This window comes from Aethina tumida, chromosome 1 (genome assembly GCF_024364675.1).
Source record: "Aethina tumida isolate Nest 87 chromosome 1, icAetTumi1.1, whole genome shotgun sequence".
NCBI classification, from domain to species: Eukaryota; Metazoa; Arthropoda; class Insecta; order Coleoptera; family Nitidulidae; genus Aethina; species Aethina tumida.
Window position 1 is genome coordinate 59582044 of NC_065435.1, and position 144179 is coordinate 59726222.

General features: G+C 28.7%; 9 protein-coding genes and 1 long non-coding RNA gene across 14 annotated transcripts in view; 5 read left to right on the forward strand and 5 right to left on the reverse strand.

Annotated features, from left to right (window-relative positions):
• The first annotated feature begins 46952 nt into the window (after nt 1–46952).
• LOC109608508 (high affinity cAMP-specific and IBMX-insensitive 3',5'-cyclic phosphodiesterase 8) lies at nt 46953–74109 on the forward strand. The gene is made up of 15 exons (XM_049962051.1): nt 46953–47335; nt 47418–47480; nt 49492–49682; nt 67118–67177; nt 69662–69719; nt 70100–70267; nt 71352–71572; nt 71768–71957; nt 72128–72310; nt 72380–72466; nt 72521–72769; nt 72829–73203; nt 73255–73540; nt 73595–73756; nt 73812–74109. Exons 1-14 carry the CDS (start codon nt 47057–47059, stop codon nt 73741–73743), a joined length of 2559 nt encoding a protein of 852 aa, XP_049818008.1. The 5' UTR covers nt 46953–47056; the 3' UTR covers nt 73744–73756; nt 73812–74109.
• A 411-nt stretch (nt 74110–74520) lies between these two features.
• Nucleotides 74521–82634, reverse strand: LOC109608461 (heat shock 70 kDa protein-like). 2 transcript variants are annotated; one of them, XM_049962053.1, is made up of 3 exons: nt 82571–82634; nt 76255–76431; nt 74521–76205 (listed from the first exon to the last, which is right to left on the reverse strand). In XM_049962053.1, the coding sequence occupies exons 1-3, from the start codon at nt 82590–82592 to the stop codon at nt 74533–74535; spliced, it is 1872 nt and encodes a 623-aa protein (XP_049818010.1). In that variant the 5' UTR covers nt 82593–82634; the 3' UTR covers nt 74521–74532. The 2 variants fall into 2 exon arrangements, with proteins under 2 accessions (XP_049818010.1, XP_019880459.1); XM_020024900.2 differs by lacking the exon at nt 82571–82634 and adding an exon at nt 76482–76781.
• Nucleotides 78674–79716, forward strand: LOC109608509 (protein lethal(2)essential for life). Of its 3 annotated transcripts, none has more exons than XM_020024946.2 (3): nt 78674–78828; nt 78964–79206; nt 79285–79716. In XM_020024946.2, the coding sequence occupies exons 2-3, from the start codon at nt 78964–78966 to the stop codon at nt 79645–79647; spliced, it is 606 nt and encodes a 201-aa protein (XP_019880505.1). In that variant the 5' UTR covers nt 78674–78828; the 3' UTR covers nt 79648–79716. The 3 variants fall into 3 exon arrangements, with proteins under 3 accessions (XP_019880505.1, XP_019880506.1, XP_049818011.1); XM_020024947.2 differs by having other exon boundaries at nt 78675–78828; nt 79321–79716; XM_049962054.1 differs by lacking the exon at nt 78674–78828 and adding an exon at nt 78896–78914.
• LOC109608505 (uncharacterized) lies at nt 79862–84210 on the forward strand. Its single transcript, XM_020024944.2, has 10 exons — nt 79862–80243; nt 80296–80481; nt 80536–80713; nt 80929–81122; nt 81175–81444; nt 81503–81680; nt 81906–82117; nt 82177–82339; nt 82399–82546; nt 82641–84210. Exons 1-9 carry the CDS (start codon nt 80059–80061, stop codon nt 82519–82521), a joined length of 1689 nt encoding a protein of 562 aa, XP_019880503.2. The 5' UTR covers nt 79862–80058; the 3' UTR covers nt 82522–82546; nt 82641–84210.
• A 1070-nt stretch (nt 84211–85280) lies between these two features.
• Nucleotides 85281–89249, forward strand: LOC109608485 (uncharacterized). Its single transcript, XM_020024926.2, has 9 exons — nt 85281–85588; nt 85641–85826; nt 85879–86062; nt 86113–86306; nt 86360–86644; nt 86698–86875; nt 88516–88727; nt 88864–89026; nt 89118–89249. The coding sequence occupies exons 1-9, from the start codon at nt 85404–85406 to the stop codon at nt 89232–89234; spliced, it is 1704 nt and encodes a 567-aa protein (XP_019880485.1). The 5' UTR covers nt 85281–85403; the 3' UTR covers nt 89235–89249.
• Nucleotides 89250–89574: 325 nt separating this feature from the next.
• Nucleotides 89575–91754, reverse strand: LOC109608496 (uncharacterized). Its single transcript, XM_020024937.2, has 3 exons — nt 91653–91754; nt 90384–90868; nt 89575–90294 (listed from the first exon to the last, which is right to left on the reverse strand). Exons 2-3 carry the CDS (start codon nt 90861–90863, stop codon nt 89575–89577), a joined length of 1200 nt encoding a protein of 399 aa, XP_019880496.1. The 5' UTR covers nt 90864–90868; nt 91653–91754.
• A 558-nt stretch (nt 91755–92312) lies between these two features.
• Nucleotides 92313–116310, reverse strand: LOC109608492 (A disintegrin and metalloproteinase with thrombospondin motifs adt-1). The gene is made up of 16 exons (XM_020024934.2): nt 116175–116310; nt 114254–114423; nt 101470–101539; nt 95547–95836; nt 94876–95491; nt 94714–94819; nt 94522–94656; nt 94363–94469; nt 94168–94310; nt 93890–94110; nt 93659–93837; nt 93212–93600; nt 93042–93153; nt 92821–92978; nt 92603–92765; nt 92313–92547 (listed from the first exon to the last, which is right to left on the reverse strand). Exons 2-16 carry the CDS (start codon nt 114317–114319, stop codon nt 92408–92410), a joined length of 2895 nt encoding a protein of 964 aa, XP_019880493.2. The 5' UTR covers nt 114320–114423; nt 116175–116310; the 3' UTR covers nt 92313–92407.
• Nucleotides 116311–131342: 15032 nt separating this feature from the next.
• LOC109608482 (uncharacterized) lies at nt 131343–136705 on the reverse strand. 2 transcript variants are annotated; one of them, XM_049962049.1, is made up of 14 exons: nt 136033–136705; nt 135330–135438; nt 135108–135253; nt 134973–135050; nt 134779–134921; nt 134581–134726; nt 134329–134528; nt 133310–133461; nt 133157–133259; nt 132968–133112; nt 132717–132909; nt 132341–132665; nt 132099–132287; nt 131343–132045 (listed from the first exon to the last, which is right to left on the reverse strand). In XM_049962049.1, exons 1-14 carry the CDS (start codon nt 136069–136071, stop codon nt 131386–131388), a joined length of 2628 nt encoding a protein of 875 aa, XP_049818006.1. In that variant the 5' UTR covers nt 136072–136705; the 3' UTR covers nt 131343–131385. The 2 variants fall into 2 exon arrangements, with proteins under 2 accessions (XP_049818006.1, XP_049818007.1); XM_049962050.1 differs by lacking the exons at nt 134973–135050; nt 135108–135253; nt 135330–135438; nt 136033–136705 and having other exon boundaries at nt 134789–134900.
• Nucleotides 136706–136843: 138 nt separating this feature from the next.
• Nucleotides 136844–137980, reverse strand: LOC109608494 (uncharacterized). Its single transcript, XM_020024936.2, has 2 exons — nt 137707–137980; nt 136844–137635 (listed from the first exon to the last, which is right to left on the reverse strand). The coding sequence occupies exons 1-2, from the start codon at nt 137840–137842 to the stop codon at nt 137001–137003; spliced, it is 771 nt and encodes a 256-aa protein (XP_019880495.2). The 5' UTR covers nt 137843–137980; the 3' UTR covers nt 136844–137000.
• A 4683-nt stretch (nt 137981–142663) lies between these two features.
• The window catches only part of LOC126264371 (uncharacterized), a 2761-nt gene continuing 1245 nt past the window's right edge, over nt 142664–144179 (forward strand). The window contains exons 1-2 of the long non-coding RNA XR_007547096.1: nt 142664–143257; nt 143582–144179. The exon at nt 143582–144179 is cut by the window's right edge and continues 1245 nt beyond it. This is a non-coding gene — a long non-coding RNA (uncharacterized LOC126264371). The remainder of the gene's footprint in view (nt 143258–143581) is intronic.

Below are 144179 nucleotides of genomic sequence, written 5' to 3' on the forward strand. Positions count from 1 at the left end.
TTGTTACGTTGATTTAACCGTGGATTCTGCGTTTCCTTCTGGTTTGTCAAAATGATTAATCTTTTGTTTATGTTACAGAAATAAATCATTTCTATTAAACTCTATTTATACAAGGCGTTTCATTTAATTTTAAGACAATGACGAACCCTTTATAAAAAAGAGCAACAAACATGTTACTTACATTAATTAATGTGATGTTAAGCTTGTTTTTTGTCGCAAAGGGAGTCGAGGAATTTGCCCAATTTTAATCCTTATTCAGATTCAGTGTTCAGTCGTTTCCTGTATTTCATCTCTATTATGGCCAGATGTGAAAACCCACTCTCACATAAGTAAGTTGTCACGAAAGGCAAACATAATTTCACCACTTTACTTGAAAGCTTTGAATATTCATGTCTGACCTCCCAAAAATCAATCAAAGACATCTTTATAAAGTCAGCTTGAGGAGTTTAATATGCGGACATTTCCAGCATTGTTGTTTAATGCTTTTGTGACCATAAAGAAGTTTCGAATTCAAATTTCATTATCAATATCAGGAAAGTTCATCAGAGAGCTGCACAAGTTGAAGAACAACTTCTGCATCCAATGGTAAGGTTACATTAGTTCCAAAGTTTTCCAAAAGCCAATTTTTTTTTAAGATGATATATTTTGAACTCCGCATTCATTTCATTGAAACAAGAGATCAGCTAAATATGTCACATTTTAAAGCCAGATTTCGTCTTCAAATTTGAACTTGAAGTTAAAGTCAATTTTCTTCAATAGATATGATGTTGAAACGATTAGCGTACCCCAAGTGGTAAATGAGAAACTTGACCTAACTGATTCATTAGAGGTTTATATCAATTTGAGATTTCGATTGCAGCTATAGTATCATGTCAGTATTATTTTAAAATATAAATTAAAAATAAAGATCTCCCACTTCTGGTTCCACTAGAAGTGACATTTCTTTTTAATTGGATCTTATGAATTTTAATGCATATTTAAATGTTACGTAACATGTTGCATCTAACTGAATTTTGAATTGTTTTCGTATTTTTATTTGTACTTATCATCATAGATACATAATTTTTTCAAAAAATATTTGCTTATGGAGTGATTAACTGAAATAACTGCATAATCAATAAGGTAGAACTTCCCATTTAAAGTTTTGAAGCTCACCTTTGAGTAAGTTTTTAATGATGGTGAATTTGTCAACAACAGGCAATTGCATTGATTATTTGGCCTGTGGGTAAGTGGTTAATATTTAAAATTCCAAGTTCAGCCCACCTTACAGTTATCATAAATCTTTTTATCTTTTTTGGGTTAAGACTTTATTTCAGTATTATTCTGCCAGGTTTACTAGCTTCAACTTATTTTCCAGACTAATTCTCATTTGCATTGTGTTGTAATCCTAACTTATTTTATTCATCGCAGTTTAATGTCCTTGCTTCAGAAACGAGGTTTTTGCACGAGATATTGCCTAATGTTTAAGGACGTCCTTAATGTTGCTGATGTATTGATTGCCACTTGTAAATTGACGAAATTAAAACCGTGTGACTTATAGTGATCTAAACTGATTTTTGATTTGATGATTGAACCCAAATTTGCACAAATTAACCTAAAAAAGGTTTATGAAAAAAATTATACCGTAGTTAGAAACATTATAAAAAAAACTGTTTAAATTAATTTATGCAATTTAGTAAAAATTTAATATTATAGATAAATAGATTACATTGTGCTACAATAGCAACCAAAATTTCAGATTGATGTCCCTTTTAGTTCTTTATAAACTTCAGTTAGGTGATTCAACCTGTAAAAATGCAGTTAAGAAAAACTGGTCCAGGCGCAACAAGTGCCACTAAAAGCGATTCAGTAAATCTGGTGAAGTGTATCATACCACATTATGAGTTTATTTGATATAAAATGGTAATAACATTTATACATATACAGAAACATATGTCTAATGTTGTTTAAATTGGGTACGTCAAGAAGAACATGTAAAAGAGAAAACGTCGGTTTCAATTTACCCAGTTCAAGATTGAACCCATGCAAACAATTTCCTTTTGCGTATTACGGAAAAGTAAAATCCCACTAGGTATAAATAAAATGAAATGTAACCCGTAATACGTGAAGGCTGCATTCGACTATAGGCGCAGTTTTTATACCTGTAGTATATGTAATCATATGGAAATATGGAAAGATGGATTTGGGAATGTATTGTTAGTATGTAGAGGAAGAGACTAATTCACTTGCCTTTCATCTTGTTAATATTATATTAAAATATTCTTTACAAAAAGTCACTTCAAAGGTAAAGCGTAAATAAAAAATTCGGGGCGAACTTTCATGTTTTATTTACTATAAGAATTGTAAATATACGGTTTGTTATAATAAAAATTTGAGTTTATTATTTATATTTACATTATAAAAATTTAATGTCCGAAATATGGAACTTGTATTATTTGTACTACAGAAGTTTGTCTAAATAAATAAATGAAACAATTTTATTAAATTTTATAAACAAGTTTAAAAAATTGTTTTATTGTTTAATTATAAGGTGACATAGTTCTTTACTAATAGTGAATTTAGTTTTTATATACAGTGTGACCTGTTTGAGACCCCTTATAATTTGTATTTTTCATCCGATTTTGACAAACTTTTTTCAATTGTAAAGCACGAAAATATGTACTTATAGAAAAATGTAACGTTTTTTGGCCCAAAACAAAAATCTACAGGGTATTTTTTTTCATAAAAAGAAATCGTACTAGCAAATTTTTTATAGAAAATCTAACTACACCACTGGATTAGGCTCTCATAAATGGCTATGTATCAAATTCCATAGAAAAAATAAGTATATTTTAATTCTTTGGAAAAATTTTAAAAAATTATATTTTTAATCAAATAAATTATAGAATAAACTGTTAGAAATTGCAAAAATTATCTCATTTTTCAAAAATATTCAAATATTTTTTGCGAAATTCCGAATATACTCATATCAGGAGGTGCTTAATCCAATGATATAGTCAGAGTTCCTATAAAAAATTAACTAGTTTGATTTCTTCAATTTTCATGCCAAAAAATTACCCAGTAGGTTTTGGTTATGGGTTAAACATCGTGACAAAAAAAAAAACAGTCAAAAAAATATGATTTTTATGACGGTGTCCTAGTTTCAAATGGACTTCAGTGTGTTTAAAAAGTGTGTCAGATTAGATACATTTTAATAGTGAAAAATTACTATCTGATATTTTAAAATGTTTTTTACAATTTATTTCTTGATTTTCTTTATCAGAATGAATAAATTCATTATAAAAAGTAATCTGTTTGCGACAGGCTAAATATACAATATTTAAAACATTAATTAATAATTAATACATTAATAAAATTTTGAGGGATTGTTCAAAAGAATATTCAATAAACATTTATTCTAAATCAAAACAAAATCAATGAATTTAATATATTTTATACATGATTAAACATAATTGAAATCCAATAAACACGAACACGTTATCGTTTTATTTATTTATTTTTGTAATGGGCCTTTGAGAGTGATTTCCGTCCGAAAATCCGTCTTGCCGGTATCTGAGATTCCCTCCATCACTGTCATTTATGAGTAAGAGGTCCTTTGATCTGATTCGCGAGTCGTTAGCAGATCTCCGGGCATAAAGAAGTGGAATCAAATGTGTCAATCCGATGCCAATTACGGGCTTATCGCGCTCCCTCTATATTTATGACAGACGCGTGACGTCAGAGATGAAAGAGTGCAAAGCAGATAATGAACTATATAGAGACGATAATTGGTCCTCCGATTTATTTGATGCCTGAATAAAATCGGAATTTCACACGGGCGTTTTTGATTGATGAATAGTACAAATCTATTACATTGATTGGGCCGTAATCTCGGCCACGGATCTGACACACAATTAGACACTTTCCCCTGTTGAATTGCTGTAATTATAATTGCCGGAGTGTTATTGTTGCTGATTAAATCTGTCTCATTCGACAATAACATTTCTTTATTGCCTGTCGTGTCGGCCCTGAATTTGAGTCAAGACCAAGCCAAACATACAAACTGGTATTAGGCTTAAATTATGCTGATATTTTGGGTGTGAACTATGGTACTATGTTGTACCTAGTTATTTTTTTATGTAGATCATCTAAATTTAGATAATTGAGTGTCATTGATCTACATATCTAAATATTAATTAAGTCGAGAGTGTCATTAATTATTATTATTATTTGATGTGAATTTAAATGTCACGAAATTATGTTAATAATATGCTTAAAATAATTTATTTACCATAGGCCATTTTTTAATTACACACAACTAAGACTTAATTTGGTTTTAGAACGTTGTTGGAATAAAAATTAAATTTTAAAGCATTATGAAAATGAATCTATGTATATAAAATTATTTTTTATTTTAGTTTAATTATAAGTTTAGTATATTAATTTATTAAAGTTCATGTATGAAATAATTAAATCTTATTTTATGTGTCACTAAAGTTTAAAAATATTTACTTTAACGGTGATATTCCTTGCATCAAAACATAACATGTGTTAAAAAGTTTTTATTAACTGTAAAATTTTAAAAAATAATTTTACACCAAGAATATTTTTCGTAAAAACGTAAAAATTGGATAATCTGGAGGCTCTGGAGTAAAATATAATATTGTGTAATATATAATACATCATTTATAGAATTTTCTCTTGAGAGATTGTTATGATCAAATATTAAGTACATATAATTTTTAGTAAGTATTTTTCAATCGATCCCACTGGATTTCTCTGAAATTTTTGCTGTATTTCAAATTATTATAATTTTCAACTAATTATACCTCTGCCAAAAATTGACCAAATAAAATTATTCTTTTTCAAATTGTAAATAAAAAATGGTTGAATATATGTTCAGTAGAATTTTCAAATTTTTCGAAAAAAAAAAAATAAAATAAAAATACTTCAGTACTTCATCATCTTTCAATTATCGCAACATACCATACAGACCTACAGTTCCTTCTAATTTATTTTTCGTAATTAGTAATTATTTATAGATTTTTTCTCAATTTAACTTTGTTTTATAACACTAACTTAGAGGCAAAAAAAGTTAGTGATACTGAAAAAAGTATCCAAAAATCGCTTTGTTATTGACTTTTTTACAATTTTTTGATTAGTAAAGTAAATTCTCATGAAAAAAAAAAAAAATAAAAATATAACATAAATATAATTTATTCAGTTAAAATACACATGACTTATTAAATTTCACATAAATCAGTAATTTTTATATTAGCTCAAATTTGTCATTTGTTATTATATGACTATTTTAACTCGACGCTCTAGAAGAGTATCAGGGCGGGGTTGATGGTTCGAAAGCCGCCGTTTTAGCTTATGCCATGCGTGCTCGATAGGATGCAGATCAGGTAACCTCTGGGGATGTTGTAAGGTCTCAATACCCAATTCCAGAACAATGCGAAGCAACGGAACGAGCGTCAATAAAAACTAAATTATCGCCGAAAGCCGTATCTTTGTACGGCCATTATAACGATTCCTTCTTCTCATACTCTAATAGAACCCTCTTGAAATGAGTAAAATTCTCAGTACTCTTCAATAATTTCGTAGAAAACCTCATCTGGACCATATTCGAGCTTGATCAGTTTTATTGTCTTCTCCATCCTTCCGTCCAGTGATCATAATACCTTGCCCATTCCAATTATTGTTGCTTATGATCGTGGATCAAATACAAGCGTCGCAATGGTCTTCGTAAATGAAAATTTGCATTTGCCGAATCTATTTACTGTAACTAGAACGATACGAACTCCTGTTATGTTTTCTAGCTGAACAACCAGTTGCGGGGAGGACGTTGTAGGCTCCCTACTGACTCTGAGTCGCAAATGTCGGTCTTCATTTGAGATAGTTTTCCTTGGTGTACCATTCCTTGTCTTTCTAAAGTAGAGCCAGTTTGATAAAATCGAATACACAAGCGGGAATTAACACTTGTGCAACATTGAGTCTAACTGCGGTTTCTATCTGATTGACCCCAGATTCTAACATTCCAATTGCTCTAGTCCTCTCATCTGGAGTTAATTTACATCTAGGCATAATTATCCAATAACACTCGTGCAAACACTACTGTAATCAATTATGTATAAACTATGTTCATTTAGTACTGACTTCTTTAAAAAGGTGTACATTTTTTTCTTTCTTTTTGTGTAGAATTTCATGAAAATTAATAAAACAATCACAGCTTAGATAAACAGTTAAGTATAATTAAACAGGAGCCATTTTAATTGATAAAAGTTGAGTTTAACTAACCTTTTACACATTTTAAGGTCATTTGAGTAAGAAGAACATATTTTTCATTTAAATCATTCCCATATATAAAAGTAAAGAAACAGGTATATCAGTTATAATTAAAATTTGAATAAAAAAACAAATGAATCATAAGGTTATAATTATCACATATACTTTGAATTGTTATAAGAAGATCTATATTTTAAAATAATTCTAAAATTATAAAAGCTAATTATAAAGTTGATTGACCTGCAAGGATATTACAATGAAACAAAAAAATAAAGAATACAAATCTCTAAAACACACTATCGGACAGTACAAAAGTTACGGGGCTGTTTTCATGTTAAATAGGCCGCACTACGTAAGAAATCTTTATTATTATCAATTGTAAAAAACTTGTAACGCTAGAAACTATCAGGATTTATTATGTTTGTTTGCAACACACACTTTATAATCAGAACCGCATTTTCTAACATAGTTTATCTAAAACAGCATCAATCAGATCAAGTCCAGTCGTATTATGCTGAAATTTATGGGACGATTATGAAATTGAAAATCAGCTCGGACGTAAAGGTAAAACTGAATTTCAACAATAATTACCGTCCCTTATTTATCGTTGTATGCGACATGGTGTTTAATGGTCCATAAATTGAATGTAACTGCCTCTTTAACACTTAAATCGTCGTCCACTACGGGATTCCGTTTTGCGCCGCCGAACGAACGGTTCGAAATAAGTTTCACGTGCATTTTTTGAAAAACACTTAATTTCCAAAATTAAAATTAAAAATAAATCAGCGTCCCATAATGCTGATAACACCGTGTCTATTGTTTATTTAATTTGAGACCGGTACGTACTAATTTTATTTATTGCACTAATCCATTATCACATAATAATTTAATAAATAATTGAGTTACCTTTTATGAGCTTTCGTAAGTGTCAGGCTAGAGAGATATTTAGCATGTGGCTCGCATCATATGAGTATGTGACTGTGTGTTTGCGTATGCTGATGTTAATGTGGATATCTACGGTGAATTTAGTGGAATGTACTCAATTCGTTTTAGTTGATTCGCAGTGTTTATAATGAATTTTTTTAAAGGTATGCTCTGTTTTATTTATTAATTTGCTGGTGGTTTATGTTTCTCTCTGAATTAAAAGAATATACAAACAAAAGAAACGAAACAACAGATTAATTTCCTTCATATTACTCATTTCACTAAAATATTATCGTAAAATAATATCAAGAAATCGTAATATAACAGTTTAAATTTTGTTTTAATTAAACCGCATTTCGTATTTGGATGTAACTGAACTTAATTTGTAAGTATAATTTTGTTACATATTAAATATTATTTTCATATATGTTTCATTTACAAAATGTTTTTAAAATTAATAAGTGGAAATTTAAATTACAATTATAAGTGTATTTAAAAAAAGTGACTTGCAATGTTAAACACAGGCATAACAATAAAATAAATAAATAATTTATTGTAATCAACGTCATATTTATGACAAATATAAGGCTTTTTATCTCGAAAATTACAAATAACTAAATTAAATATAGGAAAATATTATAATAATGCATCTTTATTTTAATAATTTTATTTTTTCTATACTTTATATTAATATATCATCTTAAATTAACCTTCATTAACTTTAGATTCAATATACAAAGTTTCCTAAATGTGTTCATTTTGGCTGTTTCGGTTTCTTTTATATTAGGAGTTAGATGTCGAAACCTCAATTTAATGCTAAAAATTTTCTTCCATAATTTTTTTACATGCTATCGTTTTGACCTGCTATGTATCTAGAAAAAGGCAAATATATAATAAAGTAGTGCCAAAAAGGTTTAAGTAATTGTTACCCAATTGATTAAATAAAATTATAATAAGTAATACCATTGAATTAAAATACATCAATAATTGAAAATATAGAATATTGTTCGCACGTATAAAATTTCAAACTCGTCCTTTTTTTTCTAACGGGAATAATGGTTTCTCAAACAATTCGCTGATATATCAAGTATCAAGTATTTGTTTCGTTTTCCCCCGCGAATATCGAACGGAATCATGCCATTTCACCGTGCCGAACCAATACAAAATCTAAATGAATAAACCATTCGATTTTCCTTGGACGCCTTCCAACAAACAGTGCTTTTATAAGTAGTACACAGCGAAATTATACATTTAACAATGACGTCAGTCTATCGCTGCACGTGTGTGTGTGTTCCTTCTGTCATGTTTATCGAAAGTCGTCTTGAATTTCTTCCTGCGAGTCGCAGGTTGCGACAAAAAGAGACTAAAAAACAAGAAGTACGACATTGTAAAAGCCGTGCCAATAAGAATATTTATAATATACCTTAGGATATCGAAATATGAGTTATTACCTGTAACCAGACATATATCATGGTGCGGGTCGAAGAACTCGACAATTAACAGAACATTAATCATTTTTTTCAATTAGTACTGGTAGAAAAAAAGAGGCCGACCAGAACTTTTAATCTGGCACATAAATAACAGTCGAGCGAACACAATTCTGCGGGACAGATAAATAATTGTGAAGTAATTTGCGGTGAAACGGACCGCTTTTATATAAGAGAGGAAAGGTTAAATGGCATATGGAAGTGGCGCGAACAGGAAGATTCATTTCCTGTTCTGTGTCATAGGGCTGATCTGCTCAGAACTGGATCGGCTTGTACGGATTTAATTGGTGCAGAATCGTTGTCGCTGCAAGAAAATCTCGTTACATGTGTTAAGTCGCGATAATGAAGGAAAAGTTATTTGAACGATAATAGAATAACACGGCATTTGCGGACAGGTTTCAATTTAATATGTAAATCTCGACGTTAGTCCACTTAAAGTCGATTAACTTGTCTTATCCCATTTACAGATAAACGGGCCGTCCCGCCTATAAATTGACTTAAAATTTAAATCTAATGGAAATCGTCACTGTTATGACTTTTAACAATATTTAATTAACGGTTCAGAGTAACCCGAATGTCACAACGTGGATATACAGTGTGGTTCATTTGAAACTATCACGCAATCATTATTTATTTATTCATCACTAGATTTTTATAAATAATAGTTTATAAATATTGTTAGTTATGCAGTATGTTTGATAACAACAATACGGCAATATAATTGTTTATTAGTAGGTTTAGTTAGGTTTTTATTAATATTTAATAACTATGTTACTATATACTTTAGTATATAGTAACATATCCATTATTTTTAAAAACACCTTTTTTCATTGATTTCAGCAGCTTTTTAATATAATCGTTCGATATTTCTTTCAACTGATTTTGAACTTCTTCGTAGAGTTCATTCAAATTTGACATGTATTGTCCGTTTAATTTCATCCCAAAAGTTTTCAATTTGATTGGCCAAAACATTACACGTACTCCTTGAGAAGCATATGATTTTCCAGAATGTTACGATGAACTAAACGATCTATTATTCCGTCAATCTTAACCAGCGGGTCCATGCCAAACCCAGAAAAACATCCCCATACCATAATGCCTTCTCCACCAAGTTTTGCACTAGGTCTTGTGTACTTGGTATTATATATTTCATTAATTGATCCTCTCACCCATGAAATGCCATCAGATTTGAATAATATTAGATTTGAATAATTGGAACCGACTTTCATCGGAAAACAAAATTATTTTCCATTGTCCATTTTTTGCAGAAAAGAAGAGCTTCTTTGCTGATTTTTTATTGATAAAAGGGTTTTACGTTTTCTACCACTTTTGGGAACTTCTTCCAGTGTATTCCTTCTGTTAAAATTGGAAATCGTCCTCGAAATGGTCGATTTGTTTTTATTTAAATCGTCTGCAATTTCACTGATAATTAGACACCTCCAGGCATATTTTTTAAAGATGTCGGATGCCAACTGTATTGAATATATAGTTTGGTTTCTTTACATATGAACCCTGCTTAAAATAAAAAGAATCGTTCCTTTAACAAAATGATTGAAATTTGTTGTTCTATATATGAACAACAGTGTAAATCAATAAATGAGAAAAATAGAACACAATTTTTTCTAATAAATTATGTTTTTCAATCACCTAAACTAAATAAATCATAGAATGAAGAGTGAAAGTATCTCAGAAGTCAGATATTGACTTAACAGGATTAGCCCCCACCATTAATTTAGTGCTCGTTAAAATATCTACAAAGAGTATAATGTATAATGAGTCTGTGGCAAAACTAAAAATCGCATTTTTCTAATGAAATTATATCTTCTAATCAACTAAATTAACTAGATCATAACAGAATGAGTTGTGAAAAATATCCCAGAATATCAGATACTGGCTTAACGAGATTGGTTTCATCAGTTTATTACTTGTTAAAATATCTTAAAAGTGTGACTGGTGTCACAATGTCATTATGGTGTAACAAACAGTACAACTTGAGCGTCTTAATGACACTAAAAATGAAAATAACTGTGAGAAATAATAAATTAAGTCACTATCTGACATTCTTAGATATTACTGATATTTTCTTCCATCGTTTTTTAGATCAAAAGGAATAATAAATTCATTAGAAAAATATTATTTTTAATTATTTCAATGACTTTACTGATAAGCAATATTTCTATAAAATTTGGTAAACACCTATTTTGTAGAAATCGAAATTGATAAAAATTTTTATTTTCATATAAGTTTTACAAGTTTTTTGACTATAAAAATGTTATAACTGACCTTTGCCGGTTGATATACAAAACATTTTTTATGATATTTACAGATGAGTCTATCTTTCGAGCTACCGTTCATTAAATTCAAAGTATAAACTAAAAAGTTACAGGGCCAGACTATATTTAGATATTTTTGGGCGTGAATATTATATTAAAATTAATAAAAATCGGTCAAGTACCAATCCTTTCTAATATTCACAATTAGCAAATGTTTACAACCATTTTAGGATATAACTGCTAACTTTCATCAAATATCGCGAACATGATCAATACCAGCAAACTAAAAATAAATTGTTAATTTTTTTTTCACCCTAACATTAAAATGAGATCATTGTTTCATGAACATTTTTATGTGACGTTGTAATTCCGATTGATTTAAACCCTATCTGTTAATACGTTTTGTTAGTGCAAGTAGATTTCATAGTTCATTAATTTAATTATATCACATTAATTATCGATTGATCGTTTCTATAACAGAGTAGGTAATTATGTAGATACTAAATAGATTTGTATTGTAGAATGTTACAATATCTTCGTTAAATATATTTTGCTTTTTAAAAATACGGACATATATATTACATCCTTTTTAGAATTAAACGTTAACATCAACCTGCTTAATTTATGTATAATATTTTAGTAATTAAATATGTAATGCTTTGCCCCTTTTCCTTTTGGTGAAAATATATATATTTTTTAAATATGTTGTAAGTAATTTTTTGCCAGTCTGCAAACATAATTATATACTTTTTTGAAAAAATAATTAAAAAGTCGAATATCAATCAATACATGACTTAGAACATGTTAACGATGAATTTGATGTTACAATAAATAAAATTATAGAGAATAGACAATATATATTTTTGTAGTCGAAACACACTTGCGCCCTCACTAATTAGAAGTTTATATTTTAATTTAATAGATGTAGATGAAAATTGAGCCAGCAAATCATATTTAATTGTCACATAAGAATTGCATAAAATAAATAATGTGGTTCTCTCTAACTTTGTTAACGATACTTTGACAAAGTTTTATCCGCCAAAAGCTGTTCGAAGTGACAAAGTATTACTTATGTTGTCAGGTGCGGTTTCATACATGGTAAAATTTTCACAAAGTCTTCTTAACAATAATGTAATGTATTTTACATGTTTGTCACATAGATTCAACAGGATGGTGGAACAGATACGTAACGAATTTTAAAAAACTGTTTTATCTAGATCCTTCAAAAAAATATATTTAACAAACCATTAGAATATTATGGAGATAAACTACTGTGAGTACCTTGACCACAAATTGCGAAGTAAGATTTGGCTTTGTTTAAATATATTAAATTGTATTATTATAATGATAATCAACAGCATTAAAGTACAACTTCAGATAACAAGCCTTCTTACGAAAATATCCAACAAAATTATAATGAAGACAATATTTAGATCCTTCAGTTATCAGTAAATTTAAATTTGTATTGATTAAATCAGTTAATAGAGAAAGAACCTTTTCATCTTACAAATATATATCTCATATAGAGAATTTAAAGAAAACATTTAAATACAACAAATTAAATAAAAATATCAATTTTAATTTTATTTAACATATAAAAATATATTTTTATATTAAATTTACTTATTTTTTACTAACACTAATTATTTTATTGTTGATTGATTTATTATTTATGTTTCTATGTTACAATAAATAACGAACATAATATTATATTACTGAAAACAAAGTTTTAAACATATTAATTATATTAACTATTTTATAAAATTAATACATGGGTTTTAATTTCAGTTCAACCTTTTGCTTATAATAAAAATAAAATGTATTTAATTTTAACACCGATATATACCGATATAATATTATAATGTTAACGAATTTATTTATTTATTTAACTGGACACGGAATTCTAGTGCTTTTATCAATAATAAACTCCCATAATGGAATTCAATTAATTCCAATTAAGTAAATTTGCAAAATGGCAGTCAAAAATGTGTATGTAATTTAAATGTTTAAATTTGTTAAATAAACTTTAAAACACGAATATTTCATTTTCAATCATTTAGCAAAAATCTATTAAATGATTACTGGTGCAATTTAAAATAAATGTTATTATTCGATATAACGCAATATAATATCTTGAATCAGTATATTATAGATATATATTAATATATATTAAAAGATTAATGAAAATATTTAAGTTAATTGAAATATGTTTTTATCCATTTCCTGAACAATTTAATATTTATTTAATATAATGATTGTAATAATATACAAAATTCAAATTAAAGCAAAGAAATTCTAGATAATAAATAGAATATAATTAATTAACAGTGTAAAGTAACATATAGAAATTTCCTAATGCAAAGTAAATTTTACGTAAATTAAAAGAGCAAACACAAAATGAAAATAGGTTTTTAGTCATTTGCGAATTTAAAAAAATAATAAAAAGTTTAATTTAGATGAAGTCAAATAAAAAATAGAAAATAATGGATCAGGATTCAATAAAATAATTATATATTAATATTTTTTCAGTATTGTATGTATCATTGGAAAACAAAATTAGATAATAAATATAAATAAAATATAATTGGAAACATAAATATCAATAAGTTTGAAATTTTATTTAATAAAGTAATTAGTAACTTCAATTACGACGCAATAAATTCAATGTTATATTAATCGTGAAATTTAAGTTATAACGTTTTTATGATCTTCGTCTCCCTGACATTATATAGTATATTAAAATATTTTAAAAATAAATTTACTGCTATTTATATAATCGATATTTCATCCTGATTTAACCTAACATTGAGAAGGTTGAGGGTATGTTGAGTTTATAATTTTTGTATGTATAACTGATATCAACCAGTCATCAATTCTTAGCATAACATTTTCATCTTTTTTCTTCAGACGGCGACTCAAACACAACACAAACGTTCTACACATTCATTAAAAAACATTCAAAATGTCTATGTAGTTTATCAGTTCGATCATCTGAGCTCTCTGATGATGACTTCTGAAGAAAGAAGTGGGTTAATACGACGTTCTTCTCCGGTCTTCGTTACGAGCTGATGTCCATGTCGATATGGATGTCGAAATTCGCCTCCTGGTACTATACTGTCGTAAAAGAACTCGCGTAGTACGCGCCGCGATTTCATTGAAGCAGCAGCAAAAAGCGGACACCGCTGTCAACGGCAGCCATACACGTTCACGGTAGCTGATAGTGTAATGCCAGTTCTGGCTCAAGGGTAAGTTGTGAAGAATATTATTTTTTAATCTCAATAATCTAATTTTATTAAAAATATATCGAAAAATTAATTATTTTTTATGGATAGAAGAAAACAAATTCAAATTATGGTCAATTTTGAAGAAATAAAATGGTCGATTTTGTAAATATCTGGTATAAATGCAACAAATCGTTTCCAAAACATTTTATATTATTTTTAATAGGTACTTTATGAATTAAAATTCAATTTTCTGTAAATTTGATTACAAATTGAAACTCCTGTATTGATAAAAAATGTCGATGATTGGCAACATTCAGAGATAAATAAATTTGAATAAAACAGTTGTTACAATAAAAAATAATTTACTACTAAAATAATTTGGTACATTGAATTAAACATTATCAGCCTAAACCTATTTCGATTTTATCTGAATTGCCAAACTAATGGAGTCGCTCTTTTTCGACCGCGAATTGCAATTATAAATGCCAAAATTTTTCCAATTGAAATTAAAAATTCATTGCTTCTGCATAGTCCACCGTCAGTCCGTCACTGTCTTTCACAGCATATTTAATGCAATTGAAATATCTGGGCCATCATAAAAGGTTAACACAACAAACACGTTGGTCGGGATGATTATGGCACAGAAAATTACAGGATAACAAAGGGTGTTTATTAATTACGTATCTTATTAAGAAAAACAGGAAAACGAAATTAACGAGAGGTAAATTCTAATTTATCTGAACTCAATTAAACCGAATTTAATAATTAAATTTTAATTTTGAGACGTTTATTGGTGTTAATAATTAAATTATTGCGTATTTCTACCATTATATTTGACTTTAAACAGCTGGATGAATTTTTTTATTAAATTAAATATAAATATTGTACATCTTTAAATACATATTTAAATTTAATTAAAATTTTATTTTTTCAAGAGACTTGAATTGATGTTTAAATAAGAGAAAAATGATTTATTTTTCTGCCCTTTTTTAATAATCAAAATTATTGAGATTAAAAAATATATGAAGCACAATTTACCACTGAACTCTTCGAACTAAAAATAAACAGTTTTAAAAATTGGGAAAAATAGATGCCACTAAATATTGAACAAATGTGGTATGCTTATTTGTAATTCGACATACCCATCTTAATTAATCTAATTTGTTTATAAATTTGTGCTAAAAATTTAGTTGAAAAATGTGAACTACAAAAGTAATCATTATCATTATAGATATATTATAGAATCGTTTATTTAATAGTAACACTCTTCGTTCGAATGCTCCGAAATAGAAGAAAAATAAGATCATAAACCAAATATAATGGTATGACTGGCTATACTGTGCTCTGGCACACACAACTCGGCTTATTCGACTCCCGTCCGCTCCCTACTATACTACTGATTAAACATACTATCATCTATCTAGTCGCAGTCAACGGTATCTTACCTAGTCCCTCGACGAGGATTTTTGTGCGGTCTCAGTTCTCGCCGTTTGGATCACCGAAACAGGTGTGTGTGTATGTGTGCTGTGCCTTGTGATTGTGGTACGGTGATTTCTGTGCGGTGTACCTCATCTGTTTCGGCATCTGCAAGTACCAACCAAGATTTTCCTTTGGTTTTTGTGGTGTACTTCACGAGTAGCAGTTCATATTTTATTCTCACACTCTCAGCTTCTGCAAGTACCAAGATTTTTTCTTTTGTTTTGGTGATGTACTTGTACAGCAGTTTTTAAATTTGACAGATTTAGATTCAAAGTTAGTCTTTTTAAAAAGGTTAAATTATCGACTGCATGAATAATATTTAAAATCCATTTTTCATATAAATGACTATGTAGCACAATTTAATTTAGCATCTTCATAATGAATATGTTAAATAATAAAAATATTAGAGAACAATATTTTTGGTAAAGTTGCAGAATCGGTCACTCTAAGGAATATTTGTAGCGCATGCGTCAACTGGATTTGAAATCGTCTGTTTCGGAGATTTTAGACAGCATAGTTGCCAGATTTCATTTTTAACGAAATATGTAGAGAAATGATTTTTAGAAAAATATATATGTAATTTATTATGTTTTTCATGTATGACTATGTATATTATTTATGTGGTTGAATTCGAAAAGAGATAAAATTCAAATCACTTTATTAATTAGTATATTCATTTTTTATTTACTCTATATTTCTTTGGTAGTTTAACGATCTAATTAAAAGTTCTTTATTAAATAATTAGGTAAATTTACAAAGGTAAATTAGGTAAATTTACAACATTAATATAAAATTAACGAAAAAGATATATTTATATATTTTGTAATAAAAAACATAATCAATTAAAACAAAAAAATCTATTCCACTGGATATTGCTCCCTAATACAATTTAAAATGCTCATAAACATATTATGATTTTTAAATTTATTTCTCCATATGAATTCGTGGAGGTACGATGGAAACAGATCTTCCGAGGAACAGTCATGGTCTATGTAACTTGAAAAAAATTGTTCAATGCAAATATAGTATAAATTTATTAATAAATTGGAATAAATTAAAAAATAATAAAAATTAAAAACATTTTTAATTAAATACAATACAATTATCTATATAGTAAAATATATTAATTAATTAACGACCCGTATCAATAAATTAAGATTGTACAAAAAAATAATAAATGCAGCACACAAATAATCTATAAAGTAAGATAACTTAAAATATGACTGCTAACAAATTAAAAATAATCTTACTAAAGGAATAAAAGTATAATATTTTAAAAATGAGAAAGATCTATAAAGTAAAATATATTAAATGAGCATACAAATAAATTAAGAAAGTAATTAGCAGAAGAATAGGAATAATATATTGTTTTTAAAAACGCCATGAGAATATAATCTGTAAAGTATAATATTTTAATAATGAGCAATAATCATCAAATTAGAAGAAATAATATACTTACCAAAAAAATAAAAAGTATAATACATACACAACAACACAACAATAATTCAACCATAAAAAATGATTCGAATATTTTGACCGTTGCAAACCGACAACACTGCACTTCAAAATGTTCAAGAAGCGCGAAATCAGCGCCTTACGACGCATGCGCTATATAATGTTCCTTAGAGTGACCGATTCTGCAACTTTACCATATTTTTTTATAATATTTTATCATTAAATAGCAGTGTTATTGCTGGAAAATAATTATAAATAATTAATAGTTAATTATTGTGTAGGTGTTAAATAAATATTAATTCTTATTAAATTTTATTATTTAAATTACGTAGCAAAAATTTTAGTATATTTTCAGTATTTCTCAATATATTTAATAATATTTTTAATTTTTTTTTTCCAACAATTTTGACAACATGTTCCACATCTATAAAAATTAACTAACAACCAGTTTCAAACAGAAAAAAACTGTTATTATTTTAAATTATCAGATTACAAGTAACCAAATTCTGTTAATTATAACATAACAGTTGTTAAACAAACAAATTGACTATAAAATGACATATAATAAATAATTTGAATATACACATGTACATATTCAATTACATTGTCAAAAGTGCAAAATAATATATAATAAATCTTAATTTACTTAACAATTAATAATGTATATTCAAATTATTATAAATTATAATTGTTAATAAAATTTTGATTTATAAATTTATATTATATAAATTAATTTGACAATGATTAATACTTCTCAACATTTATATTCATCATTATTATTATTATTTAAAATCATCATAAACTTTATGTTTACACAAACTATTTTTTAGCCAAAATAATAGATTATTTTAATTAACTTTGTTGTTTAAGTTTAATTTACAAATACCTTTAGTAAAAAAGAATACAAAAATACATATTTTATGAACGTTTTTATTTCAGAGGTAATTTTTAGTAAAACAAGAGTATATTTTTTAATTTCAGTTTTAATTAAAATTCATTTTATATTTTTTCCTTATTTACATATGTACAAAAAATATGATATAACTTCAGCAAATTAATACGTATGTAATTATATATTCGTTTTTAAAAAATTAGCCAGTCTGATTATTATTTTATGGAATATTATTCAGAAACTTCTGAATTTAGTTTCCCGAAAATCATACATTGCAGTTGTACTATTTGTGTTTGATGTTGTAACATATACCATACTATCAACATTTAATCATTGATATGCTATTCTAATATTCATCGGCGTAATCATCGTTTGTGATTTTGCACATTCTATTTTTCATAAATGTATATTAGAGTGGTAATTATTTGTGGGAAAATCTACAGTTGCGTTATTCTACTGGTAATAAATCATTACAGTGTATAAATATATAGTTTCGTACAATTATTTTTTTTGCACAAACTATATTTAAATCAAAAACTTTGTGCTTAAAGATACCATTACAAATTTAAAGTATTTGCGATTATAATAAAGATTTTTTCTTTTATATGCGTAAAGGATATTTTAAAATGAGAATGAACTTAAGTTAAAGAAAAAATAGTTGTGTATAAATGTCAGTCATTAATTATTTTGTCTTGCTTTATTGCCTACATAATTTTCCGATTAATAGATAGTTACTAATGAGTCATATGACAAGAAACCAATAAAATACTGTTAGTAAATTGGAAAAAGGTTCTTATAATTTAAAATCGTATTTTGTATTGCAAAATAATGCAATTTAATCGTTTGTTTTATCTGTTTAACGGTTAATATTAAGACAGGTTAAGCAAAATAAAATATAATTACTCCGTTCGAAATATTTTTTATGAACACAAAAAAATATATTATATTTCGCACAGATTTTTTTTTTTAATTTTTGAATTTTAATGTTTAACACAGGTCATTTTGTGATCACCGTTTTAGCATAAAATCTATGGAATCAAATATTTTATGACAGAAATTTAGTTTTCTTGATATTCAAAAGTAGCATTTTTTTAAATATCGTATTATTTTTGAATGGGAGGAGGGGGAGGTCACTGTGTTTGAAGTGTGGGATTTTCATAAAGTATCTCGTTCTCATCATCTGTCTTAGCTGTGATTTCACTTTAAAATCTCATTGAAATATTTCGCGTGAACCGTTTACTACTAGTGCTGCGTCGTACCAGACACGGCAACAAATATTTATTTAATCAACGACAATATTTAGAAATTCATTCATTTCGACGTTTTTTCCAGTAAGTCACTTCACATACCGGATTCGTGTACCGGTGTTCATAATTAATTGTCGTCCGCTCGCTAAAACCATATTTCAATAGTTGACTGAAATTGTTTCGTTTTAAAATATATACATGAAATATCCGCTGGTATCGAAGAAAATCTAATACAAACCGGACACTAACGGCTTCTATCGATTGTGTATAAATCAAATTAGATTTACTACATATTGAGAGTACACCTACTGCTTTAAAACCAGCTAAATCATTCCAAGAGCTGGTAATTATGTTAATGTACAATTACAAGGTGATCCAACAAAACCGTTCTTATTTAAGTATATAATATTTTAGTAAACCTTGGAAAATAACGCGAATTCTAGTAACCGCAAAACGATTGAATCATGTTAATTCGGATATTTGCGAATACCATTTACCGTAGTAGTTCCCTTCGCATTCGACTTCATCAAATAAACAAATAAGTTATGTCATGTTTTTCGACATGAACATGCAAATGCTGATAATTAGCACTTACGGTTTTTCAATTGGTCAAGTATACGTTGAAATTTTTTCGAACTGTCAACGAATTAATAAACCGCCGGCTTTCGACATACACACACACACACCCAATTTTCGATTGTGTCCAACCGTTTCGTTCCAGATTAATCTCTAATATTTTTCAAACGCACATAATTTCTGTGTTTATGTGGAACAATGCGGCGCGTAATGCCAACACCAAATAAACAAATAATATTTATAACGCATAAAATTTTAGTATCAGCACAAAGTAAACACCGTAAATTACGTTATGGAGTGAAATTGTGCATATGTAATACAAATATTTAACTGCGCTGCTCCGAAATAGTACACCACGTTAGCCAGGTTTTAAGTACCAAAATGTCTTCGGCATTGTTGAAAAAATGTTCGACTTAATTTACAGGAAGTGCGACAAACCGTTTCATTTTAATGTAGTTTAAACTGGGAGAAATTGATCGATTTAAGTGTTGTGTTGATGTGGCGACGAAAATAATTGCACAGATGTTGTGATACGAGATGATTATACAAAGTAAAAATCCCGAGGATATGGAGAGTTTGATCGACGAAGAAATCATTGAGGACGACGAGCCTGTTGGTAAGCCATGCATTTTTTCTTATTAAAAATGTCACAATACAGTTGATTCGTTTGCGTTGGTTAACAGAAGAATTACAAAAGATACAATTTCTATGGAATTAACGGAAACGTTACTTAACAAATACTTTGTAAGCTGATATAAAAGGTTCGAACAATACGACTGGAATTTTAATGAGTAAGAACTATGCACGTTGACGCTGTGCTTAAACTAAACAGGTAATCCATTGACGAACCGCAGCAAAATATGCGGCTTATCTATTTGTAACCAACGAAGAATTATACGAATTCCTGTATTATTTGTCGATGATAAAGTGCTTTGAAAATGTCTCTTAAATGACTTGTCTTCGACGACTCCCATTGTTTTATTGCAAATGTTACTTGTTTAGCATAACATAACTATTTTAAGTCAAATAAAATATACAAAACAAATATGGTTTAACTTAATTATCATATTTAAAAGACTATAATTTAAAATTTACATAAATTATGCAACATTCTTGATATATTTTACTAAATATCTTCTATTTGTACAAAGTGTATTGATCTGATGGATAAGTTTAGTTGTTTTATCTCCATATCTCTAAAAATAGTGCTGAAAACGCTCAGTAGTGGCCATAATTATATCAACTTATTAAAATATATTAAAAACGTGAGGTGCACGACCTGAATTGAACGAAATTACTTATAATTTTATTCTTTATAAAACTGCGTACTGTATGGTCTATCATTGTTCCCTGTGAATTTAAATAGATTATTTATTAGTCGTTTTTTGCTTATTATAATTATTCATAATCATTGGTCGAAGTGAAACTATAAGAAAATTTATAATTATGTGTTATCAAACTGGAGAGAAACAAGAAGAGATAGCTTTAGATAGATTATACAAAGCTTATGGCTAAATAAGTCAATCGCTTCTCGTATTATTAAAAAAAAAATAGAGAAACTGGTCAAGTGGTAACTGCGAAAAAATTTGTCTAAGTTCGAAAATTTATAACTGGATAATTTGAATATAAAAAAAAAACAATCTAATCTTATCGTCAACTGAATTTAAAGCCAACTTGAAGGAAATAGGAAATTGTGGTTTCTACTAAAGATGTGAAAGTGCAATTTGGACTTAATAATTCTGTTTCAACATGAAAACGTCCTCAAACACATATTCACCATTGAGACGGATTGGTTAAAAGTTTAAAGCATCGATGTTTTGTCTTGTCCGTCACAATTTCCAGACATCAATCCTATAGAAAACATGGAGGATGAAGTATATAAAAAAAAATCGGCTTAAAAATGAAGTTATATAGACTGGTATAGTCATAAAATAGTAAAGTCTATACTACTGAGGTAGGTCAAACTTATAAAACAAAAAGTTTATTATACAGTATTAATACTAAATAAATAGTACTAAATAATAATAAAAACTCTTTTCAAACTTAAAGTTGCTATATTTATGTCCAGCTCATAAGCTAGTAACATAAGAATATAATAGTTTTAATATTACTATATAAAATAACAATACTAAAGTTAATATTATTTTAACAGATCACATAATATGAAAGAGTTATGGCTAAAATATTTAACATTCTAAAAAGTTGTTACAATAACGACCACTACTGTATATAACAGAATGAACAATGAAAATAATATCACATAAAATTTATAATTGTCTTTTAAAGTGTGATTCGAAGATAATGTTAATGACATACATTGTCATTAACATTATCCGACAGAAGTCCATTTTTCATATTTAATTTTGAAAAGTGTTATACTGTGATTCAATTTTGATTTCATTAAATCTGTGACAGAATTAAAAATCAACCATCAACCATGATTAATTATATTTATTTTTCAAATAAAATGACGAAATGGTAATGACTTAGTTTAATTAAAGTAATGAATTAGTTTAATTGTTAGTGGCAACAAAACTTCAGTTTTGTCTGATACACTTTGTTCACTAGTGTGACACTACTCATTTATACACTATAAAAAATCTTAACAAGGACTAAACTGATTTGTATGTTTCCAAATATTTTTCATATTTTATTGCATGATTCACTTTGTTTTGTCGGATCAAAAAACATAATTTTATTAGAAAATCTTTATCTTTTCAACTATTATTCTTTAAAACCAAATTATAAACGGAGTTTCCGTCTTAAAGGGATCGTAATTGTGTTTGGAAAAATTATAAATTTTAAATAGCCAGTATCAAATTAATTAAATTAATCAGACGGGTTTCATAAATGTTCTGAAACAAAACTAAAATCACTGTAAGTTTATCCAAACGCAAACTTCTTCGCAGCTCTATTAACTAATTACATTTCTACAAGCAACGTTTGTATTTTAGAATTTAAATCAACATCTCAAGGCGCAGCGCATTTTATTTTCCTACGCGCAGAATAACAACAATTCCAACAAAAACAATCGAAGTCATTAATTTAAATGCGAGGACGTATGCAACGGCACGAATATTTATTGTTATGTAAAAATACTTATTAAGACACACGAAACAAGTCTGGTAGGCTTGTAGGCCATTTAATAATTAAGAGAACGCAATCTCGACAATTGAATCTCGAAAATTATTTTTTATGTGTAATTAATGTCAGAAACGAAAGTTCCCACAAATATGCTGATTCTCGTAAAATAAATTATTGTCGAATGATTTGTGAGTAATGAGTAATCTGCATCGTAACACAATATTGCCAAATGAAAAATTGGCATAAAAATTTTATTATACTGTTTAATTAATTCACGTTACAAGATTAGCATCTAATTATACGCTAATACAGCATTTAATCGTCACGTTCTGCTTTTGATAGTTATTTATTACCCGGCAATTCCAATAAATAAGTGTTGTTTTTACAAAACAATAATAAAATATGATTAATATTGCACGATTTTATTGCTATTTAAATACAAAAATTACGATAAATCTTTTTTATTGAGATCTCAGTGTGTGTTCACGAAATAAAAATATGAAAGATACAGTTGACCAATGATCACAAGAAACTCGTTTTTCATTTCTCTGTTGCCGCTACCGTATTTGGGACGAAAAATGTCGGTGTTAAGTTTGTTTTTTTTTTAGAAAATGAGTATAGAACATCATAATATAGTATTATCGCAGCAATAATAATTAGCACATGTGCTACAACGTAGACAAATAAGCGCCGAATATGGTTATGTGACGCAACACGTGTTTCTTAATTCCGTCTGAGATATGATAAACAGCTCTTATTGTTTTAATTGTTATGGCCTATTCATTACGTTACGTCACCGATCTGTTATAACATTTAATAATACTCCCAAACGGTTTTTCAGTAACAAGTTTTGCTGTTTATGTCGAATAGATAAATAAAACACGTGAAATGCTTAAGTTCATTAAGTAAGTGGATAATGTTCACACGTATTACATGAGCCCGAATTAATGAATTCGACGTTATTTGGAAAGTTACCGACGATAAATCCGGCACGATTGAAACTTTCGAAATTAAACCTCACGCAAATTGCCCAAAAAGTTCGAATGCATGCGGACCAAAGGAATTATTTAAAACTTCACACAATGCAAAATAATTTCGCGAGACCGCTCCTTATTCTACAACTCCCACATTTACGCCACGTCCTTTTTCCCGAACGGCTAAATCCGGTAAAATTTTTGCAAGTATAATAAATTTATTCATGGCTGCGTTTTAAAAAATAAAAGAAAAAAAGGGAAAAAATAAAACAGCGTACGACATTTGTCGGATAAAATAGAGCACGTTCGAGCGAGTGGCATGTTTACATCACACATTTTATACCTGTTGATTTACTAAACATTCTTGAACCAATTTAATCAATAATTAAAATCTTAAAAACGCAACGGCCACTAATTAAAATCGAAATTCACGCAATACGTCAAATTATAAGATCGTTAAAGTTAATGAACACAACCGAATAAAAACGATGTTGTTTAATTATAACTTAATACGAAACACGGCAAATAACTATGTTGAGATAACGTTTAAACAAATTTATAACGTTTTTATTGCACACTATACAAGGTGTAATTAAATTCTGATAAGCGGACTCGAACCAGATCGATTTTTTAACATTACGAATGTTTTATTGGCGGCGATTAATTGCTGATTAAAAATTCATTTTAAGGATGTTTTCAAAAAGCAATAAACTGTTAATTGTTCCGAAGACTGGAATATTACGGTTTTATTGCCGGTTTTATAAGTTGAAAGTTTCATTCTCATCAATTTTAAATTCGATTTAAAAAATTACATTAACGTTATCGTATATTCCATTTGGTTAAAATGAATGTGGGCGACGTAGGATTTTATATGTAAATAAATATTAATGTGAAAAATTAATAACTGGAAATTTGAAAACTTTTATTTATTTATATAATTTATTTAGATATAATCATGCAGTAATATAAAATATATAAAATGCATATTCAAAATAAACGTTACACGTAGGAATACCATTAAACAATATTATTAGATAAACTGTTAATTAAAATAATGTAATAAATTTTAAACATCTGTGGAATCGGAGAATCTAAATTTACAAAGAATATGTAAAAGGAATCCAAATTAATGTAAAAAGTCTTAGGAATCCTGAGAGACGGGGTTATAAAGAATTTAAAAAATTTTAGATTTAAATCTTAAGATTCCTTGTGACCTATATGAATTATGAAAAAGGAATTTATAATGACTTTGACTACAATAGATAGAGAATATAAAGAATTAATGTAAGCATAACTTATTTGTTTCTATTTTAACATGAATCTAAGAAAATATGTATGGTATAACTGTAGGACATACCACGTATCTCAAGAATATTATACATAAAGTAAACTATGGAATTTTAAATGTAAATGCAAAATTAAAATTGAATCTGAAAATCTGGAATATATAAAGGACCTAGGAAATTTCAATTCAGTTAAATCTTACGAACGTAAATGATATACAGAACCTATAAACGTAATTTTTTGAGTAGAAGAAAATTAAACGATCTAAAATCGAGACAAAATAATATATCTAAAAGACTAAAAAATTAATTTATTATTATAGAAAGTTTATTTATGATAGTACATCCATAATCTCTTTATTAATTGTGTCATCTAAAAGCGGTACAGTAAATAGATATTTTATTATCAACACTGAAAACGTGTTATTTAATATATTGATAATCCACATGTAATAAATAGATCAATATTCACGTTAGAGATAAATAGATAATGCAACTTCGTTTCATTATGTTCAAATTTTTAATTAATAATTTCTCAAATTATTGTTTTTCTAAGATTATTCAATCAATTGTTTATATATTTTTATTTTCATTACATTGTTTTAAATAAAAGGAGATCAAAATGTAAATTCACAACTTAAATATCAACTATAGTGATTATTATTTCTACTTGAATTTTATTTTTTCTATTTATGTTTTTAAAATTATAATTTTAAAATGTGTTTTCTTAACATGGTAGATATTTTTAGTGTTCATGCAGTATTTCAACGAATGTGATTATAAAGAAATAAAAATATATAATTGTTTAATTATATGAATAATATATGAGACTTATTTTTACATTGAACAAAATTTGATGTTAATTCAAAATTATGACCACAGGCAAACTTAGAATATAAGCCTTTAAACATGTTTTATATTAATTTAAATATTGAAATGCTAACGCTAAAAATATTATCAATTTATCCACTTTATAAAAAGAAAGTATAATATTTACTTCTTCTTACTCTTATTTTATCCTTGAATAAAATTTGGTAATCATTCAAAATTATGTGCTACGGGCGAATTACGCATATTTTAAAATCAGACAGAATTTGATATTTGTAAAAAATATATTTAAACCTTTAATTTTATTTTAAATATTGAAACGCTAATACCAAAATGTTTGTATATTATGTATATTATTAAATAAAATATATTCTTTATCAAAAATTAATTTGATATTAATTTTTCATTTTATTCTTATGTTTACTCATACTGTTACCCTTAATCTAAATCTTATTCTTACTCTTATTTTAACATTGAACAGAATTCGATGATAATTCGATGACCAGGATTTTTAAGCCTTTAAACATATTTTAAATTAATTTAAATATTGAAATGCTATGATACCAATTAATTTTAAATTAGATTTGTGATTTAATTAATTGTTTGAACATATATTTTTTCTTTTTTTTCGAAATATATATGCAAGTTAACTTCGTTATTATCTTTTGTAATTTTATCATTGTTTTATACATTTATAATATACACTCAGAATATTTGAAATATCAATGAATGTTTTTTATAACCTAACCTTAATTAATTAATTAATACTATTTTTAATAATTGCATATATTCCTTTAAGTTTTTTACTTATATATATATAGAAATGACTCTAAATTATATAAACAAAATTAAATTGAATGATTTGCCAAGAGTGACAAAAAACAACAAATTTCAACAAAATCCAAAACCGTCGAGTTCAATGTTGGTCTATTTGCCATGTACTACCCGACATTTAATTAATATTATCTGCAGTTAAGACTACAAAGAAGAGCTGATAGTGAATTGAGAGCGTTACTCGATGCACAACAGTTGTCCGTAAGGTAAAATATCAATTAATGGTCTTTGTAGTATCGAAATTTCGACGCTTTTGGGAAAACAAGAGTGTTCCCCCCCAAGCAACATTTCCAATTATGTTTCGGACATAATAATCATGTAATTGCAGCCTCCGGACAATTAGGCAATGATAATATAAAGACTTTTTCCATTTAAATTTCTTCTTTGTCCCGGTACACATAAACAATAAACTCTCCCATCCCCTTGGTAATTAGTTTTGCTTGGCGTTCCGGCTGTTTTGTGCCTTATTAGGCCCTGTCCCGTATTTCCAGTGGAAGGTGGAACGCGAAATTGAATTGGAAGTAGCCGACGATGAAAAAATAATAAGTCTCGGACGGGATATTGCAATAATGTCGGGTTTAAACTAGTCCGCGATGAGAGAGCAAATGGCAGGTGAAACCCCCCGGGAATATTAATTATTACCCCCCCTACGTAAAATCAATATTTACTTTTCTTGCCTCTTCGCCTGTGATAAGGGAAGCGTTGTTTTCATTGAGGTGTTTCACCGGGTTTTATTGTTCTCTTTTGGTTTTGTTGTCGCGGAATGGTACAGTTGGAAGCTGCGAGTTGGGAGAAGTGCTTTAATTGGAACTCTAATCTTCATATAGTTGAGACGTTTTCAGTCTTGATTAATTTACCTTTAATACCTTTTAATTTAAAGTTAAATAACAACCAAAAAAAACTAATTTGAACCTGACAGAAGTTTGTTTTATACCATAAAGTCTAAAGTTAATATTGAAACATTCAATAATTTATTTATAACATTAATAATTAGAACTACAGAACGCAAGGTATGTTGATTGGAAAAATGTTTAATATTTTTTTAACTTTACGTCAGGTTCCTTTCTGCTTTTTTTTTCCGATTTTGTGTGTTAATTTCTCTTGCAAGTTATCGTTTCAAACAATTTTTGGAACTATTTCTACTTTTAGTCCTCTTTAACTAACATGTGCTATGATTTTGGACCAAACTCGGTATCTTGAAACTTTTGAAACGTTTTACTGTAGGGCAACTTTCTGCGATGCCAAATCAATATTTAAGGCCCCATCGTCATTTTTATGGGAATATTTTCTTGACAAGATTTTTCATCATAATATACTGCGTGCAAAAAAAAATTCGCAACACATAGATATAATTGATTTATTTCAATTTTTTTAGAAAAATATTAACTTATTACCAAATAATAATTGAAAATTTTAAACAAAAATCTTAAATTATAAAGTGTCGTCAATGGCTAATAATAATAGGTCGGATCCCCTCTTTGATTAAGGCAATCATTAACGCGTCGTGGCATCGATCTAATGAAATTATCGACATTTTCTTTTGGTATTTCATGCCAATCGAACTGAATCTGACGTCATAGTCTTCCGTATGAAGTTTTGTTGTATATAAAACTTCATTCACATAACGCTGGAACGTCACACTGTTTCTAATAAAATCTGAAGGTAAAAAAACGACAATGCGGTCTCCGATTGCCTTTTTGAATTTTAATAATTTCTTATTTCAATAGGTACCATTCGTACCAAATATTTTATAAAAATTACATTTTTTATTTTTTTCAATAACTCGAGAATTTATTACTTTTACAAAGGTAAATGGTTTGTTATTTGTATATAGGTAAGAATGGTTACAAATAAGCAATTATTCGGAAAAATCAACCTGTCAATATCTGATTATTTTGATATCTTGCCACGAAAGCTATGACGAACCCTAAATACATCGATTTACTGAAGAAGGCCGGCTGAAGCAGATAACATGATCGACAAACATCATAGGTCAGCAAATTTGCAGGAGACATTTGTAAAGTGTACACACATTGTAAATTTTCTATGTTAATGATTCTATCCATTAGTGACACTATAATAAAAATTAAATTACTTTAATTTGTAATATGTAAAGGACATAAAAACTTGGATATCAATCTATAAATATTAAAATTTTATTCCTTACAACCTATCTTTGCGGAAAATCTAAAGGATATTAATATTTAAATAGTTTCAAAGGTCAGAGCATCTAGAGAATCTAATAAATGCATTGAATGATTTATACGAGTAAGATACGTATCTATAAAATGTATTAATATTCATTTAAGAAAAAGTTGTAACAATGTATAAGCTAAAATTGAAAATTCAGTGAGCTGCTGCGAGTAAGTTTAGTAAGTAATGCAGTTTCTCAAAATATGAATCGTAAAAAAGTCCGTTACCGTGTGAATCTTTTAACTGACAACCGAATAAGTTTCGTTTCATTGTGTCCCAGTTTTCAGTGCGTTACTTATTCTTATCGTATTCGCTTTGTTGTACTAGTTAACTGCTTCTCGTATTAACGAGTTGAATTTTAATCAGTGAAATGCATTTCGTTTTCTTAATCGTAAATAAATTAAGAAGTGCAGATAAAACGGAATTTATGTGGCTCCGTCGAATAAATTATATATATATATATATATATATATATATATATATATATATGTGTGTGCGTGTGTGTATTAACTAATTAACCGGTGGTTTTATTTTTTTTCTCGGGATTGCACAATCAATTTAAACGAAATAAAACAAGACTAACAGGTAAAATGAATGTTAAATAATGAAAACGTAGTTAATTAGCGGGACAAACACAGCGCCACCTAAAAGTTTCCTATTTGCGTCACGGCTCAAATTTAATTGGACAAATTGCTAAAAACCACTTTTATTTACGTTGCAACGGATTGGCGTCGCTAATCCAACCCCGATTGCGAAGCACAATATTAAATTAATTATTGGTGTTCACCGTTGCACCACGTAGATATACATAATACAAGGTGGTTTTGATTAATGGGCGAATTTCAACGTTGCAGTTTATGATGGAAAGCACTCGAGACCGTATTAATGCCCTTGGAACAAATCAAGTCGTTAAACTGAAAAATCGGTCACGAATAAAATCGGGCAGTTTTGGTGCAAGGTCGCTCTTTTATATCTGATGATCTGAATGTTACTAATGAGTTCGACATACACACATACACACAACAGCATCGGATGTGGACCACTGTTTGTTTTTATTATTATTTTTTTTCTACGCAAAATGCTGCTAAAGTTGTAATTGATCCTTCCTTAACTTCCGTTTTGTATGTGTTTAATTAATTGCTGACATTTGGATGGCGCGTGCACGTTAGATTTTAATGCAGCTAATGCACTTTAATATTCTTGCAATAATTATTTATTATTGAAAGATAACATTCCTTTGAATAGTTGCGTTTTAGCATATTTTTATCGGGTGACTTCTTCGGAATACATTGTCAGCGCTCCGATGCGAAATTTAAAACTGCGGTGTGGCATGACGTCTTAAACAAACAACTGTGTTTGAAAAAAACGTGACCGATGTAATAAATTGCACTTGTGCAAAACTTATATAGTAATACAAAATATTTTTGAATAACTCAGTTAATTTGTTTACTCAAAATTAACTAGGTTGAAATAAAATTCCTGCAGTGTCAATTTCATTGTTCCCATGTAACATATCGTTCAATAAGTCCCGAGACTAACAACGAAAACAAAATTTTGTTTTTCAAAAATCATTTTTATTCATCAATATAATCTCCTTTTAGAGTGATACAATCGTTCCAACACTTTTCCAACATTTCTGTGCCATGTTTATAAAATTTATTTATAAAATTTATCCTTTGCTTCAAAATAGTCAGTTTTGGCAATGACTTCCTCATTCGAGCCAAATTTTTTTTACCTGGAGCATTTTTTTGAGATCAGCAAAGAGACAGTAGTCGCTGAGGGCTAAATCTGGCGAATACGGGGGGGTTTTTATGGACTTGTGGCTTGCTGTTTTGTTCCACTGAAAGCAATCGCGGCACCTACTTGGAAAAAACCTTTTTCATGTTCAATTTTTCATGAAGGATTGTAAATACGCTTCCAGATAATATCTGTGTCATTTCTGCAATCTCACAGACCTTCACTTTGCGATTTTTCATTATGATTTTTAACACTTCACTCACATTTTCCGGTGTAACGGCTTCGAATGGCCTACCCGAACGTTTCGCATTGTTTGTGTCCGTATGACCACGTTTAAACTCAGCATACCACCGACAAATCGTTGGTTTGGATGGAGAGGAGCCCGGGTAATGTTTTTCAAGCCATTACTGGGCTTCTACGGTGTTTTTACCCATTAAAAAATAATGTTTTACCAACACGCGAAACTCGCTTTTCTCCATTTTTCAAACAAATTACAAAGTGACTTTACTCTAACCTCGATAACTCTGCTGTTTGTGGTCCGATAGACGTGAAATTTTTACACGTTTCATGTAAAAGTTCGTACTCTAGGGAAACGTAGCAAGTTTGGTACCACTAGGACCATTTCTGGGTTAGTCTCGGGACTTATTGAACGATGTGTTACAGTAGTAATGAAGTAGTTACTTATTTTTGCAAATTTTATTCAAAAAGTCTGTGAGGTTATCAGAAGCCCAAAGGAGAAACATTACTAATCTATCAGAACAAGTCGCAGAGGGAAATTGCACAACAGTAGAGGTCACACAGGGCGTAGTTTCGAAAACCTCAAGGTTTATGGAATTGAGAACCATATAAAATAGGCCCAGAAGAAGTCATGGAAGAGCCACCACAAAAGGCAAGGACCGTTTTTTGGCTCAAATAACAAAACGAAAACTCACAACATTCCATCCCGAACTTCAAAGACAACTTGTGTAAGCTCGAGAATTATTTAGCAGGAGACAGTTAGGGATTTCACAATTATCAACGCAAAATAGAGTTGGCCGTTTAAGTTGGTGTTTGGAACATAAAAACTGGACAATTGAAGATTGGCGAAATGTATTTTCGGATGACACCAGAATTGACCTATAATCAGTTGATCAGTGGATGATGTGGGCTTCGTGCTGCCCGATCAGTTCCCAAATTTAAGAGAGGAAGTCTAATGTTTTGGGGTTACATTATAATCGATTCCCATAACACAATCTCTAATCGGCCAACCTGTAGTAAGCTTCCGGAGAGGTGCTTTTGGGGATTCTTTTCCATTAATGCAGGGTAATGCTCCTCCACATACTAACAGAGTCGCCAAAAATTGTTTGGAAATGGAAGGTATGACCGAATTAGTGGCCTTTTTCTTAGCCAGATCCGATTCCCATTGAGCACTTATGGGATATTGTTAAAAGAAGAGTTGAGTATTTACTCAATATAGAATTTGTTTTAATGATTTTGTCTCTAGTTTTGTAGTAAAATTAATTTGGATAAACGTATTTTAAAAATACTTTTTTAAACACCGTTTCTCGTAATTACTAGGTGATTCCATTTGGTTGTGTATATCAAAAACGGCAAAACTTCCTTTTTTCTCCTAAATTGTACAAAGAATATGAAAAGCTAAATAGTTTTTAAAAATTTTCAATGGCGTAGAAAATAGGGCGAAAAAAGATGAAGAGAATTACATTATACATTTAATTGTAGATGAATTTTTGGATAATATTTTAGATTTTCTTGATTATTGAACTGTTAAAATAATATTAATTTACTATATAAATATTATAAAAAATAAATTTTCCTGAATTAAACTGGACATAAATACAACAAAATTTTTATTTCAAATTTGGTCATAAACGTGAACCCCCATATTTTCTATAAGGTTGATGTCTGGAGATTGGGACGGGTAAGGCAAAATATCGATGCGTTCGTCTTTTAACCAACTCAGTCTCAGGCCTATATCAGAATAATTGTACCACCACTATGTTTCTCTGTGAATGTACAGTTTTGTTCCTGTAGGATATGTAACATAAACAGAATTTTTTTTAAATTAAATTTAGACTCATCACTAAAAATTACTCGTCCCCACTGTTTTGTGGTCCAGTGAATGTGATTATCAGGTTAAAATTAGACTTTGGTAGAACCAGAATTTTTCTTGTAGATCTGGAAGTCACGACTAATCATCTTCTCACAGGCTTGTAACTGTAAGTTCTCCTCCCCCAAACTTTAATTCCAATTGATGATAAAATTAATTGAAGTTTTTTGAAGACAGACAAATTTTTTCATAGCTTGATCAGTTTCTCTATTTTTTATTAATATAGGAAACTATTGAATTATTTAGCTATGAACTCATAGCTATCTCCTCTTATTTCTTTCGGTCTTAATAAGAATCTTAGAATTATAATTTTTCTTACAATTTCACTTCGACTAGTGATTAAATAATTATAATAAGCAAAAGAAGGCTAGTAATTAATCGACTTAAATTTACAGAAAGCAAGACCACAAACTAAAATTAATTATGCTATCATTTGAAATTAATTGAAAAATAAAAAAGGACGCAAGTTTTTAAAGAGTAAAATTAGATTTACCCATTGCATCCTAGACACAACAATAACAGAGAAGACAATAAACAATTCAAGTAGTACAGCTCATATTTTTAAAATTGCTATAATTATAGCGGCTACCATATATATTTAAAATAAATTTAAAACCAACTAAAGCACATGTGCCAATACAAATTCCACAACATGTCAGTAGATAATGAAATTCTGCGTCGAATGGAATGAAAATTTTATGGTGGATCTGTTTGAAATAAGATATTGACATGTAAACTGGGAAAAAGAAAGAAATAGAATATTTTTTCCCCAGCATGTATAACAAGAATGAAATTTTCACACCATAAATGATTTTTTATTAGTCCATCCATGTGTAAGAATTCAACAAAAACAAAATTAAATATTTCAAAAACCAGTGCAGGGTAACGATTCAAAAATGCAATAGGTACAGAATTTTAAGTAATATGACCCTTGCATCATATCACACATAACAACAATTTCACATGCCCTTTAATTCCCTATAAACCTATAGTCAATTAGTTATAAAAATTATTAAGTAAGCATTTTTTATTTATTTCATAAAATAATATTTTTATATGCGTATATTTTATTGAATAATTTTAAAATAATGTTTTGCTTCAGTTTAGTCTATTTTGATTATTTACTACTTCTTTACCTTGAAGTAAATGTTAGATTATGGGATAAATAAGATTTTATTCCAGCACACGTCAGATTATAACTAAATTTAAAAAGGAAACACATGTGAACTCCCTTACTTAACATTTTTCAAAGCTTAGATCTGGCGATCTTTCACATTTTTACAAAGATTTGAAGTTCAGCATATCTTGGTAAAAATGCAACTGTTAATACTTTGAACTGGATTCTATAAATAATAATAAGAATATTTCTTGAATAGTAGGCACTACAATTATTAAATTATTTTAAAAATAAAAGTAATTTTTAGTTTTATTAGTCATAAGTTTTAAATCAGATAAAAATATTTTGTTGACGAGGTAAAAGTTAATAAGAACTGTTTGTTATTTTTTATTATCCTGATAAATATATTAGTTTATTTTAATTACACGAATTCTCTAATGTTTGATATACACATTAAACTTGTGACTTATTGAGAAATCTAAACAGGAAGTTCATATTAACACGCTTTTATTTAAGATTTCGCACTTAAATTCCTTAAATTTTCAAAAAATATATTTATTTTGTAAAATAACTAAAACATTCTGTGTTAACTTGCATATATAAATGAAAGAGACACAGCAGTTTACATAAATGTTTTAGTCAATCATCAAACTAAATTTGGCTCAGTCAAGTTATTATGTGAATAAAATCCAGGTTTTAAATAAATTTTAAATTCAGTAGCAAACGACTATAAAACGTGTCAAAATAAAATGTTTATTGCCCATATTAAATTAATGTCCAGGTTAATTATCTTATGTAGATAACTAAATTTAATCCTATTACCGAGATGAAAATCTCAAATTTCATCTGTATTTTAAACGCCTGTCGCGGATTTAATTAAACCTAAAGTCAGTTATATTACTGTGTCATATCATATTTATAATTGCACGTATGGAATTTTTAATTAAAAACTCAGTTCTAGAAGATAATACAGCGTTGAGAATTAAATGCCATTGGTGTGTGTATGCTGGTTATAAATATGGGTAGATTATCAATTATAAATGAAAATTGATTTTCTTAAAATAGCATTAGTATAAATTTACCTTTTCGAGAGACGCGGAATTGCTGTGCTAAATTACATTTTCCCCTTATGCTAAAGTATATTGATAACGTAGATCTTGTTTTATTATTATTATTTTATTATTTTGACTTTTTTTCAAAAAGTGAACCGTACTGAAAACATTTTAAAAATATACTTATCTTAATTTTGTAATATTTTCGCCTAAAAAACGATTATAATTTGTTATTAATTCAACTAAGTATTATCTTTAAAATAATGTTCTCTGTTCCTTTGTTTTGTTAAACTTTATATTAAATATTAAATATTATTTAAATTACATGCCACTCTGTACTTTCCCAATTTAAAACATTTTTCTTGTAAATTCACCAAATGGCTTGTCGGGAGTTTATCCCTACAACTTTAGAAAAGTTCCTGTCTTTGCCCTAATTTAATTCCCCTCTTCCTACACAGAATGTATTGCTATTACACAGCAGTATAAGAAATTCATATCGGTTGCCATCTTTAATCTTAACAAGGAAATAGAATACAAATTGGAAGCAACAGCTTGTTAGAAAGTAACGTAAATATTTTCATATTTCACGTTTCCGTTTATAAATTGCTCATTCTATAACTCGAGGTGCAGTGCAAAGTACCAAGTTAATAACTTCAGACAAGGAAGTAATCGTTTTTACATTTTTATAATTTATGCTATGTTTACTTTAATTGTGTTATATTTATAAAAAAACATTCTACATTGTGACTTTATATTTCAGATACAAGTCGAAGTGTGCTCCACAGAAAGAGCTCTTTAGCTCTAACACCTGAGGACGAAATATTAGAAATCCATGTAAGTATTTTTGGAAACACTTTAACAAACGTACACACTTGAGACTTCTTCATCTGCAATTCTAATGAGAAAACTCTTGCAACTAATAAAGTATTGTTAGATGAATTTTCACCTGAATTTTCGATTCAATAGAATTATGAATCTTCCTGTTGCCAAGCTGCTTTTATTGTTTGTTAAGTTGGTTTTATCATCCAAATGATGCACCGGGTATTATATCAAACTCATCAGTCCATTGAAAACTAAAATGGCAAACACAAAACATCGTAGCACACTTTTTCCTGATTTTTCCCAACACAATAAAACGTAATTGGGTACGGTGAATAGGAGAATCAACGCACCGAAAATTAAATTGCACACGAAGTTTAGGGTCTTTGTTTGACGAACAGGAAAATGTTTAAGCAAGATATTATATTTCATACCTATTGGAAATTCGCTTCTGTTTATTTCACGAACCCTCTTGAATTTCGTGGACGTTATCGTTATTTTGTTATTTTCTGCAGTGAAATTTTATGTATATCAAACAGTCAAAGTTGTTTTTTCGAGGTATTTATGTCGAAAAAGCTCCGCAATTAAACTATTTTAATTAATCATAACACCTCTAGGCGGAGATAAAGCAATGACGGATTAAACAATGTAGAAATTCCATTATAATTGGTAGTCTGGTTTAATTATCTAATACGTACGTTTCATTTTGTTGTGTCGTGTACATATACCGAAATTAATTCGGAGGGATGTAGGTAAAAACGTTTTCATCATATAATATACATTTTAGTAGCGATGTACTTTATAAAAGTAGACAGTACATTTAGTTGGACTTCGAAATTACAATCTTGAGAAAACGAGAGCTTGATTGGTGGGCTGTCAAGTCTAATTTTATATTTGGTAATATCCCAGTAATTGCGTTGTCCCTCGAAAACATCATTTATCATAAAAATTCATTGGGTCTTATTCCTTCTGTCTTGGTTTTTACGTTATGTTTATTATTCGTTTGCTGTCAGATTAATGACCATGTTACGAACAATTTATTTCTATTATTTTACTGCAGTAAGTAAAATCATAAATTTAATCCGATTTGAGTAATTTTATATAATTTTATCTGCTTATTCTTCTAGAATGTTTTTACAATTAAAGTACAAAATAAATTAATTGAAAATGTGAACAACCATATTAGTAACAACATTAAAGGGCCATAAACACATATTACACATTAAGGACGTAGAATTTTATCAAAACATTAACATGTTCATTTGCCAAACTAGACATAATGTTGATAACTTGCTTTACAAATTAGTATGGAGTGTCAGCAGTATAAACAGGCAAGGACTTTCTCGAGCTTGAACGCTGAATCAATCTATTTTTCGAGATCAGATAAGAGTAGTCAATCTTCTGAAGTAGCTTTTTAAAATCAGCCCCCCCCCCAGCTATATTTTTAAACAATCCTTAATTGATAAAAAATTTACAAGGGATTCTTAACGACATTTTCATGCTCTAATTTGCTGACAATGTCTACAAAATTAGGGTTTTAAGAACGTTATTTGCGTGAATTTTCTATCTAAATACAAATATTTGTCCTAGAGATTTAAAAGCTGATATGCAAATCTTGTTTTTATGGGCCACAAAAGTCATTTGGGTGTTCAAAGATTCTCACAGATTTCCAATTTCTGTTTGGTGTACTTGTTCCTGGTGTACTATTACTTAACTATGTAATATTTGCATATCACACACATGCACAGTTTTAATTAGATTTCCCTGTAATAAAATGATGTCACTATGTTATTAGCATCATTCAACAATTATTTTATACAATTCGTTGGTAATTCCTTTATATTATTTTTAAAGTATTTGATTTCAATTTCTCTATTACTTCCAACGTGTTAAAACAAGTGAGGTTTTTCATCTTACAAAGAAAATACATTTGCAAATATTTTTAAATAATATTTTTTTTAAATAATTTCAATTTTAAATATTTTCATAAGTAATAAATATGTTTGAATATGCTGTAGTGGCCATAATTAATTAATTAACGTGCCAGTAATGTTTAATCTTTTTTCTGTTATGTAGCAACTGGTCAATCTAATTTTATTCTTTAAAAAATTGCTCACTTTTTTATTGTCAATGGACAAAATTATTCTAACTTTTTATTTTATAATCTTTTATTGCCCTCACTTAGCATCTCATTTGAAGTTGAAAAAAATCACCTCCCACTACTGTTTCCCTTTAGCAACAACAACAAATATAATTTTTGAAAGGACAATTTTGAATATGTCGAAGATTCTACAACAGAATTTTATAGAATACTTTATGATATACTTGATGCACCCGTACCGACTTCTGATAGATCTCCTTACCCGTTATGGTTGCCAAAACCGAGAGAAACAAGAAGGATTTACGGCTAGATAAAATAAGTAAATCTTTTAATGTATTAATAAAAAAAATAGACCGGCCAAGTGATAGCCAAGAAAATTTTTGGCCGAGTTAAAAAAACTGTTACTATGAGGTGATTCCCACAAAAGTATAATTGTCTAATTTTGTCTTGGTTAGGGTCACTTCACTGAGCCACATAGTTAATAGTGGGAACAAGTAGTTTTTAGTGACGAGTCTAAATTTAATTTATAAAATGCCTCTTATGATAGACATTTGGGACAAAACTATACAAAAAGTTGGTGATCCGACATTGAAAAATGGTGGCGGTTCAATTATGCTATGGGAATATACAGAGATATATGAAATGATGGCCTTAATAAATGTGTTTCAACATGAAAAGGATTCCAGACACAAATTGTGACGATAGGTTAAAAGATCAAAATTAATAAATTAATATTTTAACCACTCACATCAATAATATGTATAAAATGTTTAACATTTTAAAAAATTGCTATAATAACAACAGCAATGTATATTTTACATATTCACATATTAAAGTTATTTTTTATACAAAATGATAATAATATTTACAATAAATATTTAAATTAAAAGTTAATAAATAACAAACTTAAATTTTAAAATTAATTAAATATTTTTCGTTAGAATAATTCAATACCATACGTGTGTATGCATATTTTGTAGATTGAAAACATTTTGAAATGGATTTTAAATAGGAAAGGCGAAACAATAAATGTAACCCCATAATTAATGTAAATTTTATTGATATTATCTAAAAAATGGTTTGTCACAGGAACTAAAGTTTAAATAAATGTGTGAAAATAAATGCAATACATAATAATATTAATTCATTAAAACCGATTTTTTAGTCCAAGATTCTTCAAACAATAATCTTTCTCGAAACTAATGGGCACTATGGATAAAAAGAGCAACCTCTTAGAAAGGATTTCATGATATTGGCCTCTCTTTATTTTTTTGTGAATTGCACTTAAGTCTTAAGTAATTTTTTGATACTACTCGCCTCACGAATGATTAACTTAATTATGTACTATTTTATGAATATTTTGTTACATTACGGTGCATCTGAAATTTATTCTGAGATAAAAGCATATTTAGAACTTCTGCAAATTAACTTGTGGTAACATTGAAATTTTACCTGCCAGTATTTTTTACTCAGCACATTCAGCAGTCATTAAAGTGCCTAAATACATTCATTGTCTTTTAGCCTGTATCATAATCCTCTTAAGCGTGTTTTTCCGCATCCGATAATTTCACATTTTCGTCCTTAATCCGGATTTACTGCGATTTTTTCATTAAAAAATTGCGAAGGATCTACAGCGGGGGTATTATTTTAGAACTTTAAAGGCGGACTATGCGAAGGGAGGCGCAGTGGAAGCAACACGGTTTAAAGGGAGACTAATCGATTAACGAAAGCCTCCTCTTTTTGTCCACCGTTTTATAATGCCATGATTAAAAATTGTAAACGTGCATTAGATGCAAGAAGATCAATATTAATTGAGGCGTTTCGGGTTTTATAGCATTAATTAAGGTGTGCAAGCAAAAAAGAAAGAATCAACAGGATATTCGAGCCCTGTTAATTAATAAATGGTAATTAAACTGCGAAATAATATTATTAGAGATGAAGCCTGTTAGCTCCAGTGAGTGAGAAATGGAGTACGTAACATACACTGTAGCATCATGTATTTATTATTATCCATAAATGAATTGTTTCTTTAGAAAAAATATGTTTCCATCAAAGTAATTTTTAAAGTACACTTCTTCAGTAAACTACGTGACACATGTCAAAGATGGATCTGAAAAAATAGATAAATTAACACCGCTGTTAAAAGCTGAAAGCTGAAAGCAAAACGTTAATTGTCACTTCGTGGGTATTGCTCCGTGAATTTGATAAAGTTTATCGGAAATTTCTTTTCCCCTCGGTGTTTTATCCTTCATTATTAATTCATTAACTCGTTAAATATTCTAATGTTGCGCTACCTCAGCCCCATTATGTCACAATTTTGTTCCGATGCCTTTAATATTTTTAATATTAAATTTTTGTTATTTTATAATTTATAATAGCATGTAGTTTTGTTTTTTAAATTTCCAAATTATCAAATGGTAATTTGGTGCACACTCAATTCGAATTCAATAAGATTTGTTATTTATAATTTAATTTAGATATTAAGTTCGTAAATTATGGTCAGGAAAATATAAATTTTATGTTTAAAATCCAATGTTATGGGTCGTAACGCTAATGGAATATTTTACGGACTATTAGTATTGACGGACGTTAACTTGCTATTGGAGATCGTTGATGTGGATTTCGATATTTTAATCGTGGGTCAATCTGTCGGAGATTCTGTTTGTCGCTGTGGCAATGTCACCAATTGACTTCCTATGAATCGACAAGGAAACGTAACTTGAACTATTTGTTGGCTTTGAGGATGGGTTCCTGCTACAGAAGGTTTGCACCTTTGGTCAGGATTGTTGTGATTCGATGAGAGTGTCGGCAACACAATATGTTTTGCAGACTACCAGGAAGGTGCTTCTCCCGATCAGAAAAATGGTTTGAAGACTCTTGTGGTTCACTAACAAAGTCCGATAGGTAACCACACGGTTGGCGATGTACAGATTCTTTCCGAGATTCTTAGACAAATATGTTGTAGACAAACTACGTCTAAGTGGTTACTTTGGATTAACTTTGAGTTATTGTCCCCGAGCGTTTCATAATTTTCAGGATAGTTAGTGGTCGACGTGGTAAGTGTAGCGGACGGTTAATTAGAGTTTTATGAAAAGTTACATAAGCTCCATATATATATATATATATATATATATATATATATATATATATATATATATATAATGGTATATAAACTTAAATCCATGCGAGTAAGGAAATTACCTTCCAATTAAATTTAATGTAGTTAAATATCTTTATGCACATAACCCCAGCTATGGGGTAAACAATTTTCTAAAATGCAAAATAAATCAAAAGTACAGCATGTTGCTTCGCCTTCTCGCCATGCGACTTTCCACCCTCCCGTCACTCGACGTTCGTTCGACATTTGGATGAATGTCCCCGGGACGGATTTAGATAGATAGTTTAGTAACCGTTGGATAATGGAGATAGAAATTGGATGCTCAGGTTCATCCGCTTTAGGCCCGTTCGCCGTGCCCAAATGAGCGATTCGGCTCAGTGTTACTCTCACACCCGATGAAATCTCGCTTCTTCCCTTCAGAGAAACTCCACTCACATGAATACATATATGTATGCTGTTGCGTAATGGAAAACGCCTTTCTTATTGGTGAAATGGGGGGATAAAGACGGCGGCACGACCGCAACATTAATATATTTCAGTAGCACGCGTTTTGCTTGTGTACTAAGGTAAACATTGTCGTTTTGAAATTGGTGTATCTTCTATATGTATAGCTATATAAATTATAAATCAAAACACAATTGAAGAGCACCCACCCTCGTGAATGTTTCTGGTAGGACAAAATAACTATTTTATATAATCCGAGCTGTAATATTTTAAATAATTAAAATAAATTTTAAATTTAAATTCAGTTAAATGAAAAAATGTATTTTTAATTAATTGTAAAACAAGTTCAATTCTGGATTTATGTAATTTTATTACTAGATTAATTTATATTTTTACAATATAACTAGTAAAAACAGACAAATTATTATTATTTTATTATTATAATATAAAAAATTAAAAATAAATAAATAAATAATGTTAAAGTATATTAATAGAGATTATGGATATAAAATCTAAATACAAATAATACACTATCGCTCATATGTAGAGCAACTTTAGAGATTTACATTTGTCTTGATAAAAGTCTACATTTAAATATTCATATTGTCAGTTATACAGTATGTTTGATAACAACAATATGACAATATAATTGTTTATTAGTGGGCTTAGTTAGGTATTTATTAATATTTGAAAAAAATTCAAGGGTCAAAAGTAGAGCAACTACTATAAAATAAAACAACCTTACGTACATTTAGCCTTCTTTTATTTAGTATCTAGAAGCATATTCATTATTTTTAATAACTTCTAAACAGGTTTATTTCATTGATTTCAGTAGCTTTTCAATATAATCGTTCGATATTTATTTCCACTGATCCACTTCTTCGTAGAATTCATTCAAATTTGACAGTCTTTTTGCATGGATTTTTATCAATTTCATACCAAAAGTTTTCAATTGGATTGAGGTCTGGGCTTTGTGCTGGCCAAGACGTTACACGTACTTCTTGAGAAACGAACCATTCTTTTTAACTAACTTAGACGTGACTTTTAGGAAATCCTTTCAGTGTATTTCTTTTCGAAATCGTCTTCCAAATGATCGATTTGTTTAAATTTAAATCGACTACAATTTTACACCACTTTTCACCATTCCGGAACTCTAAAAGATATCTGTATATAAAAGGAAGTACTAAATATTTAGACATTTAATAATTTTAAAACTTTAAAAAGAATAGTTAATAAAATTATTATGTTTTTTAATTATTTCTCTACATAAAGGGCATAGTATGTGTTGTTAGATGATTAGAGTAGAAGACTTTGAAAGTGGCATTATTAAATTAATAATCGACGCAATATTTACCTAAATAATTTAGTTATTTTACAATATGTTAGAACACACACATCATCAATCATCTCTCTTATTAATTCTGAAACCCTTTTACCTCATAGATACACACATGTCACAAAATGAACAGACAATTTCTTATTCCAAATGTTTGACAAATTATGGTGTATCATATCTAATATTATGCATATATGCAGCCTTAATCCATCATAATCTGCCGGATGATAAAATTAGTTAAAAACCAACACATCCATATTAATAACTAAAAGGCCCGCAAAACCTGAAACCTACATTACATCAAAAATTCATCACTGCCATATTCATCATTGTCCGCAATATGCTGTTATCGCTGATAATTAGAATTTAAATTAATTTTACTACGGTCGGCTCACAGTGCCATAACAAATGTAGGCAATTTTATTATGCCCGACGTCAATCATTTTTACTGCAATTAAAAACAATGTTTGTAACATTAACTGATAAAGGTCCAATATTTCCGAGTGGTTCATAAATTTCGTCTTTAAACTTGCCGTAATTTACGAGGTGTATTTAAAGTCGTGTAAGTTAATATTGCAATAAATTTACAATTTGGAAGTTCCTTTAAAAGCGTCTTGTCCAGAACCCATGTATTTTTATAAGGTCGTTAGTTTGAAGGCTGCCAGTTTCTCATACTTTTATATATCCTTTCGAAAACCCAAATAAAACGACGTAAAAAACGTAAATGCTTCTATATTTCTTGTCCGTTTTTATATATTAAATAAAACAAAGTTTTTAATAAAAATAGACTACAGAATTTAAACCACAACCTCGAATACTTTAATTATGCTTCTTATTTGTACTATTAGAAAATATCTTTATCTTTTTAAGAATATTATTCTATGACTTTTCATCCTAAACTTTCGCAGACCAGGTTTTTAATTAACACGCACAAAAAAGTTTCAAGTCACTGTTTTTTTAGGATATTGAATTCTTATTATGTCTACATAATGACAAAAAATCGGACACAAGTTCTGTGGATCTTAACATATTTAATGAGGGTTTTTTATTAAATGCGACGTCTTGATAACTTTGTAAATTGGGATCTTATGTTCAACTTCAGTTCAAACATTGTTAAATTATAATTTTTTATAAAATTAATATTTTGGTTGTTTGAATATCGGTATATAGAAATATATAAATATAAAACAATTATATACATACAGTAGTGGCCTTAATTATAGTAACTTTTTTAAAATATATTAAACATATGAGCTCTATTGCTGTTTATTGCTTTTTCTATTATTGTTGTGTCTACTATGCAACTGATTACTTTATAGTTTTTAATTGCTCTCTGTGAATTAGAATTATATACTAGCAGTTTTTTACTTATTATATTTATTTCATATTTCATATTATCATTGGTCGATTGAGTTCGAAAAAACTGAAGAAAAATGGATAACTGGATAAACCAATCTTATCGACAACTGAAATTAAATCGAACGTGAAGGAAATATGTCTTGCTAAAATTTGGACTGTGAGAATATAGTTGGTGGTTCGTTTTACCCAGGACATACAAGAGAAATCCTAGTTTTTACTAAAAATCTAAAAGTCCAATTTTGACTTGCTTGGGATCACATTTAAAATGATGGTACTGCTTAGGTTGAGGATCCCACAGAGACAAAACTACACAAAAAGTTTTTTATACTCACAATGAGACATGGTGGCGCTTTAATTATACCATGGAGATGCCTCAACAATTTGCTTCCATGTTTTGTCTTGTCCGTCGACTTTTTAAATTGAAATTAACTTATCACAGAAATTCAAGAAGCTTGAAGGAATATCATTAAAAATCTCTTTCAAAATTAAAGTTGATATATTTATTTCCAGATCAAATCAGAAAAATATATATGTAACATTTTATATAATAAAAGCATATTTTTTATAATACTATGTAAAACCACAATAATAAACACTTCACACTACATATAAATTTTAAAAAGTTGCTGTAATAATGACCACTACTCTAATTAAAAAAAATCAAAAATGTTTTCAAAGTTTTATTGTACATATTTTATGTGCAAGAAATTATTTTGCTTAATGGGAAAATTATATTTCATTTTTATGATCTCACGTATAAAATATTTATACATAATTATGTAAAAAATAAGAGAACTCGTTTTTATATTGATTTAAGGGGAGAACTTTTTTACCCGAGCGTTGCAGACAAAACTTTTTCACCATTAATTAAAATGCCCGAATAAAAATTAGTTGGTGGTATAGAATGTTATTATACCAGTATTCTACCAAAAAATTCAGTACAAAATTTTATAATGAACTTATAGAAAGAGGATTTAATTTGTTATGGAAGTAATCTCTAATAAAAGTAATTCTGACTCACTGTCATCAATAACAAGTTCGAAAAAAGTAATCTACATTTTTGACATCTTAAACTCTAAAATATAACAAAATAATCACTATAATAATCAATAGTTTGTTAATATTCTATAAACAAATTCATGAAACGTGACCAAAATTCTGAGAATTCTTAGAATTAGAAAGATCAATCTTGGTTTGACTTCCTCTTTCAAAGTAAACCGTATATTAAGTAAAATATTGGACAATGGCAAAAATTTGAAGCAAAACATTTCTATTAAATTCATTGCCTAATGGTTGGTTCATCGCAATTTAATGTCTGCCCTATTTCTAAATATATTGTACGAGAATTTTATTCAAGATGTTTCTTAATTTCTTTGTTGGTTCAAGGTTCAGGACGACCTGCAACGCTTTTGAAATTAAAATGTTCCACTTCATCACAGCATCTTGTCCAAACGCACTGCGAATGCGACATGTCGCTTCTATTCCATTAGACCTGATTTTTGAATTTATGGTGCAAATTTGACCGAATTATGGCACTTAAATATACCGTTTTTAATTCAATAAAATATTATAAATGTTATAGTTAGAAATAACACAAATAGCTTTCAAATGATATATACAATTTAATAGAGAAATGTTGAATTACAAAATTATTCAAATAAGTCATGAGCCAAAAACGTAAACTATTTTTTCCGGTACCTAATATGTGCATATTTGTTTACGTGTAATATATTGATGACTTCCATTTCAAACCGCAGTTCGATTGTAGACATAATTTCAAATTTTGGAACCAATTATAATTAATAATTGGATTAAAGGTAAATTCAATTATATTCGAGAACAATTTGTATCTAGACAAAACTATTGTCAGAATATCATTACTTATCTTCTATTTCTCTTTTCTCCCTGTCGTAGTGTATTAGAGAAGATTATCAAGATAAGATATGCCATAATTTCTGATAAGCACGTTAACATTGACAAGAACACCAAAAGACACTAATCAATAGGTATAACACGAATTTAATCTATTTCAAGCTTGTATATCTTATCGATACCACTGATAACGGTTATTATTTTAATTATTGGCAAAGGTATCATAAATTTTCTAGTGTTTATGATACGGTTGTGATAGTTTTGTAAATATGTCATGGCTTTGCCTGCATTGTGGCAGTGTCCTTAAAAATCCCGAATATTCAGAAGATGAGAGAAACAACGGGAGGTGGTGGAACTTTTGTTCGAATAATAAAAGTGATGTAAAGGAAATGACAATCTCTCAGGTGGCGACACAAGGAAAGTACGAACGTAGAAAAACAATACATTTTGAATTGGATGAAAGCGTGAGCAGCAGTTTTTCGGGGTCGAAACGAGGAGCATCTAGTTCTATTTTAAAGGTATTACTTTGTACAAACTAAAAATATATTTAAACATTTTCACATTCAATTTTTAATACACATGTATACATTACGCAAGTATACTTTATTAACTGTAGTCGCTACTATAGAAATAGATTTTCTTATCTCCTCTGATTCTCTGAAATTGAGGAAACTGATAAGCTACTGAATTTTTTGTTAAATGCCGAACAAATTTGTTTAAATTTGTAATTATTTAAATAATTTGATATTTTAATTTATTTTAGAAAAACACATTCAAATTTTAAACGCACCTTAATGTGAAATAAATGTAATTTATGTCAAACATTTAATTAAAAAATATGTGTCATCATTTGACAGGTCCAATGAGATAATTAAATCACAGACATGTCTGTGTTCTAAATTTTAGTCTTTATTTCTTGTAAAATGCGTTAAATTCAACCCCGCCTAATTTGGAGAGTTCAAAATTTTTAGTAAATGTCCGGCAGCGGATTTGAGAACGACGGTGAAGATTTAGATTTGATATATGATCAAATTCACGTTGTCCAAACTGCGACATCGGACGATTCGATCTTAGAACATGATGTTCGTATACAGGCAAAAATTACTGCCCAAATTTTAATAAACTTTCCCCAAGTCACAAGAAATAAATCGAAATTACATTGGAAAACTGACATGGAAAATTCCACAGAGGATGAGAGCAAAAAAAACAGAAAGAAAAAAAAGATCACTGTTAGAGTTCCGGCTAATAAATTCCAGGAAAGTTGCAAGCAGATTATGTTGCAGAAAAATACTCTTTGTCTTTACAATACGATATTTATGTACTTTCGTTTTTTTACAGAGAACCCCGTTAGACACTAAATATGGCGTCATTCATCCTCCTGCAAAGCAACCAATAAAAGTGAGTAAACTATTTTCAAACAATAATTTATTGTTGGTCAAAGCTAACACCTCTACTTTGATCTAGTTTAATTAAGATGCTCAGAATGGTTTTGCTGAATACGTAGTCAAAGGCCCATTAATTGCAATAATAGTTTAAAATAAGACACATTTATACGGATGTATTGATTGATGTTTATGATAACTGTAAGGTTAAAGTTTTATTTTTTGATAATTATAATATTTCCTGGACATTTTCACAGCAAGAAAATTAATATTTTTAACTCACCTAAATTACTTTTAAAGCCAACTAACGTTTCAGCTAATTAAAACTGTAGATTATTTTTTTTTTTAATTTTACGTGCCATACTAATACTTTGAGATTTAATTGTATGATACGTTATCTTTCATATTCATAACAGTCGTAATACACATGTACCTGTCATTTATCTAAATCTTATTTTGTATTGTTTGAAAGGAAAATATACATACAATATGATTAATTTTTTAATTAACCAATTGAAGATTATATCTATGATGATGATTGATTGTTAAAACCAGGATAATCTTTGGAAATAGTTGTTTTAAAGTAGACTATTACACAGTTTAAATTATATTTATTGAATTATTTTTAATATATATATTGACTTATTAATATTGGCCAATGGGTATTATTATCTATAATGTCTTTTGTTTTTTCTCTTACTATTGTCAAGTTACATAGTCAATCTAACTTTATTCTTTAAAAAATTGCATACTTTTTTATTTTTCGATGGACAAAATTATAGCAACCCTTTACATTATGGTATTTCCTTGCTCTTTTAAATCGATTAATTACTAACAATTTTTTTTTTATTTTAATTATCTAACTATTGGTCGAAGTGAAACTGTAAGAAAAATTATAATTCATCGTTACGAAGACCGAGAGAAACAAGAAGAGATGACTAAGAGTTTACGGCTGAATAAGTCAATTGTTTCCTGCATCATTAAAAATTTAAAAAAACTTGTCAAGTGGTAGCTATGAAAAAAAATTGTGAGAGTTCGAAAATCTTGAAAGAAAATAGTTAACTGAATGTCAAAAAACAATTCAATCTCTTTGTCAACTGAAATTAAAGCCAACCTGGAGGAAATAGGACTTGCTGAGATTAGTTGTAGACTGTGAGAAGATAATTAGTGGATGAGAGTTCCGCTTTCTATTAAAAATGAAAATCCACGGCTTCAATTTTTCTGGCGTAGACACCTTTAAATGGATCTTTTACAAGGATATATTAAACGATAATTTCCTTCTATATATTGAAGAAGTGATCCTCAATATTTAATTTGCTTCCATGTATTGAATAAATTGATACTAGTAATAATAAATGTGGTTAAAATTTGTTAAAAGATCAAAGTAGCGATGATTTAACTTGCTCATTTCAGTCTTCAGACATCAAACATATAGGAAACACATTCGACACAAAAATTTTTCAAATTTACATGAACTTTTCATAGCAATTCAAGAAACATGAAGGAATCTACACTTGTACATATATTCAAAAATTGATGGAGCCAATGCCACGAAGATTGGTCAATATTATAAAATACAAAGGATATTATACAAAGTGTTAATGTAATATTAAATAACAAATTTAGTCATTAAAAATCTCCTACAAAATTAAAGTTGCTATATTTATGTCCAGTTCAATTCAGAAAAATATATATAACCTTTTATAGAATAAGAATATAGTAGATTTTATGATACTGTATAAAACAACAATAGTAATTTAGTAAATTGCAGCTAAAATATTTAACATTTTAAGATATTGCTATAATAATAATCACCTCTGTATATAATCTCTTTACAAATAACTTTTTACAAAATATTTTGAATAAAATTCATGCTATTTTATGAATTGATTAATAAAAAGTTTGTTAAGGCAGATGAAATATGGCCAGAAATATATAGTCCCAGAATCAGTAAAATTTATTTTAAAGGGAAATGACTAAATTGCAAAAATTTGATATTCATAGTCTAATATTTATTTTACTTCCAGGTTCTCTTGGTGTTTGGTTTCGCAGATCCAGTGGGTGAGACGTTCGCGAAGGCCAGTGAGAATCTATGTTTCGATTCAACACTGACCGCCGCAGACACCGAAGCCCTAGAACAGTTCCAAGCCAAGTCCCATGATCTCGTCGTTATAGACACGAAGCAGGTGAAGGGCATTGATCCAGGGACATTATGTCGGTGAGTTCTTCCCAAATGATTTTCCACCCTTGTGTTTGCAGCATTGACGTCATGTCTGGATAGTGTGTAAACGTATCCGATAAAGAGTTTGCGGTGCTCTAATCTAATCGTAATGGTACAGATCAATGAGGGACACATGTTGAATAGGCATTTAATAATTGCAGCGCACATTTCTATTTTAGCTCATAATTAACAAACAGTTTTAATAATTGACGGCCATAATGTTAAAATCCATGTGAAAATATAATGAATATGAAAAAACACGAAACATAATAGGGGAAACTAATATTCCAGTGATATTTTTTAAGCAACAATGATTACAGCCGTGTGTGCACACATATTATCACCTGTCGTATCGATTTCGCACTCATGAATGTCATAATGTAAATGATGGTTGGTCGTTGGCTGGTGTTTAACATAAAATTTTAAGCTATTAAACCGCAACTGTGCGTCGAATTTGATTCGGCGTCGTTACATCATTAATAACGGATCCTCATTCCCAGAGGGTTCAAATTAGTTTACTAATAAGGGATGCCGTCAGTGGGCTTATGCAAATCTCCCGGCTTAATTAAATAGTAGTTTGATCCCATATTTATTGTATTACACGCGAATAAACCGCCGTGTCTTGAAATAATTAGAAAGGTAAACCAACCTTCTCAAGCAAAATATTTAGACAATTATTTTCCGGATCGATAATGCATCGGGATGAATTTAAAAGCAGAAGGCATACGGGGGTGTCAATAATAGCGGCGCCCCGCGAAAAAATGTCCATCAAAAGATGCCCATGTCGAAACTTGAACGGGGGCAAGAAAATAACGAGGTCGGGCACCTCATAAATGTCAAATGGTTGAAATTCCTCAAGGGTCGTGGATACTTAGCTTAACGTGTGGCAGCTGGAAAAGTTCAGTGCGTGTGCGAATTCAACGTTTTCTTTTTCGACTAGATAATTGACGCAACTTTCGAAAAGATCGAGATGCATTTAAGTGTCATGTTATAACACTCGACATAATACTTGCTGCGTACTCGTTAAATTCGTAATACATGTAGCTTCAAACGCCTTCTCTTTTGAAACGGGTCCTTTCCGTTCCGGCTCTAATTAATGTCGGAGTTTTGAGTCTTTTTTCTGGCTTTCCATTTGCAGCTCATAATTATGCCATATTAAATATGCAGAACTAACGTACAAATGTAAACTTGGATATTATGATGTTTCTTCATTTTTTCTGTCGAATTATATAATATATATTTTTATAACGAAAAAATAAGAAAAAATATAAGTTTACGGTTATTCAATTTTTAATTTTGTTTGCGCATGTAAAATATTCGTTAGGAATAATTACCATTATATATTTAATTATTGAGACATATAGCAGTGGCCATAATTTTCACAACTTTAAATTTTTAAATATTTTATTATATATAGTCATAACTCTTTTATTTAATGTGAACTGTTAATTTAATATTAACACTGTATAATATCCTTTTTCTGTTATCATTTTGGCCCAACTCCGTCGCATAGATTCCTTAGATGAATTTCCGAAGATTTCGTTTCATTTAAATTTGTAAATGTCGAATTTAGTTGAACGTGATCTCCCATATTTTGTACAGAATTAATGTATGGAAATTTAGACGACCATGACAAAACATGGATGCTCTGATCATTTTACCAATCGGTCATACTTTTGGATTTGTATTTGAGATTATTTTTATGTTAAAACACACTTATTAAGAGCCTCATTTCTGGAACCAAATTGTTGCCTAATATATCCCTGAACATAAATCAATCTAATGGGGTCTACACCAAAAGAATTAAATCATCCCCATGGCATTATTGAACGACACCATGTTTCACTGGTAACGCCCAATAATTTTTCTTATAGTTTTACTTATATCAATGATTAAATAATTATAATTAACAAAAATCTGCTAGTAAATAATTTAAATTCAGAGAGAGAGAGCAATGAAAAACCATAAAATAATATTTTATTAATTGAAAAATCAAAAATACGCCTTTTTAAGAATAAAATTAGATTGACCAGTTGCTTAAACATAACAATAACAAAAAAAAAATCAAATATTGTTACCTAATTCAATTCAAGTTTCTTGTATTTTTATATATTTTAATAAGTTACTAATTATCAGCACTACTGTATTTTCAAAATAATGTACTGAAACCTGTTTAAGGAATACAAATTTCAACTCTCAATATCAAGCAAAGTTATCTGAAATTTACAAATGTATCATGTATAAATTTATTTATAAATTAAAAAGAGCTAAAAATAATATTTTCAAGGTCTATATATTCATATTTTACATTGTTACAATACACAATAAGAAAAAATTTCGATTCTAAAATTATTCTGTTCAAATAATTTCATATATTTAAGTTACTATTTATTTATTTATTAATTTTGTTACTTTATTTAGAAATTAATAAATTTATATTATTGATTAACACACAAACATTTCAAAAAAATATATTAGTTTCATAAACACATACAAAATTAAATTGCACGTAGCTAATGTGGAATTATTTGTCGTGATTTAAAACCCAATAAAGCAACATGTTCATTTTTATAGAGATACAGATATAGTTTATCAGAAAATATGCATTCAACTTGCAAGTTTTTTACGAAAACTTTGCTTTGTCCTAAGCTAAAACCACACAAACAATAAATATTTAGTTTATTTATAATTTATTATTACAGAAAACCAATATTTTTATTCATATCAGAATAATAATAAATAACTCTTAAATGTTTTTTAAATTCTTATTGAAAATAATAATGCGATAATATTCTACTTTTATCAGGTACAATTGATGCAAATTTAAATTTACTGATAATTGGGCTCTATTTGAGTATTCTCTAGATTGTTTCCTAGCAATATATTTATTTTCTTAAGTAGGTTGAATTCCTTTTGTTTTCTTGTAAATTTTCTAAATCTCTTTAATTGGTCTACTTAGTGTTGTTTTTACAGTCTTTTCATTTTGTACTTAAATTTTCAAGTGTCAGTAACAAATCTTGAGTTTGTTGTAAAAGTTATGTTCTGAGTTGTTCTTAATTTATATTTTCGCCGTTGAAGCAAAATATTGAATTAAAATAAGTTCTAGACTTAAATTGCGTCGATTTATTTTTATTAAATATATACATTAATACTAAACTTAAAACTAAAAATATAAAATACGATTTTACAGCAGTATTTATTAAACACCCTGCCATTGTCGAAAACGAGTTTGAGATAATTCTTTATCCACTATAATACTAGCGAATTTGCCTTTGGCATTGTCAATTACTGTCTACTGGCTCGATCTAAAATTTCGATTCGAAATGTAGAATAAAGCGCTTTTCCATTGCATTATAGTCATTCAGTTTTATCAGCGACATCCACAGTTTATTTAGACACCTATAGTACACTCTAATCTATGGATATACGTTTTATTAATAAAAACTGATAGTAATAAATAAAATTAAATCAATAAAATAAGTGTTTATAAGTAAAATTACCACACAAACATAAAAGATTTTACACAACTAGACCAAATAACTTCTCTATTGGTTAAAATTCATGTACTCCTTGTCCATTAAACATTTGATAATAGCTGACCTAAAGCTAGTACTTGACAATGTTCCTACTTGAGTGCTAAGTTTATTAAATAAACAGGACCATAGTACTTTAGTGAGTAATTAATTATCTTTGTGTACTCTCCAATATTCCATTGCTTTACTATCCTTAAGGCGCGCATCATAATTGTGTTGGTCTGACCAGGTTAAATATTGATCAAAATATGTTATACATAAATAAATTATACATAAATAGAACAATTAAAAGGAAATGCCTCCTAAATTTGGTTTTGAGATTTTCCCGTCTATTTCATATTTAAAATACATACACCGAATGGAAAATATTCTTTTCACATGACATTTTTGTCTCCAACTCAACAACAAATATCAAATACTAATAATCAATTTCCCACATACTTGGTCAACATGTTTATCCCATCATTTATTGCTTCCAGAGAGTTTCAAAGAATGTAACTGAATATAATACCCCTTTTCCGAAAAATACACAATTTGTTGCTTCTTATCTTGGTTCATTGTCAATCTATCAGTTTTACTGATCACCTATCAATCATAATTAATTATATAAATTTAAAAACTATATGTGTTCCCTCATATACTTATTATAATAATGTAATTCCAGAAACAGTTTATCATTGAGTTGTAGTGTTGTTTCATCGGATCCATAAATTCATTTAACAGCCAATCTTTTTAAATGTTACGACACCATAATGCAGCATCATAAACACGCATTAAACCAACAACTACTGAAATAGGGCCGTTGAGTGCAATTCCGGCTCCGTGCAACAAACAACGGCCATCACGGAAGGGGCAACGTCAAAAAGCCCCCCCGGATGAACGTCACTCGAGCCAAGACTGGTTCACGTGCTTCGGACCGCCGAATGGGGACTAAATAATCGATATAGCAACAAGTGAGCAAGAGAGCACGTACACGCCGCACCTTTGGCCTCGCTGGCCGAAAAACTTTCGGCGGCACGGCGCCCTTTTACGTCGCGGCGACAAATCGGTGCAAGTGCGTTTTTGGGGTCGAGATCGGGTCAACGGGAAAGTTTATCGCGTGGATTTATGGCACGTAGAGATTTTTATTTGATATGGGGGAGTTTATTTATTGTACGTACGAGTGTTTGATAAATGCACGGGCCAGTTTCTAAGGTTTATGTCCGAATTTCAGTCCGACGTATTATAGTTTCGACCAAACAATCTGATGTGAAAAAATAAAAGGAAATGGAATGTTTTACTTTTTACGTTATTTCACTTTTTTATTAACAGAAAAGTGTGTGTGTTTTTTCACATTACAAATTAAGGGGTGGTTTATGCTTAATGATAGATTATTGTGCCATTAAGTATAACATATGCATAACATATTATTAAAAGTGTATTAAAATAAACGTTACACTCCACAAAATAATTTCACATATTACAAGAAAGAGTTCTTCTCATTTTTTTTATCGAAATTTCCTGTCTCAGTTTGCGCTTCGAAATAATAAAAAAAAACTAAATGAAAGATTCCATTCATGTTAAAACATTTTGAGTTTTGTGGATTGTGATAAATTTAATAAAAAAATTTTGAACCCTGATAAATTTTTAATTATTAAACTGAATTTTAAAATAATAACAACAAACAAACAAAAATGTATGTGAAAATTTAAATATGAAAGCAAATTTTAAATATTTATTTTTTTAATTTTAAAGTTTTTAATATTTACTGCATTATACAATTTTGAAAAAATATACGTCTATTAAAAAAATCAGTGAAATTAAGTTATTTATATTCTTAATCTTTTCTCGTATCTATAATGATATTTATGATTATACTTCTGGCAAATATCTATTAAATTAAATAAACACCAAACTAATGTTTCATAAATCAATAATTACGAATTTAAAGGTTTTAAAAAATTTTATTTTCGTAATTTTTGATTGTATCCAGAAATAGCCACTTTAATTAATGAATCATTGGAAATTATGTTGTTATTATTATTATTATTATTGTTATTTTAATTACAGACGGTTTTTATGATATTCCATTAGATACAGCGAAATTAAAAATATACGACTTGCCCACCTTAGTATAAAATTACTCCGTTTACAGTTTTTTACTGAGGTAAATTAAACGAACTTTCTAAAAAATTAGTTTTGGTTAATTACGTTTTTACGTAACTACACTTTCTATACTTCCACAACGATTGAGTAAAATGAATTTAAGTATGCAATTTAGATAAAATAAATTGTTTACTACAAAGAAAACACTCCTGATAAAACTCGATTGCTCTCATGGTTTACTCGATTAATTTCAATCAATGACAGCAATTTCTGCAAAAAAATTAAATTACGAAAAAATGACCTATTCCATATATTGATGGATAAAAAAATAAGACTCTTTAACATAAAAATCAAGTTTGATTAGTTGCGACATTTTTTATATAAAAATAACTTACACGAATTTTCTGAAAACCAAACATAAATCAATGCGATGAAATTGTTTAATTAAAAGCTTGGTAAAAATCTAGATTTTTTAATATTTATTATAATAAACTGTGCATTGCTGTTAATCTTATTAATTATTATCATTTTTAATTTTTTTCAGAGATATGTGATATCACAACTGATAAATTGATAATTAGTTTAAATCTTGAAACATGTCAATCAAATGTCTAAGTATTCTATTCAAGTACAAACATAATCGTTTTCCTTATTTTAAAATATCAAATATTTGAAATGTTAATTTTCATTAATTAATGGTTATTATGACAAATTATACAGGATGATACAAATTATTATTATGACAAATTATACAGGGGATACAACAATAGTAAAAGTAAGTAGAGACTTACTTTTACTATTGTTGTACTACTGTGTTATAAAAACTACTATATTCTTATTCTATAAGGTTAATTATGAAAGGAATTTTTAATGATCTGTTATTTAATTTAATAGTAACACTTTGTATAATATCCTTTTTATTTTATAATTTATTAAGAGCATCATATCTTCAATATAAAAAAAGAAAAATGTGGATATAACAAACTCTTTTTATAGCTTTATCTCTGTAGGATATTTAACAGAAGTAGAACCATCATTTCTTCCAGGTTGGCTTTAATTTCTATTGACGATAAAAATTGTTTGACATTCAAACGATAAATTTTTTCGTGGCTATCACTTGGCCAGTTTCTCTAAATTTTTTAATAATTTAGGAACCGATTCAGCAAGTCATATTTCTTCCAGGTTGGATTTAATTTCTGTTGACGATAAAATTGAATTTTGACATACAAATGACAATTTTTTTCGTGGCTATCACTTGGACAGTTTCCCTAATTTTTTTTAATAATTCAGGAACCAATTGACTTATTTAGCCACAAGCTCTTAACGATCTCTTCAGGTTTCTCTTAGTCTATATTTTTTCTTTCAGTTTCACTTCGACGAATTATTATATAATTATAATAAGCAAAAGACCATTGATAAATAATTGATTTCAATTCACGGAGAGCAATGAAAGATCATAAAGAAAACAAATTACCCAGTTACATAGTAAACACAACAATAACAGAAAAAAACAATAAAAATTATAGGTACTGGCATCTAATGTCATTCTATAATCTATAATTATGGCGTCTACTGTATAATCAATCGTTAATTAGATAATTAAAAAAAAACTTGTATAACTCAAAATTAACTTGGAGACAACGAATGGCAAAGTAGTAATCTAATTCAATTATACGAAAATCAGCTTTGAAAGTAAAAGACAACACCTATATGTCCGACGTTTTTGTTAAAACTTCCCCCGTAAATTTTTCTTTGATTCAGTTTCATTCGCTCGAGAGTCCAACTTAATCAGGAACAAACATAACTCGCCTTTTATGAGCCCCCCAAATGATAAAGCTGTTGCGTCCGCAACAAAGAACTCGTGCAATACAAACCGCTCGACGGGAAGAACCGGAGTCCCCACAATTTGACCGCCGTCCGTGTTCCGTCGGATTCTGCCCGGATGAAACCGGGAATTAAACCTGGAGGCGGGACTGCCGCAACTAAGTGGTCGCAAAGTAATTATTTATATTTGTTAATGTGATGCGTTTACGGAAGCCCGTGCGACGTGCCGTCCTCGGTCATTTGAATGTGCCACTACAAGTTGCAAAATTTTTAATTACGCCAATGCCGAGGCGTATTTTTAATGCTGTTCTCGATTTATCCGAGCCGAATTTACCGACAGGCAATAAAAACGGTAACGTTAGTGCCCGACTAACATACAATATGTAACGTCAGTTTATCGCTAAATTTGTACAGGCATCCTGTTGGTTCATTAATTCGTTTGTTTGAATATCGTTCCGTTCGTTTTTGTTTTCTTCGCTGAACGGAGGCCACATTGAAAGTCAATTATTTAATTTTAGTTTACTTAAATGCACTTTTATGTGTTTTGCGTAATTAACACTCTTTTCAACTGATATAAGTGATACTTCAAATATTAAAATGATACTTCTTTTATTTGTTGATTAGGTGAATTATTTTTTTCTATTTAATCACTTGTCACAATTTATTTTTATTGTTATTCTTACATATTTACTTTAATCATCTTTTACATCTGATCAATAATAATGGAATTATGAAAATCCTTTTTAATATTTGAATACATTTATACTTAAAAGTATTTTAAATAATATCAATGTTTTTTTAATATCATCAGTCAATCATTATTGATCACACTGTACATATTCGTTATTACTAATTTTCATAAAGAGTTAAATTATAAAATTGTAGTTTAGTCAGCTAAAGAAACAATTTGAAATAAATGATATGTCTCAGATAAGAGATATTTAATTTAATTTTAAATAAACATTTAATTCACAAATATTAGAATGGTACTTTTTTAATATGTTGGATCGGTGGACTCTTTTTTTTATTTATTATCACTTGTGACAATTTATTTTTATTGTTATTCTTACATATTTACTTTAATACATCTGACAAAAATTAATGGAATTATAAAAATCAGTTTTGATAGTTGAATACGATTATACTTAAAATTATTTAAAATATTATTAATGTTTTTTAATATAATCAGTCAATTATTATTGATCACACTGTACATATTCATCATTACTAAATTTTATAAACAGTCAAATTATAAAATTGTAGTTTAGTCAGCTAAAGAAACAATTAATTATGAATGATATGTCTCAGATAAAAGATATTTAATTTAATATTAAATAAACATTAACGAAAGTTAATTTATATTACAGTTGCTTTCAATTAACAATTGATTATTTCACAATGAAGTAGGCATTAATAGAAAGATTATACAATTAACGGAATTTAATAAAATTAAATTTTATTACTTTTAAGCCGAGATTAGTAATCTTCTTAACTTTTATTAAATTGATCGATCAAGAGGAAAGATTTGTAATTAAATTACTTTTTTGGTATCCTCTCAAATGAAATATTTTTAATAATAATTGTGATAAATTATTTTTTAATTATCAAATTTATTTAATTTATTAATTCAAGTTATGCTGTAATTAAATTATTGCTTTTTAATATTTTAGACATAATATAGAATACATTCTTTAAAAAATGTGATTTTTAATGCTGTCACAGATTTATTAATATTCAACATTTTCAAATTATTACCGAGGGTTTCCATCTTAAATAGACTGTGAATTTATTAAAAAATCTAACTTTTTAATTAAATATTTTATATATTGATTAAAGTTGAAGTAAAATTTTTGATATATGTTAAAGTTAGTTAAAAGAAGTAATTTAGTCTTTTAAAGGGCGTCTTCGCCGTTGATGATATCCCTGATTCTTTGAATACTTTCCACCGAAACAAAATTTATAATCTTAGCTTAGTTTAAATATTTAGTCTTTGGTTTTAAAATGTCGAATCGCATTTAATTTACACAATAGCAACGTTACGATTGAAATAGCGGGGGGTTTTAATTAGCGATCGCCGCAATGACAGCCGTTCATTCGAGGAATCGACAAAAAAACCCAATCTGTCAAAAATGAGTGGCGGCCTAATGAGAAACAACAGGTTTCCATTACCGAAAGAAATCTGCCGTCCATCAGATGGATATATCGGTTTGATTAGAACGTTATGAGGGCGGAAACATCAGATAAAGTATTTTCGTTTGGGGGTTTGCACGGTGATTTTGCACGACTTTCGATATATTGTTCGACTGTCTTGAGTTAAATGAAACGGGAGCATTTCTATGGAGGGCACGCAATAAAATGTTCCGAGTATGATATTTTTAATGGAGATTTATTGTCGGTTTGTGAGCATATTCGTTTAGATTACAAGCATCCGTGAAAACATATACGGCATCCAAAACACGATGGACTTTACCATACTCTCATTGAAATGTTGTTGCTAAAGGAACTTTTATAAACATGTTCCGAAATTATATTATATTCCTCTGGAGTTTCATATTCATTAAGAGTTTGCTTTTCACATAAAATAACTGTACTGAATGTACAAAATACTCGATATGAATACTCGATATGAAGCATCGTTACTATTCAAGGTGTCAAAAATTGATTAATACTGAACTCAATTATTTTAACACGTTGATTGAACTAAACTGTGTTTTTATATAACTAAAACTTTCTAAAATATCTACGAAGTTTCTGATATTTGGCACTTTCTGAAAAATGTTAATTTTTTGTTTATTACTTTTAACTAAAGATAAAAACTTTCTTCACATACATAATATAAAGTATTGGCCTCAAAAATACCGGGTGTCAACGAATCCATCAGTTAAGACAGTACTTCTAGGACACTCGGCACATCAAAATGAGATCTGGTATAGGTAAATGGTATGGAGAGAGGAGAGTTTTTGCATATTTTTCACTTTTCGGACACACCCGGATTGACCGTTTTCGCATTTTAGCCTGTATATTTTTACATTTTTGGATTTAATTTATTCCTAATCTCTAATGAATTTGTGATATATGTCTCCTTAAAATTTCAGTTCAATATGTGCAATAATTTTAATTAATAATTAATATTTCCGAATTCAAAATTTCGAAATATTCTATGAAACATATTTTTCGTAGGTTGATATGACAACAATTTGTTTGAAATTTATTAATTATATGATATACTATAAAATTTCTTTTTAAAAAACATAAATACTATAATATAAAATATCAGTTACGCATTCCATGTTTTATAGACAACAATATTAATTATCTCAAAATTTACTATAAACTATAGTTCCATTTGAAATAAAAATATTATACATATTATCTAGAAATTGTATATGTAAGTATTACATAAAGTAAATGTCTGTTTTCAGAGATATTTGAGAGAAGGTAAGAACTTTTAAAAAAATGAGCTCTGATAATTTAAATCAATTATTTTCTATCTGGTCTGGAAATAATCGAAGCAGCCAGAATGAACCAATTTGAAACTTCACTATACAAGATGTTTTTCACATCTGTTGTCCATTAAAAGTTTTTGCGAAATGTGAAAGTTAAATATTTCTGAAAATTTAACATCCAAAAACTTTGGCAAAATGATGAAATGAACTGTTGACATTCTATTGAAAAACTCTAATTTTAAAGATTAAGCATTTAATTCATTTAAATTAAGTCAATGATTTTTTATTCTAAAAAGTAACACATTGTGAAAAATTTGTTTTAAAAATGGTTATTTTTGATTAAACAAAAATACAAATATTCTCTGATTAATTGTCACACTGCAGTGAAAATAACAAAAATAATTTCATAAATACTTATATTTGTGGCGAATGCGCCGCGTCCACCTAATTCGAAATAAAATTGGATGATCCCATTTACCCAGTACCACACAGGTATATAACGCTGACATTGACGAAAGTAGTTTTTGCCCCAAACGAATTTTATTGGTCGTCGGTAATTTATAGCTGCAAGTTGCGATACATCACGCAGTAAATTCAGGGCAGATAAATTGAGAATCGAAATAAAAAACGTCCGTTAATTTACCTCCACGCAACAACGTCAATACTAAAAAGCAGTAACTGAATTATCAGTTTGTAATGTATTGGTGGATGGCGTTTTTGGTGAAGATTTATTACATAGATAGAAGTATCTATGAAACGGAAACAAATTCTTTGAATGACCACTTCTTTAAGGGATTTCACACGTTTTCCGATTAAGTTTCTATTCGTGAACAATTCAGTGTATAATCAGCTTATAGGATGCGTCGCCTCGGCAACACTATCTATTGTATGTGATCGGATATTTTTACCCTGTATTTGTATTTCTATTTCTATTATTCGGTTGCTTGCCACGAGTTTATGTTTTTAGGGGATATTGTTTAGTATTGATTAATTTGGACGTAGCTAAACAAAACTGAAACAAAGTAGAGCTATAAAATAGCAAGATGTTCAAAAAGTTACATTTTATTTTGTTTTACAACTGATTCGAATAGAAATATAGCAAGTAATAAATCTCCAAACTTTATTCTAATTACGAGACATGTAGTTGGGTAATATTTCACCATCGATACAGTATTTAGTTTGACATAGACGAAAATCATAATTTATGGTCGCTACATTTGATACATCACGCAATAAATTCAGAATCACACTAATAAACCGACAGGTTTGTCTTCATTTAAATTAAGTGGTATACACGTTAAAATCCAGTAGTAATTTCTTTCAATTGGCACTGGATTTTCAGATTGTTTAATTATTAGTTATTTTTTCTTTCATGAGTTGAGACGTTAAAAATGAATTTTTTGTGTGTTCAAAATCTAAAAAAAAATATTTAAGAATAATAATCATCCAAATAAATAGATTGATAAATGTAGTTTCTCAACTGCATTAGATTACAGATTTTGAGGAATTTCATGCACATTCACCAAGACACAATATATTTAGATTAAAATGTTTAAAATATTTCAAAACGTTAATCTCAAGTAATATATATGCTATGCAAATTGCAGTACTTGAAGTCTGATATTGTTCTGTAAAAATTATATATATATATATATATATATATATATATATATATATATATGTGAATTTGGTCTATTTTTAGGACATACATGAATTTTTTAACCCATTCAAATGTGTAAAAATACATTAACTCTTCCTTCTTTTTATCACATTTTCGAAATTTAAGATTGAAAATTATAATAAACTCTCAAATCTTTCACAATTTAATGGCTCTTTTCAGATTACCATTAACATACAAAAAAATGTATTATACTGCTTTTCACTATAACTAAAATTAAATCAAATAAGAAAATTTCGACTTTTCTTTTTACATTTTATTGAATTTTATTTCCAATTTTAAATATTAGTAATACAAGATAATGTCAGTTCATTGTTTGTACAGAAAGAAGTATGTATGATGATTTTTTTTGTACTTCTCATAATCAGTTTCCCATATAACTGTTCAACAATAATCCTAGCGTGCCCTATTTCCGACAATCCTGATACCTTATTTCCATAATAATTAAATTTTGATGAAAATGTGTGAAAAAACCTTGTTCATCATTGTCAACCCCTAAATTAGAAAAAAAGCAATCTAGATAAAAATATATTTTTAAAAACATATTGATCCTTCAGCGTAGTAATTTTAAATATTGTAATTTTTTATATCATTATCAACTCTTTTACTTCTTAAAACACTATATCCTACAGCCTTACTTAAATGACAAATTTTTATTTGATTTATTTTCAACTACAGTACAAAATAAATATATGAAGTAGCAGCATAAAACATTGTTTCTGTAAAATGCTCTATTGGACTAAAATGTTCGTTTCGTTCGTTCTTATGTGACTCTTGATGCTTGAATTAGAAAAAATGATATAGAAAACCAAAAGTTACTTTTTTCATATTCGATTACTAATTCGGTGAACAACCATAGTTAACATATGAAGTCATATAATCATTTAAAGTGTGCGTCTATCTGTTCTTTACGATCTAAAAAAATCATACTAAGATACAACAAAAAATACCATTATGCGCTCCATGTACTAATAAAACCATTCTCAAAACTGTCATTTTCATATTTTATAAACGGGGGCTAATTACATTAACATTTTCTAAAAAAAGTTTTTAACTTAGTCGAGGAGCTGTGCATAAAGAAATATGCGCACTCAACTAATAAAAGTAAATTTAACATAAATTGGTTTGTATCGATGTAAACTAGAAGTTGATTTCGAGTTATTAGTGGTAAAACGCTCACACAGTTTTAAACAGTGTAACTTTATACAAACTTTCAAGTCAAACATTCCACTGCCTGTTTCTAAATAGTTAATTACAAGTACTCAATTCCAACAAACCTGAATTTTCAGGAAAAGTGTTCCCATAGAAATCCGACTAATATCCCAAGAATGTTTCGTTCTCCCGTCGTTAAGACTCCCTTAAAACCCCGTTCTGGAGTTCAACAGACAGTAAAATGATGCTTTTAGTCGTCGTTCCGAATTGAGTTTCGCTTTTTTCATCCTACGGGAACGTTGCCTCAGTCACATGACGTATATTTTTTTTATTTGCCGAAGTTAAAAGTAAACAAACACAAAGGATAATGTGCGTTTAGAAACCGAGCCCTCTTATAGTAAGTCTATAATGCCATTCAAGCAAATAACAGGATTGATACCGTTGAGAAAAAAAAAAAAATAAAATGAGGGAGCTCACGTTGCACGTCGAATATACTAAGAAAAGTGCAATTTTCCGAATTCCTTGGCAAATTTGATAAATTGGCTAACCTTTTAATTTTCTCCATTTTAATTTCTATTAGTATGTAATTTAAACCGACCGAAGTTTTCCATCAAAATTCAACTTAATCCAAACGAAATTGAGAGACCGTAGGCGGTGAAAAACCCTCTGGCCTCGCAACGGACCTACAGATAAACCTATCGAACGACCGACTGTTAGCGTGTGATCTTTAGGAACTGTATTGCACTCAAATAATTCGCAAACATTGATAAATAATTTAATATCGGGGCCGCGGATTCGAACAAAGCCCCTTCGCATTTCCTACCCCCGAAATCCAATTCCTTTGGATTTTCATATTCCACTATTCTTCTGCTCCACTGTTGCCTAATCGTCAGATTTAAAGTATTATTCCATACAAAATGCCGAATTGCACTTTATTCTGATGGTAAAATACGAGCATATTCCACGATGCTTCCTTCCGCATTAGTTGTTGAGTGTCAGTGGTTCCGTTCTCTATTCTTACAATTTAACAAATATTTTCAAGTACTTTTTCAATTACCATTAAAGTAAATTGGTACATTCAACTTGGATCGAAAGAGGAATTAAATTTTTTTCTAACAATTTGGTGTTATCCATTTAAGATGGAAACATTCCCGTAACTATTTTATTTGTAATCAGTAATAGTTTTTTATATTCTACAAAAAATAAATAAACAAATACCCCATTGAATCCCATAATTCTGTCAATTAAATCATTAAAACTGTAACATTTTATATATAATCAATAATAGTTTTTACAAAAAATAAACATCCCGTTGAAATCCTTTAGAAAAATCACAATAAATTATATTTTTCTAATGAATTTATATTATATATTTATCCCTTCTAATCAGGTAAGCTATATAATAAAATGTTAAAATTTCTCAGAATATTAAGGAATAACTTAAAGCATTAGTTCTTACAATTACTTTAGTTATTAGTGCTAACAAGTCATATAAATTCAATATTGTTTATTATGAGGTAGTGATCATGAAAAATAACAGCTTAAGCAGAGGTATATAAAATTTTACACATTTTGTTCATAATTTTGGTAATTAGAAGAACATAAAAATTGTAACATTTGTTTCTCATTTAAGATGGAAACATTCCAGTAACATTTTTATTTATAATCAATAATAGTTTTTTATTGTACAAAAAATGAATAAATACTCTATTGAAATCCTTAACAAATTTCACAATAAATCATATTTTTCTAATCAATTTATATTAATTATTTATTCATTCTCATCAAGTAAACTATAATAAAATGTTAAAATTCCTCAGAAAATCAAGTAATGACTTAACATATTAGTTCTCATAATTAGTTTAATTATTAATGCTAAAAATCATACCAAGTTCAATATTATCTGTGATCTGAATTAACTATATGATATTTTACAGATTTTGTTTCATAATTTTGCATTATAAGCCTATTAAAAATATTTTTTAATTATGTACTAGCCTTATTAATATACTATATTTTTTATGAATAAATTTATTGATTTGTCTCATTTTTTGAATTTGAAACATAATTTATATGATGAAAAAAATTTTTATGGCGTGCATAGATTCAACAATAAATTGTATTATGAAAATAATGATTGGAGATGATAGTTTATGTCTACGTAATCCGACTTTGTTGTAATTATTCCAAATACTTTTAAACTTTCTAAAAAACAAATATTAAAAAATGGAAAAGTGAATTACTGCGATTCTAATTATATGATTTATAAGTACTTTCAAATTGCACGTTTGGATCATTTTAATATCTTAATTTGTATTTGAGATATTTAAATGTTTGGTATTACCAACAATTGTAGTGTTGAAAAGTTAATTCTTGGTATACACGTTAATAAAACAGCTGCTAATAATATCCAAAAATATTAAACAGGGTGTTTGGTATTTCCATTTACATTTATTTCAATTTTAAATGTTAATGACTTCCTTATTTTCAATAAAACAAATAACAACCACCTCTAATTTCTGATATTACAAAATAGTCATATTTAGTTTATAAATTAACCAAAGATAATTCCTGGCTAATTTGGTTATAAAGTTAAATATGAGATGATGTCATAAAGGTACTAAAATAACAAAAAAATCCTGCATGAATTAAGTTGTATTTCCTAGATTTTTTATTTGTTAAAAATTGAAAAAATATATTTATGTATTAATAGTACATTATGGTAATTAAATTAGAAAGTGTTATAATATAATTGTTCATAAAGTAGCCAAAATATCGATTATTTTATACAAAAAATTATATTTTTTTACATTAACTAAACTTCCTTGAATTGTTATTTTACAATAATATTATGAAACTGTTTCAATTACATTAGCCGAGATCATTACCTAGTTTATAAACTAACAGCTAGTTTAGACGAAACTACGCTTACTACCAAAATAAACGAACGGTTTAGTTAGTTTCTAAATTATCCAGCTAGTTTATGAACTAACATGTTACATAAAGTCATCTAAAAAAACAAAGGAAGAGTCACTGCAAGGACCATTTTCAACAATCCAAACTAACGTGGAACAGAACCGCTTACTTCTCCGACTTCTCACCGACACCGAAACCAGTATAATTTGAATACTGATTCGCATATTGTTAAAACGTAATTTTGTCAGTCTGTTCTACAGTAACTTCAACTGTTGCAACATGAATTTTGACGTCGCAACACAAGTTAAAGTTGTTTAATTAATGTGGTTTAATAGAGATTAAAAACTACAAATTTGGTTGGCGCAAATTATTCAGAAGTTACACAAATGCCAGCCAGTAAACTCCTTGTGTATGCCCTTGCATTGATGTAGTATTTATAGGGAACGACGGGGGTGTTTGTACGGAATTAATGTGCCGAAATTAACCCATCTGCGGTGCTCTCTCCCTCCGTCTGTTTGCCATGTAAAATTTAGCGTTAGCTTTTGTTTGTGCCGGAGACCACCGCAACGGAGCAAACTTTTCGGCGCCCAGTTTTCGAGAGACAAGTGAAATTTTTATTAGGCGGTCGTCTAATTAGCAAGCACACGTTACGTTTGTGTTTTTATATGGTCATTGCAGTTTTACGGTTGTTAATTATTCAAGTTGGGTCGGGTTCTCTATTTTAATTCATTTTCGTTCGCAAGTTTATTGCGCAGTGTAAATGTTATTGTTTAATTATTTCTGATGTTCTTGTTTCAGGTCTATCAGAAACACGAAAGGAAGCCAACACACAGTAATTGTAGCGATTGTGAAGAAATCGTAAGTATCATATTTTTTAAATGTTGTTAAAATGTTTGTTGTTCGCTAACAAAGAATTTATACAGACAAGTTTTCCTACTAATATCAAGATGTCAAAATAATAAAAATACTTAAACATTGAAAGCAAAGTATACAGGGTGTCCCCAAAAGGTTTGTACAGAATTCTACCACCAATTCTCGAAGTGAAAATAAATTTATTTACCTTATCTCACCTTAGTACAAAAGTTGTCAATTACGAAATAATTTTCTAGATGAAAAATTGAAATATGTTAATAATTTTATGTATAGTATACAGGGTACCACATACAATGTATAGAGCATTTGTAAACTGTTCTAACTTTTGTCATTCACTGTAAATGATCATAGAATAGCAATATTTATTCGTCTACGTTTTGCGTTTAAAACAGGTATACATACAATGTTAATATCGCTAGAAGCAACAGTTTGACAGAAAAAAGCAATTAAAGGACAAGCAATAAACTAAAACTGAAAATATGTTATTTTTATTAACTATGCAAAAACACTTTAAGCAATTAATTGTTCAAAATATCATGTATATAGATATTAATCGATAAAGAAAATAAGTCTATAATTCTTAGTGTTTATGGATAATGGATATGTCTATAATGGAGTAAATCATGGATTTTAGTATATAGTATCAAAATAATGAAAGTAAATTAGTAACTTTGAAGCTCTGTATTTTAGTTTCAGTAATTGTTTAAAGACTAAAGTATCTTACTTTACAAATTAATCTATTTTTATTTCGAAAATTTGTGATAAAATTCTATATCCTTTCGAAGACATTAGGTGCAACAAATAATATTATTATACCCTCTTTAGTTAAAATAAATAGCACTGAAATATACTACAACATTAACTAACAATGATAAGGAACTTCGTAGTTTTATATAGGAAATCTCATTTACCCCATATGATTATAGTCCATCCATTTGCCATTGTCAATTTTTTTACATTATTGTAACTGAGATTAATGATTGTTTAACGTTGGCAAAAACTTATTATATTGTAATAATTATTGTAATGGTGATTATTTTGTTGAATAATTTTCCCATTTTGTTATTTTCCTCAATGAAGTTAAAAGTAGTTAGTTTAGTAATAAAAGTTTTTTATGATAAAATGCTCATCGGATAAAGTTATTTAATAATATAATGAAAATATGTAATGTAATATACAATAGTGGTCATTATTATAGTAACCTTTTAAAATGTTAAATCTTTTAGCCATAACTCTTTTATTTAATGTGAACTGTGAATTTATTATTTTACATTGTATTACCAAAACTACTACATTATCATTCTATTAAATGTTACATATATTTTTATTAATTAAACTGGACACTAATATAACAGCTTCAATATAGAAAGGGACTTTTAATGATTAAATCTCCTTTCGTGTTAAAACATTTATTATGAGCATCATTTCTATATGGTGCTTCATTGAGAAAAAAAAAATTTAAATAAAAAGCTGTTTACTATTAATACAAAATTATAGACAAAATCATTGAAACAAGTTTTTCCGAAAATAAATTTTGCGATAAATTAGAAAAAATAAATAAAAGGTTTTTGTTAATCTAATAATCAGTGTTGACACTCCCAGCATCAATGCATGCACGAATTCGACGTGGCATACTTTCTATTAAATTATTAATGTCTTCTTGGGGAATATTTCCTTAATTTTCTAAAGCTGTCGGTATAAGTAGTTCAGTGTTGCCAGGGATATTTTGACGAGCTCTACTTCTTCTTTTAACGTTACCCCATAAGTGCTCAATAGGATTAAGATCCGGCGAACAAGACGGCCATTCCAATTCGGTCACAACTTCCATTTCCAAACAAAGCAACTCTGCTGGTATGTGGAGGAGTATTATCCTTCATAAATAGGAAATAGTCCCAGAAAGTACCCCTTCAGAGGCATACTACAAGTTGTAGGACCAAATTCACACACCGATTAGTGATTGTCTAGTGAGAATCAAATGAGTATTTTCACCAATCATAATACCCTCCCAAAACATTACACTTCCTGTTTCACATTTGGGAACCGGTCGGGCAGCACGGTGCCTAACTTATCTCCCATTACCTTTTAAAAGTCGGATCCACCGATCGTCTGATTGTAGGCCAATTGATGGCCGAAAATAACACATTTCGCCAATCTTCAATTGTTCAGTCTTCATGCTCCAAACATCAATTTAAGCGTCAAAAAAAAACAGTTTATTCACAGTTTTTTATGAAAAACAAGTAAAAGACCGCTAGTAAATAAAGGATTTATATTCACAGCAGACCATAAAGTAAAAAATTGTTATAATTTTGTCCATTGAAAAATAAAAAGTACGCATTTTTTTAAAGAATATAATTAGATTAACCATTAACAACAACAGGAAAAAAAGCAAATATTATAGGTAATAATATTTAATTATAGCCACTATTAAATATATTATATATATTTTTACTAAATGATCATTTTTTTTAGGTGCTTCGAAAAAGATGATAAGATTATTTCTCAACTTCTTGACGCTGGATTCAATAGGGTAATAATTTTATATTATTTTTTAAAATTTTGATAATTTAATTTTTAAACAAATAAAAATCAAAATTCATTTATTTTTATGGGTCAGTTTGATGAACAAAATATACAATGAATGCATGTTCAGATTATTGACCTTTGTACTAGGATATTTATATCTCACGTAAATTACCCTATGTATTTAGGCCATATTAATTTCCGCACTTTTATCAACACAAATGCACCCTTGTTTGTGAATAATAAAATTCACCGTACAAACAGCTACCAAGTCCATCTTTCATTCTCACAATACTTTATTTATTAATGTTTAAATTTGGACTAACTGGAAGTAATTAAATGCCGTGTTCATTTAAAAGTACCCTTACAAATAAAGATCTTCAATAGTGTATTACAGAATCCACCAACTTGGTAAACTGCATCAATGAGTTGCTAATGCTGAAAAATGCAGATATACGTGCAAATAGCCAACATGCCACATGTCAGGCTTTATACACCGCTCTGGACAAATGCAAGGACCTTGTGGTTGTTACAGATGAAAGCTACAGATTTCAGGTATGCCATTAAAGAGAAACCATTGGAACTATTCAACGCAAATCTCGTTTAAGGCGCCTTTGTTAGAGAATTATGTGAATTTGTTCTTTTGATGGATGCTTAATTAGCGTCACTAATTTAGCGATAAGACGACTGGGCAATGAATTATCTTCTAGTCTAAGCCGATCCTAAAGGATTTAATTCTGAACGGATGAGGAGCAGCAAAGATGGAAAGAAAAATATTGACTCAATGGTTACCACCGATATTTCTTATAATATTTATAGTTTAAAGCTAACATTTCTGTTAAGAACTTGTTTGTTGCTTCTTGTCTGATTTGGATTAACTAAAAAAGAATTTTTCATTTTTAAATCAATCAATTTAATCAATCTGTTTCAATTGAATATAGAAAATTAAATAAGTGATTTACTTTATTTAATTATTTAGTTTTAACAAATTAATTGATTTCATATAAATTGAAAATACCAATTTTAAATGGTTCAAATGTTAAGTGAAGTGTTTATTTCTAGCACAAAAGGACAAAAAGGGCTCTTGATTAAATTTTCTCAATTTTTACTATAAAAGACTGGATAGATTGATACAGAAAACGAATTTTAGGGCATGTATACTCTTTTTTATTGTCTTGAATTTCTTATTGAAATCGAAATATAAATTAAAAAAATTAGAAGAGTTTTGACATTTTATAAATAAATAATAAAAATGATATTTTCTCAAACTATCAAGTTTCTATTGGTATTTACTTTTAATGAGGTAAAACAATGGAACTTAAACTAATTTAGATCTAAGTAAATCCTACAAAATCATTTGCCACTATCTCTTATCTGTTTACGATTGTTTTGAAATCATAATAGGAATAATATTTCTAAATAATTAAAATCCAACCTCGGATCATTTCGATGTTTTGCAAATTGAATTAATCAAGTTTTATGTTTACATTTATTTTGGTCATTAGTCAGTTTTCCATTAAAAACAATTTTAATTTGTACAGTTGAATGTTCCACTATTGGCGTCACATTTTGAAAGAAAATAATTCATTGTTTTCTTATACTGTTGCCTTGCTACAAGTTGTTTTATTAAAACTTTCAGTACATGAACAGAGCATGTGAAAAATTGCTAGGGTATCGTCAGGAAGAAGCGTTGGGCAAATCTATGCAGGATCAGATAGCACCTGATACCATGCAAGTGACCACAATGGGTTCATCTCTTTTACGCGCCAGAGAATGGAGTGGCTCTTTGGTTTTGAAAAAGAAAAGTCAAGAAACAGTTACCACTTCCTGCAAAGCTGTTCCATTCGCTAGTACGGGAAGGTAGGTTCCTATTAAAATGTTCATCAATTGTAACATCATCATTCTTACATAATTATTTTCAATAACCAATAAATAACAAATTACAAAAATATGTTTAAATATTATATATATATATATATATATAATATATTTTAAAGTGTATTTTATTTACACCCAGTGTGTAAAATATGTCTTAATTTTACTCATTTTTATTAGAATTCCCACCCACTTCGTGATGGTGTTCGACACGAACTTTGCGGACACTGCAGGTCACAGGGAGTCAAGGGGAAGCGTACATTCCATACGACGGGGTTCGAATGAGGTCAGGAGCGTGGCCAGCGATTTTCTGAGGAGAAGTTCGTTGGCCAAGCTAAACGCGCTACCGTTGGAAGCGCCCATTACGAAGGTAATTTCAACAATTCGAAATCTGCACGTTATCGTAAATCAGAAATATTTTCAATAAACGCAAAAGAAGATAAATAAGTAAGATAAATTTTTAGTTTGTAGTAGTATCTACAAAATGATGAAATGAAATAATATCGGAATATCTAAGAATTGCATTTAATGTAATTTCAGATTTTGACCTTTTTGGAACAAGCAAAGGACTACTCCCCTGGTAATGCTCAAGTAATCCAAATTTTGGAGAAAATCGAGGACACTCTTCGAACATCGGAATTGTACACATCGCAAGTGAAGGAAGACCTGAAAATGAAAGTGGAGGAACCCGTCGTATCTGATCTCATAAGCGCTCTTCTTTCGGTGAGTTAACATTTATTAAACTACGACAATTTTATTTCTTGTGCTTCATGCCTTTATTGATTTTAGAAGAATGCACACCCCTCTATTATTTCATCATCGAGAAGGAGCAGTAACGATTCAGCAGTCTACAGACCGTCAAAATCTGGATTCATAAGAGTAAATTAAAATCTGAATTTTTATATTTCATTTTAAATGTGTTTTTTGTAGCAGGTACCATCTCTCGTAAAAGAACTACTAGAGACATCGCTAGCATGGGACTTTGATATCTTTAAATTGGAGGAACTTACAAAAAAACGACCATTGCAACATTTGGGCATGAATCTCTTCACACATTTCGACGTAGCATCAGCTCTTCAGTGTGATGAAAAAACCCTCTTTAATTGGTTAACTGTAATGGAGGCTAATTATCATTCAGATAATTCATACCATAATTCTACGCACGCTGCTGACGTTATGCAAGTACGTAATTTGTAGTTAAAAATTGCAATAAACTAAATAAAAATTGTTAATTGGCGTAGGCTACTGCTGGATTCTTGGAAAAGGAACGGATGAAAAATATTTTGGATCCTATAGATGAAGCTACAAGTCTTATTGCTGCTGCTACTCACGATGTGGACCATCCTGGCAAAAGCAGTGCATTCCTGTCTAACTCTGATAATATCCTGGCGATTTTGTATAACGATGTGACCGTCTTGGAGTCGCATCACGCCGCCCTCACGTTTAAATTAACATTAGGTGACGATAGGATAAACATATTTAAAAATTTAGATAGGGAAGTATATAAAATTGCGAGACACAATGTTATAGACATGATTTTGGCAACGGAAATGACAAAACATTTTGAACATCTTGCCAAGTTCGTCAATGTATTCTGCGCCAGAGGAACTGATCAGGTACTCTGTCTACTATCACAAACAAACGCAAGTTTTAATGTTTGCTTTTAGAATGAAGGAGAAGACTTCTTCCCCCTTTCACTCCAAGAAAACATGACGTTAGTTAAAAGAATGATGATCAAGTGTTCGGATGTATCGAACCCCACAAGACCTCTGAGATTATGCGTCGAGTGGGCCCGAAGAATAGCCGAGGAGTATTTCCAACAGACTGATGAAGAAAAAGCCAGAGGTTTACCCGTTGTAATGCCGATGTTCGACAGAAATACTTGTTCCATTCCTAAATCTCAAATTGGTTTCGTGGATTATATTATAAATGACATGTTTGAGGCTTGGAATGGTATATTTTTATTGTATATTCCTTATTTTATATATAATTTAAATTTGTTTTTAGCATTCATTGATATGCCGGAATTGTTGACCCACATGAGGCAAAACTACATTCGATGGAAGGAGTTTGACGAGCAGGGTCATACAACACTTGCAGACATTAGGAAACTGCAAAACACAGTACTTATAACTAGAACTGCAAAAAGTGATTGATCCAAGTTAACACGTGAGTGTATTTTTAATGTTACCCTAGTCAGTTACCTGACTGAATTTTGTTGTAGGTCATAGTGTTGACGTTGGCGACTTAAAATATTATCTACTCAGAAAACTGTGAATGTGACTAACTGACTTGTGCATATCTTTCATATTTATGGTACCTCATCCACCCACCCACATCTTTGTATCTTTAAATGTATATTTTATGACGCATGCTGGACGTGCCGTTTGATTTTAAATTATTGTTTTATTATATATTTTTAAAAATACGTGTTATCACTGTTTTCTATTTATGAAATACATATATAAATGTGCAACATAATATTGTTCATGTATATAATAAAAAATGTTTTTTAAATGTAATTTGCTTTAACCTGTCCCAAAAAAAGAGAAATGTGTCTAGAAAGGTTTTCTTATTAACATTAGTGTGCCGCAAAAATACTAAAACTTCATCTTCACAGATAGAAACAATTTAAAAAATCTTTAAGGATTGTATTATAAGAGAATTTCACCGAAATAAAAGTTTTTAAAAATTGGTGAGTACGAATACTGAATATGATTTACACCTAGAAGCATATTTTTCTAAATAACAGTTTCTTGTGCATGCACGTACGTATGCGTCTGTTTAAATTAATAAACGAATTTAAAAATCGGAAACATTTTTCCTTAATTCACGATACTTACCGTTTCCAAGAAATAAAACAAAAATCTAGTTGATAAATCATTTATGACTATAGAAATGGGAATAAAGATTATTTTTTTGACGATTGGGAAAATAGGTCACCATTAATTTTCAGAATCTTTTATTGAAACTTTCAATTCATCAATTTCGTAACTTTGACCTTTTGAGAAGCTTTCACATAAGTCATACAGGGCGTCATGATCGAGATTGATTACAGTACAGAATTTTCTTAGTGCTTTCATGAGATCTGCATTAAAATCACCTACAAAATCTTCTATGAACTTTTTAATTTGTTTTATAACATCCTTTGGATCTAAATATTCATCATTCGAGTGAAATTCATCGATTAATTCTTCGCACTGTCGAGTGGATTTTGGTAATTTCACACCACTTGATTCTTGATCCATATATTCATGACAAAGCATAACGGTCCAGTATTTCAGAATCCATGCCTTGGCGAATAGCATGTCCTTGTCTGGGTTCCAGTGACTTGTTTCTGGCTCATTTTGACCATGTAAAACGTATTTCATTTTTGATGTCATATTTAATTCTGCAATTTTAGCCTCTACTGTCAAAATTCTATTCTCACTCACATGAAAATCTATTATCACTTTTATCTCTAATCCAGGTCTAGGTGGCAAATGAGCAAGAGTCAAACTACCCACAAAGTCATTAGCATTATTATAAAACCATCGGCCTTTGTAAATTAACAGTTTCAAGGTTTTTTGGTCGTTGTAACTCGTTAGGTATTCTATTGTGCCTTGGGCTGGCAATTGAGTATTGGCTTTTATACCCCAAGACATTCCATTTAAACAATCAGCAACTCCTATTGAATATGGTATCACATCTTTAATTTGCAAAGTTCTCTGTAAAGGACTTTGGTCCTTCCATGCTTGAATTGCAGCACCTCCGGCAACAGCAAAATCCGAATTCACACCTGTAAATATTTTACTTTCGTCGAATAATTTTGTAGCCAACTTTTGAAACTTTTGCAACTTTGTTGAACCACCTATTAAAACTACTTCCTGAATTTCCTTTTTCAACACATTACCCTCTTTCAAACAACTTTCGATTATATTTTTGCATTTGTTAAACATACATTTCATTAATTTATTTAAGTCCTTCTTTTTGATTTCAACTTTATTTTTATTGATAACTATAACAGCTGATGATTTGGAACTTAGCTCTTCTTTTGCTTCCTTGCACTTAATTCTCAATGAGTCAATGTCTATATCTGTAACTTTCTTCTTTAATCGACTCACAACATAATTAAAGAGAGCATTATCAACATCTGATCCTCCTAAACTACTGTCACTATATGTACATCTTACTAATAAGTTATTGCCTTTAATATCTGTTAGACAAACTTCAAAACTTCCGCCTCCAAAGTCTACAATACAAATCGTTCTATCCTTGCCTTGTTTCTCATTACTACAGAAAATTGCGGCTGCTGTCGTTGCGTTAATTAATTTTAAAACTTCTATGTCTGCCATCTTCGCAGCTTCCATTATCGCCATTCGTTGATCAGTGTTGAATGATGCGGGAATAGCTATCACTGATTTAAGAACATTAAAGTCATATTCTGATTTTAATCGTTCTTTAAAATACTTTAGAATGTCGGAGATTACTTCTTGTGGAGTTTTTATCAATGTGTCTTTTCCTTGTGGTATTTGAAAAACTAAAGAATTTTTCTCAGCCATTACCGCAAATGGATAAGTTTTATAAATTGATTGCACAAGTTCATCAGTGGACTTTCTGCCGATAAACCTAAGTACATCTACAAGAGATATTTGTCAATCAAATTAAATGATCATTATTATACTTACCGTATATTTTATTTTCAGTTTGGGTGTTGATAGTACCCACTTTAGGATTTGGATCGTAATAAACTTGTGACGGTGTTGTTTTCCCACAATGAGTTTCAATGATATTGACTGTTTTCCCATCGTAAACTGCGAGACACGATTTGGTTAGACCCAGATCAATGCCAATATAAAGTTCCTCTAAAATGTACAAAATTTAAATTTAAACAGTGTGTACTTTGGTAGCTTACCTTTATTAGACATAGTCGACACATATAATAAACATTGCACTAGACCAATATTTCAAACAATCTAAGTATCTTATCAATTTAAAATGTGACTCGAACTATCAGATAAGAGATGATCTGAATTGTAAAAATTGAAATTATCTATCTTACATCTAAAAAATTGTTTGGTACAATAATGTAGGTACGATAAAAATGATTTATTAATGTTTTCTTAACATTTCTTTCGCTATCGTCAGTAAATGTTGCAATGATTATTTTCTTATCTAGACTAGTTAAATAGAAAGATTGATCAACAATAGTAAAGATTTTACGATTTTTATTCAAACTCAATAAATTTATTATATTCTAGAAAATGAATATTATTTCAAAACTTATTATATAGAAAAAATTTGTAACAATGAATCTGTATCACATCATATAATAAATTAACTAATAAATATTAATTATCAATATAATTATATTAAATTAAATGTATTGAAAACCTATAAAATTAATTTAAATTAAACTGAATTTCTATTTATATATTTTAATACTTTTATGTTTTTGATAATTAGGATTAGTGTTTAAAATCACGCAGTTCGATATTGAAAGTGCCATAATCTTCTAATCTATCTATGACAATCTTCTTTTGTTCCGTGATTATTTTAAAATAAATGTAATTGTTTTAATTTCAGATTATATTTATCCTATTCGATCATCTAACAACAACAAAAAATATATCAACTAAAAGGAATTTGTTGACCAGATTTAAATAGGTAACATTAAGAAATTGTTAGATCTACTAAAATTCCATGTACCTGCTCGATGTAGTCGACAAAATAAATTCATTGATTAAAAATTGATATTCATTCAACCAATTTTGGTCAACATTCTCCAATTGATATGATTTGTAATGTTGCTAATGTTTGTAATTTGGATATATTTAGTAATTCATTAAATAACTTAAACTTCATTAAAAAACTAAAAGGTCTGTGATTTTTTGTGATATTGAATTGCTGTGTTTTGTATTTTATGAGTATTTATTGTTCAAAGTGTTATTTAAATGGAATTTCCGTAAATAAAGTATCCAAAATAGATGCTGTTATCCTTACTCAAAATGTACCTGGACACTGAAAAATTTAAATTATACTCAAATACAAAATTTACTAATACAACATTCAACTGTACCTGCGATCTTCACGGAATATATCATTGTAGTGCAGTACATTGTGATTTCTCATATTCAATATGTAGTTCAATTGGATTTTAAAATTGAAAATGGGTATTTTAAATGAAATGTGATTTTAGATGAGATGAGATAATATGGAGAAGTTATAAAAGCCTAAGTAATAAAATAAATAAAAATCTGAAAGTGTTACAATTACGATAAGCATTGCACATAAATATGGTTAAGGATAATATTACCCAATTTTAGACATTGTTAACGATAACTTAATACCTAGCTAAAATTCAAGCATTATTTAGAATCTTAAATAAAAATAATTGAGTTGAGTTGAGAGTTGCCAAAAAATATTAAAATTCTTATACTTATAAAATATAACATTATAAATTAACTACAAATATTATAAAATTTCAATTATTTTCAATAACATATAGAAAAATATTTTATTATTATTGTTATTGGAAAGTGATAGACACACTTTTTAAAATTTTTCAGATATTAGCATAATCTTACATTTAATATTAACAAATTAACATGATCCAAGCCTGTGTTATGTTACCGATTGGAAAGCGACTATTACTAAAATTGGTTGGAACGTATCGGTGCATCATAATTCTATTTTTGCACAAGTTAGACTATAATGAAAAACTATGTCATAATTTAGCCTGTGTTTATGTTTACTCACCGAGTTATTTTAAGCTTCTCAACGTTGTGTACAGTAAAAACGAAATGACTCTCAATTTTGTTTGTAAACTTGAAAATATACTGAAAGTTATATCAAATTTGAAAGACACATTTTTAAATATAAGAATAATTTTAGAACTCAAAAATACGACAATTTCAAATTCAAATAATAAGTCAAAATGATGCTTTTTATGATAAAATGAATATCAATCAATAATTAACAAAACATATCTTCTCTAAAAATATTTTGGTCTGCAAGTTTCACGGTTAGAACTTCCAAACATTAGTTCCACCTCTCTCATCGATAAAATCGTCTGACTAATATTTTGGACGAGATTCAAAATATTTCACTGAATGCGGAGTGCGTTTGGGTGTTTTTCGCACATTCTAGAATCTTGCAACAGCTTTGATATTCGGTATATATTCAGGTGCTAGACACTCTCACCTCAGTATCAACAGCAAATTTGTGCTCTATAGGTGTATCAGCATAAAATAACTCAAAAAGTGAGTAATGTGTTTCTAAATTTTATCCGTGGTTTAAAATAGACTGAGTAAACAGACCTAAAAATACTCTTACGTCTCATACATATGTTTGTATGTAGATCAAATATGGCTAAATAATTAATTATTTATTTTTAGATGTCTTCGGTACCATTGACTTTCCGCGACTGGTGGATTGATGACGACATGTTCTTTTCCCGTCCATCACGCTTAATGGACCAACAATTCGGTCTCGGTCTTCGTAGAGATGACCTTCTTAATTCCCTGGAGTCCACACTGAGTTCCTACCGCAGACCCTACATTCGCCCATGGAGAACCGCTAATGCCCTCCAGAAGCAGGATTCCGGCTCCACCATCCAACAGGACAAAGACAAATTCCAGGTAAATGCCATAAACGGTTACAGGGTTGCATATATTAAATGACATTGAATCGTCAAAGTATCATACTTTCTTTTTCAGCCCTCGCCTATTAGTAAGGCTTCTGAATTGTTCCAGGTAATACTGGATGTCCAACAATTCGCCCCCAACGAGATTACCGTCAAGACATCCGGCTCCAGCATAGTGGTTGAGGGAAAACATGAGGAAAAACAAGACGAACACGGTTACATCTCTAGGCACTTCGTCAGGCGATACATTTTGCCATCCGACCACGACATCAACCAAGTTTCGTCTTCGTTGTCTTCTGATGGTATTTTGACCGTAAATGCTCCGAAGAAATCGTTGCAACCACAAAACACCGACAGGGTTGTACCCATTGAACACACCGGTCCGGCCAAAGCCACAGTAACTGAAAGTCAACCAAAAATTGAACATCCCAACTAAGATATTTTTTGTACCAACTCCTATTTATTTATTTATTTGCAAATACATTTTATAAAGTTTTAATTAATATTGTTATGTATGTTATTAAAAAAGCACCTTATTTTTACAACTACTGAGTATAAACTAAACCTAGCTATAATTAACAACTGTTGACGAATAATAGAAATTTTATTTTTAAATATACTACTCTAATTATGAATACTTTTCATTGACAATTGTTTGTTAAAACTGAACCGGTCTGTATGTATAAGTAATTGCAATTTTTTACAAGTGATTCAGTAGTAAAAAATTTAGTGAAAGATATGAATTGTCAACTGAAACTTTAATTATATTATTTTCTATTTAACTAAGAAAAACTGTGACATTTCAAGAATTAATATAATTTTTTCGATATAAACATTGTTAGAAGACATGAAAAAACCGGATAATAAGTTACTACAAGTGTTTAAAGATTTGCACATTGAAATGGGAGAAGTAAGTTCTAATGTGATTGAAGCATGGTTTGATACTCATGACACAGCTTTGAATGATCTGTTAAATTGGATGTGCTCTTCATTGTCAGCAAGTAATTTTGTGACTATGCAAGAACAGGCTGAGTATGAATATAATTTTTGTATTAAATTAACTTTCAATGATCACATTTGTTAGATTTTCAGAAATTAAGGAACCTTTAAAAGGTGACCAATTAGAAAGTGAAATTGAACGAATGAATAAAATATACCCTGGAATATTTTGTATCGAAAACAACTTAGTTGAAATTGATCTTTTGATGGATAAATATGAAATGTATAAAGTAATAAATGAAGAAGAGGAATTTACAATTAGCCAATATGAGTAAGTAATTGGTGAGGTTATCAGAAATAAAAAGTAATTGTAGAAATTTTCCAGAAAAACATGTCACAAAACAACAACTGACTTGAATTCAGGAGATTTTATAAAGACTGAATTAAATCTGAAAAATGCTACAGAAAAGTGCCACACAAAAACTGATGAACTTGACAGATTACATGAAGACTTGTATCAACAACTGTACACATACAGCAAAAATATAAACGACTTTGAAACTGTATGTTAACATATATTTGTTCGGGTTTATAGGTCGATGGTTGTTGGAATGATTTCCTGATGTCAAAGAGACACGAACCAAATCAGACCTCTGAAGATGCTAGTCACTCGTGCTACCGAAACGTCATTAAATAAATAATTCCAACAAACGTCGACCTATAAACCCGAACAAATATAGAAATAATTAATATAGTTTTTAGTATCTGTTGTTTATAGAGTTCAATATTTTTGGGTAACGAAGATCTTAGTAAGCCACAAAAAATTTTGGATGGTCTGACAGATTTCTTTGAGATATTCTTAAATATCACATCAGAAGATACACTTCATTCATCTAATAGTTTCAATAAAACTTGTGTTTCTGATTCCTTTGAAGATGATTTACCCCATGATTTGTCAATTCTTCACAATAGGTATTAATCCACTTTTCAAAATATTTTCAATTTTAACAACTCTTCTTTTCAGAATCTCCAATAGCTTCGAGAACTATATTCTTCTAAAACTTGAACATGAAACACTAATGACAGTACTCAGACAACTGATTAAATTAAAAAGAGAAGAGAAAACTCTAGAAAAAATTGCTTTTATGGATTCTACTATGGAATCTGTTGATTCTAAAGAGCAACAGAAAATTGCACTATATGAAATGATCAGATCAATAAGTAACAAAATTGCTAATCAGTTTGTAAATAAACCAAAAATTCATTCTTTAAATCAAAAACTAAATATACAAAGGTAAGATTTTTATTAAAATACGATATACTTTATTATAATAAATAGTATTATTTCTTAGGAACAAGATTGAAACATTAAACAACATAATTGATAGATTAACAGAATTGTGGTCTTTTTATATTATTATACATAATTTATTTTATCTAGAGCAGGAGGATATCAATGAGGTTAAAATATGTTTGAAAAAAGTATTTGAACATATCTCAACAGATTTGGAACCATGTAGTTACAGAACTGTAAGTAATTTATAATTTCCCATCGGCGAGTTCCAAGCTAGGCTTACTTTTTATTTCTATTAATATATTTTTGAATTCATTAGTTAGCTTCCACGAGCTGGGTTCCGTATGCACCAAAGTTGGTTAAAACAATGTACAGTTCTATTTAAAACTCAAAAGTTCCACTTTAAGCTATCCAAACAATTTTTTGTAAAATTATTATATATTTACATGAATTTATTTTAGAAAAAAATGAAAACCACTATTGCAAATTACCATGCAGAGACAGGTGGTAACTTCAATTTTATTACGTCAATAGGAAAATTAATATCTGGTCAAAAACAACCTTTGTCATCCGTAATAAAATCCATGAGCGAGTTTAATGAAGAACTGCATTTAGCTGAATACACCGTATTTGTCAAACATTTTGATGCACATCATAAGATTACCTTACAAATGTGAGTATATTTAATACAAATGTATTGGACTATACTCTTAAATAAACATTTGTTTTTAGAAAAAAAGATATGGAATCGCTGGAACGGTTCTTATTTAAGGGACCTACAAACAGATTTTTATGTGTACCCCTTAATATATCAAATAGTATTAAAAAATTAACAAAAATGTTAGACAGTGTTTCAAATTCTCTTCAAAAAGGGTTTACAGCATCCTCGCGAGTGGTGTGTATTTTTTCTTGTCATATTTGCATAATACACATACCTATGTGATATTATTTTAGAAACATGAGAAGAGAAATAAATGGAAGACCTACTTAAGATGTTTATGGATATTTTTCTATACAGATCATGAAAATCTGTTGTCTGTTTTGCAAGAGATTAAAGATCGACATGTTGCAGAATAATAATTAAATAGACAAAGAAAAAACGGTAAAAAACTAATCTTAATCTTACCTACATACATTGAAAACATCATTCTTTTTTATTCAGTATCCCTTAATTCAGGACTTTTAAATTGTTTCAGGTAATAGTGTCACCTCTAACAAGATTATGTCAAAACATCCAGTTCCAACATAAGGATTAAGCTGGGACATCTCGAGGCACTTGTTGCTCAATCACCACTTGTTGACCTTTATTGTGTATTTTGGTCGGAAGTCCACCTAAAAATTACAAATTAAAATATTATCTTGTTAACTTATAATACTTTTTATAAAATTTTAAATTACAATTTCATTCTATTTTATGTTCAAATGTCTAATTCACTGTACAAAATATATTGGTGGCCAAAGAAATAGCACACGTTAGTATTTAAAGTTAATTATGAAATGCACACATCTAATTAAAGGCAATCAAAATATTTTATATTTTATTTAAAATAGTGACGCTATATTATTTCCACAATTATTCATTATGAATCTAAATCAAAATAACTACTTAAATGAAATCTTATACAAAATAAATGCCCACTGCGACTGGTCACAGAAATAGCACACATTTAAGATAAGTCATAGTCATTATTATAACAACTTTAAAATATTAAATATTTTATACATAACTCTTTTGTCCAATATGAACTGTTAATATAATACTAATTTACTATATTGTTATTCTATAAAAATTAAAAAATTTAATTTTGAAATGGGTGTATAATATCCTTTTTGTCTTATAATTTTGGTTCATCTCCGTGGCATAGACTCGACCATTTTCTGAAAGTAGGACAAATCTATATTTCTTCAAGCTTCTCGAATTTGTCTTTATGTGAAGTGTTTATATGAAATTTGGTTATAAACGTGTTTTCTATAGGATTGATGTTTAGTGATTGGGACAGGCAAAGCAATATTGATGCTTTGGACTTTTAACCAATTCGTCATAATTTTGGATTTGTATTTGGGATCGTTGTCATGTTAAAACACTCACACTAAGTGCATCATTTCTTCAATGTATGGAATGAAATTGTTTTTTAATATATCCTTCTACATAAATCAGTCTAAGTGATTACACCAGAAGGACTGAACCATCCCCACCCGACATCATGTTTCACTGTGGGTACAACAAACTTTTTATGTAATTTAGTCCTTTAGGATATGTAACATGTAAACAACCATTTTTTATATATTAAATTTAGACTCGTCACTAAAATCTAGTTATCCCAAGGTTCTGTGGTCCAGTGTCTGCCCACTGAAAAATAAAAAGTAGGTAATTTTTATAGAATAAAATTAAATTGACAAGTTGCATAGTAGTCATAACAATAAAGTGTACATGTAATGAGAGATATTAAACTAATAATGACCGTGCAAGCACTAAATCTTACAACCACTATCATTTAAAGAAAGCTAACTAAACTACTAAACATAATCTGTCATTCAATTTAATTTTTTATGATGATCGGAGTAAAGTGGATGGCACAACTATTTAACTTCTCAATTATCTTTTTTTCATTCAGTTCAGATTTCCATGATCTTCATTATCACCCTCTTGTGCTCTACGCCGTAAGTTAAACGTATTAGTGTTTATGTTAGATATAGTTATATATAATTATCTTATCTCTAGGTGGTTCATGCATGTTTTCTCACACCAAGAGTACCTCTTAATGGGGTTTATGTAAACATTCCCTATTTTAACTAGGCCCATCCATAAGGGTGAACCACAGTCTGACAGAAACTTTTGTACTTAAAACATCTAAACTTATCGGTGTAAAATGTAGAAAATATTTTGTTTTGAATGTTTTTAAATAAAACTGTTAAATAGGCTTATTGAACTTGTATTTAAATACACTTAAACTACTATTAGTTTTTTTTTGGTTCTATACCCAAACTAAACACTACCTGAAAAATTCATTTAATTTCAAATTTCCGTAAACAATTTACTTCAAAAACCCATAAACATTCAGTCATCATCCAATTAAACAATCTCTTGACTTTCGGTATATTAGAAGTAGTACAAATAAGTAGTTATAATACATTAAAAAATTGTTAATTTTTTGTTTGTTATAACCACCTGCAAAAGGCGGGCCATAGATTCATTTAAATTTGATGTTTTTTTGGTGTTGGTGCTTACCTTTTAATCAATTTTGATCATTCAGTCAACGTCTAATTGTTCTGCTAGACAAGTTAATATTGTTTGACTCAATTAATTCATTTTAAATTTGTCTAGAAAACAAGACAGTATTTCGTTTACTGATCCTTTCAATTTGTATGTTATTTCCTTTTTCTCTGGAATGCAATATTTCTTTCTCCCCGCTAAAAGATATTTAATGAAATAATATAAATCATATTAAGATTACTGTAACGTATAGAATATTGAAATATGTACTTACAGACTGGACAAAATTTAAATTAAATCCTTTTATGAAACATGACACAAAATGTTTAATTTTAAATTTTGTGCCATTTCTCTGGCGACCATTTTATATGCTATACACAATTCTAACATAACTCTTAACAAATGATTGAAATGTATTTTTTATAACTTGGTAATAGTAACAAGTAAGCAAGTAATCAAGTAAACATGTTATTAATTGTTTCTAACTTGAAGAGGAGATAATTTATAGTCTTCTTGAATTCCAACAAAAGCCCGTACTATAAATACATTAATTCATCACAGGTGGCTCTGGACCACCAAACATTCGATTTTCAAATTTTTTGAGGTTATGGTAATAACGTATAAACAATGTAAGATATAAATTGCCACCTAAGATTTTAATATGTTGTGTCGTGTTTTATTTGTAAGAAAGCTTGTGGTATATCACGAATCAGTATAAATGATCAAACGTTGATAATTATCAAACATGAATAAAACCGACTGTAAGTTGCTTCAAGTGTTTGAAGATTTACATATTGAGATAGGACAAGTAAGTCCTAATACAATTAAAGCATGGTTTGATAGCAATGACGAAGCATTAAATGATATGCTAAATTGGATGTGTACTTCATTGTCAACAAGTAATTATGTGGCTGTACAGGAATTGGATGAGTATGACTATAAACATTTGTATTATCTCTTTTAACGTTAACCCTTATATTAGATTTTCAGAAATTACCGAACATCTAAAAGATGACAACTTGGAGAGAGAAATTGAACGGATCAATGAGGTTTATCCAGGAATATTTGATCTCAAAGATAATTTGCTTGCAATTGAAATTCTGATGGATAAATATGAAATGTACAAAGTTGCCAATGAAAAAGCTGATATGTTAATCGGCCAATATGAGTAGGTAACTCATATTCTTAACATATAAAAATTAATTATGTTAATATTGCAGAATCGCATACCAAAAATCAAAGGCTGACTTAACTGCTGCAACATTGATGGAGACTGAATTAAATCTAAAATATGGAAATGCTCTAGAAAGGTGCCAGACACAATCTGGCCAACTAGACAGTTTAAATGGGGAATTGTATTATCAATTGCACAGATACAGTGATAATATACTTGATTTTGAAATTGTAGGTAATAACTTTTTATATAGCTTTTTGGTAACCCTTTTTGTTTTTAGGGTTCAAAATTTTTAGGCAATGTGGATTTTAGTTATTCACTAGATTTTTTGGGTGATCTGTCTGTTTTTTCTAAGATCTTCTTAAATATAGCAGCAGAGGACACACTTCATTCATCTAATAATCTCAATAAAACATCTATTTCTGAATCTCTTGATGATGGTTTATCTAATGAATTGTCAAGTCTCCAAGATAGGTATAATTCATTTATTAAATATTTTCAATTTTAGCAGTGCTTTATATTTTTAGAATCTTTAATTCTCACCAGAACTATATGCTTCTAAAAGTGGAATGTGGTACACTAATGGCAGTAGTCAAACAGTTGGGTAAATTGAGAATAGATAAATTTACAACTGAGGCAAAAGTTTTAGAAAAACTTACCCTTGTAAAATTTAATATGGATTCTGTTGATTCTAAAGAGCAACAGAAAAATGCACTGCTTGAAATGATCAAATCAGTCAGTAATAAGATTGCTAATCAGTGTGTGGATGAGCCAAAAATTCACAATCTAAAACAAAAACTGAATTCACAAACGTAAGTTTTTTATTAAAACAACAATATGTCTCTTTAATGGTATTATTTGTTAGGGTAACAATTCAAACATTAAGAAACATTCTTGACAGACTAATAGAATTGTGGGCATACTATATTATTATTCATAATTTATTTGATTTGGAGAACATTGGTTTCAGTGATGGTGAGACATATTTGAAGAAAGTATTTGAATACATCACAACTGATTTAGAAATGTGTAGCCAGAGAAGTGTAAGTATTTATACAGTTTGTTTACATTGTGTATAGATTCATGATTGTATTATCACAAGGATGAGTTCCAGTGAAAGGGTTTTACACATTGGATTTATTTCCATACAAAATCAAGGGATTGTATGTAAGTCTTCCCATCCCATGTAATACTATGTAATACTATAATACAATCATTTCATATCCACTCTGCAAGCTTTCTTTGCATTATCTGGGTTAAGTTCAGACATAGTGGTGGTCAGAGAAATATTACTATTTATTGTTAATTAGGAAATGCAATCAAAATATTTTATATTTTATTTTAAATATTCTTGCTACAGTCAGTCATTTTGTAGAGTCAAAATAATTTATATTTAAATTAAATCTTAAACAAAATAAATGCGCAATGTGACTGGTCAAAATTACAGCGCACATTTAAATCAGTGCTGGCGCGAGAAATAGCACACATTACTATTTTAACGTTAATTAGGATATGCAGTCCTATAAATTAAAATTTGACGATTCTTTAATCAGTAATCTCAATTCAACTAAATTAAGGTTTTTGGGTGTTTTAATCGAGTCATTTCGCAAGTTTTCTATTGTATTTAGTTCCAGGCTTTAATTGGTAACTTATCATTGGCAAATGGTTCCATTATATCTCTCATGAAAGAACCCCAAACCAAAACTTTTCCTCCACTGTGTTTCAAAGATAATGGATTTATCACTTAAAGTACTGTGGAGAATAATTAATACATTTTTGTCAAACTCGTTCGAATATTCTTTTTTAATTCCAGTGGTTTCGTTACTGAAATATTGTATGATTTAATTAAATTATTATTTATTTACCTAGAAGACAAGAAAGGATTTCTTTTACAGATTCTTTCAATTTGTGTATCTATAAAAAGAGTTCGTTTTTTGTTAGGACGTTTTCTTATTGTATTTTCACTGGAGCATATTGTTTCATATTTGTTAACAACATTGTAAACCATTTTTCGGGAACATCCTAGATATTTAGCAATGTAAGCAATATTTAGAAATTTTATGTTTCATGTTTATTATTATCTCCACCTTCTCTAGATTGCAATGTTTCTTTCTTACCACTGAAGAACAAATTCTTACAATTAAGAGTAATGTTAAATAGTGCCACAAAACGTAAATATATTTAAATGTGCTATTTTATTTATCAATTCTATACTGATCGAAAAGCGTTTGATCCTACTACATTTTGCGAGAGACATCAAGAACGACAGAGACGGTAAAAGCCTGCATGTTTGTCACGTAGTAGGAGGCTTTTACTGTCTCTATCATACAAAATGTCCCTCTGATCATACAGTAGGATTCAAACATATTTCGACAGGTATATCTGCAATTTGAATTCGTACGAAAACTTATAAATTGTATAAGACACTTACTGATTCCTAGTCTACACTCAATCAAATGCAGTTAATAATGACAATGACGGTTTATTTTTAAAAATGATATATAAAATTCTAGAACAAAGTTATCTAACTACAGTTTGAATTTATTGATAGATGTTCCTAGTAGAGTCAATTATTTTAAACATTTTTTATAAAATATTATTCCATTCATATCACGCCAAGACTCTGTAGTATAAGATTTGTAGTAGAAAGTGATTTAAAAATTCATATCTATTAATGTTTTAGGAAAAGATGAAAACCACTATTGCCAATTATCAGGCAGATACGGACGACAGATTTAATTTTATTCTGTCACTAGGAAAGTTAATGTACGGAAAAAAACTGTCTTTATCGACAGTAATCAAAGCTATGGGTGAATTTTATAAAGAACTGCAATTAACTGAATACACTTTATTTGATAAGCATTTTGACGAGCATCATCAAATTGCCATACAAATGTAGGTATACTATATTGATATAAGTAATTTCTGGAGTATATTCACATTTGAGTCAATTACTTCCTTTGCCCTCTAAAATTTAAGATTCTGATTTATTAGTAAGTATTGTATAATAGCAATATATGTTTATTTTTAGGAAAAATGATATGGAGGTGTTAAAGCAGTTCTTATTTGGTGGACCCACTAATAGATTAATATGTGTACGTCCTGATATATCAAATGGTATTAAACAAGTAAAGAAAATGTTAGAAAATCTTGGCAATTCTCTTCAAAAAGGAATTACAGAGTCAATGCGAATGGTTTGTATACTTTCTTGGCGTATATATATATATATATATATATATATATATATATATATATATAATGTGGATACATGGTTTATTCTTTCAGAAACGTGAGAAGAAAGATAAATGGAAGAACCATGCAAGATGTCTGTGGATCTATTTCTACACAGATCGTGAAAAACTCCTGTCTGTTTTGGATGACGTTAGTTGCAACCATGAGTGATGGAAAACTGCTTAATTATATTGCCATGTTTCTTCCATCAGTGGAATATTTTATATATTTCATGACTGTTTTGAGACAAAGAAATTGGCAAATAACGTTTTCCAACCATTGCATTTATATAATATATTTTTTATATTTGATATGTTGTCAGACTCACACAGATTAATATTTTATTAATAATATTTATTACAATATAAATAAATTTAATTCTGTTTATAAATCACTTGTTTTTATGTTTTTTTTATTTTACTTAGAATAGTGAAAATAAATTATTTAATCAACAAATTTATTGAGATTAAAGACGAGTTCTTTAAAACAAACATTTGTGATAACCGTAGATTTAACTAAAATATTTTAAAAATTCTTTTCTTATATTATCGACGTCTGTAGCATCACACTCTTCCCAATTTTTTGGAGAAATGTTCCTAGACCAACTACTGGGTTCATTTGATTCCTGACGGGCCATGTAAATATTTCTGGCAGAATTGCAATTTCTTAAATAGTTGTGTAAACATACGCAAGTTTTTAATATTAATTCAGTCCTTTGATTATCCATTTGAAGACGATACTTTTTTTGTAACACTTTAAAAACTGAATATATGTGTTCCACAGTTTCGACTGAAATTTTTAATATGGCATCCAATTTACTATTATAATTGTATTTGTGAAATTCATCATCCAAAACATATGGTGTCAAAACCCTTCTGCATCCAGTGAAACTGTCATTTCCTACAAATACGTAAGGCACCTTCGATGATTTTGCGATTATTTGATGATCCTCTGGAATATTATTCAAATGATTTTTAAGAGTTGATATGAGCTGTTCACAATCATCCTCGCCTTCGTTCTCTTTTGCAGCACGGTACAGCGTGTCTGCGTACATGAAATTTCCATCGGCATCGACGATAACGAGAAGTGTTAACATTGCTCCGCAGGATTTGTTATTCCAGTTGGGAATGATACTTTCCCTTACGTCAATGCATCCTATACAATTGGGAATTCCGAACTTTTGCTCGAACTTTTTCGCCACCTCCAACCATTCATTCTCATCACTTGGTAACTGTAAAAATATTAAAACGGTTAATATGTTGAAATAAAATGCTTCGATCAGGTGCGACAGATGAGTGCTGTCCCTCAAAGGCAACACACCTTAACATTATGTTGTAGAGTTTGCACCAAAGCGTCGCAAACCTCTGGAATCAATGAGGATAATGATTGCTTGGAAATTTTCCAGCTGTGTCTCATCTTGGTATATGTTTCACCACTGGTTAAAAAATGCAGCGTCGCCAAAAATCTGATATTAGGTTTAATCGATTGTCTATAGCGCGTGTCCTTCTTTTGAATTTTTTCCGTAATTTTCTCCAGCAAGTCGTTGAAAGCTGCTTTGGTTATTTTGTAATCTTCATAAACAATCGGATGTTCCTCATCTGAATCGTCTTTTCTTGTTCGGTACTGAGTTTTACGTCTTTTAATTTTTGGATCATCCAATTGAACAGAACTATTGGAATTTATTCGGATCACATTTTTTGATGTTTTTTGGATGATTTTTCTTCTTTTGCTACTATTTTTAATCAGTGTACACAGCAGGATAAAAGCCGCACTAGTAACTGTTAAGTCATCATCATCCATTTAATCTAGAGTAAATCAAAACTATTACAGTGGATTAGCCCAAAATTTACTATTTCTTAAGTATGTAATAGACCAAATGCTATTTCAGAGATATGAATGAAAACTAATATTAGACAGATTTCAAACAAATAAAGTAACTTTTTTTAGAACGCCTTATTTCACCCAAAAATATTCATGCACTCTACGAAGACGATCCAAAGAATCTTCAACTTAAAATAACAAATAGAAATTATTTTCTTATGAAAAAAATAATATTGAATACAATTTGATGCACATTAAAACATCAATTTTTAAGAGATTTTGACGAATAATATCAAATGGTAAACTAACTCTGATAGAAGACATATTTTTCTCTATTTTTAGCATTAAAAACCTTTATATTCATAAATATTTAATTACGTTTACGTAAGCGTGTATGTTTTATTTTTGGTGAAGGTTTACAAATATTTGGTGTCATATGAAATTTCTACTTGAAATTTCATTTTGAAATTAAATTTATTATCTTGAATTCCAAAGAATTTTTTAAACAGTGCCTTTACTTTAAAATTGTGTAAAGAAAATTTTAGCCGTTTGACAAAAAAATCAATAAAAAAAGTTGAAGTTTGCGGTGATGGACTTTGGAAATAGATTGAAATGGCAAATTTGAGCCTTTCACTCTCCATCCTGTTTCTCTCTAGGAATATTGACTGGAAAACAGAACTTAATCCATTGTGGAGCATCTTGTATACAGATATAGGATATATGTAATTTATACACATGTATGTAACATTATACTACAGTAAACATTACCTGTATGTCGAAAACTAGAAAACCAGGTTAGAACAGAGAATTGGAAGGAACAAAGACGTCCACATCGTGCACAGTGTGCATTTGCACGGTACGAGAATGTGTTACATCAGTGTTGCCGGATTTAGAAATTAAGTCAATCTGAAGATTTTATTATGACTTTATAAAACGTTATTACATTCGAATATATTATTCTTCTTGTTACACCGCGATTCTAGATTAAAATAATAATTTTAAAATTACGTTGTCGTTGTAAAATGCTTATAGTAAAAATTTTTCCTTTCATTATGTACATAGATTGTACAATCTATTTCAAATATAAACGTTTAATTTATGATATCAAACAAGAAGAAATCACAGAAATACACTCTGGGTGTATTGTAAAAACTTAAGGGAATTTATAAAATGTGACAACAATGCATTGTAACGGTGCGTGCTGCTTGTTTAGACAGACCAAATGTTTGGAGTCCAAACTATACAAACACATATCTATTTATGTTTTTACTGCATTGGTGGTGAGTGGTTATTAAAAAAATATATATCATATGTTACATAAACATTGTTTTTTTTATGATAATCCTCCAATATTATTTAAGATTTATTTAAAGAACATTTTTAATTTAGTTTAGTAAATGGCTGAAAAAATAAATAATAGACTTAAAAGATATTATGATTTATTGATCACATATTTATTAGAATAATCAGGAAGTTTATACGTTTTTGTACCGTCCCATTACAATTCTATTATCACAAGTTTCTTATGCGTAATTTATATAATCATATTCATTATTAGACCTAAAATACTTTTCAGAATACTGCTCGGGATCCATTTCCATGTTTATATGAATTGGGTTTGTTAAATCAATGTCAAAGTACTTCCCATTGGTACGTGCATTACCTAAAACAATTTTATTTTAATGTATATTATAATTTTGAACAGAGTTTAGTTTTACCTGAAATAGTACGGTTGAGCCCATCTATAATTTCATCTAACTGTTCTTGATTTAAAGTAGCTGTGATCCTTGTCGAGTTTTTGTGAAGAGATCTTTTGGATCTGGACAAAAGTGGGAGTGTGAATTCGCTCTCTGACACGGGTGTATCATCTGTGCCGAATTCCTTGTAAAGAAAAACGTTTAGTAAATACTTAAAAAAACATCTTACCGATACTTACAAGGCATTTACCACTGATACAATATGCTTTCTTGTCGGAAGTTCCTCTGGTGCAATCAGTTCCGAAAGGAAACCAACCTTCTTCTCCATTCACCAAATAAAATCTGTGTGATATGTTCTCGTCTTGACATGCCACTCTGCAAGGTCTATCAGGATCCTCTAAAATTAAAAATTTTAAAGAATGTTAATATATTTCAACTCAACGATTATGTGTCATAATACCTATTGCTGGAGATATTTGCATTCCTAAACCAGATAATCTGCGAACTCTGTCTTTGTATTTATTACAGACCATCGAGGCGTGCTGAAAAGGAGTCTTGACTCTACCACAACCCTGCAATGAAATCATTTGGGTGATTTGTTTTTTCCTTGGAGAGACCTATCAGACTCACATATTGGTCAGGTTGACACAATTGGATGCTGCTTCTACTGAACTTTCCTTTAGCCATCACCAACCTTATACCACTTCCCGGGGCAATACAATTGTAGTGACATCCACTGGCACTCTTCCATCGTATCGGACTCTCTCTTCGCCGAAGACCTGTTCTTCGGATGACCTCATTGTCATCCCTATCCACAGGACACAAGTCCGGATTTTGAGCATAGGGAGCCTCATCGTAAGGATCACAAACGAACTCCTCGCAACGACCATTGATGCAATAACTAGCGCGACCGTAGCGGTTTCTACGTGTCTGACACGCCGTACCGTCGGGAAATGTCCAACCACGCGATTTCGTGCCACCGTTCAGTTTCTGACACCACACCACACACGCTTCCTCCGCTGTAGGTTAATATTTTATTAGATGACACCCATAATTTATTCGTATTAATTTACTTACGGTCCGAGCTTATTTTTTGCATCCCCGATCCTGTCAAGTCTTTATCCACATCTCTAGCACGACTGCATATTTGTTCAGCAAATTCACGTATACTCAATCTTGGAACATTTAAACATTGCTGGGCATTACATGCCTGGAACTTTCTATCCGGTCCGTCACAGTCCAATCCACCCTGAGGTCTAAAAATATCTCAAATCTACCAGCAAATCTTAATAATAAATAAAAATATACCTTGGGTTATTGCAAATACGTTCTGACATCATGATTCCAGTACTTCCACTTCTTAGTCTTCCTTCTTCGCCAAACAAACAGCCGGAGGCACAGTCACTAAATGGCCTCCACTTACTCCAACCCCCATTTATTTTTTCATCTCGACTTGAAGATTGCTGTGCCGCGGTATATGCGGCACTTAAAATCAATCCTTTAGAAATACATCTACCTCCTCTACACCACTGTAAACAACATTGATTAAATTAAGAAATTAAACATGGTTGGTTGAACTGAAATACCATATTTTTTCCACACAACGTGCCTTCCAAAGCTGGATGGGAAGTCCAAGTATATCTCTCTCTTTCGCAGTGGAGATCTCTACAAACGTCGTCTAGTGGCTGCTGGGATGAGTGTCTACTCCCCCTTCCGTATTTAAGCATGCCTAAAACGATATGTTAATGTTGCCTTTTATATCAAATTTAATAAATCCTTACATTGTTGATTGGCGTCAAATCTTTCCCCAGGTAATGCTCCTTCAGCGCTATGATCTAATTGACCGGAAGAACTGCCGTGATCAAGTAAACATCTAGATTGGGTTGTGCTATAATGAACTTATTGGTTAACAGTCTCTATCAATTCGATTCAACACTTACTCTAAAAACTTTTGAAGGTATCTTCTACTACAAGCGGACCAAGTGATCTTCCCACTCCCTAATGTAGGAGACATAATGTAACTACTGGGATCACAGTCATTATCAGCTAATGGACCATCGTGCCTCATACCCAAACTAAAAAATATATTCAACTGGTATATTAGTTTTCTTCGTATTGTAAATATTACTTACTTGTGTCCAATTTCGTGTGCAACCACATAAACACTCTCAAAATGTCGACCTTCATTAACAGTACAACTACTTGTTGCTGTACACATTCCTGCCACTGGGGCCAGACCTACATGTGTATATAGGTGTCAAAATAAATCTCCAAAATTAAATCATGTTACTTACCTACTACTTGGCTGGAAATTTTACCATGCTTTCCCCTAACGTACAGATCCAAACCTGTTAAAATTAACGCATGATCCCAATGGGAGGGTTCTCTATCGCCAATAGGATTTTTAGTTCTTTGCCAGTTACAGAAATTGGACAAAAATCTGTCGATATCCGGAGGTCGGATCAAACCAGCAGCTTCCTCTTTCAATATATCCAACCTTTTTAACACAAAATTGACAGGTCTCCCCAAACTTGGGTCGTGATAGAGTAATTGTACAGCGTTTATCATAGCTAATACAAATCTAATCAGTTCTCTTTCTGTGTCGATAGGAAAATTAGTTTTCATATGTTCGAACAAATCTCTATCTACGAATACGGCAGTTTCAACGAACACAGGTGCCCCAGGTGGAAAAGCCTCACGTTTTCTCCTCCTTAATTTGTCTTTGGCTGAGTCTTTGGCATTACCGTCAAGCCTCAATTCATTATTTTGCGTACACTCATGATCGACAATTGAGGCTTTATCGTGCTTTCTTTTAATTAATATATGTGGATTGGAGTTCTCATTGTGGAACCTCCTAGGCAGTGGTTGTATAATATAATAGTCTTCATTGTCCATGTGGACGATTCCTCTCTAAAAGAAAACAGTTTGAACTTATTTTACATAAAATATACCAAAAGAAACATACAACTCCGTTACACAGACTAAGAGCGCTTCGTTCGCCCCTAAAGTAGCATTTGCTGTCTTCCTCATGTAGGAACAACGGGAACGATCCGTTACTGAACGTTTCCAAAAATTCAAAATTATTGGCTAATAAATTAGGACTAGGTAATAATTCAAGGTTAAAATTTTGATTGTGATCAGGGGCTTTTATATGCAATCGATGCACCAATTCTTCATTGGACGAAATCTCTCCGGAATCTTCTCTTTCCTCTCCGGGTGGGATATGAATCGGATATGTTATTGTATAATTGTGATCTGTAACAAATTTACGTTATTTTTGACTCTATAACATAACTTTGAGATTCTACGAACAGTAACGGTTATTATAATACCAACGTTATAAAATGGTAAAAATTTTAACCATTTATTTTTCATAATAATATTAATCACTATTGTTTTATATATATTATAAAAACTCTTCTATAAAATGTTATATACATTTTTCTAAATTAAGCTGGACATAAATATAGAAAGCTTAATTTTGAGTTCTCAAGTTTATATATGTTGTTAATATACAAATAAAGCACATCTGCAAACCATTTTGTGTTGTCATGGCATGTAGCACCATCCTGCTGAAAAATAAAACTGCCCTCAAGAAATAACATAGCTCATCGATACTAGGCCGTAAGTTATTGGCCAAATTGTGTTGATATTTTTCAGCATTGAAGGTACCGTCTATGAAAGCCATCTTCCCAACACCGTTTCCTGACGTGCACCCCCAATAGAATAGATCATTGGAGCAATGATCTATTCTATCTATTCTCCATGATAATATCGATTTGGCTCAAATTATCGATTTTTCTTTTGATTTTTTGTTAAAAGTGGTTTTTCTTTCGCCAGAAATAAAATATTAATCAATCATTTGTGGTTAATCGATTACTCTAACCATTTAGAAGATATTCGCATTCGAATCTCAATGTGTACTAATTTGAATAGATTTTTAATATAAATAAATATTTTAAATTTATCCTTTTAAGTCATAAATGAAATAATAATTAAGGTTAATTGTATAATGTTGGCAAAAACTTATTAATAATAATTTTGTTGAATAAATGAATATAATTTTAAAGAAAGTTATGTTTAGTTAAATGTTAAATTACTTTTCCTTATACTTAATATAATATAATATAATTTTCTCATTTCGTTATTTTCCTCAGTGTTGTATAAAAGACAATTTTAGTAATAAAGTTTTTATGACAAAAATATTTATTGAATAAAATAGTGATATAATCAAAATGGTTAAATATGTAATGCAATGTATAGTAATGATCATTATATAACTTTTTAAAATGTTTTAGCCATAACTCTTTTATTTAATGTGAACTATTAAAATAATATTAATTTAATATTGTTGTTTTATACAGTATCATAGAAACACTTTGTTTTATAATTTTGGTTCATTTCCACAGCAGAGACTCCACCAATTTCCAAATATACAAGTTTGAGTTAATTTAAATTTGTACAATTTTTATGTCGGATTTGGTTATACATGTGACCTCCATAGTTACTGTCTGGAAATTTGAAAGAGCAGGACAAAATGATCTTTTAAACAATCCGTCATAATTGGTTTGGGATCGTTTTCAAGTTCAAAACATTTACTAATATAATATATCCCTGTAGATAGTAGTTAGATCAGTCTATGTGTCTTTATGTGATGTGAAGAGGAGATATGCCAGAAGATTTGAAGTAGTATCATTGAACTACCACATAATACGCCATTTCTTCTTGTTTCTCTTGGTCTTGGTAACGCTGCATTTTATTTATCTTTTTTAAATTTCATTTCGGTTGATGATTAAACAATTATAATAAAAAATACTAGTAAATAATCGTTTTAAGTCCACAGTGAGTGTTGAAAGAATATAAAGCAAAAGGTCGCTATAATTTTGTCCATTGAAATATATATAAAAGTGTGCAATTTTTAAAACAATAAAATTAGATTGTCCAGTTGTATAGTAGGCTCATCAATAACAGAATAAAAAATAAACAACCGGCACCTAATTCAAGTAATACAGCTCATGTTTTCATGTTTTTAATATATTTTAAGTTGTTATAACTATGGCCACAATTATAAATATTTAGGACAATTTTAAATGACTAATCATTTATACCAATCTGGTATAAATTCATAAAATTATACACAATTGACCGAATATCCCGGTAATCGAACGAAAACAAAAGTGCCGTGTCCAAAATTATTAAACAAAGCGCCAATTCACGGCCGATTCATGTATTTAATTAAATTTATACAAAATTTTTCGGTCAGACACGGTTTCGTTGGTACCCACTTTCAAGTAAACAAGCGAAACAATCGCACCGCAAAATTTACATACAAAACAGTCAAGTTCAGCTAAAAAACGGATATGCCGGAAGCGCTAAGGCAAAACGAGAATTTCCATTTCCGATTTCGAGTTTGCCGACACTGGATAACGTTACGCCGTGCAATTATACCTTATGAACGTCATGGGACGCATGTCTTGGAAATAACAATGGACTTTTATCTTGATTTCTATAATGGTTGCTACGCGAGGTTCACCAAATGTTTAAGTATTGATACTTAAGAAAAAAGTCGAAAGAAATGTAATATGTATTTTTTATTTTAATTGAGATTAATGGTCGGCAAAAGTCGATTAAAGCAAATTAGCGAGCAGTGAGAGTATGGGATTTAAATTAGCTTTAGCCATTGTGTTATTTAATTTGAGGGAAGTGTTACGAAATTGGACAAAGTGATCATCGATTGCCGTGCACTCATTGTTAACTCTTCAATGCAGATTACTTTTTCTTCCGCATTCGGTTTCAGCTGAAGTTTATGTAACCGACCAACATAAAACTTATGGTTTCGAATTGATTAATACGAATTCGCTTTTTACTTACTACGCTAATATTTAACATAAATGCAAGAAAGTATTTTAGGGATTAGCTTAAGATTAGATTAGATTGATTATTCTAATAATAGGAAATACGTATGTATTCTTTTATGTATCCGTGTGTCATTAAAATTCCACTACGAGCTGGAATTTCTAAAAGCAAAATTTATTCCATTGATTAATTATTCATATAGGAAATGTTTAAATCACCTAGAACTATACAATTACTAGCAATTAACTTATTGAGTTATTAATTATAAAATTGTTCGTTTCTACAAAAAAGTAGTAGGTAAATAGAAGATAATTAAAGTTCAGAATTAACACCTTTTAAATAGAAAAAAAGTCAGTTTCAAGGAAGAAATAGTGATTCTATCAAAATAAAAATTATTATTTACAAATCTACTTAAGTAGAAAGGCCAGTCAGCTCGATTAAATTGAGGATAAATGAGTTTAATACTGATCAGTAGCCGTTGTGGAACTAGCCCACCAATATTTTAAATTTTATAAAGTGTGAAACTATCCAAAAAAATACATTTTTTTTTTATTTTGTAAATTTTTATATTTTTAGAACTTGGTCAATACAGGATGGTGCCCATTAATTAATAAGTTAAGATACATACTACATTGTTGTAAATATTCATCAGTGGATCATTTTCGAGATTTTTATACTTAAAATATTAAATATAATGAATTAAAATGTTACAAAATTTGTCTAGCATCGTTGTTATAATAAATAATTAAAATTTTAGAATAATGTACAATTTTAATTTGTCATATGGAATATTTTAAATGTGAATATCTCTAAAAGGGTCAGTCTGAGAGATATTTATAAGGTTTCTACTAATTATAGTGGAGAAACAATATTTTTATAAAATAAAAAAACACATACTCTTTGTTCTACAACAAAATAATTATTTAACTATTCCATTAAAAAAACTAACCCACCGATACTTTTGTCCTGAAAAACTGACATATTGAAGTTTCTGAGTAATATCGAAAATAAAATTTAAAGTTTATAGTATGAAAATTGTTTTTATTCATGCTGAAACGGGTCTTTCAAAACACATTTATGATTTAATTATATAAATATAAATTATAAATATAAATAAAGTATTTTTTTGCTAATTATAAAATTAAGGCACCTAAATTTAAATTTACACAATTATCTTAAAAATCACTTACATATAAAAAGCATTAGCTTTGGTGGCTATAATTATAAGAATTATAATTATATTAAAAATATGGAATATGCTACTTGAATTGGTTGCCAGTACCTATAATGTTTATTGTTTTTTCTGTTATTGTTACGTTTACTATGCTGGTCAATTTAATTTTATTCTTTTAAAAAATGCGTACTTTTTTGTTTTTCATTGCTTGCATTGCTTTCTATGAATTTAAATCGATTATTTACTTGCAGTCTTTTACTTATTATAATTATTTAATCGTTGGTCGAAGTGAAACTGTAGGGAAAAAATATAATTCAGCGTTACCGACACAAACAAAAAGAGATGGTTAAGATTTTGCGGCTAAATAAGTTAGTCGTTTCCCGTATCATTAAAAAGTTAAAAAAACTGAGCAAATGGTAACTACAAAAAAAAATTCTATGAGTTATAAAGAAAATCGATAACTGGATAATTCGAATGTCAAAAAATCATTTAATCTTATCGTCAACTGACATTAAAGGTGATCTAAAGGAAATGGGGCTGAAATTAGTTCAAGAATTGAAAGGAAAGGGGATGCAACAATTTTTCATTTCTATGAATTGAAATAATGCTTTTAATAAATGTATTTGTATGAAAATGATTCAAGACACAAATACAAAATTGTGAGGAATTGATTCAAAGACATCGATGTTTTGCCTTGCCCATCCCAATCTTCAAACATCAATCCAATAAAAAACAAGAAGGATCACATTTACAACCATATTCGACATAAGAATTTTACAAACTTAAATGAACTCATCACTTTTCAAGAATATAGACTTTTATATTCAGAAAATGGTTGAGTCTATGCCACAGAGATGAGCCAAAATTATGAAACAAAAAGTATATACAAAGTGTTAATGTGAAATAAAACACAGATTTAATCATTAAAAATCCCTTTCTAAATTAAAATTGCTATATTTATATATTTTTCTATTCAGAACATTATAACATTTTATAGGGTAAGTATAGAGTAGTTTTTATAATTTTGTATAAAACAACAATAGTAAATTCATATTACTTTAATAGTTCACATAAACGAATTATGGCTAAAATTATTAATATTTTAAAAAGTTGTTATTATAGAAATCATTACTGTAATTTTTAAAACTAAATAAATAATTTATAACTACAGGAAATATTTAAAAATGAATACAAAAAAAATAAATTTCAAATAGTATATTTTAAAATTAATGGTTTTGCTATAATTGCAACGAAATAAATTATGCACAGATAAATATTTGTAAAATTTAATAATTGAACGCAACATTTTCAATTCATTGTAGGATAACCATCAGGATTTTTATAAAAATAACCTTGTCAATAAGTGAAGGATTTCCTAATTACACAAAATCCGTCTCGGATTGGCAAATAACACCCGATATTTCTAAATGATTCCATGAATAAATTTCATGGCTTGTTGTAGATAAAAATTTGTTTTTAATTGCTGGTGAAATAATTAAAATTTACGGTTTTGATATTGAATCAAGAGTGTTAATGGTGTTTTAATTTCGGCTTGGTTTTTAATATAATTTTCTGGACTAAATCGATGCTAAAATGCTGTTAAGAAACTCTAGTTTAACTTTAGTTTAAATATACATATATCTACGATATGTATAATTTCCTAGTTTAAATTTCTAAATTTGCACATTCATTACCGTATTTATGAAGTAAAACTTTTTAAAGTATTCTTGATTTATTTTTAATATCCTCTACATTAAATCCTATTTTCTATATGTGCCTTTAATTCACATAAGATTAAAATACGAGATTCTGAACAAAATCTCCTATTTTATTCTTATGTGAAATGAATATTAAATACCTGTATTCGAATTTCCTAAAAGAGTTTGCCATTCTAAGGGACTCAGTTGTTTCTGAAGATCTTTATAAATCTGAAATAGATAAATATGTTAATGTTACAAAATTAAACAGTACTACCTAATTTAAATTTCACTGTAGTGTGTAATAGATACGAGTATGTATAGCATACATAAAAATAACATTATCATATACACAGAAAATATATGATACTGTTACTTTTCTACAGTCAGTCACTGTAATTTGTGGTAATTTTCATTATATAATTTATTTCCATGAACAAAAATAAAATTGATCCGTATCAGGGTAACAATTTAAAAAAGCAAACAATATCACGACAGTTAATCAACCCTAAAATTAATATCGATTTATTAATCCACAATACAATGGACACGGCAAATTTATAGGGCATTTTAATAGAAATTGCGACAATAGACCATGGGAATTTTCATGTGATAAACATCTGTCAATCTTTCAGTGGCATATCACAAAATGCGTTTCCACACAATATCAACACTTTCCAATTTCCTTCAACCCTTTGAAACCATAACTTACCCTTTGTACCCCATCATAAACATTAGTTCTTTGTGGAAGATGGAAAAGTCGATGTACTAATTTAACCTTCACGTAATCTCGCACATAATCATGTCACATTTAGTACGAAACGATTTTATTAAATTAGTGACCAAAACAATTTGATCTGCCCCTGGTTGTTGCTTGATATAAATAGCAGCTAACAAACACATTTAGGAAATTGTAGCTATTAAGAGATAATAATACGTCATTAAATTTACAGCGGTCGAACGTTATGAGCACGTACTACGTAACAATTAATTAGACACTTATATGTAATTTCAGTGAATTTTGATTGCTTTCGTCGTTTCCGTTTCCAATGCGTGAAGATCTCACAGAGCGGGCAAAAAATCGGAGTCTAGTTAATGAAATTAACAACAGATCAATACCATCAACTGACTTACATTTTCACCAGCACAAAGAAAATATATTATTTATTACCTTCATTTTTTATACCATAATCGCCATAATTAAGTTCTATCTTGATGAATATAAAGGTTGAACTGTCTGGACAAGTAAATAATAATATGGTAATTAAGGGACTATTAGCGTGTTTATACAAATAATACTTTAATTACGAAGTACTTTTCTTCACTTATTGTCCGGTAGTTTTAGCAATTTAATTTTTATTTCGAAACCGGTCAAATTATTCGCAAAATATTGACCGGTTAAACCCGTGCCAGATTTCATAAAATCGCACGTTTCAGTTTGCAACCAGTTTATATAATTATGTCCAGTATTCCATGTAGTGAAAGTTAAAATTAACCGCATATATGCACATTTATTTAAGTTCAATGGTGTTATTATCGGATTGAATTTTATCAGAAGAATGTGGCAATTAATAGGCGAGATGCTAATTTAATGTCACCGTTAGTTTGAAGACAAAAAGGTGAGCCCAACGCCCCAGTAATGCGGGGTGTGTTTGTATAATTGTTGGGTTGATCTGTGTCTTAGAATGGTAATAATTTCAAATGTGCAGTGCACAAGTGTTTCAAGTTCATCTAGTCCAGTTTTTATGTAACATGAGCACGTCCAACACCCTATTTCACGTAGATGTAGAGAAAACGGTTGGATTAACCTGACGTTGAAAACAACAGTTTTTATATAATTAATTATGTAGGTGTTTATTTAATACGTGGTCGGGGGATGACATCAGTGTCAATATTAATGACCCAGACCGACCTGCGTAGTGATTCCTCAATATCGATCCGGTAAATATGTCTTCTACGTGGATCCTCTCAATAATGAATGACGCACTGGATACAAAAAAAAAAAAACATCACAGAAGAAAAACACGATCTGGTTTACTTTATTCACGTTGAAAATTAACCCGTTAAATAAATATTAGGAATGACCGACAAAAGGATTGCGTTTCAAATTTATTCCAGTCACTTGACAATGAGATTAATAAATTATGAGTGTTATGAAGAAAGTGTCCTGTTCACCTGTCGCTGAAGTCACGCTGTCGGGTTCAGGGCCGCGAGTCTTCCGTATAAATTATAAAATGGAAGATATTAATGCTTTAGATTCGCAAAAGGCTTTTGACCACAATTGGAATTTTTTAATTCGTCCATTGTTCCGCCGTTTAATTGAATTAGGAATTTCAATTTTCATATTTATGGCAGTTCATAATGCCCCTATTAGGTCTGTGATGGTAGACTATTATAAAAATTATGGGAAATAAGTATAAACTATTTAAAACCGATTTTATGTCCAAGAGAGGACAAGCTGTCATTTGAAAATGTAGCGTAATAATTTAGGTTGAATAAAGAGAAAATGAAGAAAACAGCACAATTTGAGACAGTTTTAGAAGGATTTAAATTATTAATGGAAAAAAATTGATACATATTTAAAATTTGTCACAGTGTTTTTTGCATGACCATAATTTTATATTGATAAGTACTTTATATAGTGGTGGTAGGAAAAATTGCGTACATTACTATTGAATGTTAAATATTAATTAATTAATTATATTTTTTTACAATTATTCATTTTGTACCTAAATCAAAATAATTTCTATTCTGCGCCGCAATACCTAAATATAATTGATTTATTCCAATTTTCTTTTTAGAAAAATATTAACCTTGATTAAAAATTTAAACAAAAATCTTAAAGCATAAATTGTCAGAAGTTAATAATGGGTCGGGCCCCCTCTTTGATTAAGACACTCATTAAAGCATCGCGGCTATCTAATGACATTGCTGACATTTTCTTGTGGTATCTCATCCCACACGAACTGAATCTGACGTCTTAGTTCATTAAGAGTTCGTGGAGGGCACTGTAAATTCCTTATGCGTCGCCCCATAATATTCCACATATGTTCGATTGGGCAAAGGTCTTAAGATCTGGATGGACAAGAGAGTAAATTAACACAGGAGGCTTCTAGGAAATTTGTCCAGACTTCAGGATTCACTTAACCTCTGCGGAAACCCTAAATGTGTACTTTAAATAATTTACACATAACTTAAACATATATTGTTGTATTTTGTTATAACTATCTGTAAACGGCGACGCACAGATTCAAGGAAATATCAGCAACGTTTATTTGAAATTAAATTCCGCGACTCTTCATGTAACTAGTAAATTACAGTTGCTAACTGGTTTTATTATATCTCTTATAATATCTTCATCTTCATGTCATAACTACCGTGTTTCAAAGTTTCTATGATGCAGACGACAAATGTATTGTTTATCATCTGATTATATTCTATTGAACTTGGATTCATGACTCCAGAGTACTCTTCGCCAAGATTTTAGTGGATAATTAAAATGTGTTTGTGTTAATTTTAGTGTTTTTCAAATATTCTTTTTTGACACCGATGATTTCTTTACTGAAATATATCCTTGTTAGTTTTATTCCCTCAGACGACGACTGACTGTTCTATTAGGCACACTGATATTGTATGACTCTATTAATTCATTTTTTATTTGCCTAGAAGTCAATAAAGGATTTCGTTTACCGATTTTTCTAATTTGTCTGTCTATTAAAGAAGGTTTTCTGTTTTTTGTTTTCTTATTGTATTTTGAAATGAGTGCGTTATTTTATATTTGTTAATAACATTGCAAACCATTTTTGGAAGCATCTTAAACTTCTAGCGACTTTGATTTTTCATATTAATTATTATTTCTCTTTTTTGTGAAATGTTACTTTCTTCCCACTAAAAGGAAATGAAATAATATAAATCCTACGAATAATAAATTCTTACAATTAAGAGTATTATTAAATAGCACAACGAAACGTAAATATATTTGAATGTGCTATTTTTTGGCGAACCAAAACAGACTAATCTGTGCGTTTAAAGTGATACCTCCGCCATTTCTAAGATGCATGACAAAAAGCAAAGAACCGTACAAAATATTTAAAATATGTGATATATGCTTACGAAACAAATTTGAATGAAGTCTTTTATGAAATATTTAATGTTAAATTTTATGCTATTTTTCTGGCGACCACTGAACTTAATATCATTTCATTTAAATAATCTAAATCAAAAAAGTAATTATGAACAAAAGTTCAGTAACAAAATTAAATAATGGAAGGTATCGTCCCATTAATAATATCGATACCAATTTTATCCATTATTGAAATTTCTTCCATTTATATTATCGGCCAATTTATTGATATTAACATGTGTATGTAATAATTGCAAATTGACATATATGTACACATCAGTTCATAAAAATTGAATACATTTATATTTAATAGTGTTTGAAGGACTAAATATTTAACTAAAAAATTATTTTAAATATTAAATGATCGTCTATTAACCCCAATTGGTTTAGATTTCAAATTTTAATACACCATTAAAACCTAATTGAATGGTTGGCACTAAGAATGTTTGCAATAACACACGTTGCCTGAACAGCAATTAAATTATCACTGAAAGGAAGAAGAAAGTGAATTTTTATTCTAAACAGTCATTTTCACAATTAAAACCAACAAGAAAATTTATCAGAATAATGCATCTAATAAAGATTCATTATTGTATATCAATGGAATAGACAATTTTTTTTGCTCCAGTTATTGGGAGGTGTGTGTTTCTAACAATATAATTAACTAATATAATGACATATTCAGTTCACGTATTATTTCAGTGTCATGATCAATTATTTTGTGACGTGATGGAAGGCTTTTCCACTCGAAGAGATATTAGGTTAACAAAGTATCGATTCATTTTTAAGTTGAAATTATGTAGCTCGACCAGCGGCGGAACAAAATACATATATCACATTTATAAATTATCAACTCCTTCCCCATATTCCTACACTCCATTTCACATAAGAAAAAAATATGGGGTAAAGCCATTTTGTATTAAATAAAAGCACTTCATTTTTTGTCTATCTACGTTTACGAAATAATATGACTTAACGTTTTTCTTATCACAGATGAATTATATATTACAATGAACAATGAAAGATATCGTCTCTGTAATACATAATATCGATACCCATTAGGTTTTTTTAACAAAATGATATTCTTATACTTCGTTCACAATAGATACATAGTCGTCCGTTTATTGTTATTATCCTATTATACAACCTGAAATAACCGAAATGTATGTTAACAAATCTTCATTTATTTGTATATATAAATAAATGTTTTTAAATAAGCAAATGCAAAAACTAATAAATATTTTATTATTTTATTTTAACAATATTTTAATTATTTCCCAACCAAATGAATTTTATTTAAATAAATAATTGATTCTTTAGATATTTATGGCATACAATGGTGGTCAGAGAAGTAGCATTAGCACATATATTACTATTTATTGTTAATTAGGAAATGTACATTTCTAATTAAATGCAATCAAAATAATTTATATTTTATTTAAAATAATTATACTATATTCTTTCTTCAATTATTCATTTTGTAATTAAATTAAAAGTTTACTTAAATTATATACCAAACAAAATAAATGCCCAATGTGGCTGGACACAGATGTAGCAGGCTTTTAAAAAATATATGTTTATTAATATTTTATACATAACTTAAAAATTGTTAATAATTTGTTGGATGTTCATTATAACCGCCTGTAATCGGCCAGGTACAAATTCAACGAGGTATTGGTAATGGTTTTTCGAAATTAAATTCATCGTCTTTTCAGTTAATAACCACAATTTATCTAAAGTCTTTGTTTTCACTGACTATTTTTGAAGAAATTTTGAACATTTTTGAATTTTTTCTTCCGATTATTAACATGTATAAAAATCCATCCAACTGATAAACTATCGTTGACAAATTGTTCCATTACATCTCTATGATATGAAACGGTCCATTTTACTAATAATTTATTGTAAAGGTCCTAAACCATGTCCAAAAAAAAACCCCAAATCATAATGTTTTCTCTATCATGTTTCAAAGTTTTTGTAGACACGATTTTAACCCATTTTGTGAAACTTGGGTTCATCTCTCTAAAGTACTCTACTTCATATATCTTTGTACAAAGTTTAGTTTTGTTTAAACGTTCTTTTTTGACCAATGATTTCTTTACTGATCATTGCAAGATTGGTTCATTTAGTCGACGTCTGATAAATTTTTACTCTTCGTCGTTTCTAAGATGTGACAAAAAATGCAAAAAAAATCCATAGAATGTTGAAATAATTTTTTTATACAATAGAAAAATCATTATTATTTAAAATAAATAATAAATACGTTATTTAATGAAATACTTTCTTAAAGTAAATAATTTGATTAGAAAAAGAATAAGATAACAATACCTATACATAGGTATTAATTAATATGACTAAACTTTGTTTTATTAAAGTAAAAGTAGTGAAATATTTAATAAAATGAAAATAGTTGACTAAGTATAAATAAGTTATATATCACAATATATTCAAGAAAAATATTAAATACATGTTTGAATAAATGTTTTAAATATTTCAATATTAAATATAATTTAATTTATTTAAAATAAGTATAATTGTTTAACAAATAACATATATTTTTGGTCATAAAACATTTTATTTAAAGAATTTAATTTTATCATAATAATTTAAATAAAAAATAAAGAAAAATAATTTGGCAATTACGGAAATCACATATTTTAATTCAAATAATACAAAATTTCATGTTTATTATATACTTCTAATAAAACCTTTAAACATGCCCACAAATAATTTATCATTTCAAAACATCCCTATAAATGTGTTTTATAACAAAATCAATATCAACGTTTATTAATACCTCAATATAATAAAAAAAATTAATGACGATGAATGATGATAGTATATTAAATTTAATTATTTTATTTAATAAAGTATATAAATTATCATAATAATAATTAACACCTATAAAAATTGTCGTTTGTGAGAAACAATATACTTTAATGTAATTAATGTATGCCGAGAAATTATATTTTTTACAAAATAGGCATTTTAAGAAACAAAAATTTACTAATAAATAATTGAAAAATATTTGATTAAATATTGAATGTACATAAATATGAAAAAGTTCAGTCAGTGTATATATATGTAAGTATAATTGTGAATTTAAAAATTTGTGTATATATTCAGAATCGTACAATTACTAAAAACAAAAGTTAATTCCGCTATCTGGAAGAACATATTAATTTTTTGTGGTCAAACCAAAGTTAATTTAAATTTATTTATAAGGGGCAGGTATTTAAATTATTAAAATGAAGTCTTCCTTATTAATTAAGTTAATTATTCATAATGGAATCTTAGTTAGAACGATATTATTTAAATAATTTATGAATGAAACACGGAATTCCCAATAGAACAAATCTATAAAGTTAATTTATTATTCACCGGCTTCGAAGAAGCAAAATTGCAGTATTTATGCACATAAAGTTACTTATTCAGGGAACGTGGACGAGGGACACGCCTGCGACCCTATCCAAATAGCAGGAAACGCAGCACTGAAATTTACGTAACAGGATCTAAACATTAATAATCCAATTAATCTTTATCTTTAGACGCCTTGTGATTAGCATTAAGCAAGGCTACACACGCATATCTAACAGCACCGACTTCGTCGCATCGAATCGCCAATGTTCCAAACATGCATGGATGGCCGCAGGTTAAAGTGTCGATGACAATAGTTATCGACCTTGGTAATTAACGATTTTGGCACATGTCTCCCCACTCCGACACAGCCGCATTATTTCTGTTCAGCCACCGTACCAGAGGACAGGTTAAAAACACTACACATCCGCTTTGGTACTATTTTCTTTCGAAAAGTTACGAATTTTGATATGGTTAAATTGGTCGTTGTTTAGTTACACATTTCGATGGTTAATTGTCCGTTTATGGCATTGTAACAAGCCGAATCTGGTTCTCGTGTAACAAGCCGGTCCAATTACCGACAACTAGGATGGTTGGTGGTCGCTTCTTGATTAGAAAGTGGTCATATTTGAAGAATATGAAACAATTACGCACAAAATGCGAAAAAAACGTTCCGGTTCCATTTTCCATGATACCATTCGCAATTTCCGATATCACTAAGTCAGTCTGTTAGTAAGTCAGTGTTCGATTAGGTTAGTCGACTCAGACTGTCTATATATGGCTAAAATTGGAGTGAATATCGTGCCTGAAACAGTGTGTCCGTTTAAGTGCACATCACGTCGCTAGTTCAGTAGGTTACCGGTCGAAATGGATTTCGAGAAAAGAAAACACCGCATATTTACGACATATTGACAAGTACTTGGCATGAAATATCTAAATCGATACGTAATAAATTCTCCGTTTTGTTGTTTCAGACCCGGAATGTCTGCCTACATCTAATGGTCCGGTTCGAATTCAATCGGAATGCTATTTTAGAACGGACCTTCCATATTTCATTTTTTCTGCATTCTATAATCTTCTGCAATCGTCTAAACGTAAATACCAACTATATGCAAATGCATTAAGAAATAAGCGGTCGGTAATGTGCATAATTCTTTGTTTGCGATGCAACAAATGCAAGAATTTTATTTTTCGTTTTTGTAATTAAGAAACGTCATAAATAAATCATATGGTTTCACAAATGCTAATGATAAATTTATTAGCCATTGCGAAATTCTAGTCATTGCAGTTTGCGATGTTCGAACGAAACGTTATGGCGATGATGTCTTCTCGACCTGATTTCGGCGAGTGGAAAAGGTTTAGATTGCACACATTAATCATAAATATCACCTTCGACAAGCTGAAAGTGAACGTACAAAGACTCATTACGTATATCAAGATAACATGGACACATGAACTTGAAAATGTTGACCAAGATCCTGTACGATAATGTTAATCGCGATAATTGTTGTTTGAAATTAATTAGAAACTATGAAATGTGAAAGATTTCATTATTTTTTTAAATTTATTACATATATAAAGAGGGTTTTCTTGTTTGAAATGGTAGCAAGTAAACATTTATATGTTTTACACTTAAAACTAGGAAAGACTATTTGTGTCGAAGAAAGTATATAGGGTATTGATTTAATATTTATATCATATGACCTTACATTTTATTTATTTATTTTGTTTTACTAGGTAAATATCATTTATTAAATTATTTTATTCATTCTGCTCAAGTATACCATGGAGTAACATTTCACGAATATCTCAGAATATCTAATTGTAACCTGATAAGTATTTTAATTCTAAGTATCATCTTCAGTTTTGTGTATTATATTTTATTCCCTAGTGACACCACTTAATTGTAAACTTTTAAAAATATTATAACAACGGTACGTTATTGTCTGATATTCTCAGATATTTTTCATATTTTATACCATGACATAGTTTAGATGATCAGGGGACACAATTTCTTTAGAACAATGTGTTTTTTAATTCTGTCACAGACTTATTAATATGTAATATATTTTTATGAAACTTGGATTGTACCCACTTTAAAGGATACTAAATTCCACGGAGAACTTAGCTTTAAGCTAAGCTAATTTTATACATTTAAAAATATAAAAATTAAATTAATTTAAACTAAGTAGAAAATAATTTTTACGGTATAAGTAGATGTTTTATGGTATTTTTGATCTATAATATAAATATTCATTAAACAAATATTTCATCTTACAAAGACCACACTGAATTTAACAGCTTCAAAAATCGTTCATTAAAATATCAAATATTCTCAAATATTTTTCATATTTTATTCCGTAATATAGTTTACTTGATGAGGAGGCATAATTTTATTAGAAAAATATTATTTATTATTATTTCACAAACTTATTAATATGCAATTTAATTTTATGAAATTTGATTTTGGAGGATATTAAATTTAATGAGAAACTTTATTATAATTGTATATTACGTCAATTTTTATCTGTACAAAATAATAAGTAGATATGTAGCACAAACATTTTTTATGACTTGAACAAAGTTCTAATTATTTTTAGTCATAATTGGTCAAAATATTATGCCTAAAAATATTCTTAAGGGAAAACTGTTACAGCTTTCATTTTAAATGGGCCACTATGTAATTCAACAAAAAATGTTTAACAAAATATCAGATGTTCTCAGATATTTATCATATTTTATACCATGGCATAGTTTAGTTGGTCAAGAAAATAATTTTATTTCAACAGTATTATTTTAATTGTGCCTCAAATTTATTAATATGCAATTTATTTTTATGAATTTTGATTTGTACCAATTGCAATTCAAAGGAGTTGTATTTTATATCCACAAACTTATTAATATACAATTTATCTTTATCAAATTTGATTTGATATTTTAGAGGATATTAAATTTAAAGGAAATCTTTATTATAATTGTATAATACATCAATTTTCCTCATTTTTAACTGTGCAAAATGTAGTAGACATTTTTTATGGATTGAATGAAGTTCATAGCTTTTCATCTATTATGCCTAAAAATATTCTTAAATGAAAATTATTACAGTTTACGTTGTATTTAATCAAAAATCGTTTATTAAAATCAGATATTCTCAGATATTTTTTACATTTTATTCCATGATATAGTTTAGTTGATCAAGGAAATAATTTCATTTTTTAATTCTATTAATGTGCAATTTATATTTATAAATTTTGATTTGTACAGACTGTAAATAATAATAAATACAATGGAAAACTTATTGTATATTATATTAATTTTTCTCATTTTTCAAATGTATAAAATGAGAAATGAGCCTATAGTAGAAAATTTTATGACTTGAATAAACCTATAATTATTTATCATTTAAGGTATTATGTATAAAAATATTCTTTAAATAAAAAATGTTAAATCTTTTATCTTAAACGGGCCACACTGTATTTAATCAAAAATCTTTATTAAAGTATCAGATATTCTCAGACATTTTTCATTTTCAGGAGATATAATTTCATTTGAAAAATAATTTATTTAATTCTGTCATAAACTTATTAATATGCAATTTATTTTTATAAAAATTGATTTATACCGGATATTAAATTCAATGAAGAACTTATATCCTATATCAATTTTGCTCATGTATTTTCCTGTATAAAATAATATAGTAGGTCTATAATAGAACTCATTTTTTATGTCTTAAATAGAGTTTTTATTATCTAACTTTTATGCTTTAAAATATTCTTTAAATATAAAATATTATAATTTTCACTGTATTTAATAACTTAATAAAAATGCTAAAAATTATATCTTAATATTTTTTCTTTGTACAATGCAAATAAACATAAATATAACCGATTGGACAAAATTTCATTATGCTCTAAATTGCTCCTCCATCTGAACAGCAATTACTTGGAAAGTGAACAATGCAAACAACTTAATATAATTTCAACAGTTCAAAGAGAGTATTGTAACATCCTGGGCGACAACGGCGGCGAAGTAATTATTTGCACAGAAGAGAAGAAACAGGAACCGTTGCACCACGCACCGTTATTTGTCACCTCCTGCTCTGCGAAACGTTTTTTGTTTCGGTAATCGTAATTATAATGAAATGATTTGCTCGTTACTGCACTAATTCCACACAATGGCGAGGGAAAATAATAATAAACATGCTGAACCGGATTTGACAAATCGCTAATATTTCTCACACGTTAGGCAACAATTATTAAAATATTATCAAGCTGGTGGGTTATCTTATCCTTATCTTCTCTCACAGTTCTGAGGCAATTTTTTAATTAATATAATAACGCCGACGATGACAATGTTGGGGGACTTGATTCTCACAAAATAATATTGTTGCAATCATTCATCGAATAGTCTAATAAAGATTGTTAAAATAAAGTGTTTTAAAAGTGGGTCATTTAAGAAGTAGACTTTTTTATGAAAATAATTCTTCGTTTTAAAATTTAATAATCATAAATGATGCATAAAAATTTAAATTGATCAATTATATTTTTAATTATGATTATTAATTTGAACAATAATATAATGTGGCAAAAACTTTTTAATTAAAACTTCTAATAGGTTTTTTTTTTAAATAATTAAGTATATTATTAAAAATTAAGAAAAATGTTTCCTTTTAAAAAATTATATTATCAAAAATAAAATATAAATTACAAAAATCTTTTATTATGTAAAATATATGTTATATATATTATATAATATACGTTTCATTTTTATTTGTGATTTACAGTTAATACTTTTTTTATAAAATATTTTTGTTAATATATTAAAGGTAAATACGAATTTTATGAATTAAAAAAAAAAGTTGTATTATAATTATTTATATAGTACAAATTATAAAAATTTAAAATTCATGTAACATTGCATATTTGATCAGAGAATTTAACTTAATAACCGTGATAAAAATTCAATTTATAAATATTTTAACGGCTTTCTAATGTAATTTATGAATTCAAAATATATAGATCATAACCATAATTCATGGCTCACATTACCGCCGCTATTTTCCACTGAAACACTTTCTTTCTCGCTGGTTTTGAATGAAACGCTACAATTTTGACACTGAATTAAGCACAATTTTCCCAATTTATTGTCGAATAATGTCGAGGGAAAAAGCTGAAGCTAGTCTTCTAACAGAAATAAATGATATTTATTGAACTGGAGATTACAAGCACAAAAATATCTAGTTCAACTTTGATTAGAATTAATGACGACGAATAATGTCGTTGTGGATAAAATTAAGGCGTGACGCTAAACAATATCAGAAGGTCGAAGAATGTAATATCGAACAGAAAATAACAATAGACAATGTTTTGGAAAGTCAAAAGACATAAATTTGAAGGTAGTTTTTTTGCCATAAAATTATGACGTCCTTGAAACAACAGAACAAATCGTTAATTTCAAATTCTTACCTCTTTGGTTTTGACAATTCCAAAAAAACATAGCATGTATACGGTCCGCCCAAATAGCCCCTTCATGTTGGAAATATTCCAAAGTTTCCATTTATTTGCCACTTTTACTCACTTCACCAACACTTAACCCAATCATTGTACCACACCGCATATTGGTGACCGTCCTTTTTCTGCAACAAAGCAAATCCATGAATAAACAAATCTAATTTCGGACTTCATTTCGTTTCCAGTCGAGTAAGAAGAACGCAAACGAAAGTCCAATAACAATTTCACAGAAAGGAACGAGGAAACAGTCGAGTGCTTTAAAAATTTACATAAAACACGTATTTAATTTGTGAAAGTGCATTTTGAAATTACTGATAAAACTTAAAAGAATTCGCAAATCGTTTAAAACACGGACAGTTTGCACGAGAAAAAATGATTAATAAATTAAACAATTCCGTTATTTGTCACGACAAGAAATCGCATATAATAAAAGAAGTTTCTATTGGTATTCTTCGGTTATTTCGCTATACACATTAGTGAACTTATGGATTTATGGGTGAACATTGATGTGCCATTTTCTTCTTTGTGCAACACGTTAAAATAATATTTATTTATTGTCAATCACAACTTTCACCATATGCCACAGAAATAAATAATTTAATCTGCATGTGTTGATCGCGAGTAAATAAATTTTAATTGTCGAACCAATAACTCAACTTTTACCGTCTCGTGTAAGAAAATTTTCAGTTTTTCTTGACCTTATTATTTACTCGTTTACGAGGTTGTTTTGTTTTTACGTAAACGCAGTAATATAAATTATTTAATCTAACAAATTAAAATTCGAACTTTTCAAAAATGAATTGTAAAAATGCTTTTAGTACTTTCAATTATTATTGTTAACTGTGGTGTCATAAATAAACTAGAAATGCATAATTTGTAAAGTAAGTAATTAATTAACTGAAGTTATAATCCCGAGTTCTATAATAATTTTCAAAGTCATACATACAAAATCTCTTTCAGTAAATGTCCTTAATTAATTAGTTTTTAATGACTTAAGTTATTAATTTTTTTATATTTGGTTATTTTGCTGATATTCTATAATTAATTACATATACATAAAGATATAAATAATTCAAACATTTGCTGCATAAATTAGATTTATATGTATTTAAGAAAATTAAATAGACATTCTCTACTTGGTGACATAAATATTTAAAAATTATGGTTATAAATAGAATCAAATATGAAGAAGTTTTAATATACATTATTTAAACGGTAGACAATATAATATTTATTTTAAAAATCCTTATTTATTAAAAACATATTTCAATTAAATTTAATACATAATTAAAATAACTTTAATTATTTATATTAATAAATTTCACTCAGTCCATCTTGTACAAGTATAAACAATTCAAATCTATATTTTAACTATTAATTTATTAATGAATTGAATAATTAATAATGTTTGGTAATGTTTTTTATAACAATATCTTTTTAAATTAAATTAAAAAAAGTAATCGTATTTAATTATAAAATTAAGGTTATACATTTTAACATTTAATTATAATATAATTATTATTATTATTTTAAAATTAGTTTGCTACAAAAACTTTCATTCTAAACTATTGTCACTCTCTCAAATAATGAAGTATTTAAAAACGTTCTCACCTCTTCATTTCTCATCTGCTAATTTTCAAACATTTTTTTTTTTTAATTAATAAATTAAAATAATATTTCTTTTTTAATTATTATTTAATAAAGTGTTTAATATTAAGCATTTTTATTACTAAAATTATTTTTTAATTTATTTTACCAACATTTCTAACGGCGTAATTTTTAAATAAAAAAAATAATAAATTAACACTCGAGATGATATTTATATACTTTCATTATTATTTCTAAAAGAAAATAAACAAATTTTAAAATTACCTACCGATAATCAAACAACTGAATAAAAACAGCAAACTTTTCCGGAACGAGGAAAAAGCACAGCCAAAACAGTCACCGTGTGTGTGTGTTTCACAGTAGCTACGTTCTCGCGTTGCTTCGCCTCGTGGATGGACTTCTTTGCGGTGGTACCCGTTCACTCGAGTTGTTTACGGCGAACTAGAGTGCAAAACACCATGCCGTGAGTCCGATTGGAGATTTTACCATTACCAGTACCAGTACCAGCACCCATTACCACCGGGCGACGTTCAACGAACCATACACTTTTGTCTAGTTCGCTCGCGAACTTGATTTTATTTTATTTTTTTATTATTTTGCGTCCGTGTGTGTGTATATGTATAGTAATTACTATCATCCTTCATATTTGTGTGTGTATTATTATGACACTCGATTTCGTAATGGGCATTGTCGGTGGAAATTTCGTTTTGACGTCCACAATAGTTGAACGATTTGGGAGTAGTAATTACATATGTCAGTGTTCAGCAGTTTCAGTTATTTGAGAAATTATTCTTTAACTTCAGTTGACTACTTTGAACCCAACATAAAATATTTTCTTGTGTACCTATATCGGTATACCAGTTTATCTAATCAAACCTGAGATAAATAATGCGTTGATGTTGGTAACATTTAAAAATACCAAGCTATATTAATATTAAATATTACAATTTTACTTTCTTTGATAGGTCAAGGATTTCGCTAAAACGCGTACTATTTTGACTGTTACTTACATAACTTATTCAGTTATTTTTATTTCATTCTTTTAACCATATTTTTTTTTAAATCGATGGAAGTTAAAATCATAAAACACATTTTATAATAAATTAAATACTGGAAAAATATAATTTAATCAAATTCGAAATAAAACAAAAACATTTACTAAAGTGTGAAGTGAAACTATAAAATGCACTTAAAAAATATACTAATAAAAACTCACTCACATAATATCGATTCTTTTTAACAGTAATATTTCTAAAGGAATTTATAAAATAAACTTACACAATATATGTAAATAAACTTTGAAATATACATATTTGTTTCGTTTTAATTTTAATATAACAAATATCAAATGTAATATTTCAGATGGCATTTTTATTTAATGAAATTTGCGATTAAATATTTTAAATAAAAAAGAAACTGAACTGTGTAATAATTCAATTAATATCAATAGGATGTTTTTACATATAATTTCAAATATTTTGTAATACAATAAAATTTAAGAATTTAAAATATTAAATATTAAATAATAATAATTATATTTAAATATTTTCATATCACACAAAAATTCGTAATTAAAGTATTATTTATTAATTAAAATTTTATAAAATTAATAAATAAAATTACATTTATTATTCTCTATAAAAACTAAGAAATAAACAAAAAAATGAGAAGTTAAATTAATTTTTCGAAAGAAATTCATGTAAGTATAGAATAATTAAATAAAATTATTACAATATAAATAACTTATAAATGAATATATATATACAAGAAGTTTTACAATTTATCCGAAAAATTTTAACCACATACTCACTGTTACATAAGAAGTCCATTTAAAAAAAAATTGTAATTGAACAACAGGAAACGATATAAAAAATAATTCAATCCATCTATAAAAGCTGTTGAAATTCTTCCCATTGATTTGAATGCAAGCTTTGGCCCACCGAATCCAATTTTAGCATACCATTCTTTTCAACCTTCTATACAGGGTGTTTCGCAACTTATCCAATAAATTTTAACCACATACTCACTGTTGCATGAGTGATCGAAATATTACGTAACAGTGCTGACCAAATATTAAGGTAAATAGATAATATGATTTTTTCAATGTTTCAAATGAATATACAGATTGATTGAACTGAAGATTGTAAAAACATGTTATAATGTAAAGATTATATAAAATTGACTTCTTAATGAAAGATCTAAAAAAAATTTATATGTGTTAAAATATAAAAAATTCCAAATACACCCTGAAAATATGGCAAATCCGGATATATTTTAAATTTGTTTGATTTTTAATCAGAAATTTATTACTTTAATCATATTAAAATTATATTAAAAGAACATTAAATAGCTTTCGAGTTGGGAAAAGTATTATTTTCATTGGATTATACCTAGTGATAAATGAATTCACTCTAACAACAATGTAGTCAAGATACAGTTTAAGGTAAAGTCTATACAGAAGAGTTTATTTAAATGACGACAATATTTTATGGTATTCGTAGGTTTACAAATGTGTGTTTTATGATAATACGACATCGATGAATTTCAGAACGTGTGACCAAATATTTTTAAAGCTACTCTCCGTGAAAACTATGCGTTAAAATTTATCAAATAAATGGGCTAGTTTATTCATCTGCTGAAAATTTATATTAATCATTTTAATACATCATAATTAAATAAGTAAAACAAATGATTAATTTAATACATTAAAATCATTACAATAATCCATCATTTTCAACAGCCCCGTACATTTCTAAAAATAACGTACACTGAATTGTAGATAAAACTGGAAACCGTTAAAAAGTCTAAAGACTACTCGGAACATATCCTAGTTCAGTGACTGACTAGCCAGGAAGTAATTTTGTTAATTAAAAGGTAAAATGTATAACATCCACTCGGGAAGGATGATAAACCATTTGTTAATTTAGTTAATAGAATTTTAAATTTTAACGACTTGTTTATTTTAGTCCATAAATCAATTTCAACTCACGTGAGTTACATAAAGCTGAATAAAGAATGTGAACAAACTAAATATACATTTTATTTTGTAGTCTGGACCCATACTCTAGGAGTTCGATAAATGGCGAATGCGCCGAGATAGTACATGAATCAATAATATTGAAATCGACAAAATTGTCATGTTATGTAATAATATATAATGCAACTAATAATATTTGTGTATTTAATGATAAATCCCTTTCTAATATTATAAAAAAATAAATCGAGTGCATTTCCACAAAATATATACTTATATTTTCATGAATTTTTATTTTAAAATACTAATCAGATCAGAATCAGGACTTGTACCAGATATTACAATTGAATTAATAGTATTTATTATATATAAATCTAGTATTAAAAATGTGTTTCGAAGTATGGAATTGCATATATATTAAATATAAAGCATAAAAAATTAAAGAACTGAGAGAATGTTGCATTTTACTCTTTATTACTAGAGTTATAAACAAAAATATAAAACTGAATACATGCATTTCTGTATTGAATTGAATGCAGTGGTCTATTCTATTTATAGGTTACGTTTGATAAGTAATATCTAATCGCATTTTTAGCGGGTAATTAACCACAAAAAGTAGGTATTCTAAAATGTACTTCGATTTCAAATGAATCAAACTACTAAAATGATAAGTCGATCACTACGACTGATTAATGCCCTTTCTGATTTTGATCGCAGAATTAATATTAATTATTAATATTAATAAAATGCATCAAAATAATATGAACGAGACATCATACATGCGCATTTGATTTGTACTTTTGCATTGGCCAAACTCCCTTTAACACAGTGTAGTTTTTAGACACTAGTTGGACATTAATAAAAAGAATTTTATCAGGAAAGCATACTTTTAACAGTAGTGCTCTTTTCTCTTATGCACTCCTAGCCTACGGTCTTCTTTACAGAGATACAAGCCCATAATGGACGCCTACGGAAATTATATGCTTTTGTACTAGGTGGAATTGAATAATTTTTCTACGAGAAAAAATGTTTTGGATAATATGGTTTCTAATATGGTTATTGTTATTATTATTATTATGTCGCTTCAACACGATTTCCTTCTACTCTTCTACACTTCCTAACTCTAAGAATTTAAGATTGTTGGACCCCACAGTTTGAAGAACCGAATAATTACCATATAAGAAACAATATTGTAACATTTTCCAAAATGTTGTTTTATAATTTTGGCATAGACCTCCGTTGTCTAGAGTGGACCGTTTTCAGAATATACAGTCTGTATTTCTACAAGCTTCTTGAATTGCTGTGATTTAATTGATTTAAATTTGAAAAATTTGTATATCTAATTTAGTTATAAAGACGTGGAAGCAAATTCTTTGTTAATATATCTCTGAATATAAAACGCCAGAAATAATTGAATTGTGTGTATAACAAACTAACATAGTTTTGTGCTTGCAAGATGTTTAATATAAGCAGAACAATAATTTTTTTATAAATTAAATTTAGACTCATAACTAAAAACTACTCGTCTCCACTGTTTTGTGCTCCAATGAACGTGAACGTAAACAAGTCAAAATTGACTTTCACATTTTTAACAGAAACCAGGGTTTGTTTTTCTTGTAGGTATGAGATCAAACGGAACCCCATCCAAAGTTTCTATATTTTTTTTTTCTTACAACTTTCTTTACGGAAATACCGGTCCATAATGGACCCCAGAAATCTTTTGTTTTTAAAATAACTTTTGTACTAGGTGGAATTAAAAAATATTTTACGAGAAAAAAGTTTTGGATAATATGGTTTTTATTGTATTATTATTATTATGTCGCTTCAACACGATTTTCTTCTACTCTTCTGCACCCCTTAGCTCTAATTGGAATTGGAAATTTTTGGACCCTCCAGAATGCCCCAACATTAGTCCTCACAAAATAAAATCTAATGGATTTAGGTCAGGTGATCGAGGATTTTATTTCGTCTATCTGATTGCAGGAAATTGCCCACATAGTCTAAAACACTCTGTATATTAAAAATCACCTAGAAATGGTTTAACTCTATTATAGTTGAAGAATTTTTTTAACAAGAATTTTCATATTTTGGTCAGTTTACTCCAATATTAAAGGTAGAACGGAAATAATATTTTGTGTGCTTTCATACTATTTATACGTACACATAACATATATTAATCGCACAATTTTTCCAATTAGATGCGGCCGATGTCGATAATTAAAATTGCTTTGTGTCATATGCATGCGACCTTGTAATTTAAGTTTCTATGTGGAATATTTTTTCACATATGAGCATTTCGCTAAAACTAGCCTATTTACATACGTATTACTTTAAGGACGGATAAATAAATAACTAACATTTTATTATATTAAGTCACGATTTTGGAAGCTCACGGTCAAAATGTGTTTTTGTAGGGTTTCACTTTTTCAGTATCCTTCTAGTTATAACAGTCAATAACTAACCGTGAATATACAAAAAACTACGCAAACCTTCATCATGAGTCAGTCTATCTTCTGATGAAAACGGAAACAAATCTTTACCTTGGTGTCTGCAGCAGACATACAGAAAAACCGGCGGAAAAGTTTAATTTGTAATATGTAACAGAAAATTAAATTTTCCAAATAAAAAATGCTCAATGATAATTATTGATATTCTCCCCGTCGTCGTATTCGTAAAATTAATTTAAATAAAAAAATGTCAATACTATATTCATCTATGTAATAATAAAATTGATTATCGTACCATTTAATAAAATCCACATAAATTGATGTCACATGAATTATTTACGTCACATTGATTATCCATAATTATACTAGAGATGTGACAAACTTTCTGCTTTGTCGTAAATAATATAAGTATCGGTTTTCTATAAACCGGCTTATAAAATATTACTTGCAACCTACAAACTGGGTTTCCTTTATTCAAGTTGTTTTTGTTGAAGGAACGGAGTTTGTACAGCGGGAATTTAATCGAACGTATCAATTACTGTGCAAGTTGTCCGTGACGTCAAAATAGTACATTTGATTGATTTGTACCGCTCTAAAGATGGTCGAACATGTTGCGTTTCAGCTACCAGGTGACCTAATGGGGAACGGACGCTACACCATAGGGGAAAACCGAAAGTGAATCAGTAGAACCTCCCACTCGGTCGTTCCAACTCATAAAAATATTTTAATTGGAACAAAGTGTACACAGCAAATCAATTTGTTTTTCAATTTTCTCTAGGAATTTATGCTGTGTATATTAAAATGATTTTATTTTATATTATATTAATTTAAATAAAAAATTATCGGATATCGGCAAGTCTAAATTATCTTTTATACATATTTGATTTTTAAATTCATAAAAAAATTAATTATTGTTGGTTTCGTTCGGGTACTCTAATAAATACAAATTTTTAATTAATAAAAGACAATTTTTAAACTTTAAATTTAATTTTATCAAATTAACTTATTTTTATAATTACTTTGAATATAATCAAATTAGGGCATTTAAAAGTTTATCAAAACATAGGAATATGCACCAGGTGATTCATCTAAGTGATTCATTCGAGTTTATGGAGAAGTAAAAGAGATGATGATCTGAAATTATCGTTAAAACTATAGAGTGGCGTCATCTATATTTAGAAATTTTTTCAATGCACTATCGCTTTAGCTATAGGAAATATTGTAACTTATCAGTAGAGAGTAATATTCTGCGTCTAATGGTGTGGAACTTTTATGGTGGTTCCGTTCGAAATAAAGAAAGTTATTGGGAAAAAAGTAAAAGCAAATACCAAACAACCCGTTTAATAATTTATTTATTTATTTATTTATTTTAATATTAATACTGCTAATTGATAGTATACTCTTTTATACACATGTATGCATATCGAGAGTTACTTTTCAATCAGCATTACAATTGTTGATAAAAACATTTTAGTTAATCACTCTGTATGAAAATTTTTTTAACAAAAATTTTACGTAAAATTTTGTCTACAAATTTGTAATGAATCAATTAGGTAAATTAGATGAAAATATGTTATATGTTATATATTAGGGTCACCACCGTAACAGCCAACCGTAACAACTCTATTAGGCCGGATACCTGGTAGACGCTGACAATTCAGTGCCACATTGTCAATCAGACGCCCTATAATCTCCCCATTTCCAGTAGCATAACTTTGTTACACACAGCAAATGAAACGTCGTTGAGACAGGCCTTTTAACCCGTCCATCAACACTTTGTTAAAATGAAGTATAATTTAGTTAGTATTTTGATAATTATTATTTGTCTTCTTGGAGGGATCTATGTACATATTACCACCATTTTGGTTATTTGAAATAATTACAAACGTTTAAAAAATCATCAATATAACTATATATAAATATAAACAGACACCAAAGTTAAACCTGAAAAACCACATAATAATCAAAATATTCGGTTCATACTTATATTGTAACTTGTAGTAAAATGTTAACGATTTAAAATTTTCTAAATTAATTTTCAGATTATCAATAATTTAATTTTTTACAAAAGAAAAGAATATAATTTGAAAATACTAAAAAATATTAAATTTTTGCAAATAATTTAAAAATATCATGAGAAAATGTCAAAGAATATCAATGTAAATATTTTTACATTAATGATAAATAATAATAAAAGCAACAACATAAAAAAATATTAATCCTTATTTCCTAAATAATCTTTTATGATAATTTTCAGCAAAAATATTATTTTAGCAATGATGTTAAATAATTTACAAATATAATAATAATAATGGTTAATTAAAATACTTTTATTAAATGTACATTAAAATAAAGTAATTATAATAAAAAAATAATTTCAGTAATGTTTATTTTTAAAATTTAAATATTATATTAATAGTGTATTCATTAATTATATTAAAAATAAAAAAATTGTTTTATTTATTGTATTATTCCAGTAATTCCACTATACTTATTTGCAAGATTATTGAAATTAATAATTGAAAAAAATATATCAAATCTTAATATAATTAATAAAGTAGTTCATTATACTTTTCTATATCTTTTAAAAATTAATAATTGATATTACATTATCTTATTAAAATTCGTAAAGAATTTCTAATTATAGTATAGTAAAGTATAAAAGACATAACGCTATTGATTTTTATATACACATTCCAAATTAATTTTATTCGTCTATAATTTAATTATTTTCACAAATGTATTTAAAGGTATTTAAAAAAAATTTAGAGACAAAATTTGTTAAACCCTTTAAATTTAAATATACATTTTTTTAAAATAAAAAAAATAAATTTGGACAACTATTTACCCAATTTTCAGTGTTCAATTATTTCAGTAATACTCAGAAAATGAAAAAAAAAATATTTTTAAATTAATAATACTGATAATTAATATTAAAATAATATAATAATAATAAAAAAATCAGATAAAAAATTATTTATGACAATTATTTTTTCACCAATCATCTTTTCCAGTATTATATTATTGCAACAAGGTTGTTCGATTATTTAAAAATATAATATTTTTGATTAATTACAACATTAATATTAATATAAAATAATTATAATAAAAACACACTAAATGTATACTAATTATATTAAGATATAATAAAAAAATTATTTTATTTATTATATTACCTCAGTAATGCCATTGTTAATATTTATTTATTCAGATTAATAATTGAAAAAGAAGATCAAATCTTAATATTAAAAATAAAATGGTTCATTATATTTTATTATTTCATTAAAACCCAAACAAAAACTACAGACTACATGTTTCAAAAACAAGGATGGTAATTGATTTCACAAATTTTATAAACCTAAAAGACATAATGTTATTGGTTCTTCTTTTTTGTCGATAATTTAATAATTCTTTAACCGTTTAAAGTTAAATATTTTATAATTATACGAAAAAAAGAAAAAAATATTGACTGCTATTTTCTATCATAATTTTTGTTAAATTTTTTCGAAAATACTCATTGTTCATATCAAAAAATTATAAAGGGATATTGATATTAATATTAAAAGGTTGGTAAATTTAAATAAACAATATTGTCCTTTTTATGTCTTCTTTAATAATTTATATTACATTATTTCATTAAAATTCAGGTACAAGATTAATAAAGTGAACTAAAAGGTAACAAAACTCCTGTTCCATCATTCTTAAGTTACTCATTAACAATGTTTAATTAGATGGAGTTAGCAGATATACTTTTTTGTAAGATAAAAACAAATTAAGTTGACGCTGAACTAAATTTTTCTACAAAAGAAAATTTCTATAAATTTGTGTGCCTCCAAAAGGTAGAAAACATTGCACAATGTTATTAAATTTTATAAACACCACACCTTCGAATTCTTTTTTAATTTTTTCCTCGTTCGCCGCCGCAATAACTTAATTGCACAGCTAAACTCCGCATATTAGCAAAACGATACGCGGGTTTACCTAATAATCCTGTTCTTGAAAAAAATTAACCGTGGCACACATACATTTATTACGATTAGGCAAACGTCTATTGCCGACCAGATAAAATGCAAATGAACCACACATATGATTATATTTATTTATTGTTTCACATCCTCAGACAATCGTTAACCTCACATTATTCTGATTCCTGCGATCTCGCATGAACGGTTGCAATGCAGATTGATAACTCGTTCGGATAATTGTTGCAATTTTTAATTATTTTATTAATAATAATGAATGGGCGGCGAGACTTAGGAAACGTTTCGGCATTGACTTTACTCGAGACTGGTTTGTAAACAATGCATTAATAAATAATTATGAGTTTGGTGTTTATGTAAAATATTATTATTATTTTATATTGTTTATTATGGCCGTTTCGTCAGCTGCAAATGGCCCATTATCGTTTTGGATTTGTGCCATGATTGCATGATTGAAAATCGAAATACATTTTTCGTGTTACTGTTTTCGTCGTAAAATGCCTATTTGCGTAAAATGCCAGTAAATGTATTATTGCACAGATGTAAATCCCACGAAACTGGATTTTGCATATTTACATTATTCAAGCGACAAACAAGTTAGTCACCTGATTCAGAACTCGGTTTATGAATTGAATACAAATAATGGCACATACGCAACATATTATTTTTATTATTGGGGGTTTAAAAAGTTTACAGGATCCAAGGTTCCACAGGCACTATTTTTATTAACTAAAGTATCTAGAGTTGCAGTCTCCGATACAAAGGTTTTAAAATATCAACGTTTCAAGGTTTTCACGGTTCTAACTATCGTTCGCAGTAAACAAAATTTTTAACAAACACTGGTACGGAGGTATGGGTTATCAAAATATATATGCCCATTTTATTTATACAGTTGTCACAGACATAAAACTTTTTATTTAAAAACATAAAGATGGCTTTATGACGGGATTACTGGAATTTTGAAAGTCACATAAAACAGGCATGTCAAATTTGTAAATTCCAACTCATCAATTACACGGGGGAGCATTGGCGATCGTTCCGTCGCGTTCGGTACGCGCGGGTACGCCAATGGATGGGACGCAGAAGGAGAGAGTGAGTGAGGTACGTGGATTACGGTGACTCATTTCGCGTTTCTCAACGGAAAATGACCGGTAGTCCCCATGGCGTAAGAAAAGGGTCCCAGCCTTTAACCTGACCAGGTAACTAACTGGATTGCAACGAATTTCTTTTTAAAACCGACCGTCGCGACCAACGGAAATACATATCGGAGCCCGACGGTTTACCGTATTCGCCCGTTACGAAATCCCACTCGTTAATAGGCGTCATCTTTGTATTTTTTTCTACAGAATGGGCATTCAAATTTTGGCAGTGGGTCAACCGATTATGCTGCATCACAAAAAAAATATATAGGCGGATACTGAGTAATAATCATTATTATATGGTGATGATGTCTTGGAAAATGTATTTATCAGTACAGAGGAAGTTAATAAACCCAATATTTTCAAATTGTTAATGTATGATCAAGTATAATTAACACTCATAAGTCCAAGTATAACTATCGTCGATGATTGCTGTTTTATTACTTCCTTCAGTTCAATTCAAATATTAATTCTAGTCATTAATTTATAATCACTTTTATCAGGAATTAATTATTGTCATGTGCATATAATATCGATTTGCTTTGTATAACATTCCAGTCACGTTGGAATAGTATTTTCCACTGTAAAGGCGGACAAAACTCCTTAAAAATGGAAAGACGTACCTAAATGTTTTACTGACTGAAGCGAACAACAAATTGGATGTTTTCTTCCACCGTTTCACGCTAATTAAAATCTCAAATTAAACCCAGTATCACGGGATCAGTCAATTTTCAAGTCTTTCATAAATAAATACTGGCGGCAATCGCTAATTAAAAATATTAAATTAGTGTAAACCGTTTAATTTAACCAGACGTACTTGATTTAATGATGATGGTGCTAATGGACGGTGATGTCCCGTGATGAACATTTTTAATTTGTTTTTCGTACTGTGTCTGTTATTATTATTATGCATGTGTATTGATATGTACTTTATTTAAACGAGTATAACATTTATTTCTCTATTGCAGTGTTGTTATTTTTACCAAGGTGATTTAGATTAGACTTGGCCAATGCACATTGATCGTGACATCTAAGCAATTTCAGATATTCGTTAGTCATTTGTATTTTAACGATGTTGATAATACTCCAATTTTTTTTTAATCATATCTACACATGAATTTATTGAAACGCAATGCTTACTTCAGGCGTAGTTAAAAATATTGTATTGATACAGAGAATTCTTAAGATTAGTCAATGAATCATTATCCAACTTGGCGATCAATCATCAACGTTATCAACAAAGGATACACTTACACAATAATTAAATTGGTCTTCTTCAAATAAACATTGCATTGGTACATATATGTACATTATTAATAAATGACACCAAATAAATGAAAGTATTAAAATGCTATAACATTAATCTTCAGGTGGGAAAAAACACACGACCCGCCGAACGATGCGGTGGCATGCGAAAACCGCGTGCAATAATCACCCCATTAGGTTAATTAATTAAGGACGTGCGAGTCATTCGTCGGGACTACCCAAAAGAACGAAACAAAAAAAAAAATGTTCCATATTTCACCGAAGTCGATCGGGGCAGGTGGTGGAAAAAATATCCCAAATGTTTTCCCCCCACTAAAATTTCAAAGTGCGACGCTCCTGACCCGGCCCACAGAACATTATTGTTCACGTCGCGTCCAAGCTCCGAGTTCTTTAGCATTCGCTTCGCAGTCAGCCAGGTGGTCGCACATATCGCCCGAGCACCTCGACACTCGATCGCTTGTTATAGTGCTGGTACTACTATATATCATATTACGCCGTTAACACGAAAATGGCAAAGTACTTGACCATCGTGTTCGCCCTTGCGGTTGTTTGTGCGGTACTGGCCGCAGAAGAGAACACCGACAGTCCGACAGCCTCGCAACCACCCCAGATCCAAAGCCAACAGACCGATGTCCAAGATCCGAAACAGCAGCAGAAAAGCAGTGCCGAAACCCAAACCCCGATGCCGACCAGACAACCAGCGCCTTCTATCAGCACGGAACCACCTCTGCAGCACAACATGAACGATTCGGCACCGGCTAACTCCACGAAAATGGATGGGAAAAACAGTGGTAGTTTGTTGACGAGTTCAGCGTTCGTCCTAACAGTTTTGTCGCTGTGCGCTTTGTTTTAAGACTTGATCCTGTTCGAATGTTGTAGACATTTGTTTTGATTTCAAACTTGTAAAGGTCTGAATGTGATTTTTTAGATTGTTAAAGCACTCAACTATGCTTTGTATGCTTTTTATTTTACGATGAGTTAAATATTTGAACATATCGAATATCAGAATATTTTCAAATTTATTTATAAAAATGGGTACCTTAGTGCCTTATTTTTTATTGATGCCAAAAATTTGTTAAAAATAAACAGTATTTAAATTTAATGAGATTTTTTTATTTTGATACCTATCAAAAACAATTTATTCTGTCAAGGTAAGTAAAAATATTATTAGTTAATAGAAAGGAACTGTGTGGTACGAGGGAAGGTACTTAATAACATTATGGATATATGAAGTTTGACCATAATTGACTGCAATAAAAATATGTGTTCTTCATTTATTAACAAGAAAAGAAATATGTAGTATTTTCCAATTAATAAAAAAACATTTCTATTGCAGGAACCACTTGTGCCATAACTGACTATTTTTCAGATACGTGCAAAAAACTGCCCTATGCTATATCAAATCTTATTTGGTACCATTTTTCACAGTATTAAGATTTGGTCTGTACATTTACAAGTAAGATTTTAAATAAAACTTGTTTTATTAGGTGTCAAATTTCTTAATATATTCATCAGTTTCTAATTATTAATTTTAAATTTATAAGAAGCAAAATAGAAATTGTTCGAAATTTTGACATTGGATATATTGAATTTTAATTTGCCAGACAACCAATAAATTTTTAATTCAATATTGCAATATCCGATAGATTATTATTAATTTTTATTGATTCAAAATGTGACTTGTTGTTATTTTCAGATAAATATATAATAAACTCTTGTCAAAAAGCAAATTCACTTTAAATTGTTTTTGTTTCACTATACAAAAATACGTATGTTGAATTATATATAAATGTACTTAGAACAAAGCTACATTCAAAAGTAAATAAACCACAAGTAATTTTTCTATAAAAAGTAACCTCAAATGCAACACTTCAAATACCGTAACATTTAAATAGCTAATTCCTAGTGTTATTCAGTAGGAAATTTCTATTAGGAATAATTTAAATTATACACTAGCAGGTTTACATCACTGAATATAATATGTCGTATCCATTATCACTTAAATAAATACAACGAATTAACATAAAAGTCGTTAAACCAGTTAATTAGTGAAAATAATAGAAGTAAAAATTGAAAATTTGGTCATTATGAATATATCGGCCACAATTTCTTCGTAAGTGATCAGAAAATTTCAAACAGAAAAGTAATTCTTAGTTATAATTGATATAGACAATTATCTCAGTACGAATCGATGCGGATACAAAGGAAACCAATTTAATTTGAGTACTTGTTACTAACAGTCGACAAACCAATTGAATTCGAAACATTGGAAGCGTTTATGGGCTATACAAAACAATATTTTAAACAAATTTATGCTGAATACAAAGCTCCGTAAAAGACAAAACAACTTTTCTAAACGCCAATTTAAACTTTTAAGTCCGCGGTTTAAAAATAATATGTTAATTAATTATAACTTCAGAAAGTTTGCAGACAAAAACACTCGTGTTAAGGTCCGAATTCAAATCAATATATTTCCTTTAAAAAAATGGTGACGTCAACACATGAAGCTATTATGACAATGTATTAAAACTCCTTATTTCACAATATTTCAATAAATGGTCTTGTTATTGAGTAACAATAAAATTTCAGACACATTTACAAAGTTTATCCTGGACATTAAATGAAGTCGGGTAACTCACAAACAGATTATTCTGCACAATGAATGGCATTTTTCTATTTTTATTATTTCCTAGACTCAGCAATAAATCACTGCAAATTTCAATGTGGATTCGGCTACCGTGCAGGTAGATGTTTACTTGATAAAATTCTAAGAATCAACGATCAATGGTAGTCCAATCACATCCAAATATTCAGACAATGTTCCTTATAAACTATTATAAACACGTTACAAAGATTATTATTACTTACACTTCCTAAATTATTATTATTGAACATGCATAAGATTCTGAATGTGCCAATGTTAATTAACTAGTTTTTATGTGAACAACTTTGTATTGCTTAAATTGTGTACAGTTAACAAACAATTACCATCTGGGTTTATGTATATTCAAATTATTTGGGACGCTTTATCATAGTTTAAATATTACACATGCAAACGGCAGTTGTACGGAAATGTGCAACTGCATTTAAATATTAAATTAACGTAATAATTCTAATAAACCAATTGATTAAACTACTTATCATTTCATATACTAATTTAAATTATGTTGGTAATCATTCAGTCATGTTCGAATAGTATGGAAAAATTTTATAGCCCTTCAAAATCGGTAACAATTTAAAAGAAATTTTGTTTTAATGGGTTGTTAACACATTAAATTATAAATACAATATTATATTGTCAATATTAGTCACGCGACTAATCACTGAATAATATTTGTGTACAAAAAGAATGGACGGAAAATTGTAAAAATTAAAACTATTTTATAATTTTTAGAGTGGTTCTGAAGTATATTTATAGGTTTGTTTCCAAGTGAATTGAAATACAGAAAGTGTTGAGTATATTTTGGAGTTATGGGAATATTTTTAAAATTTTAAAAGAAGAGAAAAATGTTTAATAAATATATAATTTCATTAATATTAAGAATAATATTATTTCAATTAAACATTAACTGTGTTCATAATTACATAAAAATGTACGTAAATGTATATTATGATAAAATAATTGAGACATTTCGTTGAAAAAAAACCATTTATTTATAAAAGTATGAAATTATTACAACAAAGATTGTAACTGACTTATTACATTTTTTAACTGTGACGAATTCTTAGGCGTCATTTTTTCAGTCTTCAAAATATTCATCAGATTTTTTACTTCACATTTAATGGTAGAAATTGCTTCTCCAACATCACATGTTTCCTCCTCAATTTTCGACTTTTTAGCAGGTGGAAATTCCCCGCTGTTTTCAGTAATTCTCAATCTTACTTTTTCGTTTTCTTCGTTGGCAACATTCATACGTAAAACATCTTTTTTCGTGAAAAACTGTTTTCTATTCCACTTGACGCACTCATGTGTAAATTCATACGTGTCTATTTCATACGGGTATTCCGAATCAATATCGGATTCATGACTTCCATGGATGTACCTTGAAATTTCTTCTTGGTAGTCTTTGGCGTTTTGCATAATTATCTTCACTGTGTTGGAATACAATTCACTGTTGTCTAACTGCTTTACAAAGTCTAGCGCCTTTAATCTAACAATAGGTATTGAAGATTCTAACAATATTTGGTGAATAATAGTTGATATCAGTCTTAATATTTTATATTGTTCTGCGCCGAAGTATTCATTACAGGAATAACAAATGTCAGATAACAACGATAAAAAGGGAATTTGAAACGAAGGTTCCGCATGAAGACTGAGCATATTCTCCAAAACCTGGAAGTTATTAATCAATTACTTTAAATTTTCATTACCTCATAAACACTCACCGATATCAGTTTGGTCATTTCAAAACATTTTATTTTCCGCGTAACTTCGCACATTCTCCAAATGAAAAATTTAAATATGTTGTTACTCAATATTTCATCTGATTGTTTATTAAAATTCCACAGTTCACATATTAAATTAAAGGAGTCGTTAGTTGGTGTAAGAATAATGGCCGATTCCAGATAATCAAACTAAAAATAAAGATTGGTTAATTATCAAAAGTAATAATGTTCCAGATACATACGGCTGCAAAAAAGTCTTCAAAACTTGTATTTGGATGCATATGTTGCACATTTAATATCAATGGAGTAATACTTTTTAAATATGTCTTTTCTAAGTCTCTTACATCTTCATAGCCCAAAATATTCCACAAAGAAACATTGTCCGTTACAGGATATTTAAGCATTAACTGCTTTTTCAATTCTTTAGGTAACATATCATACATCCTTTGCAACATATTATTCAGTTTCATCTTTTCAGTTCTATATGTAAACAATCCGAAAACTGATCGTATTTGAAACTCTATTAGTTTATTTAATGTTTGAAGAATCATGTTTGGAGTCAAATTGCTAGAAAAATTTTATTAATATTTTTATAAACGTATATATAAAATGGTATACCTTAAAATAAGACACCACAAATCTGTTGCAAACATAGAACACCACATATGATCATGGAACATATTTAAAATAATAATGAGTTTTGTTGCTCTATCACTATCCATGAGTAAAAGTGCAGTTGCTACATTAACCAACAGATTTTCGTACAAGCAGTCGTTTAAGCCATTTAAATTAAACGTTAACTCGGCCCCAGCTAAGAGAAAATGTGTCAATATATTTTATTCAAAACATACAATCAGAAAATAACTTACCAAGTTGCAATGTGTCAAATAGTTTCATTAGAATCTTACTGAGACTTATTTTTGTATCTGCAGTTTTAAAATGATTAAAAACAGTGTTCAAAATATACAATGATTCACAACAGTTTTCTTCTGACTGGGGCATATTTTCTACAAACTAAGCTCAATTAATTATTTGGAAATACTGTCTATATATTATACTTTAATGAATGCTTCTTCATTGCATAATTTATTCATAAATGGTTCATAAATTTGCAATACTGTTTTGTAATACAATTCTTTACACTGGTTCGGTACACTGAAACTATTTAATACAATTAATGGACGTTAAACATGAAGTAAAATAATTCGTACCTATATATTAAACTGCTTATTTTTAGTACAGCTTCAAAGCCGTAACTTATTAAACTCCAGAATGTTTCAGCTAGTTTTAAAATCACTTTTATCAGGAAATTGGTCACTTTAATATGTTGAGTAGCATTCTTCTCATTAAAATTCACATTAATCTATAAAATACTCAAAATAACATATCAGGTAAAAAAGTAATATTCACTGCTGTGTAAACTAGACATGATTCTGATATTAAATACAGTCATGGTCAAAGTAATAAATAAATTGACTATAATTTTAATAAAATAGCTTTTTAAAATAAAATATTGTATTTATTGTAATATTTTCTATTTATATTAATTATATCCCTAACAAATTTAATGTAGTACAGAATAATGATCTAAAACACACAACTGAGATAGTGAAGTCTTGTTTCTTAAAAAATAAATCATCCTGACCATCGCAGTCTTCATACCTAAACCCACAGAACATCTATGGAAATATTAAAAAAAAGAGTTGGTGTTAAGAAAGAATCTAATAAACAAGTACTGAGAGAAGAAACAAAGAGTTCAATACTCTATACCAGTCAATATGTGATAGAAATTACTAGACAGATGTACAGCTGTAACAGAAGTCATTCTACAATGTTTAACATTTAAACTTTTGAAATTGAATACTTTAAATATAAAGTTACTACTTTTATTTTATTGTCTAAGCTAATTTGCATAAGAAATATGATATCTGTAATAATGTTTTTAAATACATTAGTTTTAATTTTTAACGTTTTCTTATTCAACAATTGTACAAGAATGTTACAAACATTTATTTTATTATAAATTATTATATTTATATTTTAAATAGAATTAAACTATACTGTTTTACTTTACTATACAGCACTCTTATTAATTTGGCCACACCTGTATATGAATTAATATTTGTTGTAATTTAATGTAATGTGTAATGTAAGATCTGCAGAAATAATTTTTCTAAACATTCTCAGAATTTAGACCAGTTTACACTTCCAAAAAAGATATAATACATACAGATTCCTTAAATTGGAGGAGATTTCTTGAAATTATTTTTTCAAAATAAAGAAGAATATTGTTAATGTTGGTTTGCATAAATTTCATTAAAAAATCTGCAAATTTTCTTGTTATAGCAGTGTAACCTTTCCAATTTTCAACCATACATTTAATATTTAAATCAGACAGTATTTCTCCAATATCAATAACCTCATTTAAAACTAAAATTATTAACATTACTCATTGTTTGGAATAAATTAATTGTTTGCTTACAATCTGTTAATTCTCCCAAGTCTTCATGATTCTCTTCATTGATGTAACAGGCCTCAACTAGTTTTAATAAGGCTGTATGAACATTTTGAGCAATTTTGAATAAATCAAGTAATTCTTTGTTACATTTTCCTTTATACATATCTTGACTAAAAAATAAAAATGAAGGTATTGTACACACACTTGATAAAATAATAATACCTTTGCTTACAATGTTTGAAGGTGTTTGATAATGAATCTCCTATATTTACAGGAAGGCTTTTAATATGTAGAAAGTGGAGGTTGTTCACTTCTGTAAAATACTCCAAGATGCCCTTATAAACATTCAATAAATCAGCAGCAATCTACAAAATATAAATTTATATACAATTGCTTATAGTAGTGAACAAACTTACCTGAAGATTTTCACGTAGTAAATCTAACATATCCACATCATCTGTTGTTGTTATAATCAAAACATTATCTTCATAACACTAGAAATTAATGACATTTGTAACATATTAATTAAATGTAAGCATAACACTTCTTACCTTTAGTATGTTTGTTTTAATAGAAGGTGCTACAACAATTAAAAGGTCTTTGTTTATGGAGGATACATCATATGTTGACAAAAACTTAAGAACATTCTTAAAATGTTGGGCAAGTACTTTTGGTTCATCTTCATTCTTAATCGAGTTGTACTAATTGTTAAGGAAATAACATTGAAATGTAATATGTTTATGTATATTTTTTGTGGTGTTCACAAAAGGATATTTGAAGTAAAGGCAGATATTTCTTTCTGTTTTCAATGCTGTTTAAATCTTCATTGGTACAATCCATGCTTATACTTAAGGTTATACAGCATATTGTGTTGATTAACAGCTGCAAGATAAAATTTACCAAATATACGTATATATAACTATTTTTATAAAATTAACATCTCAACAAAATACAATAACAAAACATTCAACGTTTAAACAACTTTTAAATCAAATTGGCCACAGCTGTCATTAATGAGAAAACATATAGCCAACACTAAAAAACTATAGAACATAATAAACTGAAAAGTAAAATTTGTTGCAGTTTGATTAATTGTAATAAATAAAATATTTACAATGACTAAATATGTGATACTTTTAGATTTACTATCGAAAAAAATAATTTTTAAATACTTTTTATTGTCACTATCTCTGAGCGTCGGGGTTGCATAAGTTAAGGATGTAAATTTTATTATTTTATCCTTAAATCACACAAAAATATTTAAAAAAACCTCTAAATGCATTCAAATAATTCATTAATAAATGTTGAATGAGAAATATTTATATTTATAAATGCTTAATGATTACACTGTATTCAAATACTTAAATTAAATTTTAATAATATTTAAATTAAATTTTAAACATAAGAAATGCGTAATATGGCTGGTCGCAGAAATAGCACACATTTAAAACATGTAAATTATTAAATAATTTATACATAAAAATTGTTGTATTTTGTTGGGTAGCCTTTATTCATTATAACTTCCTATAAATGAAGAGGCAGCATCTTAATTCGATGGTTTTTGTTGCTTTGGTTGAGACATCATGTCGTTCCATAAATTTTCCATTGGACTTAGATCCGAGCATTACATGGGTCAATCGAGAACTTCAACATGATTACTTTTAACCTATTTTGAAGAACTTTGAACACATCCTTCCGATCATTATCATGCATAAAATTCATGAAACTGAAAATTTATCGTTATCAAATAGTTCTATCACATCCGTCATGATATTTTTATAGGAAACTAGTTACCAATAATATTCTATAATGGTGCTATGTCAAGAAACAGAACCGCAAAGCATAATATTTCCTTCAAGGCGTTTCATAGTTGGAGGATAAACGTATTATTTGCCATAATAGAAATCTTACTTAAAATATATTGATAGTATTGTTAAATGGTTCCACAAAATGCAAATATATTTGAATGTGATACTTCTTTTGTCAACCAAATCAAACTAATTTGTTCGTTTACAGTAACATCTTCGTTGTTTTTAAGAAGTGTAACAAAATTGCAAAAAAAGTATAGAATATAGAAATGTATTTTTTACATAGATTGCACAAAATTGTGCAATTGTGAATTAAATCCTTTTGTGAAATATCTTCTCTGGCCACCACTTTATATTGAATGTTATCCATGTCTAGAATTGCATCAAATAAAATTAATTATTGGGATATATTTTGTTATTTATATAATATTCACAAAGAGTTTATATTTTTGTAAACATAGATGATACACTCTTAAAGATTAACATTTAATTACTTATATTTGTATTTCATCCATCATACACACAACATTCTTTAACAAACAATAGATTATATGATATGTTAAAAAGAAACTATTCAAATTTATCTTATCATGATGCAAAGATAAAATTAAATATTTTGTTAAAAACAAGAAAGAATTAATTATTCGATAAGTTCAAAGAACAATCATCGGACGCATTTTGAAGCTGCAAAAGTTCTAGTTGTTGAACAACTTCAAAAATTTTACTTTTAGCTAAGTGCTGATAATAAGGTGAAAAATTTTTAATTGTTGCAGCTATCCCATTTAAAAAGGCGTCTATCGGATGTTGGTCTGTGCTTTTCTCCTTTTTAATTTTGTCTAACAAATAGTCCAGAAGTGTTACACTTTCATTCTCACCATGTTTCCGTTTCTTTTTAACCGATTGTAAATCGTATTCACCTTGTGTGTCGTTTATTTCAGATGACTGAACACTTTCTTCGGATATACTCTTGATGAATTGTTGCGGGTTTATGGGTGAATTTGGCTTGCCAGATGAATATCCATCCTCATCTGCTCCGTCCGTTATATTAAATTCTTCTGTTTTGATGGCAACACAAAAGTTTGATGGAGACTCACAATTGGTCTTGACTTGCAAATTTTCTCCGTAGAGAGGTATTAAAAATTGCAATAGTTCTTCATACTTGTATTTTCTCATTTTTTCAGCTTCTTCTGGACTTTTTGCACTGCGTTTCATCAAATATTTTCTAAATTGGTCTCTTATATTCTGCCACCTGTTCCTACACATAACAATGTCTGGAAAAAAGTAACGTTCAAATTCCGTTTCTTTGTTTAACAAGTTAAATAGTAAATACTGAATGTCTTACTGGTTTGATTCAATTCCTCCCCTATCTTCTTCCATATTTCAGCCTTATATTTGTTATCCATATACTTCGTATTCGAAGTGTTATAAATACATGGATATTTCTGAACAGTCAATATTAATTGTTCATCGTTTATCATTGTTTTGCATGTGACACTAACTATCTCAAGTTACATTAACGTGCACTGAAGTGACACGGCCGGATTAAACCAATGGTTGTTATTCCCTTGGTTACGAATCGGATGTGCACTGACGACACACGGCCGTGCGATGTTGCCGTCATATTTAATACACTAGTGGCTGCCAGGCTTAGTTTGTAGTATTTTTACCCATTGATTTCCAAAATCTGATATCAAGTTGTTGATACAAACACTACAGATCAAGTCAAAATTGGGAAGATAACGGGATAAGATAGGAAATTGTGTTTAAAAATACTTTACAAGTCAAGAAAATCGTATTTGATTTAGATGAAATACGTCTGATCGTAAGCATTTTGATTAGAAAAACTGAAATTTAATGGAGGTATTACATTTTAAGAGACGACGATTATAATCATTTTTAAATGAAAAGAGAAAGAGAAATATGGATCTTTCCGATGATATTTTCATTTCCATATGACAAAATTAAAAAGTCAAAAAATTATAAGCAAATTTTATGGTTCTTCTTTCCAAAAACAAAACTTGCAAAATTTATCTTCGTTTTGCTGCAATAAACAGACAATTTAGATTTGTTTAACATTAAATCTAGAAGTATTACTACTACAATATGAATATAAACTGTTTTCAAAACAATATATTATTGATATTACACAAGAATTTTAATTAATAGACATGTCTCTATTGCCGAAAAAGTCATTGAAAATTCCAATTAAAATATTACCTATACAGAACACGTATACGTGTTATTACACAGTAGAGCAATTCAATGAACTTTTTCTAAATTTATAAACATGTGTTGATTTATTGTAAAAATGCAGAAATACACATTTTTATAATGGTTCAAAAAGTTTTTTTGAATTGGTAGAAAAATGTATAGGAACTAAATTGAAGCTTTAGTATATTGATTATTAATAAAGTGAGTTGGAAAATACCTGAATCGAATATCAATGCCAAGTATCGTGACTAGCGTAAGTATACAAACTGTGACCAAGAAAATAAATTACAAATGGATACAATAGTGCACAAAGTAAATGACTGTTCATTTTTAATATATAGCTCAATAATTAGTTTTAGTTTGAACAACGTTATTTCCAATTCCTGGCATTATTTCCTCCATTTTTATTATAGGAAGCAGTTATTTCTAAGAACATAAATAAAATCATCTACATCAAAGAAATTTTCTACAATTTATTATAATTATTTTATCTACTCTCTAGAAATATATATTTGTGAATATAGTAATATAAATCTAAATTAGGCTTGTTTCGATAGACACATACACCTACTCAAAAATATCTTACATAATAGAACAATTTTGAAAATACTTAAGAGGTCGATGAATTTGAAACTTATTTAACTAAAAATGAATAACTAGTTTTAAAATGAATATTTTAATATGCAAAACAAATTTGTGAACATGTGTGTGGTTTTTATGGCTATATTAATATTAATTTGATAGGAAAAATAATGTGAATACCATTAAATAAAAAATGTATCAACCATTATTTGTTCCTTTTAAATGTTTTGTTTTATTATTTATAATTAGTATGGACTAAAATGACTAATTATTATTTGAAACTTATCAACATATTCCCCATTAGTTATGTGACTTAACTTGACACAAGAACATAAAAAGTACCTATACCCTGTGATTCAAGTCTGACTCTAGTCTAGTCTAGAATGCTGGAATTATTCAAGGTTGCATTTAATTTAAGTTACCACATTAAAAAATGTTAAAGTATTAAAACAATTATTATAATCTTTTTTACAGAAAATTGTAATTTTAAAATTTTTATTAAATATCTAATTATTTGATTTTCTAATATTGTTCTAAAAAAATATTAAATAAAGTAGTAATTCGTTGTATATCAATAATTCTTAAATTTACCTCAAATATTCTATGTATTAAAAATAAATTCATTATGCATAAATATTCAATTATTTGTGTTTATTAATTATTATTTTATATTTCAAACTTGTTTTAACAAGTGGTTCACTGATTCTCGTATTCTATATTGTACAAATTAATTAGTCAACATTTTTCTTGATTTAATAAAATATGCAGATAAAATAAATCTATAATTACGTATTTATGTATGCATTTATGCTACTTTAATACTTCTAAATTGAAATTGTATATGAACTACACTTTTTGTATATGTGAAACTCTTGAGTTAAGTCTTTGAAATACATTAAAGGTAAAAGACTATCACAAAGAGAGAAGAGTTTCGTCATCCCCAACATCGATTTACAATTGCTGGTAGAACCATCTGGAACACAACAAAAACCTGAGGCAGAGGGTTGCAGGCGTGGGAAAATCGTTAGTTTACAGTCACACAGTATGGATGAGGTACCACATCCGTAAAGTATAATGAATATTTTTTAAAAATATTTATAAAATTCATAATAATTTAATTAATAATTAAGTTTGTATATTTTCATATATAGTTTGTCATTTATTATATAATAATAATTAAATTATTATTAAGATTAAATAATCCTTGAATATTATTATTTTGGTTAATTAAAATGGAAAATATTCATAAATTGAAAGATTAAATGTTTTTTTTAGTTTTTCGTTAATTAGTTATAATATTAATCATCTACTTATTAAGTTATTACTAACCACAAACAAAGGAAAATAACTGTGTTTGTGACGTGTGAATTAAAAATAATCATAAAAATGAATAATTTTATTTAATAAGTCATTGTAGATTATATGACTTACAAAATATTATTTATTTACTTGCTTTTAACATTTAAATATTACTTAATTTTAAAATCTCATTACTAAATATGTAAATGTAAATATGTTTAAATCTATCAACAGACAAATAGAAATTTTTGAATAGCAAATACTTTCTTTTCTCTGACGAATTTGTATGTCCGTACTACTTCACAATAACATAAATATGACTAAGATAATTGGTATTGAACACACATTTAAATATTAATTAAATATCAATTTTCTAAAGAATTATTATAACGAAGGCATGTAACGACTTGTATAGTATGTGTAGTGATTAAAATATAGTAAACTTCTAAAATTTTGAAGACGACATTGGGTCAATTCCATTTTTAAATTGTTAATATTTAAACTTGAAAAATAAGGCTAAAAATAGAAATGTTGTAGAATTTTAAAGACTACGTTTAGTCACAATTTTGATCATTTTTTCTAGAACTAATGGAAACAGACTGTACCGTAATATTAATATAAAATTATTAAGTTACTCAACTCTCTTTTCAAAAAACATTTTGTTTAAACCTGAAAAATAAGAAAAATGTTGTACAGCAATATTAATATAAAATTAATTAAACTACTATACTTTTTAATCAAAGAATATTTTGTATAAATTTGTAAAATAAAATTGAAATATAGAGAGGTTCGAGAATTTCAAAGTTTGATCAATTTGATTTGTTGGTATTTAGCTATAACTATTGTCTACAATTTTGATATTTTTTTCTAGAACTTCTAGAAACAGAGTGCACCTATTAATAAGATATAAATTAAATTTGTTTAAACCACAAAAATGAGAGAAAAATTATAGGAGAATTTGAAAAAAGACTTTTGTTTAGCCATATTTTAAACTGTTGATATTTAACTGTAACCTATTCCTTACAATTTTAGTAAACATGAAAAATAATACTAAAATATATAAAGGTTGTAGAATTTTAAACACGACGTTTGATCACTTATATTTTAAATTGCTATATAACAGTTGCTTATAATTTTGATATTTTTTCTGGAATTTCTAGAAGCATACCATACCATAACATGTAAAATGAATAAATTATTCCACTCTATTCAAAGAATATTTTGTTTAAACATGAAAATTAATACTCAAATATGGAAAAGTTATAAAATTTTAAAGATGACGATTGATCATTTACGATATTGTTATTTTTTCTTGAACTTGAAACAGACAGTACAGCAATGTTAATATAAAATGATTTAAATTACGGTATTTTTATTCAAAGAATATTTTGTTTAAAACTGTCAATAAAACTAAAATATAGAATATTTTTAGAATTTCGATGTTTCGATTTAAAATTATTGATATTTAACCATAACTATTGTCTGTAATTTTGATATTTTTTTTTCTAGAGCTTCTAGAAGCAGACCGTACCGTAACTTTAATATAAAATGAATTACTCTCTATTTAAAGACTATTTTGTTTAAACCTGAAAAATAATACTAAAACATAGAAAGGTTGTAGAATTTTAAAGGCGAGGTTTGATTACATATATTTTAAATTGTTTATATTTAACTATAACTATTGCCTACAATTTTGGTCTTTTTGTCTAGAACTTCTAGAAACAAACTGTACCGTAAAACTAATATAAACTTAATCAAATTGTTCTATTCTGTATTCAATGAATATTTTGTTTAAACCTTAGAAATAAGATTAAAATTTGGAAAGAGTATAGACGTTTAAAGATGATATTGCCTACAATTTTGGCCATTTTGTCTAGAACTTCTAGTCTGCCCCCTATTTGAATATTTAAAGCTAGTATCAATATTTTCTATATGTATTTCGAAAATGTGAATAAATTATATCTCGGGTAATAAATAAGCAACTCATTCCACGTAAGATTAGAGTGTGAAACAAAATATAGGTATGTTATAGATTAATTTAAGAATTTAAGGTTCGTCATTTACAATGTATTGTGAAATATTGAGAAACATTTTTATTGATATCCATATATGTTAAGGTATAAACATAGAGATAACAAACTGCATATTTATTTAATATTAAAGTTCACAAGTCTTTAGATAAAGGAAAGTAGCGAAATATTATTAAACCACTGTTTTTGATAGTCTTTATCTCGGTTGATAAAGAAACTTAAGTCCTACTTTAGATTGTTTTTTTTAACAATGTTATCTACAACTACCTCAAATATAAATTTCACAATATATTTGCTAGTTATTTGTTACCAGGCTAGCAAATTATAGTGGAAAAAGAAATAATCCGTACGTTAATCATAGAGTGAATCACCGAACAAAAGCCCCACATTTCCAACGATTACAGCTGCATGCAACGCAGCGTGAACGACGTGGAACGTTCGAGAAATTGCGTCGTAGTTCCAGCTACGAAACGGCAACGCCGCACCGCCCTGCCTCGTCGCAGACGGAGGCAACGCCATCGGTGCTTGCGTGAGCGCAAGTGAGACGGTGCGATGCGGCAGATGTGCTACGTGATCGATAGAGTGCCATTTCGGGACCCTTCCACGCCGTTCCAGATCGTCGAGGGGGGGCAGCCTATAAATACGATCTCCGCCCGAAGCACTGACGTAGTTCGTTGTGGTGAATCGTCCAGAGCAAGTGTGTGTGATGGTCCGAAGACGGCGTCCCAAGTACCAACATATGGACGGGTGGTAGATTGTTCTGATCTCTGGGTAAAATTTGTATCGTTTGCTCTCTAAAAAAATTTCCATTTCTGTTTTGAAAATTGTTTTTACACACCCCTTATTTGGGTGACGAATTTGTTTTCATTTTTTATTATTATTAATTACTATTATTGATTAAGAACTTTGAACACGGAGTGGCTACGTGTCCGGTTCTGGCTACGTGTTCGGCCCGCTTTCTAAATTGCATATGGCCAGTGCGATTTGGAAATGAGGTGCGCAGCCAGGAATCGGTTCGTAGTTACGTCCGACTGATGATGAAAATTTTTGCTGAACCACGTAATATCTGGTATGAAATATGTTCATTAATTTCAGACATATTCAACAATTGCTGTATATTTCAACGGTTTTCCCAATATGGCGTCTCTAATAGGCGCGGCCATGACAGTATAATCGATTTAACGAGAATTTAGACGTCGAGAAGCGCTTAAAATAACGCAAGGTCGTACGAGTCGACGCTGGCGTACGAAGTCAGCCATATTAAAATCGAGAACGTTACGAAAAAGGGCGGTTTTTGTCGGACTGTTCTGTGGAGATAAACCGTTGGTCGTTTACCTGCTACCCGAATACTGGTGTTATTTGGACTAAACGATTACACAATTTATTGTTGATACAACTCTAGACACTTTGATTGATTGATTTTATTAAATCTTATAGATATACATTTTTTTTATAATAATTGTACTTGATGTTTTTGATATATATATATATATATTTATGACTAACCATTTTTAGATCTTATTATTGAATACAGAACTTATCGTTATCTATCTATTGGCGTTTGTATCAAGATACATTTGAATAATCAATAAATATATTTTACAGTATATTACAACTATATTTAATACGTTAATTTTTCCATATTCTCCCCATTTTTCAAAAAAAAAAAAACAATTACAGAAAAAACAAATTA

What these genes read in the sequence shown, in the direction of transcription:
- LOC109608508 (XM_049962051.1), top strand. Translation starts at nt 47,057, where the DNA reads ATGTCCGGCAGCGGATTTGAGAACGACGGTGAAGATTTAGATTTGATA. An exon ending in GATCCAGGGACATTATGTCG is followed by an intron (nt 49,683 to 67,117) that starts GTGAGTTCTTCC and finishes TTCTTGTTTCAG; the next exon opens with GTCTATCAGAAACACGAAAG. An exon ending in CAAAATCTGGATTCATAAGA is followed by an intron (nt 72,467 to 72,520) that starts GTAAATTAAAAT and finishes TTTTTGTAGCAG; the next exon opens with GTACCATCTCTCGTAAAAGA.
- LOC109608509 (XM_020024946.2), top strand. Translation starts at nt 78,964, where the DNA reads ATGTCTTCGGTACCATTGACTTTCCGCGACTGGTGGATTGATGACGAC. An exon ending in AGGACAAAGACAAATTCCAG is followed by an intron (nt 79,207 to 79,284) that starts GTAAATGCCATA and finishes TTTCTTTTTCAG; the next exon opens with CCCTCGCCTATTAGTAAGGC.
- LOC109608505 (XM_020024944.2), top strand. Translation starts at nt 80,059, where the DNA reads ATGAAAAAACCGGATAATAAGTTACTACAAGTGTTTAAAGATTTGCAC. An exon ending in TTTACAATTAGCCAATATGA is followed by an intron (nt 80,482 to 80,535) that starts GTAAGTAATTGG and finishes GAAATTTTCCAG; the next exon opens with AAAAACATGTCACAAAACAA. An exon ending in CATAAGATTACCTTACAAAT is followed by an intron (nt 82,118 to 82,176) that starts GTGAGTATATTT and finishes ATTTGTTTTTAG; the next exon opens with AAAAAAAGATATGGAATCGC.
- LOC109608461 (XM_049962053.1), bottom strand. Translation starts at nt 82,592, where the DNA reads ATGATGTTTTCAATGTATGTAG. An exon ending in GATGTTTTCAATGTATGTAG is followed by an intron (nt 76,432 to 82,570) that starts GTAAGATTAAGA and finishes TGTACATTTTAG; the next exon opens with AGGAACTTTATATTGGCATT. An exon ending in AACTGAAAATAAAATATACG is followed by an intron (nt 76,206 to 76,254) that starts GTAAGTATAATA and finishes TATCTCTTGTAG; the next exon opens with ATGTACTTAGGTTTATCGGC.
- LOC109608485 (XM_020024926.2), top strand. Translation starts at nt 85,404, where the DNA reads ATGAATAAAACCGACTGTAAGTTGCTTCAAGTGTTTGAAGATTTACAT. An exon ending in ATGTTAATCGGCCAATATGA is followed by an intron (nt 85,827 to 85,878) that starts GTAGGTAACTCA and finishes TTAATATTGCAG; the next exon opens with AATCGCATACCAAAAATCAA. An exon ending in ATATACTTGATTTTGAAATT is followed by an intron (nt 86,063 to 86,112) that starts GTAGGTAATAAC and finishes TTTTGTTTTTAG; the next exon opens with GGTTCAAAATTTTTAGGCAA.
- LOC109608496 (XM_020024937.2), bottom strand. Translation starts at nt 90,863, where the DNA reads ATGGATGATGATGACTTAACAGTTACTAGTGCGGCTTTTATCCTGCTG. An exon ending in CTCTACAACATAATGTTAAG is followed by an intron (nt 90,295 to 90,383) that starts GTGTGTTGCCTT and finishes ATATTTTTACAG; the next exon opens with TTACCAAGTGATGAGAATGA.
- LOC109608492 (XM_020024934.2), bottom strand. Translation starts at nt 114,319, where the DNA reads ATGAAGGGGCTATTTGGGCGGACCGTATACATGCTATGTTTTTTTGGA. An exon ending in TTTAGGAAATTCGAATACAG is followed by an intron (nt 95,837 to 101,469) that starts GTATTTAATATT and finishes AATTTGTTACAG; the next exon opens with ATCACAATTATACAATAACA. An exon ending in TACCTTCAAAAGTTTTTAGA is followed by an intron (nt 94,470 to 94,521) that starts GTAAGTGTTGAA and finishes AGTTCATTATAG; the next exon opens with CACAACCCAATCTAGATGTT.
- LOC109608482 (XM_049962049.1), bottom strand. Translation starts at nt 136,071, where the DNA reads ATGAATAAAGGCTACCCAACAAAATACAACAATTTTTAT. An exon ending in TCCTCCAATTTAAGGAATCT is followed by an intron (nt 133,462 to 134,328) that starts GTATGTATTATA and finishes AGTATTTTATAG; the next exon opens with ATTAATGTGAATTTTAATGA. An exon ending in ATTTGACACATTGCAACTTG is followed by an intron (nt 132,910 to 132,967) that starts GTAAGTTATTTT and finishes ATTTTCTCTTAG; the next exon opens with CTGGGGCCGAGTTAACGTTT.
- LOC109608494 (XM_020024936.2), bottom strand. Translation starts at nt 137,842, where the DNA reads ATGATAAACGATGAACAATTAATATTGACTGTTCAGAAATATCCATGT. An exon ending in GGAGGAATTGAATCAAACCA is followed by an intron (nt 137,636 to 137,706) that starts GTAAGACATTCA and finishes ACTTTTTTCCAG; the next exon opens with ACATTGTTATGTGTAGGAAC.